This window comes from Oncorhynchus keta, unplaced genomic scaffold (genome assembly GCF_023373465.1).
Source record: "Oncorhynchus keta strain PuntledgeMale-10-30-2019 unplaced genomic scaffold, Oket_V2 Un_scaffold_6615_pilon_pilon, whole genome shotgun sequence".
In the NCBI taxonomy this organism is placed as follows: domain Eukaryota; kingdom Metazoa; phylum Chordata; class Actinopteri; order Salmoniformes; family Salmonidae; genus Oncorhynchus; species Oncorhynchus keta.
This window is the reverse complement of record NW_026290988.1, coordinates 173,051-275,000: the sequence shown is the minus strand read 5'-3', so window position 1 is coordinate 275,000 and position 101,950 is coordinate 173,051. Positions and strand designations below refer to the sequence as shown.

The 101,950-nt window shown below is 49.3% G+C and overlaps 5 protein-coding genes and 5 long non-coding RNA genes across 84 annotated transcripts; 4 read left to right on the top strand and 6 right to left on the bottom strand.

Moving 5' to 3' along the window:
- The first annotated feature begins 592 nt into the window (after nt 1–592).
- Nucleotides 593–9,778, top strand: LOC127929343 (beta-1,3-galactosyltransferase 1-like). Of its 2 annotated transcripts, none has more exons than XM_052517313.1 (3): nt 593–1,528; nt 6,566–6,720; nt 7,025–9,778. In XM_052517313.1, the coding sequence occupies exons 2-3, from the start codon at nt 6,638–6,640 to the stop codon at nt 8,040–8,042; spliced, it is 1,101 nt and encodes a 366-aa protein (XP_052373273.1). In that variant the 5' UTR covers nt 593–1,528; nt 6,566–6,637; the 3' UTR covers nt 8,043–9,778. The 2 variants fall into 2 exon arrangements, with proteins under 2 accessions (XP_052373273.1, XP_052373272.1); XM_052517312.1 differs by having other exon boundaries at nt 7,022–9,778.
- An 11,611-nt stretch (nt 9,779–21,389) lies between these two features.
- On the bottom strand, nt 21,390–22,770 carry LOC127929334 (uncharacterized). 12 transcript variants are annotated; one of them, XR_008134505.1, is made up of 7 exons: nt 22,690–22,770; nt 22,538–22,575; nt 22,351–22,424; nt 22,012–22,237; nt 21,828–21,975; nt 21,533–21,791; nt 21,426–21,459 (listed from the first exon to the last, which is right to left on the bottom strand). It is a non-coding gene; the product is annotated as an uncharacterized LOC127929334 (long non-coding RNA). The 12 variants fall into 12 exon arrangements; XR_008134503.1 differs by lacking the exons at nt 21,426–21,459; nt 22,690–22,770 and adding an exon at nt 21,390–21,423 and having other exon boundaries at nt 22,538–22,640; XR_008134508.1 differs by lacking the exons at nt 21,426–21,459; nt 22,690–22,770 and adding an exon at nt 21,390–21,423 and having other exon boundaries at nt 21,755–21,791; nt 22,538–22,640.
- On the top strand, nt 21,536–22,782 carry LOC127929333 (uncharacterized). 6 transcript variants are annotated; one of them, XR_008134498.1, is made up of 6 exons: nt 21,536–21,619; nt 21,694–21,767; nt 21,804–21,914; nt 21,988–22,212; nt 22,513–22,626; nt 22,665–22,710. It is a non-coding gene; the product is annotated as an uncharacterized LOC127929333 (long non-coding RNA). The 6 variants fall into 6 exon arrangements; XR_008134497.1 differs by lacking the exon at nt 21,536–21,619 and having other exon boundaries at nt 21,706–21,767; nt 21,988–22,135; nt 22,174–22,212; nt 22,438–22,626; XR_008134496.1 differs by lacking the exon at nt 21,536–21,619 and having other exon boundaries at nt 21,706–21,767; nt 21,988–22,173; nt 22,438–22,588; nt 22,704–22,782.
- Nucleotides 22,783–43,387: 20,605 nt separating this feature from the next.
- Nucleotides 43,388–53,598, bottom strand: LOC127929329 (uncharacterized). 4 transcript variants are annotated; one of them, XR_008134484.1, is made up of 3 exons: nt 51,340–53,598; nt 50,435–51,045; nt 43,388–43,812 (listed from the first exon to the last, which is right to left on the bottom strand). It is a non-coding gene; the product is annotated as an uncharacterized LOC127929329 (long non-coding RNA). The 4 variants fall into 4 exon arrangements; XR_008134485.1 differs by having other exon boundaries at nt 50,582–51,045; XR_008134486.1 differs by having other exon boundaries at nt 51,487–53,598.
- Nucleotides 53,599–56,155: 2,557 nt separating this feature from the next.
- LOC127929332 (interleukin-17C-like) lies at nt 56,156–58,405 on the top strand. Its single transcript, XM_052517308.1, has 3 exons — nt 56,156–57,233; nt 57,517–57,773; nt 58,160–58,405. The coding sequence occupies exons 1-3, from the start codon at nt 57,225–57,227 to the stop codon at nt 58,395–58,397; spliced, it is 504 nt and encodes a 167-aa protein (XP_052373268.1). The 5' UTR covers nt 56,156–57,224; the 3' UTR covers nt 58,398–58,405.
- Nucleotides 58,406–59,823: 1,418 nt separating this feature from the next.
- On the bottom strand, nt 59,824–61,637 carry LOC127929331 (uncharacterized). 10 transcript variants are annotated; one of them, XM_052517302.1, is made up of 3 exons: nt 60,622–61,637; nt 60,158–60,421; nt 59,824–60,025 (listed from the first exon to the last, which is right to left on the bottom strand). In XM_052517302.1, exons 1-3 carry the CDS (start codon nt 61,179–61,181, stop codon nt 59,824–59,826), a joined length of 1,026 nt encoding a protein of 341 aa, XP_052373262.1. In that variant the 5' UTR covers nt 61,182–61,637. The 10 variants fall into 10 exon arrangements, 5 of the variants coding, with proteins under 5 accessions (XP_052373262.1, XP_052373263.1, XP_052373265.1 ...); XM_052517303.1 differs by having other exon boundaries at nt 60,191–60,421; XM_052517305.1 differs by having other exon boundaries at nt 60,224–60,421.
- Nucleotides 61,638–71,097: 9,460 nt separating this feature from the next.
- On the bottom strand, nt 71,098–75,645 carry LOC127929349 (beta-1,3-galactosyltransferase 1-like). The gene is made up of 2 exons (XM_052517316.1): nt 75,226–75,645; nt 71,098–72,454 (listed from the first exon to the last, which is right to left on the bottom strand). The coding sequence occupies exons 1-2, from the start codon at nt 75,258–75,260 to the stop codon at nt 71,224–71,226; spliced, it is 1,266 nt and encodes a 421-aa protein (XP_052373276.1). The 5' UTR covers nt 75,261–75,645; the 3' UTR covers nt 71,098–71,223.
- Nucleotides 75,646–79,618: 3,973 nt separating this feature from the next.
- LOC127929348 (uncharacterized) lies at nt 79,619–86,883 on the bottom strand. 19 transcript variants are annotated; one of them, XR_008134568.1, is made up of 5 exons: nt 82,955–82,988; nt 81,970–82,006; nt 81,634–81,671; nt 81,109–81,335; nt 79,619–80,181 (listed from the first exon to the last, which is right to left on the bottom strand). It is a non-coding gene; the product is annotated as an uncharacterized LOC127929348 (long non-coding RNA). The 19 variants fall into 19 exon arrangements; XR_008134570.1 differs by lacking the exon at nt 82,955–82,988 and adding an exon at nt 82,323–82,367; XR_008134565.1 differs by lacking the exons at nt 81,970–82,006; nt 82,955–82,988 and adding an exon at nt 86,768–86,875.
- On the top strand, nt 80,177–86,919 carry LOC127929346 (uncharacterized). Of its 28 annotated transcripts, XR_008134527.1 has the most exons (13): nt 80,177–80,498; nt 80,562–80,599; nt 80,696–80,808; nt 80,847–80,922; nt 81,122–81,310; nt 81,385–81,609; nt 81,684–81,721; nt 82,893–83,004; nt 83,778–83,889; nt 83,968–84,043; nt 85,542–85,616; nt 86,444–86,817; nt 86,893–86,919. It is a non-coding gene; the product is annotated as an uncharacterized LOC127929346 (long non-coding RNA). The 28 variants fall into 28 exon arrangements; XR_008134542.1 differs by lacking the exons at nt 81,385–81,609; nt 81,684–81,721; nt 86,893–86,919 and adding exons at nt 81,795–81,832; nt 82,019–82,055 and having other exon boundaries at nt 82,930–83,004; nt 86,444–86,582; XR_008134531.1 differs by lacking the exons at nt 81,684–81,721; nt 86,893–86,919 and adding an exon at nt 82,019–82,055 and having other exon boundaries at nt 81,385–81,571; nt 82,930–83,004; nt 86,444–86,582.
- Nucleotides 86,920–87,620: 701 nt separating this feature from the next.
- On the bottom strand, nt 87,621–93,945 carry LOC127929344 (beta-1,3-galactosyltransferase 2-like). Its single transcript, XM_052517315.1, has 2 exons — nt 93,405–93,945; nt 87,621–89,254 (listed from the first exon to the last, which is right to left on the bottom strand). Exons 1-2 carry the CDS (start codon nt 93,437–93,439, stop codon nt 87,988–87,990), a joined length of 1,302 nt encoding a protein of 433 aa, XP_052373275.1. The 5' UTR covers nt 93,440–93,945; the 3' UTR covers nt 87,621–87,987.
- Nucleotides 93,946–101,950: the final 8,005 nt, after the last annotated feature.

The window sequence follows — 101,950 nt, the reverse complement described above, 5'->3', positions numbered from 1 at the left end:
ATATAGATATACATATACACATATATACATACACATACCTATATAGACATACATACACATACCTATATATATATACATATACACATATATACATACATATACACATATATACATACACATACCTATATATATATACATATATACATACACATACCTATATAGACATACATATACACATATATACATACACATACCTATATATACATACATATACACATATATACATACACATACCTATATAGACATACATATACACATATATACATACCTATATAGATATACATACACATACCTACAGTGGGGCAAAAAAGTATTTAGTCAGCCACCAATTGTGCAAGTTCTCCCACTTAAAAAGATGAGAGAGACCTGTAATTTTCATCATAGGTACACTTCAACTATGACAGACAAAATGGGGAAAGAAAATCCAGAAAATCACATTGTAGGATTTTTTATGAATTTATTTGCAAATTATGATGGAAAAGGCTCAGATTATTGAGGGGGCAGTGCTGCTCTTGGTCTCTGACCATCATTTTGGCTGCATACAGACCGCTTACAGCAGGCACATAAAACAGTTAGGGACTCCTTAGTATCTGGGTCATTCAGGTGGGTGTCTACGGTATAGGGTCATGGACCGTACCATTAAAATACGATCATAAATACATTATTAGATATAAATTATTTTAAAAATGAAGTTCCCCATGATAGGACAATAACAAATCAAAAGTATCATCTATTTTAAAACTGTTCCACCATGATAGGACAATAAATAAATAAGACGTATAATTCATTGTAAAAGTATATCCGTCATCTGAACAGCATTGAAAGCCCTCTCACACCCCGGACCACAGCAATACATTGGCTCTGGGATATGCAACCATTTCATTACTCACTCACTCAACATAACAAATTAAAATAAACACACAACACAGCATCCACACATACTGTGCCTTCTGTTTACTTCGTTTTTATCTTCACTATGTTGAATTAGTGCTTGTGTGTTCAATTAGTTATATGTGAAGATATATAGAAAATCTATATTTTTTATTGTATTGTTACAATCCATAACTGGGCTAGAATTGTGTTTATTTTCCTCATCTATGAGAACTTTGTAATTTTTTAAATAACCATGGAGTGGTCTTTGTGTCTCTGAACAACTGGTTATCAATATATAGTTTGTCGACGACGAGAGCTACTCGTTTCGCTTTTAATCTATTTTCTTTGAAAATTGGATACAGAACTTTGCGCCGTTCTGCAATTTCCTTCGGAAACTGATCATTCATGTCAATTTTGGTCCCAGCAAGTCTTTTACCAAGGCTTCTAACCATTGTTTTATCTTTAAATTAAGCAAATATGGCAACGTTTGGGCGGTCATAACTTTGTCCTCTCTGTCCGAAGCGGTGTACACGTTCTAATTGGATTTTTGTCGATAACTTCGCGTGTGATCTGAAGCGCTGTAAGGAGGAACTCTGGAAGGAGGAACTCTCTAACTACAGATTCAGGGACTTCTCCTTCTTTCTCCTGGATACCCGTAAGTACCCGATTATCTCTCATTGATCTAGTTTGCATGTCCAGTAAGGCTTCCCTCAGAACGGTGTTCTTCTTTTTAATTTCATTCATTCCGGTTTCAATCTTATTGACTGTCCCTTTTAACTTGTGTGTTTCCTTCTCTAATGTCACAGCTTTTTCATCACTCATCTCGAGGCTTGCCTTCAACTCTTTTATATCCTTACTAACTAATTCAAGTATACCCAGGTTGTCATTTATCGATTTTAACAGATCGACTTTGACCTTTACCATTCCCGGTGGTGAAAATATTAAATCGTCTGTGTCTGTAGAAGTCACGTTTCCGTATTGAAATCGGTTCCCCCTGTCTTACCTTTCGTCATGTTTGGGTGTTGCTTGTTTTTGTAATATTTTGTCGATAAATGTCTCTAGTCTTAAAATGTGTTTTGTGTTATTATCCCGATTGAAGGTTATCACCCACCAGATTATGTAGTGCAAATATTTTAGTCTAACTTGCCAATATTGAATATGACGTTTTATCTTGAGGTGCTCTACACAACTTCGTTCAGTCCGCCATTACCTTTACGTAATTGGCATTCTACCCACATTATTTTTTACCACAAGGACAAGTTAAAAGATACATATTTGCCTTAGTCGAGCAAGTGATAACACCTTTGATTGGGATGTGTTTCCCTTTTTGGGCGCTATATCCATTCATGTTTTTCATGTTCTATTTATATCTGAATATTAACCAATGAGATCAGGCCACACCCGGACATTATTACAGACACCTGAGTGTGTTTTTTAAACACTTTATAAACGAGTCACCCCGCAGTGTTTGTCATTATACCCTGATGAAGACAGCTTGTCTGTCGAAACGATGGACGGTACATTTTTTTTTGCATCTGAGCTCCTAGTCTGCGCTCTTCTTTGTTTGTTTACAGAATGATATGTAAAACAGACTTGTCTGGGCAAGAAGGGGAGGGTAGAGGTGAGGTACATTCACACATGGATCCATGTGTCATTGTTAAGGTAGTAACAGGAAGTGAATTGAGCCTGATCCAGGTAGACCGCGACAGCAGCCACACTCAATAGGGATATCGCAGAACGGGGTCAGTACGGTCCCCACTGTAATTATTTTAATGATTGTTTACATTTTTTAAATATATTTTTTAACGAAGTTAGTCGAGCTTTCAACTTTCTGCTGTAGAGAGTTATAGCAACACAGTGCACAAGGTCCAGTGACACAGTGTAGAATTGCACAAGTAGTTGTCCTCTTGTTATGCCACCGTTAGAGAGGTATTTATAACCTGTCAAATTTCACGTTGATCAAATACAGGTCAAAGTTATCTACGCAGGTAAGTTAGGCTAACCAGCTAGCCAAATCTGGTAGTTATCGTGGCCAGATTACGTCCACAGGGGCCTCAAAGCCCAGGGGGCCACCATTGATTTTTAGACATGTTAAAATGTGTAGAATTGGGGTGTGGTACTATCTTTTATTTATTTTACCTTTTTATTTAAACTAGGCAAGTTAGTTAAAGAGCAAATTCTTATTTTCAATGACGGCCTAAAAACCTTTGGTTAACTGCCTTGTTCAGGAGCAGAACGGCAGATTTTTTACCTTGTCAGCTCAGGGATTCAATCTTGCAAACTTTCGGTTACTACTCCAATACTCTAACCACTAGGCTACCTGCTCTAACCACTAGGCTACCTGCTCTAACCACTAGGCTACCTGCTCTAACCACTAGGCTACCTGCTCTAACCACTAGGCTACCTGCTCTAACCACTAGGCTACCTGCTCTAACCACTAGGCTACCTGCTCTGCTCTAACCACTAGGCTACCTGCTCTAACCTAGGCTACCTGCTCTAACCACTAGGCTACCTGCTCTAACCACTAGGCTACCTGCTCTAACCACTAGGCTAACCACTAGGCTACCTGCTCTAACCACTAGGCTACCTGCTCTAACCACTAGGCTAACCACTAGGCTAGCTGCCACCCCACTATGTGGTGTGGTATTATGTGGTGTGGTACCACCACTGCAGAAACACCGGGATAAGGTGATCCTTCTCTACCACACCCACAGAAACAAAGGGATAAGGCCACCAACAATTCTGAGATTTCCATACCCAGCTATAACATTTTCTGTCAAGATAGAACTGCCAAAGGGGGAGGAGTTGCAATCTACTGCAGAGAGAGTCTGCAAAGTTCTTATACTTTCCAGGTCTATACTCAGACAGTTTGAACTTCTATTTAAAAAAATTAACCTCTCCAGAAATAAGTCTCTCACTGTTGCCGCCTGCTATATCGACCCCCCTCTCCGCTCCCAGGTGTGCCCTGGACACCATTTGTGAATTGATCACCCCTCATCTAGCTTCAGAGTTCGTTCTGTAAGGTGACCTAAACTGAGATATGCTTAACACCCCGGCAGTCCTCTAATATAAGCTAGATGCCCTCCAATCTCACACAAATCATCAAGGAACCCACCAGGTACAACCCTAAATCCATAAACATGGGCTCCCTCATAGACATTATCCTGACCAACTTGCCCTCCAAATACACCTCCGCTGTTTTCAATCAGCATCTCAGCGATCCCTGCCTCATTGCCTATATCCGCTATGGGTCCGCGGTCAAACGACCACCCCTCATCACTGTCAAACGCTCCCTAAAACACTTCTGCGAGCAGGCCTTTCTAATCGACCTGGCCCGGGTATCCTGGAAGGATATTGACCTCATCCCGTCAGTCGAGGATGCTTCTTTAAAAGTAATTTCCTCACCATCTTAAATAAGCATGCCCCGTTCAAAAAATGCAGAACTAAGAACAGATATAGCCCTTGGTTCACTCCAGACCTGACTGCCCTTGACCAGCACAAAAACATCCTGTCCAGTCCTATGGCGGACTGCCATAGCATCGAATAGTCCCCATGATATGCAACTGTTCAGGGAAGTCAGGAACCAATACACACCGTCAGTCAGGAAAGCAAAGGCCAGCTTTTTCAAGCAGAAATTTGCATCCTGTAGCTCAAACTCCAAAACGTTTTGGGACACTGTAAAGTCCATGGAGAACAAGAGCACCTCCTCCCAGCTGCCCAGTGCACTGAGGCTAGGTAACACGGTCACCACCGATAAATCCATGATAATCAAAAATGTCAATAAGCATTTCTCAACAGCTGGCCATGCCTTCCTCCTGGCTACTCCAACCCCGGCCAACAGCTCCGCCCCCCGCAGCTACTCGCCCAAGCCTCCCCAGCTTCTCCTTCACCCATATCCAGATAGCAGATGTTCTGAAAGAGCTGCAAAACCTGGACCCATACAAATCAGCTGGGCTGGACAATCTGGACCCTCTTTTTCTAAAACTATCCACCGCCATTGTTGCAACCCCTATTACCAGCCTGTTCAATCTCTTTCGTATCGTCCGAGATCCCTAAAGATTGGAAAGCTGCCGCGGTCATCCCCCTCTGCAGACCTATATTCATCCTGCCCTTTCTATCTAAAGTCTTCGAAAGCCAAGTTAATAAACAGATCACTGACCATTTCGAATCCCACCGTACCTTCTCCGCTGTGCAATCTGGTTTCTGAGCTGGTCACGGGTGCACCTCAGCCACGCTCAAGGTACTAAACAATATCATAAACGCCATCGAGAAAAGACAGTACTGTGCAGCCATCTTCATCGTCCTGGCCAAGGCTTTCGGCTCTGTCAATCACCGTATTCTTATCGGCAGACTCAATAGCCTTGGTTTTTCTAATGACTGCCTCGCCTGGTTCACCAACTACTTTGCAGACAGAGTTCTGTGTGGTAAATCGGAGGGCATGTTGTCCGGACCTCTGGCAGTCTCTATGGGGGTACCACAGGGTTCAATTCTCGGGCCGACTCTTTTCTCTGTATATATCAATGATGTCGCTCTTGTTGCGGGTGATTCCCTGTTCCACCTCTACGCAGACGACACCATTCTGTATACTTCTGGCCCTTCCTTGGACACTGCTAACGAGCCTCCAAACGAGCTTCAATGCCTTACAACACTCCTTCCGTGGCCTCCAACTGCTCTAAAATGCTAGTAAAAACCAAATGCATGCTTTTCAACCGTTCGCTGCCCACACCCGCCCGCCCGACTAGCATCACCATCCTGGATGGTTCCGACCGAGAATACGTGGACATCTATAAACACCTAGGTGTCTGGCTAGACTGTAAACTCTCCTTCCAGACTCATATTAAACATCTCCAATCCAAAATCAAATCTAGAATCGGCTATCTATTTCGCAAGAAAGCCTCCTTCACTCACGCCGCCAAACTTACCCCAGTAAAACTTGACTATCCTACCGATCCTCGACTTCGGCGATGTCATCTACAAAACAGCTTCCAACACTCTACTCAGCAAATTGTATGCAGTCTATCACAGTGCCATCCGTTTTGTCACCAAATCACCTTATACCACCCACCACTGCGACCTGTATGCTGTCGTCGGCTGGCCCTCGCTACATATTCGTCGCCAGACCCACTGGCTCCAGGTCATCTATAAGTCTATGCTAGGTAAAGCTCCGCCTTATCTCAGTTCACTGGTCACGATAACGACACCCACCCGTAGCACACGTTCCAGCAGGTAAATCTCACTGATCATCCCCAAAGCCAACACCTCATTTGGCCGGCTTTCCTTCCAGTTCTCTGCTGCCAGTGACTGGAACGAATTGCATAAATCGCTGAAGTTGGAGACTTTTATTTCCCTCACCAACTTTAAACATCAACTATAGCTGTACATAGTCCATCTGCAAATAGCCCACCCATTTACCCACCTACCTCATCCCCATACTGTTTTTATTTTATTAACTTTTCTGCTCCTTTGCACACTAGTATCTCTACTTGCACATCATCATCTGCTCATTTATCACTCCAGTGTTAATCTGCTAAATTGTAATTATTCGCTCCTATCTCATGCCTTTTGCACACACTGTATATAGACTTTATTTTTTCTACTGTGTCATTGACTTGTTTGTGTTGTTGTCTTGTTTATTGTTTACTCCATGTGTAACTCTGTTGTCTATCACACTGCTTTGCTTTATCTTGGCCAGGTCGCAGTTGCAAATGAGAACTTGTTCTCAACTGGCCTACCTGGTTAAATTAAAACAATCTTACCCAAATGCATGATGGGGGTCTGCCACAACTTCTGGACCCAGCGCCCCCCACCTGACGCCCATGATGCCCAGCCCCTCATCGCTAAACAATGGTGAGCCACCGAGGGAGAGGGGTGGAGAGGGGTGGGGTGGGGTGGGGGGGGACTTCTCTTCTAAACATCGAACATTCAAATAAAATCTAGTACATGATGTTAATTGATTGTATATAGTATGATGAAGTGAACATAGTTAATATGTAAAAAGAAAAAACATCTTAAACATCTTATCTTACTAACTATAAAATGTATTAACTTCCATTGTGAATTTAAACCAACGTAAGGAGTACTGAACCAATTAGAGAAACAGTGGTCAGACACTGACAGTAGATGTATTTTTCTCAACCTTGTGTTTCAGCAGTACTGATGATAGACAGAAGGGGGCAGACAGAACACAGCTCAAAAAGAAACGCTGGTGTCGCAACAGCTGCCTTTGCCTGTTTCTGTTCCTGGTCGTGATGATGATTGTGGTCATCCTGGAAGTTGACCTCAAAGAACGGATCTCACCTTCAACAACCAATCCAGCAGCAAACATGTCCCGAGGACCGTACCATGTACAATACCCACATGAGTACTCCTTCATCCTGGATGAGCCAGAGAAATGCCGGGAGCAGAACCCCTTCCTGGTTCTGATGGTGCCAGTGGCGCCCTATAACAGGGAGGCTCGTGAGGCCGTCCGCAGGACTTGGGGCAGTGAGAGGCAGGTACTGGGCAGAGAGGTTCGTCTGTTCTTCCTGCTGGGACTGCCCAGTGGAGAGGAGACAGAGCAGCTCCAGGAGAAGGTGCTGCAGGAGAGCAAAGAGCACCAGGATCTGCTGCTGAGCGACTTCATAGACAGCTACAAAAACCTGACCATCAAGACCATGGTGATGATGGAGTGGCTGAGCTCTCGCTGCCCCAACGCCTCCTACGCCATGAAGATCGACTCAGACATGTTCCTCAACGTGAACACCTTGGTCAACATGCTGCTTCACGCTCCAACACAGAACTACATGACTGGACGAGTGGCCCAATGGGCCGCCGTTCTAAGAGACCATAACTCCAAATGGTACCTTCCAATGGAGGTGTTTCCTGAACCAGTATATCCACCTTATGCTCTGGGCCTGGGCTATGTCTTCACCTTAGACCTCCCCAGGAAGCTGGTGGAGGCGTCCAGGCATGTTAAAGCCGTCTACATAGAGGATGTGTATCTGGGACTGTGTATGAGACACCTGGGCATCCGGCCTACTGACCCCCCCAGTGGAAACCTCTTCCAGGGGTATGCAGGAGCCCAGGACCGCTGTCACTACATGGCTGTTATCACGACCATCCTCGACACTCCTCAGGAGCTTCTGGACGTATGGAGAAACTTGCACCAACCTGGGCCTGTCTGTCATTGAAAACAACACTCTGGGAAAGACAAATAGCCTTGAGGTTCGAGCGTTGGGCTAATAACCCAAAAGGGTGATGGTTCCAATCCCGGAGATGACAAAATGGCAAATCTGTCACTGTGCCCTTGAGCAAGGCACTTAACCCCAGTGCTCCATGGGTGCTGGACAACGGTGTCCCTGACCGTGCCCCCTCACCCTGTGGGTGTCCGTGACCCCTCACCCTGTGGGTGTCTTGTTCGAGCTGTGACTTTCTCTGGGATGCTTTTCTCTGGGTGTGGTAGAGAGGGATCACCTTATCCCTGTGTTTCTGTGGGTGTGGTAGAGAAGGATTGCCTTATCCCTGTGTTTCTGTGGGTGTGGGAGAGAAGGATTGCCTTATCCCTGTGTTTCTGTGGGTGTGGGAGAGAAGGGTCACATTATCTCTGTGTTTCTGTGGGTGTGGTAGAGAAGGGTCACATTATCTCTGTGTTTCTGCAGTGGTGGAAAAGGTCATCATCATACTGTAGTAAAAGTAGACGGCACTATTTTCTAGTTTTTTTAAATATTTTTTTTTACAGATAGCCAGGGGCACACTCCAACACTGAGACATAATTTACAGTTAGCCAGGGGCACACTCCAACACTGAGACATCATTTACAGATAGCCAGGGGCGCACTCCAACACTGAGACATCATTTACAGATAGCCAGGGGCACACTCCAACACTGAAACATCATTTACAGTTAGCCAGGGGCACACTCCAACACTGAGACATCATTTACAGATAGCCAGGGGAACACTCCAACACTGAGACATCATTTACAGATAGCCAGGGGCACACTCCAACACTGAGACATCATTTACAGATAGCCAGGGGCACACTCCAACACTGAGACATCATTTACAGTTAGCCAGGGGCACACTCCAACACTGAGACATCATTTACAGATAGCCAGGGGCACACTCCAACACTGAGACATCATTTACAGTTAGCCAGGGGCACACTCCAACACTGAGACATCATTTACAGATAGCCAGGGGCACACTCCAACACTGAGACATCATTTACAGATAGCCAGGGGCACACTCCAACACTGAGACATCATTTACAGATAGCCAGGGGCACACTCCAACACTGAGACATCATTTTCAGATAGCCAGGGGCACACTCCATCACTGAGACATCATTTACAGTTAGCCAGGGGCACACTCCAACACTGAGACATCATTTACAGTTAGCCAGGGGCTATACCAACACTGAGACATCATTTACAGATAGCCAGGGGAACACTCCAACACTCAGACATCATTTACAGATAGCCAGGGGCACACTCCAACACCGAGACATCATTTACAGATAGCCAGGGGCACACTCCAACACTGAGACATCATTTACAGTTAGCCAGGGGCACACTCCAACACTGAGACATCATTTACAGTTAGCCAGGGGCACACTCCAACACTGAGACATCATTTACAGATAGCCAGGGGCACACTCCAACACTGAGACATCATTTACAGATAGCCAGGGGCACACTCCAACACTGAGACATCATTTACAGATAGCCAGGGGCACACTCCAACACTGAGACATCATTTACAGATAGCCAGGGGCACACTCCAACACTGAGACATCATTTACAGTTAGCCAGGGGCTACACTCCAACACTGAGACATCATTTACAGATAGCCAGGGGAACACTCCAACACTCAGACATCATTTACAGTTAGCCAGGGGCACACTCCAACACTGAGACATCATTTACAGTTAGCCAGGGGCACACTCCAACACTGAGACATCATTTACAGATAGCCAGGGGCACACTCCAACACTGAGACATCATTTACAGATAGCCAGGGGCACACTCCAACACTGAGACATCATTTACAGTTAGCCAGGGGCACACTCCAACACTGAGACATCATTTACAGATAGCCAGGGGAACACTCCAACACTCAGACATCATTACAGATAGCCAGGGGCACACTCCAACACTGAGACATCATTTACAAACAAAGCATTTGTGTTAAGTGAGTCCTCCAGATCAGAGGCTAGTAGGAATGACCAGGGATGTTCTCTGTTTAGTGAGTCCTCCAGACCAGAGGCAGTAGGGATGACCAGGGATGTTCTCTGTTTAGTGAGTCCTCCAGATCAGAGGCAGTAGGAATGACCAGGGATGTTCTCTGTTTAGTGGGTCCTCCAGACCAGAGGCAATAGGAATGACCAGGGATGTTCTCTGTTTAGTGAGTCCTCCAGATCAGAGGCTAGTAGGAATGACCAGGGATGTTCTCTGTTTAGTGAGTCCTCCAGATCAGAGGCTAGTAGGAATGACCAGGGATGTTCTCTTGATAGTTGTGTGAATTGGACCATTTTCCTGTCCTGCTAAGCGTTAAAAATGTATTGACTATTTTTGGGTGTCGGGGAAATTGTATGGAGTAAAAATAACATTATTTTCTTTAGGAATGTAGTGAAGTAAAAGTAAAAGTTGTCAAAAATGACCATATTAGAGACACATATTTCCCTCAGATTACACAGACCCACAAAGAATTTGAAAACAAATCCAATTTTTGGTAATGTGGAGGTAAACCCAGGCCCCGCGAGTCCCCAGGCACCATCATTTGTTGACGTCTATGATCGAAAAAACCTTGGTTTCGTGTCAACATCAGAAGCCTCCTCCCTAAGTTTGTTTTACTCACTACTTTAGCACACTCCGCCAATCCTGATGTCCTAGCCGTGTCTGAATCCTGGCTTAGGAAGGCCACCAACAATTCTGAGATTTCCATACCCAGCTACAACATTTTCTGTCAAGATAGAACTGCCAAAGGGGGAGTAGTTTCAATCTACTGCAGAGAGAGTCTGCAAAGTTCTCATACTTTCCAGGTCTATACCCAAACAGTTTGAACTTCTAATTTTAAAAATGAACCTCTCCAGAAATAAGTCTCTCACTGTTGCCGTCTGCTATCGACCCCCCTCCGCTCCCAGGTGAGCCCTGGACACCATTTGTGAATTGATCGCGCCCCATCTAGCTTCAGAGTTCGTTCTGTTAGGTGACCTAAACTGGGATATGCTTAACACCCCGGCAGTCCTCCAATCTAAGCTAGATGCCCTCCAATCTCACACAAATCATCAAGGAACCCACCAGGTACAACCCTAAATCCATAAACATGGGCTCCCTCATAGACATTATCCTGACCAACTTGCCCTCCAAATACACCTCTGCTGTTTTCAATCAGGATCTCAGCAATCCCTGCCTCATTGCCTGTATCCGCTATGGGTCCGCGGTCAAACGACCACCCCTCATCACTGTCAAACGCTCCCTAAAACACTTCTGCGAGCAGGCCTTTCTAATCGACCTGGCCCGGGTATCCTGGAAGGATATTGACCTCATCCTGTCAGTCGAGGAAGCCTGGTCATTCTTTAAAAGTAATTTCCTCACCATCTTAGATAAGCATGCCCTGTTCAAAAAATGCAGAACTAAGAACCGATATAGCCCTTGGTTCACTCCAGACCTGACTGCCCTTGACCAGCACAAAAACATCCTGTGGCGGACTGCAATAGCATCGAATAGTCCCCACGATATGCAACTGTTCAGGGAAGTCAGGAACCAATACACGCAGTCAGTCAGGAAAGCAAAGGCCAGCTTTTTCAATCAGAAATTCGCATCCTGTAGCTCTAACTCCAAAACATTTTGGGACACTGTAAAGTCCATGGAGAACAAGAGCACCTCCTCCCAGCTGCCCACTGCACTGAGGCTAGGTAACACGGTCACCACCGATAAATCCATGATAATCAAAAATGTCAATAAGCATTTCTCAACAGCTGGCCATGCCTTCCTCCTAGCTACTCCTGGCTACTCCAACCCCGGCCAACAGCTCTGCCCCCCGCAGCTACTCGCCCAAGCCTCACCAGCTTCTCCTTCACTCATATCCAGACAGCAGATGTTCTGAAAGCGCTGCAAAACCTGGACCCGTACAAATCAGCTGGGCTAGACAATCTGGACCCTCTCTTTCTAAAACTATCCACCGCCATTGTTGCAACCCCTATTACCAGCCTGTTCAACCTCTCTTTCGTATCGTCCGAGATCCCTAACGATTGGAAAGCTGCCGGACCTCTGGCAGTCTCTATGGGGGTACCACAGGGTTCAATTCTCGGGCCGACTCTTTTCTCTGTATATATCAATGATGTCGCTCTTGCTGTGGGTGATTCCCTGTTCCACCTCTACGCAGACGACATCATTCTGTATACCTCTGGCCCTTTCTTGGACACTGTGCTAACTAACCTCCAAACGAGCTTCAATGCCATACAACACTCCTTCCGTGGCCTCCAACTGCTCTAAAATGCTAGTAAAACCAAATGCATGCTTTTCAACCATTCGCTGCCCACACCCGCCCGACTAGCATCACCATCCTGGATGGTTCGGACCTAGAATACGTGGACATCTATAAATATCTAGGTGTCTGGCTAGACTGTAAACTCTCCTTCCAGACTCATATTAAACATCTCCAATCCAAAATCAAATCTAGAATCGGCTATCTATTTCGCAAGAAAGCCTCCTTCACTCACGCCGCCAAACTTACCCCAGTAAAACTGACTATTCTACCGATCCTCGACTTCGGCGATGTCATCTACAGAACAGCTTCCAACACTCTACTCAGCAAATTGGATGCAGTCTATCACAGTGCCATCCGTTTTGTCACCAAATCACCTTATACCACCCACCACTGCGACCTGTATGCTGTAGTTGGCTGGCCCTCGCTACTTATTCGTCGCCAGACCCACTGGCTCCAGGTCATCTATAAGTCTATGCTAGGTAAAGCTCCGCCTTATCTCAGTTCACTGGTCATGATAGCAACACCCACCTGTTGCACACGGTCCAGCAGGTATATCTCACTGATCATCCCCAAAGCCAACACCTCATTTGGCCGGCTTTCCTTCCAGTTCTCTGCTGCCAGAGACTGGAACGAATTGCAAAAATCGCTGAAGTTGGAGAATTTTATTTCCCTCACCAACTTTAAACATCAACTATCTGAGCAGCTAACCGATCGCTGCAACTGTACATAGTCCATCTGTAAATAGCCCACTCAATCTACCTACCTCATCCCCATACTGTTTTTATTTTATTTACTTTTCTGCTCTTTTGCACACCAGTATCTCTACTTGCACAATATCATCTGAAAGAGCTGAAAAATCTGGACCCCTACAAATCAGCCGGGCTAGACAATCTGGACCCTTTCTTTCTAAAATTATCTGCCGAAATTGTTGCCACCCCCATTACAAGCCTGTTCAACCTCTCTTTCTTGTCGTCTGAGATTCCCAAAGATTGGAAAGCAGCTGCGGTCATCCCCCTCTTCAAAGGGGGGGGACACTCTTGACCCAAACTGCTACAGACCTATATCTATCCTACCATGCCTTTCTAAGGTCTTCGAAAGCCAAGTCAACAAACAGATTACCGACCATTTCGAATCTCACCATACCTTCTCTGCTATGCAATCTGGTTTCAGAGCTGGTCATGGGTGCACCTCAGCCACGCTCAAGGTCCTAAACGATATCTTAACCGCCATCGATAAGAAACATTACTGTGCAGCCGTATTCATTGATCTGGCCAAGGCTTTCGACTCTGTCAATCACCACATCCTCATCGGCAGACTCGACAGCCTTGGTTTCTCAAATGATTGCCTCGCCTGGTTCACCAACTACTTTGCAGACAGAGTTCAGTGTGTCAAATCGGAGGGTCTGCTGTCCGGACCTCTGGCAGTCTCTATGGGGGTGCCACAGGGTTCAATTCTTGGACCGACTCTCTCCTCTGTATACATCAATGAGGTGGCTCTTGCTGCTGGTGAGTCTCTGATCCACCTCTACGCAGACGACACCATTCTGTATACTTCCGGCCCTTCTTTGGACACTGTGTTAACAACCCTCCAGGCAAGCTTCAATGCCATACAACTCTCCTTCCGTGGCCTCCAATTGCTCTTAAATACAAGTAAAACTAAATGCATGCTCTTCAACCGATCGCTACCTGCACCTACCCGCCTGTCCAACATCACTACTCTGGACGGCTCTGACTTAGAATACGTGGACAACTACAAATACTTAGGTGTCTGGTTAGACTGTAAACTCTCCTTCCAGACTCATATCAAACATCTCCAATCCAAAGTTAAATCTAGAATTGGCTTCCTATTTCGCAACAAAGCATCCTTCACTCATGCTGCCAAACATACCCTTGTAAAACTGACCATCCTTCCAATCCTCGACTTTGGCGATGTCATTTACAAAATAGCTTCCAATACCCTACTGAACAAATTGGATGCAGTCTATCACAGTGCAATCCGTTTTGTCACCAAAGCCCCATATACTACCCACCATTGCGACCTGTACGCTCTCGTTGGCTGGCCCTCGCTTCATACTCGTCGCCAAACCCACTGGCTCCATGTCATCTACAAGACCCTGCTAGGTAAAGTCCCCCCTTATCTCAGCTCGCTGGTCACCATAGCATCTCCCACCTGTAGCACACGCTCCAGCAGGTATATCTCTCTAGTCACCCCCAAAACCAATTATTTCTTTGGCCGCCTCTCCTTCCAGTTCTCTGCTGCCAATGACTGGAACGAACTACAAAAATCTCTGAAACTGGAAACACTTATCTCCCTCACTAGCTTTAAGCACCAACTTTCAGAGCATCTTACAGATTACTGCACCTGTACATAGCCCACCTATAATTTAGCCCAAACAACTACCTCTTTCCCAACTGTATTTAATTAATTAATTTATTTTGCTCCTTTGCACCCCATTATTTTTATTTCTACTTTGCACATTCTTCCATTGCAAAACTACCATTCCAGTGTTTTACTTGCTATATTGTATTTACTTTGCCACCATGGCCTTTTTTGCCTTTACCTCCCTTCTCACCTAATTTGCTCACATTGTATATAGACTCGTTTATACTGTATTATTGACTGTATGTTTGTTTTACTCCATGTGTAACTCTGTGTCGTTGTATCTGTCGAACTGCTTTGCTTTATCTTGGCCAGGTCGCAATTGCAAATGAGAACTTGTTCTCAACTGGTTAATCCTACCTGGTTAAATAAAGGTGATCTGGTCTACCTGGTTAAATAAAGGTGATCCGGTCTACCTGGTTAAATAAAGGTGATCTGGTCTACCTGGTTAAATAAAGGTGATCCGGTCTACCTGGTTAAATAAAGGTGATCCGGTCTACCTGGTTAAATAAAGGTGATCTGGTCTACCTGGTTAAATAAAGGTGATCTGGTCTGGTTAAATAAAGGTGATCTGGTCTACCTGGTTAAATAAAGGTGATCTGGTCTACCTGGTTAAATAAAGGTGATCTGGTCTACCTGGTTAAATAAAGGTGATCTGGTCTACCTGGTTAAATAAAGGTGATCTGGTCTACCTGGTTAAATAAAGGTGATCTGGTCTACCTGGTTAAATAAAGGTGATCTGGTCTACCTGGTTAAATAAAGGTGATCTGGTCTACCTGGTTAAATAAAGGTGATCTGGTCTACCTGGTTAAATAAAGGTGATCTGGTCTACCTGGTTAAATAAAGGTGATCTGGTCTACCTGGTTAAATAAAGGTGATCTGGTCTACCTGGTTAAATAAAGGTGAAATAAAACAATTAAGACAAATATATATATATATATATATATAGTCTCTGGTCAAAAATAGTGTCCTATATAGTTTATATAATTTTTACTAGCATTAAATGTCAGGAATTGTGAAAAACTGAGTTTAAAATGTTTTTGTCTAAGGTTGATCCAATGTACTGGTCTTCCTACAGTACGTTCGTTTGGTGTTCTGGTGTCTGCAGTCACATTTGAACAGGTTGTAAAAAAATAAAAATAAAAAATACACCTTAATTCAACCTGTAAACTGTACATTTGAGCAGCGTACAACAAAAAAAGAAATAAAAAATATAAAAAACTGGTTCAACGTTGGTTTAGTGGAAAAATATTGAAACGGACTACAGGTACAAAGTATTGGAAGACTTCTAACAGATTTTGTTCTTAAAATACCAGAAAAGTATGATTGCTAATATTTCTGAAATCATAATATGTACGTCTTCATGACAGAAGTCAGAAGTATATTATATCCCAGAACCCTTCTGTGATCTCTTTTCTCTCTCTCAGACACACACAGGTGATAGGTGGTTGTAAATGTTGACATTGACAGTGATAAGTACCATTGTTGATATTTGGTTCAAGGTCTTAAAAGTCCAACTTATTTTCTGTTTGTAACACATCACTGACAGAAGGAAAACGGTTACCGTGCCAACAACACAGGAAACCACAGAGAAAGCAGCTGTGCTACTGACATGCTGAGACCCATAAAGTCAGACAGCAGCCCTCCCACCGAGGCTCCACCCACTGCCAATCCACCGTCAGAGACTGAAGAGAAAGTGATAAATCTCACTGGCTCTTTTTTTCCTGGCTCATTTGAAGTCAACGAAATAAGCAGAACAGACCCAGCTACTATCGCAATTGGTGTTTATGGGAGAACTACCCCGTAAGCAGAGCCAGGAACGGTGACCAACGTAAATGGACAACGGTAAACAGCGTCTTAATTTACCTGAAATGTAATAAAGCCCTTTTTTTTTAAAAAAAAAACATAGTCGTTGACATTCTGAGCCTCAGGTTGTTAGAGTAACTTATCTCTGTCAGACTTCATACACCCTCTTTGATACAATCTTACCCAAATGCATGATGGGGGTCTGCCACAACTTCTGGACCCAGCGCCCCCCACCTGACGACCATGATGCCCAGCCCCTCATCGCTAAACAATGGTGAGCCACAGAGGGAGAGGGGGGGAGAGGGGTGGGGGGGACTTCTCTTCTAAACATCGAACATTCAAATAAAATCTAGTGCATGATGTTGATTGATTGTATATAGTATGATGAAGTGAACATAGTTCATATGTAAAAAGAAAAACCATCTTATATCTTACTAACTATAAAATATATTAACTTCCATTGTGAATTTAAACCAACGTAAGGAGTAATGAATCAAATAGAGAAACAGTGGTCAGACACTGATGTATTTTTCTCAACCTTGTGTTTCAGCAGTACTGATGATAGCCAGAAGGGGGCAGACAGAACACAGCTCAAAAAGAGACGCTGGTGTCGCAACAGCTGCCTTTGCCTGTTTCTGTTCCTGGTCGTGATGATGACTGTGGTCATCCTGGAAGTTGACCTCAAAGAACAGATCTCACCTTCAACAACCAATCCAGCAGCAAACATGTCAGTTGCGATTCTGGCCGCCCCTCCCCCGTACGTGTCCCGAGGACCGTACCATGTACAATACCCACATGAGTACTCCTTCATCCTGGATGAGCCAGAGAAATGCCAGGAGCAGAACCCCTTCCTGGTTCTGATGGTGCCAGTGGCGCCCTATAACAGGGAGGCCCGTGAGGCCGTCCGCAGGACTTGGGGCAGTGAGAGGCAGGTACTGGGCAAAGAGGTCCGTCTGTTCTTCCTGCTGGGACTGTCCAGTGGAGAGGAGACAGAGCAGCTCCAGGAGAAGGTGCTGCAGGAGAGCAAAGAGCACCAGGATCTGCTGCAGAGCAACTTCATAGACAGCTATAAAAACCTGACCATCAAGACCATGGTGATGATGGAGTGGCTGAGCTCTCGTTGCCCCAACGCCTCCTACGCCATGAAGATCGACTCAGACATGTTCCTCAACGTGAACACCTTGGTCAACATGCTGCTTCACGCTCCAACACAGAACTACCAGACTGGACTAGTGGCCCAATGGGCCGCCGTTCTAAGGGACCGTAACTCCAAATGGTACCTTCCAATGGAGGTGTTTCCTGAACCAGTATATCCACCTTATGCTCTGGGCCTGGGCTATGTCTTCACCTTAGACCTCCCCAGGAAGCTGGTGGAGGCGTCCAGGCATGTTAAAGCCGTCTACATAGAGGATGTGTATCTGGGACTGTGTATGAGACACCTGGGCATCCAGCCTACTGACCCCCCCAGTGGAAACCTCTTCCAGGTTTCCCCTGTGGCTTATGACCGCTGCACCTACTCACGGCTGATAGCCACCACCACACACAGTATCACTCACCAGGTCAACGCATGGACAGACCTACACAAACCTGGTCCTCCCTGCTGATCTCATACAGTAACAGACTGACTGATGTACCAATCACTTCCTCGTTGTTTGTTCATACACTAACTAACTAACAAAAAACAAAGATGGCGACACCTCCAGGGGAAAAGGATATTCTGTGCATTTGGAAAGTATTCAGACCCCTTGACTTTTTACACATTTTGTTATGTTACAGACTTATTCTAAAATGGATTAAATAAATTTAAAAAACCTCAGTAGCCACACACAATAACACCCATAATGACAAAGCAAAAACATCATTTTTGAAGTGTTGGCAAATTTACAAAATTGCTATGAGACTCAAAATTGAGCTCAGGTGCATCCTGTTTCCATTGGTCATCTTTGAGATGTTTTTACAACTTGATTGGAGTCCACCTGTGGTAAATTCAATTGATTAGACATGATTCGGAAAGGCACACACCTGTCTATATAAAGGTCCCACAGTTGACAGTGCATGTCAGAGCAAAAACCAAGCCATGAGGTCGAAGGAATTGTCCGTAAAGCTCCGAGACGGGATGGTGTCGAGGAACAGATCAGGGGAAGGGTACCAAAACACTTCTGCAGAATTGAAGGTCCCCAAGAACACAGAGGCCTCCTTCATTCTTAAATAGAAGAAGTTTGGAACCACCAAGACTCTTCCTAGAGCTGGCCGCCGAGCCAAACTGAGCAATCGGTGGAGAAGGTCCTTGGTCAGGGAGGTGCCCAAGAACGCTATGGTCATTCTGACAGAGCTCCAGTGTTACTCTGTGGAAGGACAATGATCTCTGCAGCACTCCACCAATCAGGCCTTTATGGTATGCTGTGGGGATGTTTTTCAATGCCAGTGACTGGGAGACTAGTCAATTGATGAACGGAGCAAAGTACAGAGAGATCATTGATGAAAACCTGCTCCAGAGCACTCAGGCCCTCAGACTGGGGTTACAGTTCACCTTCCAACAGGACAACGACCCTAAGCACCCAGCCAAGACAACGCAGGAAGGGCTTTGGGACAAGTCTCTGAATGTCCTTGACTGGCCCAGCCAGAGCCCGGACTTGAACCCGATCAAACATTTCTTGATAGATCAAACAATAGATGTGCAGCAAAGCTCCCCATCCAACCTGACAGAGCTTGAGAGGCTCTGTAGAGAAGAATAAGAGAAACTCCCCAAATACAGGTGTGCCAAGCTTGTAGCGTCATACCCAAGAAGACTCAAGGCTGTAATCACTACCAACGGGGCATCAACAAAGTACAGAGTTAAGGGTCTGAATACTTTCCAAAGGCACTGTATACCTTGGTGAAGAACATTAACACCCTGAAGACCAGTTTCTTCACGTTACGTCCTTTGGGAGAATGTTGTTTTTCTCTGAACCGAGGCAGACACCTTGCTACACCGGTTTTTGATTCCTAAGGCTTTTTTAAACAAAGACTGAGAGCAGCAGTTATCTGTCTAACGTGGACATGGTGATGGACAGGACTAAGAAATGGATGCAATGGGTTGGGTCTGTCTGTGGTGAATGTGTGCACTACACTGAAGCAGCAGAAACCCAGAACAAGTTAAACAGGTTTATCGTAATAGAGGCTAGTTGGCTGTGTTCAGACAGGCTGCCCAATTCTGATCTTTTTCCCACTAATTGTTCGTTTGACCAATCACATCTCTTTCAGAGCTGATGTGATGGTGAAAAGTCTAAACACAGCTGCTACACTGCACTTAATAATCAGCTTTGCCCCTTTTCCCAGAGCGAACTGTAACAGGTTCATTTGACCCAGCTTCTCACAACAGGAAAAAGAATACTGGAGCAACAGGAAATGTAGATTATAATGAACAACTTGTTTGGTTGTTGTAGGGGTTGATATCATTTTCGTGAGGCAAAATCAAGTTTGAAATGTTAAACCGGAAATTACAAACTTCAGTAGCCTGTTTAAACCACTAAAATTGGCATTTCCTGCTCCGCGGAAAATGATCTGTGACAACAGAGTGACCAAATATATATCAGATCTGTATCAGTTAGTGATGGAAATAAGTGAACGGGATCTGTGAAGGCTTTGGCTGTAGTCAACCAGGATGAAGGGTGTCATTTGCACTGTCACCAAAGTCACAAGTCAAAGGTTTTTGTTTTTAAATTTAACTAGGCAAGTCAGTAAAGAAACCTATTGTTATTTACAACGACGGCCTACACCGAACAGACCCAGATGACACTGGGCCAATTGTGCGCCGCCCCAATCGGACTCCCAATCACGGCCGGATGTGATACTGCCTGGAATCAAACCAGGGTTTCTGTAGTGACGCCTCAAACACTGAGATGCAGTGCCTTAAACCGCTGCGCCACTCAGGGGACAGTCAAGTAGCTTTGTATGAGTTGTAGTTTTTTTTATATGTGCTGGAAGGAGGAAGTTTCAGTCGAGCGATCAGGAAGAGATGATGCTTGCATTCATTTAGCATTTCTCAGGGTCGGAGGGAATGTGGTTTTTCCTGAGAGTTTGTGCCAACTGCATTGAAGACAGCTGAGACGGGACACTAAGGCATTCCTATCACTTCCTCCTTCGTTCCTGCCAGAGATGTAATCTGCTGAATTTATAATACATTTCCACTTGGATTAAAAGGTTTTGATCATTTTCATGATATGTTACTGAATTTTTATTAGAAGAGAGGTAAAACACACAAACCAATATTTATCTGACCAAAGGGCCTGTTGCTCAGATGATGTTTAGGCAACAGTGTGATTATACCAGGGCTGATGTTAGACTGGGGCTGAACCCTGCTGGTCACTAGATTATATAGTGTCAAAGGACACACACAGGTGTCTGTAATCATACAGTGTGATTATACCAGGGCTGATGTTAGACTGGGGCTGAACCCTGCTGGTCACTAGATTATATAGTGTCAAAGGACACACACAGGTGTCTGTAATCATACAGTGTGATTATACCAGGGCTGATGTTAGACTGGGGCTGAACCCTGCTGGTCACTAGATTATATAGTGTCAAAGGACACACACAGGTGTCTGTAATCATAGTCAGCACCTTATACCAGGTTAATTCTCAAATATAGCCATCCCCTAACCAGGTGTTAACTGAGATCATAGATACACCTTAACCAGGTGTTCAAAACATTTGACAATAAAACGCAAATCCCACAAGAATAACCAGGTGTTCTCACTCTGAGATCATTAGGTCCCCCTAACCAGGTGTTTTAATATAAAGAGCCAGCACCTCCCCTAACAGGTGTTCTAATTGAGATCACCTCCCTCTAACCAGGTGTTTTACTCCTCAGCCAGCACCTCCCTAACCAGGTGTTCTACTCTGCTAGCCAGCACCTCCCTAACCAGGTGTTCTACTCTGCTAGCCAGCACCTCCCTAACCAGGTGTTCTACTCCACTAGCCAGCACCTCCCCTAACCAGGTGTTCTTTACTCTTAGCCAGCACCTCCCCTAACCAGGTGTTCTACTCTGCTAGCCAGCACCTCCCCTAACCAGGTGTTCTACTCTGCTAGCCAGCACCTCCCCTAACCAGGTGTTCTACTCTGCTAGCCAGTACCTCCCCTAACCAGGTGTTCTACTCTGCTAGCCAGCACCTCCCCTAACCAGGTGTTCTACTCTGCTAGCCAGCACCTCCCCTAACCAGGTGTTCTACTCCGCTAGCCAGCACCTCCCCTAACCAGGTGTTCTACTCTGCTAGCCAGTACCTCCCTAACCAGGTGTTCTACTCTGCTAGCCAGCACCTCCCCTAACCAGGTGTTCTACTCTGCTAGCCAGTACCTCCCCTAACCAGGTGTTCTACTCTGCTAGCCAGTACCTCCCCTAACCAGGTGTTCTACTCTGCTAGCCAGCACCTCCCCTAACCAGGTGTTCTACTCTGCTAGCCAGTACCTCCCTAACCAGGTGTTCTACTCTGCTAGCCAGTACCTCCCCTAACCAGGTGTTCTACTCTGCTAGCCAGTACCTCCCCTAACCAGGTGTTCTACTCTGCTAGCCAGCACCTCCCCTAACCAGGTGTTCTACTCTGCTAGCCAGTACCTCCCCTAACCAGGTGTTCTACTCCGCTAGCCCAGTACCTCCCCTAACCAGGTGTTCTACTCTGCTAGCCCAGCACCTCCCCCTAACCAGGTGTTCTACTCCCCTCAGCCAGCACCTCCCCTAACCAGGAGTTCTACTCTGCTAGCCCAGTACCTCCCCTAAACAGGTGTTCAACTCCACTAGCCAGTACCTCCCCTAACCATGTGTTCTACTCCGCTAGCCCAGTACCTCCCCTAACCAGGTGTTCTACTCTGCTAGCCAGTACCTCCTCTAACCAGGTGTTCTACTCTGCTAGCCAGTACCTCGCCTAACCAGGTGTTCTACTCTGCTAGCCAGTACCTCCCCTAACCAGGTGTTCTACTCCCCTCAGCCAGCTCCTCCCCTAACCAGGTGTTCTACTCCGCTAGCCCAGTACCTCCCCTAACCAGGTGTTCTACTCCGCTAGCCCAGTACCTCCCCTAACCAGGTGTTCTACTCTGCTAGCCCAGTACCTCCCCTAACCAGGTGTTCTACTCCGCTAGCCCAGTACGTCCCCTAACCAGGTGTTCTACTCTGCTATCCCAGCACCTCTCCCTAACCAGGTGTTCTACTCCGCTAGCCCAGTACCTCCCCTAACCAGGTGTTCTACTCCGCTAGCCCAGTACCTCCCCTAACCAGGTGTGCGTTTCTTTCGCCTGCAGATGTACCAGAATGCCTGAAGATGAGAGAGTGTTTCTACTGTATGGTCTTGGGGAAATAGAAAATGAAATCCATGTAGTGATTTATTGCCCTCTGTGTGACGATATGAGACATGTTGGTGATAACCTGGAAGGATTCTGGGTTACGGGACGAGCAGAGGCTTGACTTCTCTTTCAGTCAGGTATGTTTGAGATGGCTCAGCTTGTTCCCAATACCTGGAGGAAAAGGATACATGTATTGGTTAGTATAGTGGGGCTAGATGGTAGATGGTTGTGTAGTGGGGTTAGATGGTAGATGGTTGTGTAGTGGGGCTAGATGGTAGATGGTTGTGTAGTGGGGCTAGATGGTAGATGGTTGTGTAGTGGGGCTAGATGGTAGATGGTTGTGTAGTGGGGTTAGATGGTAGATGGTTGTGTAGTGGGGCTAGATGGTTGTGTAGTGGGGTTAGATGGTTGTGTAGTGGGGTTAGATGGTTGTGTAGTGGGGCTAGATGGTAGATGGTTAGATGGTTGTGTAGTGGGGATAGATGGTAGATGGTTGTGTAGTGGGGCTAGATGGTAGATGGTTGTGTAGTGGGGTTAGATGGTTGTGGTAGTGTGGGGTTAGATGGTTGTGTAGTGGGGCTAGATGGTAGATGGTTGTGTAGTGGGGTTAGATGGTTGTGTAGTGGGGTTAGGTGGTAGATGGTTGTGTAGTGGGGCTAGATGTTAGATGGTTGTGTAGTGGGGCTAGATGGTAGATGGTTGTGTAGTGGGGCTAGATGGTAGATGGTTGTGTAGTGGGGCTAGATGGTAGATGGTTGTGTAGTGGGGCTAGATGATGGTAGATGGTTGTGTAGTGTGGGCTAGATGGTAGATGGTTGTGTAGTGGGGCTAGATGGTAGATGGTTGTGTAGTGGGGCTAGATGGTAGATGGTTGTGTAGTGGGGCTAGATGGTAGATGGTTGTGTAGTGGGGCTAGATGGTAGATGGTTGTGTAGTGGGGTTAGATGGTAGATGGTTGTGTAGTGGGGCTAGATAGTTGTGTAGTGGGGTTAGATGGTTGTGTAGTGGGGTTAGATGGTTGTGTAGTGGGGTTAGATGGTAGATGGTTGTGTAGTGGGGCTAGATGGTAGATGGTTGTGTAGTGGGGTTAGATGGTAGATGGTTGTGTAGTGGGGCTAGATATTAGATGGTAGCTGGTTGTGTAGTGGGGTTAGATGGTAGATGGTTGTGTAGTGGGGTTAGATGGTAGATTTTAGCTGGTTGTGTAGTGGGGCTAGATGGTAGATGGTTGTGTAGTGGGGTTAGATGGTAGATGGTTGTGTAGTGGGGTTAGATGGTAGATGGTTGTGTAGTGGGGCTAGATGGTAGATGGTTGTGTAGTGGGGTTAGATGGTAGATGGTTGTGTAGTGGGGCTAGATGGTAGATGGTAGATGGTTGTGTAGTGGGGCTAGATGGTAGATGGTTGTGTAGTGGGGGTTGTGTAGTGGGGCTAGATGGTAGATGGTTGTGTAGTGGGGCTAGATGGTAGATGGTTGTGTAGTGGGGCTAGATGGTAGATGGTTGTGTAGTGGGGCTAGATGGTAGATGGTTGTGTAGTGGGGCTAGATGGTAGATAGTTGTGTAGTGGGGCTAGATGGTAGATGGTTGTCTAGTGGGGCTAGATGGTCGATGGTAGATGGTTGTATAGTGGGGCTAGATGGTAGATGGTTGTGTAGAGGGGCTAGATGGTAGATGGTTGTGTAGTGGGGGTAGATGGTAGATGGTTGTGTAGTGGGGTTAGATGGTAGATGGTTGTGTAGTGGGGCTAGATGGTAGATGGTTATGTAGTGGGGCTAGATGGTAGATGGTTGTGTAGTGGGGCTAGATGGTAGATGGTTGTGTAGTGGGGGTAGATGGTAGATGGTTGTATAGTGGGGCTAGATGGTAGATGGTTGTGTAGTGGGGCTAGATGGTAGATGGTTGTGTAGTGGGGCTAGATGGTAGATGGTTGTGTAGTGGGGGTAGATGGTAGATGGTTGTGTAGTGGGGTTAGATGGTAGATGGTTGTGTAGTGGGGCTAGATGGTAGATGGTTGTGTAGTGGGGCTAGATGGTAGATGGTTGTGTAGTGGGGCTAGATGGTAGATGGTTGTGTAGTGGGGGTAGATGGTAGATGGTTGTATAGTGGGGCTAGATGGTAGATGGTTGTGTAGTGGGGGTAGATGGTTGTGTAGTGGGCTAGATGGTAGATGGTTGTGTAGTGGGGCTAGATGGTAGATGGTTGTGTAGTGGGGTTAGATGGTTGTGTAGTGGGGTTAGATGGTTGTGTAGTGGGGTTAGGTGGTTGTGTAGTGGGGTTAGATGGTAGATGGTTGTGTAGTGTGGCTAGATGGTAGATGGTTGTGTAGTGGGGTTAGATGGTAGATGGTTGTGTAGTGGGGGTAGATGGTTGTGTAGTGGGGGTAGATGGTTGTGTAGTGTGGCTAGATGGTAGATGGTTGTGTAGTGGGGTTAGATGGTTGTGTAGTGGGGTTAGATGGTTGTGTAGTGGGGTTAGGTGGTTGTGTAGTGGGGTTAGATGGTAGATGGTTGTGTAGTGTGGCTAGATGGTAGATGGTTGTGTAGTGGGGTTAGATGGTAGATGGTTGTGTGGTGGGGCTAGATGGTTGTGTAGTGGGGTTAGATGGTTGTGTAGTGGGGCTAGAAGGTAGATGGTTGTGTAGTGTGGCTAGATGTTAGATGGTTGTATAGTGGGGCTAGATGGTAGATGGTTGTGTAGTGGGGCTAGATGGTAGATGGTTGTGTAGTGGGGCTAGATGGTAGATGGTTGTGTAGTGGGGCTAGATGGTAGATGGTAGATGGTTGTATAGTGGGGCTAGATGGTAGATGGTTGTGTAGTGGGGCTAGGTGGGGGCTAGATGGTAGATGGTTGTGTAGTGGGGCTAGATGGTATATGGTTGTATAGTGGGGCTAGATGGTAGATGGTTGTGTAGTGGGGCTAGATGGTAGATGGTTGTGTAGTGGGGCTAGATGGGGGCTAGATGGTAGATGGTTGTGTAGTGGGGCTAGATGGTAGATGGTTGTATAGTGGTCCTAGATGGTAGATGTTTGTGTAGTGGGGCTAGATGGTAGATGGTTGTGTAGTGGGGCTAGATGGTAGCTGGTATGGTAGTGGGGCTAGATGGTAGATGGTTGTGTAGTGGGGCTAGATGAGTAGATGGTGTTGTAGTGTGGCTAGATGGTAGATGGTTGTGTAGTGGAGCTAGATGGTAGATGGTTGTGTAGTGGGGCTAGATGGTAGATGGTTGTGTAGTGGGGCTAGATGGTAGATAGTTGTGTAGTGGGGCTAGATGGTAGATGGTTGTCTAGTGGGGCTAGATGGTCGATGGTAGATGGTTGTATAGTGGGGCTAGATGGTAGATGGTTGTGTAGTGGGGCTAGATGGTAGATGGTTGTGTAGTGGGGCTAGATGGTAGATGGTTGTATAGTGGGGCTAGATGGTAGATGATTGTGTAACTAGTAGATGTACATCCAAGAGGATGAATACTAATAATACCCACTGTATATACAGTAGGTGTAGATCCAAGAGGATGAATACTAACGATACCCACTGTATATACAGTAGATGTACATCCAAGAGGATGAATACTAATAATACCCACTGTATATACAGTAGATGTACATCCAAGAGGATGAATACTAATAATACCCACTGTATATACAGTAGATGTACATCCAAGAGGCTGAATACTAACGATACCCACTGTATATACAGTAGGTGTAGATCCAAGAGGATGAATACTAACGGCTCCCACTGTATATACAGTAGATGTACATCCAAGAGGCGAATACTAACGATACCCACTGTATATACAGTAGATGTACATCCAAGAGGCTGAATACTAACGATACCCACTGTATATACAGTAGGTGTACATCCAAGAGGCTGAATACTAACGATACCCACTGTATATACAGTAGATGTACATCCAAGAGGACGAATACTAACGATACCCACTGTATATACAGTAGATGTACATCCAAGAGGACGAATAATAATAATAATAATAATGTATATCCATTTAGAGGACGCTTTTATCCCACTGTATATACAGTAGATGTACATTAGAGGATGAATACTAATGTGCATACATTCTACGTATGGGTGGTCCCGGGAATCGAACCCACTACCCTGGCGTTACAAGCGCCATGCTCTACCAACTGAGCTCCAGGAATACTAACGATACCCACTGTATATACAGTAGATGTACATCCAAGAGGATGAATACTAATAATACCCAATGTATATACAGTAGATGTACATCCAAGTTTGTTTTTAAACAAGAGACAGAAACAGCTGGAACACATACAGGCCTAGGCTGATCTCTCCTCTATGATTCCACATACGGAGACTTTGATTTAACTCATTCACCGATGCTGCGACAACAAAAAACACTAAAATGGAGTCTGGTATCCTTCAGTGATGGGGTGTTGGGTAGATGATGTCACCACTTTAATAATAGGCTACAAGGGAATGTAATATATCCTCTCAGAGAGAATATTCCCAGCGTGGCGTTAGCAAACGTCAGCTAGCACAGCAACACAGGTAGCTATATACACTGAGCGGACAAAACATTAAGAACACCTGCTCTTTCCATGACATACCAGCTGATTCCAGGTGAAAGATATGATCCCTTATTTATGTCAACCTGTTATTAACTCTACTTCAATTAGTGTCGATGAAGGGGAGGAGACAGGTTAAAGAAGGACTTTTAAAGTCTTGACACAATTGAGACATGGACTGTGTATGTGGGCCATTCAGAGGGTGAAATGGCAAGACAAAAGATCTGAAGTGCCGTTGAAAAAAGGTATGGTTGCAGGAGCCAGGAGCCAGGAGCCAGGAGCCTGGAGCCAGAAGCCAGGAGCCAGGAGCCAGGAGCCAGGAGCCAGGAGCCAGGAGCCAGGAGCCAGGAGCCAGGAGCCAGGAGCCAGGAGCCAGCCAGGAGCCTGGAGCCTGAGCCAGGAGCCAGGAGGAGCCAGGAGCCAGGAGCCAGGAGCCAGGAGCCAGGAGCCAGGAGCCAGGAGCCAGGAGCCAGGAGCCTGGAGCCAGGAGCCAGGAGCCAGGAGCCTGGAGCCAGGAGCCAGGAGCCAGGAGCCAGGAGCCAGGAGCCAGCCAGGAGCCAGGAGCCAGCCTGGAGCCAGGAGCCAGGAGCCTGGAGCCAGGAGCCAGGAGCCAGGAGCCAGGAGCCAGGAGCCAGGAGCCTGGAGCCAGGAGCCAGGAGCCAGGAGCCAGGAGCCTGGAGCCAGGAGCCAGGAGCCAGGAGCCTGGAGCCAGGAGCCAGGAGCCAGGAGCCAGGAGCCAGGAGCCAGGAGCCAGGAGCCAGGAGCCAGGAGCCAGCCTGGAGCCAGGAGCCAGGAGCCAGGAGCCAGGAGCCAGGAGCCAGGAGCCAGGAGCCAGGAGCCAGGCCTGGAGCCAGGAGCCAGGAGCCAGAAGCCAGGAGCCAGGAGCCAGGAGCCAGGAGCCAGGAGCCAGGAGCCAGGAGCCAGGAGCCAGGAGCCAGCCAGGAGCCAGGAGCCAGGAGCCAGGAGCCAGGAGCCAGGAGCCAGGAGCCAGGAGCCAGGAGCCAGGAGCCAGGAGCCAGGAGCCTGGAGCCAGGAGCCAGGAGCCTGGAGCCAGGAGCCAGGAGCCAGGAGCCAGGAGCCAGGAGCCAGGAGCCTGGAGCCAGGAGCCTGGAGCCAGGAGCCAGAAGCCAGGAGCCAGGAGCCAGGAGCCAGGAGCCTGGAGCCAGGAGCCAGGAGCCAGGAAGGAGCCAGGAGCCTGGCCAGGAGCCAGGAGCCAGGAGCCAGGAGCCTGGGGGGAGCCAGGAGGGAGCCAGGCCAGGAGCCTGGAGCCAGGAGCCAGGGCCAGGAGGAGCCAGGCCAGAAGCCAGGAGCCTGGGCCAGGAGCCAGGAGGAACCAGGTCCTGGGGGCCAGGAGAGGAACCAGGTCCTGGAGCCAGGAGCCAGGGAGCCAGGAGCCAGGAGCCAGGAGGAACCAGGTCCTGGGGGAGCCATGGAGGAGCCAGGTCCTGGGGGTATGGAGGAACCAGGTCCTGGGGGTATGGAGGAGCCAGGTCCTGGGGGTATGGAGGAGCCAGGTCCTGGGGGTATGGAGGAACCAGGTCCTGGGGGTATGGAGGAACCAGGTCCTGGGGGTATGGAGGAGCCAGGTCCTGGGGGTATGGAGGGGCCAGGTCCTGGGGGTATGGAGGAACCAGGTCCTGGGGGTATGGAGGAGGCCAGGTCCTGGGGGTATGGAGGAGCCAGGTCCTGGGGGTATGGAGGAGCCAGGTCCTGGGGATATGGAGGTATCCTGGGGGTATGGAGGAGCCAGGTCCTGGGGGTATGGAGGAGCCAGGTCCTGGGGGTATGGAGGAGCCAGGTCCTGGTGATACAGAGGTATCCTGGGGGTATGGAGGAATTTGTCTTGTTTCGAATAGGATGCAATTTAGGAAGTACAGATTGCACACACACAGTAACACTGCAAATGACATACTGCAAAATACCTATGTTTGTTCTCAGTGCCAATCAGTAATCAGATTCTTTGATTTCATCTTGATGTGTTTAAGTTCTGTGTATATTGCATTATATCAACCAGGAATGAAGGGAACAATAGCCATATTCTGAGTGCCCCTACCAGGGGTTACATACCATTTAAAACCATTCCAAATACTGTAGCTGTGCTTGGTTGGCTGTTGACATGGAACCAATAGAATAGTCCTAAAAGTGCAAACCCCGGGCCACCTGCCACTCCACAGACAGGCTGAAAAGCATACGCTCAAAGTGGTTGAAAGATTTCAAACAAGAGGCTGTTTGAAGGTCTGGTGCCTTGTCATGTGTTAGTAGAAGTGAAGGTTAATGTCTAAGAGCCTCTGGGGAGTGAATAAGAACTTAACCCCTTACAACCCACCAGGGGTGCTGCACAGCATCTAGGGAGTGAAGAAGAGACCACTTAACCCCTACAACCCTCTAGGGGTGCTGCACAGCATCTAGGGAGTGAAGAAGAGACCACTTAACCCCTACAAACCTCTAGGGGTGCTGCACAGCATCTAGGGAGTGAAGAAGAGACCACCCCTACACCCTCTACAACCTAGGGAGTGAAGAAGAGACCACTCCCCTACAACCCTCTAGGGGTGCTGCACAGCATCTAGGGAGTGAAGAAGAGACCACTTAACCCCTACAACCCTCTAGGGGTGCTGCACAGCATCTAGGGAGTGAAGAAGAGACAGCATCTAGGGAGTGAAGAAGAGACCACTTACAACCCTCTAGGGGTGCTGCACAGCATCTAGGGAGTGAAGAAGAGACCACTTAACCCCTACAACCCTCTAGGGGTGCTGCACAGCATCTAGGGAGTGAAGAAGAGACCACTTAACCCCTACAACCCTCTAGGGGTGCTGCACAGCATCTAGGGAGTGAAGAAGAGACCACTTAACCCCTACAACCCTCTAGGGGTGCTGCACAGCATCTAGGGAGTGAAGAAGAGACCACTTAACCCTACAACCCTCTAGGGGTGCTGCACAGCATCTAGGGAGTGAAGAAGAGACCACTTAACCCCTACAACCCTCTAGGGGTGCTGCACAGCATCTAGGGAGTGAAGAAGAGACCACTTAACCCCTACAACCCTCTAGGGGTGCTGCACAGCATCTAGGGAGTGAAGAAGAGACCACTGTGGGGTGCTGCACAGCATGTGTGTGTGTGTGTGTGTGTGTGTGTGTGTGTGTGTGTGTGTGTGTGTGTGTGTGTGTGTGTGTGTGTGTGTGTGTGTGTGTGTGTTGTGTGTGTGTGTGTGTGTGTGTGTGTGTGTGTGTGTGTGCGTATGTGTGTGCGTATGTGTGTGTGTGTGTGTTGTGTGTGCGTGTTTGTGTGTGTGTGCGTGTGCGTGTGTATGTGCGTGTTTGTGGGCATTTGCGTGTGTGTGTGTGCGTGTGCGTCTTTGTGTGCATGTGCGTGTGTGTATCACAGGGGGTTGGGTTGTGAGCATAAAGACATGGACAATAAAGTTAATCGTTTGTTGAGTAATCCAATTGTTCAGTAAATCCCTATTGTTGGACAGGAATCTCAAAGGGGAAGATGATGTAACCAGGTTGTGTTATGTACACAGCTGATGTGCTTTCCTTCTCAGCGACTAAAAATACCAGTAGCCAAACCTTTATACCCAAACAGACCTGAGGGGGGAGGAGCCTGTTCCCAGTGTTGCATCACACCGTTGACTTGCTTTGCATCATGCCATTAAACATTACAGAGTCTAAAAGGAATGTCTGCAGTGTTACTAAGTGATAGGCAGGTTCAGAGTTCAACGTAGTGCTGCTATCTGAGGTCATTCACTGGCAACAGGACTATACAATGTGATGACATGGGGAGAGGTTGTGAAAACACATTCGTACATGTACCAGTCAAACGTTTAGACAACACCGACTCATTCTAGGGTTTTTCTTTATTTTTTGAAACTATTTTAGACATTGTAAAATAACAGTGAAGGCGTCAGAACTATGAAATAACACATGTGGAATCATGTAGTAACCAAAAAAAAGTGTTAAACAAATCAAAATATATTTTATATTTGAGATGCTTCAAAGTAGCCACCCTTTGCCTTGATGACATCTTTGCACACTCTTGGCATTCTCTCAACCAGCTTAATGAGGTAGTCACCTGGAATGAATTTCAATTCACAGGTGTGCCTGGTTAAAAGTTCATTTGTGGGATTTCTTTCCTTCTTAATGCATTTGAGTCAATCAGTTGTGTTGTGACGAGGTAGGGGTGGTATACAGAAGATAGCCCTATTTTGTAAAAGACCACGTCCATATTATGGCAAGAACATCTCAAATAAGCAAAGAGACGTGAGTCCATCATTATATGAAGGTCAGTCAATCTGGAAAATGTCTCATGAGTACCGTCACAGGAAAGGAAGACCCAGAGTTACCTCTGCTGCAGAGTTCATTAGAGTTTAACTGCACCTCAGATTGCAGCCCAAATAAATGCTTCACAGAGTTCAAGTAACAGACACATCTCAACATCAACTGTTCAGAGCAGACTGCATGAATCAGGCCTCCATAGTTTAATTTCTACAAAGAAACCACTACCAAAGGACAGCAATAAGAAGAAGAGACTTGCTTGGGCCAAAAGATGAGCAATGGACATTAGACTGGTGGAAATCTGTCCAATGGTCTGATGAGTCCAAATTTGAGATTTTTGGTTCTAACCACTGTCTTTGTGAGACGCAGAGTAGGTGAAAGTGGTCAGAGGAAGCAGATGCTGAGCTACGGGACTGTTTTGCCAGCACAGACTGGATTCTTCCGATGGCATTGAGGAGTACACCACATCAGTCACTTGCTTCATCAACAAGTGCGTCGAAGACTTCGTCGCCACAGTACATACCCCAACTACAAGCCATGGATTACAGGCAACATCCACACTGAGCTAAAGGGTGGAGCTGCCGCTTTCAAGGAGCTTATAAGAAATCCCGCTATGCCCTCCGACGAACGATCAAACAGGCAAAGCGTAAATACAGGACTAAGATTGAATCGTACTACACCGGTTTTGACGTGCGCCGGATGTAGCAGGGTTAGGGTTAGGGTTAACCCAAACTATTACAGACCACAAAGGGAAACCCAGCCGCAAGCTGCCCAGTGACACGAACCTACCAGACGAGCTAAATCACGTCTATGCTCGCTTCGAGGCAAGTAACACTGAAATATGCATGAGAGCACCAGCTGTTCCGGACGACTGTGTGATCACGCTCTCCGTAGCCGATGTGAGTAAGACCAGGTCAACATTCACAAGGCCGTATTACCAGGACGTGTGCTCCGAGCATGCACTGACCAACTGGCAAGTATCTTCACTGACATTTTCAACCTCTCCCTGTCCGAGTCTGTAATACCAACATGTTTCAAGTAGATCACCATAGTCCCTGTGCCCAAGAACACCAAGGTAACCTGCCTAAATGACTACCGACCCGTAGTACTCATGTCTGTAGCCATGAAGTGCTTTGAAAGGCTGGTCATGGCTCACATCAACACCCTTATCCCAGAAACCCTAGACACACTCCAATTTGCATACCGCCCAAACACATCCACAGATGACGCAATCTCTATTGCGCTCCACACTGCCCTTTCCCACCTGGACAAAAGAACAGCTATGTTCAACACCATATTGCCCTCAAAGCTCATCACTAAGCTAAGGACCCAGGGACTAAACACCTCCCTCTGCAACTGGATCCTGGACTTCCTGATGGACCGCCCCCAGGTGGTGAGGGTAGGTAACAACACATCTGCCACGCTGATCCTAAACACGGGGGCCCCTCGGGGGTACATGCTCAGCCCCCTCCTGTACTCCCTGTTCACTCATGACTGCCTGGCCAGGCACGACTCCAACACCATCATCAATTTAGCCGATGGTAGGCCTGATCACCGACAACAATGAGACAGCCTATAGGGAGGAGTTCAGAGACCTGGCTGTGTGGTGCCAGGACAACAACGTCTACCTCGAGGTGATCAAAACAAAGGAGATGATTGTGGACTACAGGAAAAGGAGGACCGAGCCACGCCCCCATTCTCATCGACGGGGCTGCATTGGAACAGGTTGAGAGCTTCAAGTTCCTTGGTGACCACATCACCAACAAACTATCATGGTCCAAACACACTGAGACAGTCGTGAAGAGGACACAACAAACCCTATTCCCATTCCCATTCCCCATTCCCATTCCCCATTCCCATTCCCCATTCCCCATTCCCATTCCCCATTCCCCATTCCCATTCCCATTCCCCATTCCCCATTCCCATTCCCATTCCCCATTTCCCATTCCCATTCCCATTCCCCATTCCCCATTCCCATCCCCATTCCCCATTCCCCATTCCCCATTCCCCATTCCCCATTCCCATTCCCATTCCCCATTCCCCATTCCCCATTCCCCATTCCCATTCCCCATTCCCCATTCCCATCCCCATTCCCCATTCCCATTCCCCATTCCCATTCCCCATTCCCATTCCCATTCCCATTCATAATGCGGTGTTAGTTCATTGGCTGGGCAGCTGAAACTGTGTAGCATAATAAAGTATAATGAAAGTTTTAAAAAACGAATAGCCTTCATTTAAAATGTATCTGTTCACTTCAGTTTGATCCTCTGTTCTGTTCATACACTTTGGTCGGAGAGGAAAGTAGCGTCAATGTTCCCTTCCCTTTTGGCCTCGTACACTATAATAAACAAACACATCAATCTACCAATCTAATCAATCAATAATCAAACCTCTGTATCTCATTTGGTAGAGCACGGCGCTTGCAACTCCATGATAGTGGATTCTCGGGACCCACCCGTGAAGGAAAATGTCAAACGTGCACGACTGAAAGCTGCTTTGGATTAACAACCTCTGCTGAATGGCGTTTATTCTATATTGCGTAACATGTTCAGAACCTTCACTGTGGTGAGGGCTGAGAATCTTATTGGCTGTCAACAGATCCTGGAATGAGGAATACGTGTGACAGTGACGGTAAGGAGTCGGGTTTACAGACTTCCAGACTAGTATCGACGTTGGTGTGATGTGATCTATACTCCACCCACAATGGGGATTCCCGTCTCTGAGAGAGGGCCTGGTCTAAAGGAGTGCGCTATATAAGGAATAGGGTGCCATTTGGGATTCAATCTCTTTCAGATAGCAGTCACAAAACTAGTAGTGGACTATGTGGACCTGTAGAATACTTACAACTCATATCAATGCTTTTTAAAGAGGCTATTTGGGTTTCAAACAATAGCAATGCAGCCACCCCACCACTCTCAAATGAATAGACAGAGCTATGAATTCAAGGACTGACCATCTGATATCAAAGTTACACTTTTAACCATGTTTTGAGGATATACAGAATTTTTTTACAATTCCTTTTTTTTTATAAACAAATATTTTGGGTTCTGGTGGCGTTAGACAGACAGGTCAGGAGGTATTTAGAAGATACACTTATCGGCAAATCAATGGTTATATGTAGTTAATTGAAAAGTCCAAAACCGACGGTAGCCATCGTTAAATTGCCCCTTTAATGTCTCCTTCCCTAAGAACAACCTACAACACATGTTCTCTTTATTCAACTCTTTGTTTGTTCTTCAATAACAACAAGCTTAACAGATACAGAGATGTTTCACACCGAAACGGCTCGATTCAATCCCATCTGCTTTATCCATAGTGGTTGTTTCCAAGGTGTCGGAGGTGGAGCTGCCTTAGAGCTGTCAAATCCACAAGCGGCTCCCAGCATTATAAACAGACGTTGCCATTGGTTGCACGGAGTCGCATTAACAGAAATCCCATGTATCCTTTTTTACAAGTTCAAACACTGGAATGTGAGAGGTAATCTACACCTCCTTTAGGATGATAGATGTAATCTACACCTCCTTTAGGATGATAGATGTAATCTACACCTTCTTTAGGATGATAGATGTAATCTACACCTCCTTTAGGATGATAGATGTAATCTACACCTCCATTAGGATGATAGAGGTAATCTACACCTCCATTAGGATGATAGATGTAATCTACACCTCCTTTAGGATGATAATGTAATCTACACCTCCTTTAGGATGATAATGTAATCTACACCTCCTTTAGGATGATAATGTAATCTACACCTCCTTTAGGATGATAATGTAATCTACACCTCCTTTAGGATGATAATGTAATCTACACCTCCTTTAGGATGATAGATGTAATCTACACCTCCTTTAGGATGATAGATGTCATCTACACCTCCTTTAGGATGATAATGTAATCTACACCTCCTTTAGGATGATAATGTAATCTACACCTCCTTTAGGATGATAGATGTAATCTACACCTCCTTTAGGATGATAGATGTCATCTACACCTCCTTTAGGATGATAATGTAATCTACACCTCCTTTAGGATGATAGATGTAATCTACACCTCCTTTAGGATGATAGATGTCATCTACACCTCCTTAGGATGATAGATGTAATCTACACCTCCATTAGGATGATAGATGTAATCTACAACTCCATTAGGATGATAGATGTAATCTACACCTCCTTTAGGATGATAATGTAATCTACACCTCCTTTAGGATGATAGATGTAATCTACACCTCCTTTAGGATGATAGATGTAATCTACAACTCCATTAGGATGATAGATGTAATCTACACCTCCTTTAGGATGATAATGTAATCTACACCTCCTTTAGGATGATAGATGTCATCTACACTTCCTTTAGGATGATAATGTAATCTACACCTCCTTTAGGATGATAGATGTAATCTACACCTCCATTAGGATGATAGATGTAATCTACAACTCCATTAGGATGATAGATGTAATCTACACCTCCTTTAGGATGATAATGTAATCTACACCTCCTTTAGGATGATAGATGTCATCTACACTTCCTTTAGGATGATAATGTAATCTACACCTCCTTTAGGATGATAGATGTCATCTACACCTCCTTTAGGATGATAGATGTAATCTACACCTCCTTTGGGATGATAGATGTAATCTACACCTCCTTTAGGATGATAGATGTAATCTACACCTCCTTTAGGAAGTTAGAAATCCTCATTCATACTTTAATTTCACCTTCATTATTTCTATATCGCCTACACCAGTGATCACTTTCAGAGTGATCTTTTCTAGTACATTATCACAGCATATTGGCTATGCTTGACCTAATACATTATCACAGGATATTGGCTATGCTTGGCCTAGTACATTATCACAGCATATTGGCTATGCTTGGCCCTAATACATTATCACAGCATATTGGCTATGCTTGGCCTAATACATTATCACAGCATATTGGCTATGCTTGGCCTAGTACATTATCACAGCATATTGGCTATGCTTGGCCTAGTACATTATCACAGCATATTGGCTATGCTTGGGCCTAGTATATTATCACAGCATATTGGCTATGCTTGGCCTAATACATTATCACAGCATATTGGCTATGCTTGGCCCTAATACATTATCACAGCATATTGGCTATGCTTGGCCTAGTACATTATCACAGCATATTGGCTATGCTTGGCCTAGTACATTATCACAGCATATTGGCTATGCTTGGGCCTAGTATATTATCACAGCATATTGGCTATGCTTGGCCTAATACATTATCACAGCATATTGGCTATGCTTGGCCCTAATACATTATCACAGCATATTGGCTATGCTTGGCCTAGTACATTATCACAGCATATTGGCTATGCTTGGGCCTAGTATATTATCACAGCATATTGGCTATGCTTGGCCTAATACATTATCACAGCATATTGGCTATGCTTGGCCTAGTACATTATCACAGCATATTGGCTATGCTTGGCCTAGTACATTATCACAGCATATTGGCTATGCTTGGGCCTAGTATATTATCACAGCATATTGGCTATGCTTGGCCTAGTATATTATCACAGCATATTGGCTATGCTTGGCCTAATACATTATCACAGCATATTGGCTATGCTTGGCCTAGTACATTATCACAGCATATTGGCTATGCTTGGCCTAGTATATTATCACAGCATATTGGCTATGCTTGGCCTAATACATTATCACAGCATATTGGCTATGCTTGGCCTAATACATTATCACAGCATATTGGCTATGCTTGGCCTAGTACATTATCACAGCATATTGGCTATGCTTGGCCTAATACATTATCACAGCATATTGGCTATGCTTGGCCTAACATTATCACAGCATATTGGCTATGCTTGGCCTAAACATTATCACAGCATATTGGCTATGCTTGGGCCTAGTATATTATCACAGCATATTGGCTATGCTTGGCCTAATACATTATCACAGCATATTGGCTATGCTGGGCATACACTTAAATACTGTTTTATTTTACTGTACTGATAGTACCTGCACAGCATGATTGGCTATCTGTTGGCTCTGAGGGATTATCACAGCATATTGGCTATGCTGATGGTCTGTCTCAGCAGTCTGTCTCTGAGGGAACACTGCCTTATCACAGCATGATTGGTCTGTCTCAGCAGTCTGTCTCTGAGGGAACACCGCCTTCCACCTGATATCTGTCTCAGCGGTCTGTCTCTAATACATTATCACAGCATAGGGAACACCGCCTATCCACCTGATGGTCTGTCTCAGGCTGTCTCTGAGGGAACACCGCCTTCCACCTGATGGTCTGTCTCAGCGGTCTGTCTCTGAGGGAACACCGCCTATACCTGATGGTCTGTCTCAGCTATGTCTCTGAGGGAACACCGCCTACCACCTGATATCTGTCTCAGCGGTCTGTCTCTGAGGAACACCGCCTATCACAGCATATCTGTCTATGGTTGGCCTAGGGAACACCGCCTACCACAGATATCTGTCTCAGCAGTCTCTGAGGGAACACCGCCTTCCACCTGATGGTCTGTCTCAGCAGTCTGTCTCTGAGGGAACACCGCCTATCCACCTGATGGTCTGTCTCAGCGGTCTGTCTCTGAGGGAACACCGCCTTCCATCTGGTCTGTCTCATGGTCTGTCTCTGAGGGAACACCGCCTACCACCTGATGGTCTGTCTCAGCAGTCTGTCTCTGAGGGAACACCGCCTATTGGCTGATGGTCTGTCTGTCTCTGAGGGAACACCGCCTACCATCTGATGGTCTGTCTAGGGAACACCGCCTTCCACCTGATGGTCTGTCTCAGCGGGCTGTCTCTGAGGGAACACCGCCTACCACCTGATGGTCTGTCTCAGCGGGCTGTCTCTGAGGGAACACCGCCTTCCACCTGATGGTCTGTCTCAGCGGTCTGTCTCTGAGGGAACACCGCCTAGATCTGATGGTCTGTCTCAGCGGTCTGTCTCTGAGGGAACACCGCCTTCCACTGATGGTCTGTCTCAGCGGGCTGTCTCTGAGGGAACACCGCCTTCCACCTGATGGTCTGTCTCAGCGGTCTGTCTCTGAGGGAACACCGCCTAAATCTGATGGTCTGTCTCTGAGGGAACACCGCCTTCCACCTGATGGTCTGTCTCAGCAGTCTGTCTCTGAGGGAACACCGCCTTCCACCTGATGGTCTGTCTCTGAGGGAACACCGCCTACCACCTGATGGTCTGTCTCAGCGGTCTGTCTCTGAGGGAACACCGCCTACCACCTGATGGTCTGTCTCAGCGGTCTGTCTCTGAGGGAACACCGCCTACCATCTGATGGTCTGTCTCAGCGGTCTGTCTCTGAGGGAACACCGCCTACCACCTGATGGTCTGTCTCAGCAGTCTGTCTCTGAGGGAACACCGCCTACCATCTGATGGTCTGTCTCAGCAGTCTGTCTCTGAGGGAACACCGCCTACCACCTGATGGTCTGTCTCAGCGGTCTGTCTCTGAGGGAACACCGCCTTCCATCTGATGGTCTGTCTCTGAGGGAACACCGCCTACCACCTGATGGTCTGTCTCAGCGGTCTGTCTCTGAGGGAACACCGCCTACCACCTGATGGTCTGTCTCAGCGGTCTGTCTCTGAGGGAACACCGCCTTCCACCTGATGGTCTGTCTCAGCGGTCTGTCTCTGAGGGAACACCGCCTTCCACCTGATGGTCTGTCTCAGCGGTCTGTCTCTGAGGGAACACCGCCTACCACCTGATGGTCTGTCTCAGCAGTCTGTCTCTGAGGGAACACCGCCTTCCACCTGATGGTCTGTCTCAGCAGTCTGTCTCTGAGGGAACACCGCCTTCCACCTGATGGTCTGTCTCTGAGGGAACACCGCCTACCACCTGATGGTCTGTCTCAGCGGTCTGTCTCTGAGGGAACACCGCCTTCCACCTGATGGTCTGTCTCTGAGGGAACACCGCCTACCACCTGATGGTCTGTCTCTGAGGGAACACCGCCTTCCATCTGATGGTCTGTCTCTGAGGGAACACCGCTACCATCTGATGGTCTGTCTCTGAGGGAACACCGCCTACCACCTGATGGTCTGTCTCTGAGGGAACACCGCCTTCCATCTGATGGTCTGTCTCTGAGGGAACACCGCCTACCACCTGATGATCTGTCTCAGCAGTCTGTCTCTGAGAGAACACCGCCTACCACCTGATGGTCTGTCTCTGAGGGAACACCGCCTACCATCTAATGGTCTGTCTCAGCGGTCTGTCTCTGAGGAACACCGCCTACCACCTGATGGTCTGTCTCAGCGGTCTGTCTCTTAGGGAACACCGCCTACCACCTGATGGTCTGTCTCAGCGGTCTGTCTCTGAGGGAACACCGCCTTCCACCTGATGGTCTGTCTCAGCGGACTGTCTCTGAGGGAACACCGCCTACCACCTGATGGTCTGTCTCAGCGGTCTGTCTCTGAGGGAACACCGCCTACCACCTGATGGTCTGTCTCAGCGGACTGTCTCTGAGGGAACACCGCCTACCACCTGATGGTCTGTCTCAGCGGTCTGTCTCTGAGGGAACACCGCCTACCACCTGATGGTCTGTCTCAGCGGTCTGTCTCTGAGGGAACACCGCCTTCCACCTGATGGTCTGTCTCAGCGGGCTGTCTCTGAGGGAACACCGCCTACCACCTGATGGTCTGTCTCAGCGGTCTGTCTCTGAGGGAACACCGCCTTCCACCTGATGGTCTGTCTCAGCGGGCTGTCTCTGAGGGAACACCGCCTACCACCTGATGGTCTGTCTCAGCGGTCTGTCTCTGAGGGAACACCGCCTACCACCTGATGGTCTGTCTCAGCGGTCTGTCTCTGAGGGAACACCGCCTACCACCTGATGGTCTGTCTCAGCGGACTGTCTCTGAGGGAACACCGCCTTCCACCTGATGGTCTGTCTCAGCGGGCTGTCTCTGAGGGAACACCGCCTTCCACCTGATGGTCTGTCTCAGCGGACTGTCTCTGAGGGAACACTGCCTTCCACCTGATGGTCTGTCTCAGCGGTCTGTCTCTGAGGGAACACTGCCTACCACCTGATGGTCTGTCTCTGAGGGAACACCGCTTACCACCTGATGGTCTGTCTCAGCGGGCTGTCTCTGAGGGAATACTGCCTTCCACCTGATGGTCTGTCTCAGCGGACTGTCTCTGAGGGAACACTGCCTACCACCTGATGGTCTGTCTCAGCGGACTGTCTCTGAGGGAACACCGCCTTCCACCTGATGGTCTGTCTCAGCGGACTGTCTCTGAGGGAACACCGCCTACCACCTGATGGTCTGTCTCAGCGGACTGTCTCTGAGGGAACACCGCTTACCACCTGATGGTCTGTCTCAGCGGTCTGTCTCTGAGGGAACACCGCCTTCCACCTGATGGTCTGTCTCAGCAGTCTGTCTCTGAGGGAACACTGCCTACCACCTGATGGTCTGTCTCAGCGGACTGTCTCTGAGGGAACACCGCTTACCACCTGATGGTCTGTCTCAGCGGTCTGTCTCTGAGGGAACACCGCTTACCACCTGATGGTCTGTCTCAGCGGTCTGTCTCTGAGGGAACACTGCCTTCCACCTGATGGTCTGTCTCAGCGGTCTGTCTCTGAGGGAACACCGCCTACCACCTGATGGTCTGTCTCAGCGGTCTGTCTCTGAGGGAACACCGCCTACCACCTGATGGTCTGTCTCAGCGGACTGTCTCTGAGGGAACACCGCCTTCCACCTGATGGTCTGTCTCAGCGGACTGTCTCTGAGGGAACACCGCTTACCACCTGATGGTCTGTCTCAGCGGGCTGTCTCTGAGGGAACACACTGCCTACCACCTGATGGTCTGTCTCAGCGGTCTGTCTCTGAGGGAACACCGCCTACCATCTGATGGTCTGTCTCAGCGGTCTGTCTCTGAGGGAACACCGCCTACCACCTGATGGTCTGTCTCAGCAGTCTGTCTCTGAGGGAACACCGCCTTCCACCTGATGGTCTGTCTCAGCGGTCTGTCTCTGAGGGAACACCGCCTACCACCTGATGGTCTGTCTCAGCGGTCTGTCTCTGAGGGAACACCGCCTTCCACCTGATGGTCTGTTTCTGAGGGAACACCGCCTTCCATCTGATGGTCTGTCTCTGAGGGAACACCGTCTACCATCTGATGGTCTGTCTCTGAGGGAACACCGCCTTCCACCTGATGGTCTGTCTCAGCGGACTGTCTCTGAGGGAACACCGCCTACCACCTGATGGTCTGTCTCAGCGGACTGTCTCTGAGGGAACACCGCCTACCACCTGATGGTCTGTCTCTGAGGGAACACCGCCTACCACCTGATGGTCTGTCTCTGAGGGAACACCGCCTTCCATCTGATGGTCTGTCTCTGAGGGAACACCGCCTACCACCTGATGATCTGTCTCAGCAGTCTGTCTCTGAGAGAACACCGCCTACCACCTGATGGTCTGTCTCTGAGGGAACACCGCCTACCATCTAATGGTCTGTCTCAGCGGTCTGTCTCTGAGGGAACACCGCCTACCACCTGATGGTCTGTCTCAGCGGTCTGTCTCTTAGGGAACACCGCCTACCACCTGATGGTCTGTCTCAGCGGTCTGTCTCTGAGGGAACACCGCCTTCCACCTGATGGTCTGTCTCAGCGGACTGTCTCTGAGGGAACACCGCCTACCACCTGATGGTCTGTCTCAGCGGTCTGTCTCTGAGGGAACACCGCCTACCACCTGATGGTCTGTCTCAGCGGACTGTCTCTGAGGGAACACCGCCTACCACCTGATGGTCTGTCTCAGCGGTCTGTCTCTGAGGAACACCGCCTACCACCTGATGGTCTGTCTCAGCGGTCTGTCTCTGAGGGAACACCGCCTTCCACCTGATGGTCTGTCTCAGCGGGCTGTCTCTGAGGGAACACCGCCTACCACCTGATGGTCTGTCTCAGCGGTCTGTCTCTGAGGGAACACCGCCTTCCACCTGATGGTCTGTCTCAGCGGGCTGTCTCTGAGGGAACACCGCCTACCACCTGATGGTCTGTCTCAGCGGTCTGTCTCTGAGGGAACACCGCCTACCACCTGATGGTCTGTCTCAGCGGTCTGTCTCTGAGGGAACACCGCCTACCACCTGATGGTCTGTCTCAGCGGACTGTCTCTGAGGGAACACCGCCTTCCACCTGATGGTCTGTCTCAGCGGGCTGTCTCTGAGGGAACACCGCCTTCCACCTGATGGTCTGTCTCAGCGGACTGTCTCTGAGGGAACACCGCTTACCACCTGATGGTCTGTCTCAGCGGACTGTCTCTGAGGGAACACTGCCTTCCACCTGATGGTCTGTCTCAGTGGACTGTCTCTGAGGGAACACCGCTTACCACCTGATGGTCTGTCTCAGCGGACTGTCTCTGAGGGAACACTGCCTTCCACCTGATGGTCTGTCTCAGCGGACTGTCTCTGAGGGAACACCGCCTTCCACCTGATGGTCTGTCTCAGCGGACTGTCTCTGAGGGAACACCGCCTTCCACCTGATGGTGCGTCTCAGCGGACTGTCTCTGAGGGAACACCGCCTTCCACCTGATGGTCTGTCTCAGCGGACTGTCTCTGAGGGAACACCGCTTACCACCTGATGGTCTGTCTCAGCGGTCTGTCTCTGAGGGAACACCGCCTTCCACCTGATGGTCTGTCTCAGCAGTCTGTCTCTGAGGGAACACTGCCTACCACCTGATGGTCTGTCTCAGCGGACTGTCTCTGAGGGAACACCGCTTACCACCTGATGGTCTGTCTCAGCGGTCTGTCTCTGAGGGAACACCGCTTACCACCTGATGGTCTGTCTCAGCGGTCTGTCTCTGAGGGAACACTGCCTTCCACCTGATGGTCTGTCTCAGCGGTCTGTCTCTGAGGGAACACCGCCTACCACCTGATGGTCTGTCTCAGCGGTCTGTCTCTGAGGGAACACTGCCTACCACCTGATGGTCTGTCTCAGCGGACTGTCTCTGAGGGAACACCGCCTTCCACCTGATGGTCTGTCTCAGCGGACTGTCTCTGAGGGAACACCGCTTACCACCTGATGGTCTGTCTCAGCGGGCTGTCTCTGAGGGAACACTGCCTACCACCTGATGGTCTGTCTCAGCGGACTGTCTCTGAGGGAACACCGCCTACCACCTGATGGTCTGTCTCAGTGGTCTGTCTCTGAGGGAACACTGCCTACCACCTGATGGTCTGTCTCAGCGGTCTGTCTCTGAGGGAACACCGCCTACCACCTGATGGTCTGTCTCAGCGGTCTGTCTCTGAGAGAACACCGCCTACCACCTGATGGTCTGTCTCAGCGGTCTGTCTCTGAGGGAACACCGCCTTCCACCTGATGGTCTGTTTCTGAGGGAACACCGCCTTCCATCTGATGGTCTGTCTCTGAGGGAACACCGTCTGCCATCTGATGGTCTGTCTCTGAGGGAACACCGCCTTCCATCTGATGGTCTGTCTCTGAGGGAACACCGCCTTCCACCTGATGGTCTGTCTCAGCGGACTGTCTCTGAGGGAACACCGCGTACCACCTGATGGTCTGTCTCTGAGGGAACACCGCCTACCACCTGATGGTCTGTCTCTGAGGGAACACCGCCTTCCATCTGATGGTCTGTCTCTGAGGGAACACCGCCTACCACCTGATGATCTGTCTCAGCAGTCTGTCTCTGAGAGAACACCGCCTACCACCTGATGGTCTGTCTCTGAGGGAACACCGCCTACCATCTAATGGTCTGTCTCAGCGGTCTGTCTCTGAGGGAACACCGCCTACCACCTGATGGTCTGTCTCAGCGGTCTGTCTCTTAGGGAACACCGCCTACCACCTGATGGTCTGTCTCAGCGGTCTGTCTCTGAGGGAACACCGCCTTCCACCTGATGGTCTGTCTCAGCGGACTGTCTCTGAGGGAACACCGCCTACCACCTGATGGTCTGTCTCAGCGGTCTGTCTCTGAGGGAACACCGCCTACCACCTGATGGTCTGTCTCAGCGGACTGTCTCTGAGGGAACACCGCCTACCACCTGATGGTCTGTCTCAGCGGTCTGTCTCTGAGGGAACACCGCCTACCACCTGATGGTCTGTCTCAGCGGTCTGTCTCTGAGGGAACACCGCCTTCCACCTGATGGTCTGTCTCAGCGGGCTGTCTCTGAGGGAACACCGCCTACCACCTGATGGTCTGTCTCAGCGGTCTGTCTCTGAGGGAACACCGCCTACCACCTGATGGTCTGTCTCAGCGGTCTGTCTCTGAGGGAACACCGCCTACCACCTGATGGTCTGTCTCAGCGGACTGTCTCTGAGGGAACACCGCCTTCCACCTGATGGTCTGTCTCAGCGGGCTGTCTCTGAGGGAACACCGCCTTCCACCTGATGGTCTGTCTCAGCGGACTGTCTCTGAGGAACACCGCTTACCACCTGATGGTCTGTCTCAGCGGACTGTCTCTGAGGGAACACTGCCTTCCACCTGATGGTCTGTCTCAGTGGACTGTCTCTGAGGGAACACCGCTTACCACCTGATGGTCTGTCTCAGCGGACTGTCTCTGAGGGAACACTGCCTTCCACCTGATGGTCTGTCTCAGCGGACTGTCTCTGAGGGAACACCGCCTTCCACCTGATGGTCTGTCTCAGCGGACTGTCTCTGAGGAACACCGCCTTCCACCTGATGGTCTGTCTCAGCGGACTGTCTCTGAGGGAACACCGCCTTCCACCTGATGGTCTGTCTCAGCGGACTGTCTCTGAGGGAACACCGCTTACCACCTGATGGTCTGTCTCAGCGGTCTGTCTCTGAGGGAACACCGCCTTCCACCTGATGGTCTGTCTCAGCGGTCTGTCTCTGAGGGAACACTGCCTACCACCTGATGGTCTGTCTCAGCGGACTGTCTCTGAGGGAACACCGCTTACCACCTGATGGTCTGTCTCAGCGGTCTGTCTCTGAGGGAACACCGCTTACCACCTGATGGTCTGTCTCAGCGGTCTGTCTCTGAGGGAACACTGCCTTCCACCTGATGGTCTGTCTCAGCGGTCTGTCTCTGAGGGAACACCGCCTACCACCTGATGGTCTGTCTCAGCGGACTGTCTCTGAGGGAACACCGCCTTCCACCTGATGGTCTGTCTCAGCGGACTGTCTCTGAGGGAACACCGCTTACCACCTGATGGTCTGTCTCAGCGGGCTGTCTCTGAGGGAACACTGCTTACCACCTGATGGTCTGTCTCAGCGGACTGTCTCTGAGGGAACACCGCCTTCCACCTGATGGTCTGTCTCAGCGGTCTGTCTCTGAGGGAACACTGCCTACCACCTGATGGTCTGTCTCAGCGGGCTGTCTCTGAGGGAACACCGCCTACCACCTGATGGTCTGTCTCAGCGGTCTGTCTCTGAGGGAACACTGCCTACCACCTGATGGTCTGTCTCAGCGGTCTGTCTCTGAGGGAACACTGCCTACCACCTGATGGTCTGTCTCAGCGGTCTGTCTCTGAGGGAACACCGCCTTCCACCTGATGGTCTGTCTCAGCGTCTGTCTCTGAGGGAACACTGCCTGATGGTCCACCTGATGGTCTGTCTCTGAGGAACACTGCCTACCATCTGATGGTCTGTCTCTGAGGGAACACCGCCTACCACCTGATGGTCTGTCTCTGAGGGACTGTCTCTGAGGGAACACCGCCTACCACCTGATGGTCTGTCTCAGCGGTCTGTCTCTGAGGGAACACCGCCTACCACCTGATGGTCTGTCTCAGCGGTCTGTCTCTGAGGGAACACTGCCTACCACCTGATGGTCTGTCTCAGCGGACTGTCTCTGAGGGAACACCGCCTACCACCTGATGGTCTGTCTCTGTCTCTGAGGGAACACTGCCTACCACCTGATGGTCTGTCTCAGCGGTGTCTGTCTCCACCTGAGGGAGGACACTGCCTACCACCTGATGGTCTGTCTCAGCGGTCTGTCTCTGAGGGAACACTGCCTACCACCTGATGGTCTGTCTCAGCGGACTGTCTCTGAGGGAACACCGCCTACCACCTGATGGTCTGTCTCAGCGGTCTGTCTCTGAGGGAACACCGCCTACCACCTGATGGTCTGTCTCAGCGGTCTGTCTCTGAGGGAACACCGCCTACCACCTGATGGTCTGTCTCAGCTGTCTCTGAGGGAACACCGCCTACCACCTGATGGTCTGTCTCAGCGGTCTGTCTCTGAGGGAACACCGCCTACCACCTGATGGTCTGTCTCAGCGGTCTGTCTCTGAGGGAACACCGCCTACCACCTGATGGTCTGTCTCAGCGGACTGTCTCTGAGGGAACACCGCCTACCACCTGATGGTCTGTCTCAGCGGTCTGTCTCTGAGGGAACACTGCCTACCACCTGATGGTCTGTCTCAGCGGTCTGTCTCTGAGGAACACCGCCTACCACCTGATGGTCTGTCTCAGCGGGCTGTCTCTGAGGGAACACCGCCTACCACCTGATGGTCTGTCTCAGCGGTCTGTCTCTGAGGGAACACCGCCTACCACCTGATGGTCTGTCTCTGAGGGAACACCGCCTACCATCTGATGGTCTGTCTCTGAGGGAACACCGGATGGTCTGTCTCTGAGGGAACACCGCCTACCACCTGATGGTCTGTCTCAGCGGTCTGTCTCTGAGGGAACACCGCCTACCACCTGATGGTCTGTCTCAGCGGGCTGTCTCTGAGGGAACACCGCCTACCACCTGATGGTCTGTCTCAGCGGAGTCTCTGAGGGAACACCGCCTTCCACCTGATGGTCTGTCTCAGCGGTCTGTCTCTGAGGGAACACTGCCTACCACCTGATGGTCTGTCTCAGCGGACTGTCTCTGAGGGAACACCGCCTACCACCTGATGGTCTGTCTCAGCGGACTGTCTCTGAGGGAACACCGCCTTCCACCTGATGGTCTGTCTCAGCGGACTGTCTCTGAGGGAACACCGCCTTCCACCTGATGGTCTGTCTCAGCGGACTGTCTCTGAGGGAACACCGCCTACCACCTGATGGTCTGTCTCAGCGGACTGTCTCTGAGGGAACACCGCCTTCCACCTGATGGTCTGTCTCAGCGGTCTGTCTCTGAGGGAACACCGCCTACCACCTGATGGTCTGTCTCAGCGGTCTGTCTCTGAGGGAACACCGCCTTCCACCTGATGGTCTGTCTCAGCGGTCTGTCTCTGAGGGAACACCGCCTACCACCTGATGGTCTGTCTCAGCGGACTGTCTCTGAGGGAACACCGCCTACCACCTGATGGTCTGTCTCAGCGGTCTGTCTCTGAGGGAACACCGCCTACCACCTGATGGTCTGTCTCAGCGGTCTGTCTCTGAGGGAACACCGCCTTCCACCTGATGGTCTGTCTCAGCGGTCTGTCTCTGAGGGAACACCGCCTACCACCTGATGGTCTGTCTCAGCGGTCTGTCTCTGAGGGAACACTGCCTACCACCTGATGGTCTGTCTCAGCGGACTGTCTCTGAGGGAACACCGCCTTCCACCTGATGGTCTGTCTCAGCGGTCTGTCTCTGAGGGAACACTGCCTACCACCTGATGGTCTGTCTCAGCGGACTGTCTCTGAGGGAACACCGCCTTCCACCTGATGGTCTGTCTCAGCGGACTGTCTCTGAGGGAACACTGCCTACCACCTGATGGTCTGTCTCAGCGGACTGTCTCTGAGGGAACACTGCCTTCCACCTGATGGTCTGTCTCAGCGGACTGTCTCTGAGGGAACACCGCCTTCCACCTGATGGTCTGTCTCAGCGGACTGTCTCTGAGGGAACACCGCCTTCCACCTGATGGTCTGTCTCAGCGGACTGTCTCTGAGGGAACACTGCCTACCACCTGATGGTCTGTCTCAGCGGACTGTCTCTGAGGGAACACCGCCTTCCACCTGATGGTCTGTCTCAGCGGACTGTCTCTGAGGGAACACCGCTTACCACCTGATGGTCTGTCTCAGCGGTCTGTCTCTGAGGGAACACCGCCTTCCACCTGATGGTCTGTCTCAGCAGTCTGTCTCTGAGGGAACACTGCCTACCACCTGATGGTCTGTCTCAGCGGACTGTCTCTGAGGGAACACCGCCTACCACCTGATGGTCTGTCTCAGCGGTCTGTCTCTGAGGGAACACCGCTTACCACCTGATGGTCTGTCTCAGCGGTCTGTCTCTGAGGGAACACTGCCTTCCACCTGATGGTCTGTCTCAGCGGTCTGTCTCTGAGGGAACACCGCCTACCACCTGATGGTCTGTCTCAGCGGTCTGTCTCTGAGGGAACACTGCCTACCACCTGATGGTCTGTCTCAGCGGACTGTCTCTGAGGGAACACCGCCTTCCACCTGATGGTCTGTCTCAGCGGACTGTCTCTGAGGGAACACCGCTCCACCTGATGGTCTGTCTCAGCGGGCTGTCTCTGAGGGAACACTGCCTACCACCTGATGGTCTGTCTCAGCGGACTGTCTCTGAGGGAACACCGCCTACCACCTGATGGTCTGTCTCAGCGGTCTGTCTCTGAGGGAACACTGCCTACCACCTGATGGTCTGTCTCAGCGGTCTGTCTCTGAGGGAACACCGCCTACCACCTGATGGTCTGTCTCAGCGGTCTGTCTCTGAGGGAACACTGCCTACCACCTGATGGTCTGTCTCAGCGGTCTGTCTCTGAGGGAACACTGCCTACCACCTGATGGTCTGTCTCAGCGGGCTGTCTCTGAGGGAACACCGCCTACCACCTGATGGTCTGTCTCAGCGGACTGTCTCTGAGGGAACACCGCCTTCCACCTGATGGTCTGTCTCAGCGGACTGTCTCTGAGGGAACACCGCCTACCACCTGATGGTCTGTCTCAGCGGGCTGTCTCTGAGGGAACACCGCCTACCACCTGATGGTCTGTCTCAGCGGACTGTCTCTGAGGGAACACCGCCTACCACCTGATGGTCTGTCTCAGCGGTCTGTCTCTGAGGGAACACCGCCTACCACCTGATGGTCTGTCTCAGCGGTCTGTCTCTGAGGGAACACCGCCTACCACCTGATGGTCTGTCTCAGCGGTCTGTCTCTGAGGGAACACTGCCTACCACCTGATGGTCTGTCTCAGCGGTCTGTCTCTGAGGGAACACTGCCTACCACCTGATGGTCTGTCTCAGCGGGCTGTCTCTGAGGGAACACCGCCTTCCACCTGATGGTCTGTCTCAGCAGTCTGTCTCTGAGGGAACACTGCCTACCACCTGATGGTCTGTCTCTCTGTCTCTGAGGGAACACTGCCTACCATCTGATGGTCTGTCTCTGAGGGAACACCGCCTACCACCTGATGGTCTGTCTCAGCGGATGGTCTGTCTCTGAGGGAACACCGCCTACCACCTGATGGTCTGTCTCAGCGGTCTGTCTCTGAGGGAACACCGCCTACCACCTGATGGTCTGTCTCAGCGGTCTGTCTCTGAGGGAACACTGCCTACCACCTGATGGTCTGTCTCAGCGGTCTGTCTCTGAGGAACACCGCCTACCACCTGATGGTCTGTCTCTGAGGGGAACACCGCCTACCACCTGATGGTCTGTCTCAGCGGACTGTCTCTGAGGGAACACCGCCTACCACCTGATGGTCTGTCTCAGCGGACTGTCTCTGAGGGAACACTGCCTACCACCTGATGGTCTGTCTCAGCGGACTGTCTCTGAGGGAACACCGCCTACCACCTGATGGTCTGTCTCAGCGGTCTGTCTCTGAGGGAACACCGCCTACCACCTGATGGTCTGTCTCTGAGGGAACACCGCCTTCCATCTGATGGTCTGTCTCTGAGGGAACACCGCCTACCACCTGATGGTCTGTCTCAGCGGTCTGTCTCTGAGGGAACACCGCCTACCACCTGATGGTCTGTCTCAGCGGGCTGTCTCTGAGGGAACACCGCCTACCACCTGATGGTCTGTCTCAGCGGTCTGTCTCTGAGGGAACACTGCCTACCACCTGATGGTCTGTCTCAGCGGTCTGTCTCTGAGGGAACACTGCCTACCACCTGATGGTCTGTCTCAGCGGGCTGTCTCTGAGGGAACACCGCCTACCACCTGATGGTCTGTCTCAGCGGTCTGTCTCTGAGGGAACACTGCCTACCACCTGATGGTCTGTCTCAGCGGTCTGTCTCTGAGGGAACACTGCCTACCACCTGATGGTCTGTCTCAGCGGGCTGTCTCTGAGGGAACACCGCCTTCCACCTGATGGTCTGTCTCAGCAGTCTGTCTCTGAGGGAACACTGCCTACCATCTGATGGTCTGTCTCTGAGGGAACACTGCCTACCATCTGATGGTCTGTCTCTGAGGGAACACCGCCTACCATCTGATGGTCTGTCTCAGCAGTCTGTCTCTGAGGGAACACCGCCTTCCACCTGATGGTCTGTCTCAGCGGGCTGTCTCTGAGGGAACACTGCCTACCACCTGATGGTCTGTCTCAGCGGACTGTCTCTGAGGGAACACCGCCTTCCACCTGATGGTCTGTCTCAGCGGTCTGTCTCTGAGGGAACACTGCCTACCACCTGATGGTCTGTCTCAGCGGACTGTCTCTGAGGGAACACTGCCTACCACCTGATGGTCTGTCTCAGCGGACTGTCTCTGAGGGAACACCGCCTTCCACCTGATGGTCTGTCTCAGCGGACTGTCTCTGAGGGAACACCGCCTTCCACCTGATGGTCTGTCTCAGCGGACTGTCTCTGAGGGAACACCGCCTACCACCTGATGGTCTGTCTCAGCGGTCTGTCTCTGAGGGAACACCGCCTTCCACCTGATGGTCTGTCTCAGCGGACTGTCTCTGAGGGAACACCGCTTACCACCTGATGGTCTGTCTCAGCGGTCTGTCTCTGAGGGAACACCGCCTTCCACCTGATGGTCTGTCTCAGCAGTCTGTCTCTGAGGGAACACTGCCTACCACCTGATGGTCTGTCTCAGCGGACTGTCTCTGAGGGAACACCGCTTACCACCTGATGGTCTGTCTCAGCGGTCTGTCTCTGAGGGAACACCGCTTACCACCTGATGGTCTGTCTCAGCGGTCTGTCTCTGAGGGAACACTGCCTTCCACCTGATGGTCTGTCTCAGCGGTCTGTCTCTGAGGGAACACCGCCTACCACCTGATGGTCTGTCTCAGCGGTCTGTCTCTGAGGGAACACTGCCTACCACCTGATGGTCTGTCTCAGCGGACTGTCTCTGAGGGAACACCGCCTTCCACCTGATGGTCTGTCTCAGCGGACTGTCTCTGAGGGAACACCGCTTACCACCTGATGGTCTGTCTCAGCGGGCTGTCTCTGAGGGAACACTGCCTACCACCTGATGGTCTGTCTCAGCGGACTGTCTCTGAGGGAACACCGCCTACCACCTGATGGTCTGTCTCAGTGGTCTGTCTCTGAGGGAACACTGCCTACCACCTGATGGTCTGTCTCAGCGGGCTGTCTCTGAGGGAACACCGCCTACCACCTGATGGTCTGTCTCAGCGGTCTGTCTCTGAGGGAACACTGCCTACCACCTGATGGTCTGTCTCAGCGGTCTGTCTCTGAGGGAACACTGCCTACCACCTGATGGTCTGTCTCAGCGGGCTGTCTCTGAGGGAACACCGCCTTCCACCTGATGGTCTGTCTCAGCAGTCTGTCTCTGAGGGAACACTGCCTACCACCTGATGGTCTGTCTCTGAGGGAACACTGCCTACCATCTGATGGTCTGTCTCTGAGGGAACACCGCCTACCATCTGATGGTCTGTCTCTGAGGGAACACCGCCTACCATCTGATGGTCTGTCTCTGAGGGAACACCGCCTTCCACCTGATGGTCTGTCTCAGCGGTCTGTCTCTGAGGGAACACCGCCTACCACCTGATGGTCTGTCTCAGCGGACTGTCTCTGAGGGAACACCGCCTTCCACCTGATGGTCTGTCTCAGCGGTCTGTCTCTGAGGGAACACTGCCTACCACCTGATGGTCTGTCTCAGCGGACTGTCTCTGAGGGAACACTGCCTACCACCTGATGGTCTGTCTCAGCGGACTGTCTCTGAGGGAACACCGCCTTCCACCTGATGGTCTGTCTCAGCGGACTGTCTCTGAGGGAACACCGCCTACCACCTGATGGTCTGTCTCAGCGGACTGTCTCTGAGGGAACACCGCCTTCCACCTGATGGTCTGTCTCAGCGGACTGTCTCTGAGGGAACACTGCCTACCACCTGATGGTCTGTCTCAGCGGACTGTCTCTGAGGGAACACCGCCTTCCACCTGATGGTCTGTCTCAGCGGACTGTCTCTGAGGGAACACTGCCTTCCACCTGATGGTCTGTCTCAGCGGACTGTCTCTGAGGGAACACCGCCTTCCACCTGATGGTCTGTCTCAGCGGGCTGTCTCTGAGGGAACACTGCCTACCACCTGATGGTCTGTCTCAGCGGACTGTCTCTGAGGGAACACCGCCTACCACCTGATGGTCTGTCTCAGCGGTCTGTCTCTGAGGGAACACTGCCTACCACCTGATGGTCTGTCTCAGCGGACTGTCTCTGAGGGAACACTGCCTACCACCTGATGGTCTGTCTCAGCGGACTGTCTCTGAGGGAACACCGCCTTCCATCTGATGGTCTGTCTCAGCGGGCTGTCTCTGAGGGAACACCGCCTTCCACCTGATGGTCTGTCTCAGCGGACTGTCTCTGAGGGAACACTGCCTACCACCTGATGGTCTGTCTCAGCGGTCTGTCTCTGAGGGAACACCGCCTACCACCTGATGGTCTGTCTCAGCGGTCTGTCTCTGAGGGAACACTGCCTACCACCTGATGGTCTGTCTCAGCAGACTGTCTCTGAGGGAACACACTGCCTACCACCTGATGGTCTGTCTCAGCGGACTGTCTCTGAGGGAACACTGCCTACCACCTGATGGTCTGTCTCAGCGGACTGTCTCTGAGGGAATACTGCCTTCCACCTGATGGTCTGTCTCAGCGGACTGTCTCTGAGGGAACACTGCCTTCCACCTGATGGTCTGTCTCAGCGGACTGTCTCTGAGGGAACACTGCCTACCACCTGATGGTAAAACTCGAGTCACACCACATTATTTCTGCCTCAATGCACAAATTCACATGGTTGTTTATTACTCCTACCCCCTACTTTTTCAAAAAATTCTGTTAAAAATCGCGCAACATTTCAGCGCCCTGCTACTCATGCCAGGAATATAGTATATGCATATGATTAGTATGTGTGGATAGAAAACACTCAGACGTTTATAAAACTGGTTAAATCACGGCTGTGACTATAACAGAACGTGCGTTTCATCGAAAAGCGCAGGAAAATCTGATCACTGAAAATGCGAAAATATATCCATGCGCCACTAGAACCCATTGTTGAATGTGAACCACATTAAATGGGGCCGAGGTTGCAATACCTACAGCTTCCACACGATGTCAATAGTCTTGTCATTTGCCTACGATTTGTTTCTTGGTCAAACGGGCACAAGGTAGCGCCTTTCTTCCGGTCTCCGACCGGATATTTTGGTTGAGATTTACCCGGACATTATTTCCAGACGTACAGCTATAGAATATACATCGCCTCGTGATCAATTTGATCGCTTATTAACGTTTACTAATACCTAAAGTTGCATTACAAAAGTATTTCGAAGTGTTTTGTGAAAGTTTATCGTCAACTTTTTTAATTTTAAAAAATGACGTTACGTTATAAAACGCTATTTTTTTTCTTGATCACAGTCTTCATAGATCGATATCTAGGCTATATATGGACCCATTTAATAATAAAAAAAGACCCAATAGTGATGTTTATGGGACATCTAGGAGTGCCAACAAAGAAGATGGTCAAAGGTAATGAATGTTTTATATTTTATTTGTGCGTTTTGTGTAGCGCCGACTATGCTAATCATTTTGTTTACGTCCCCTGCGGGTCTTTTGGGGTGTTACATGCTATCAGATAATAGCTTCTCATGCTTTCGCCGAAAAGCATTTTAAAAATCTGACTTGTTGCCTGGATTCACAACGAGTGTAGCTTTAATTCAGTACCCTGCATGTGTATTTTAATGAACGTTTGAGTTTTAACGAGTGCTATTAGCATTTAGCGTAGCGCATTTGCATTTCCAGATGTCAAGATGGGACGCCTGCGTGTCGGGTAGGAGTAAGTGGTTTTAATGACTGGAGAAAGTGAAATATTTCTTTCGATATTAAAAAGTAGACACGATGAGCTGCTAATTCAAACAACGCAATCCAATCGATACACGTGGCTACTCATTCTGCTGCAGTGCCGGTGGCAGCCAGTGGAAGTCATGAAGAAGAGTGTATTGTCTTGTAAAAGTGTTGAATCAAAACCGTGTTGACAGTTCTGTGTAGAAGAAGAAGAAACAGCAGGTCTCTGCTGTACTCTTGGACAGTCTCTCTCTGCTGTATTCTTGGACAGTCTCTCTCTGCTGTATTCTTGGACAGTCTCTCTCTGCTGTATTCTTGGACAGTCTCTCTCTGCTGTATTCTTGGACAGTCTCTCTCTGCTGTATTCTTGGACAGTCTCTCTCTGCTGTACTCTTGGACAGTCTCTCTCTGCTGTATTCTTGGACAGTCTCTCTCTGCTGTATTCTTGGACAGTCTCTCTCTGCTGTATTCTTGGACAGTCTCTCTCTGCTGTATTCTTGGACAGTCTCTCTGCTGTATTCTTGGACAGTCTCTCTCTGCTGTATTCTTGGACAGTCTCTCTCTGCTGTATTCTTGGACAGTCTCTCTCTGCTGTATTCTTGGACAGTCTCTCTCTGCTGTATTCTTGGACAGTCTCTCTCTGCTGTATTCTTGGACAGTCTCTCTCTGCTGTATTCTTGGACAGTCTCTCTCTGCTGTATTCTTGGACAGTCTCTCTCTGCTGTATTCTTGGACAGTCTCTCTCTGCTGTATTCTTGGACAGTCTCTCTCTGCTGTATTCTTGGACAGTCTCTCTCTGCTGTATTCTTGGACAGTCTCTCTCTGCTGTATTCTTGGACAGTCTCTCTCTGCTGTATTCTTGGACAGTCTCTCTCTGCTGTATTCTTGGACAGTCTCTCTCTGCTGTATTCTTGGACAGTCTCTCTCTGCTGTATTCTTGGACAGTCTCTCTCTGCTGTATTCTTGGACAGTCTCTCTCTGCTGTATTCTTGGACAGTCTCTCTCTGCTGTATTCTTGGACAGTCTCTCTCTGCTGTATTCTTGGACAGTCTCTCTCTGCTGTATTCTTGGACAGTCTCTCTCTGCTGTATTCTTGGACAGTCTCTCTCTGCTGTATTCTTGGACAGTCTCTCTCTGCTGTATTCTTGGACAGTCTCTCTCTGCTGTATTCTTGGACAGTCTCTCTCTGCTGTATTCTTGGACAGTCTCTCTCTGCTGTATTCTTGGACAGTCTCTCTCTGCTGTATTCTTGGACAGTCTCTCTCTGCTGTATTCTTGGACAGTCTCTCTCTGCTGTATTCTTGGACAGTCTCTCTCTGCTGTATTCTTGGACAGTCTCTCTCTGCTGTATTCTTGGACAGTCTCTCTCTGCTGTATTCTTGGACAGTCTCTCTCTGCTGTATTCTTGGACAGTCTCTCTCTGCTGTATTCTTGGACAGTCTCTCTGCTGTATTCTTGGACAGTCTCTCTCTGCTGTAATTCTTGGACAGTCTCTCTCTGCTGTAATTCTTGGACAGTCTCTCTCTGGTCATGTGGTTTTAAAAGTTACGACACCTCATGGCTAATACTAAACCTTGTTTTGGGGTCTTGGAAGCTGTAGGCGTGCAGTGATTTGAGCTATTCGATTGGCCAGTACAGCTGGCTCTCTTAATATATTTCTCCTGGTCCGACAGACAGGCAGAATCTACAGGGCACTCGTCCACCATCCTCATCCACAACACCTTGGCAAAACCCAAACTTACTTAAAGGTAACGGCGCTCACTGTTGCCCCCTAGAGGCCAGTTTCCACGTCGTCTCCCGACATCCTCAGACATGGATGGATGTTGAATACTGACTTGTAATCACTGGTGACCTGGCAGTGAATATAGGCCTATATAGTAGGGCCGTTCTCCCACTCCTCCCTCCACTATCTCCAAATAACTCTCCTCTGGGAAATGAGGTTTTGTTAGCTTGTTAACTTGTTAGCTTGTGCTGGAAATGTACAATGGACCAATAACAACCAAATGTAACACGGTTCATATGAGAATTACCTCAAGTAAATGCACCATAAAAGAAAATATGTGTTTAGAAAGAAAGAAAGAGATTTATTCATAGCATGAACAGCATAATCATGTTGGAGGGAATTATATTTGGAGTAAAAGTAGAATAACTAACGCATTTTAAAACGGTTCCTAAAGTGCAAAGTGAACGTTTCAAGTGCAATAATACAACCATGGTAATTTGAATAGAAAATCTAATTCAGATCTAGCGTACTGAGTTTTGGTGATGAATAACCTAGAATCAATCTCGCATTCCTTTACCGCTTTGAATGACGCCACACATTCGCAGTGATTAGCAATAAAGCGGTTGAGGAAAAGGACTGCGGCGGCATAGAGTTTAATCGTTTCATTTCCGTCTCGGGTTTCCCCAGGAGAAAGTGGCCTACAACTGTCACTATATAAACAGTGACCGGGGAAGGACAACCATGGCACATTGAGGACAGACTCCTGCAGCCACCTGGTCTTTTCGTTTCAAAAACACAGTTGGAGGATGACACGGGTCAGTCTGCAGAATTAAAGCATTATGCTATTTTGAAATATATAATTACATTAGTATTTTAAATTATATTGAATTACATTGTATATGAACGGAATATGCTTAGGGACAGGTTATTATAGGCTAATGGTTTCGATGTGCGTGTCAAACGATCAATTAGTTGTTTATTTTTGTTGGTGTTGATCATCTGAGTTTTAAACTTCTGCTGTGTACATTGATTATTATTATTATTTACGATCTACTTGTTGTCGCATGAAAAACGCTTGCTTTCTTCGCCGTTTTCCAGATGTTAGTTCTTTGCATCTGCGGTTGCCTGAGTTTTGTATGGCTGTCGTCAGCAAAGAGATGTTTCAATCAGAGGGGTGTGGATCGGCGGGCTTCAAGGTTCATCATGAGCATCCGCTGTTTTAGGACGGCTGTGTCTGACAGCATCCACCTGCAACGGCCCTGGGACAGACAGAGCTGCCCCAGCTTCACACTCCACACTGGGTCTCGGTCATCGGTGCAATACAACAACCGCTCTATCTCCCCCTGGCGGTACAGGTAAGGTATCGCCCTTCAGCTTTCTGTAAAACAGCACAATATGTAATAGCGTCATTTCAGCAGCCCGGTCCTGACACTTTCTTTGGTAAGCTGAAGGATGGGACTGGGGAAATAGAACTCTCAAATGAATAGTCAGCTTTGGATGGCAGGACTGACAGCACATGATTGACATGATGTAAGACAAACACAAAGCATGGAGTAAAAGCCTATGAAATAGTTACTAATAATTTAATTATGGTATTAATGTGCATGTATTTTCATTTTGTTGATGCCATTCATCAAATTCAATGCATATATCTAATCAGTGGACGTTTCCGATAGTATCAGGCTACACTGTGACATCACGTTGGACCTTGATATCATTTCACGACGTTGCTCTCTTCCAGAATCGATGAGAGAGAGGACAGGATTCCTGCTAAAATCCTGGTGGCTGAGTGTCTGTACGAGGGCTGCATCGTCAACGAGCACGAGGACAAGACGTATAACTCTGTCCCCGTGTGGGCCACTATCACCGTGCTCCAGAAGACTGTGTGCCCTGGCAACCCTCGACACTACCTGGTGACAGTAGACTCTGTTACCATCCCTGTGGCGTGCACATGTGTTGTACCCAGACAGATGATTTAATCTCTTGGATTAGGTTAAGTGTTACAGACGTGTCCAAAATGGCACCCTATTCCCTATGTAGTGCACTACGATACATATGTGTCCAAAATGGCACCCTATTCCCTATGTAGTGCACTACGTTTGACCAGAGCCCTATGGGCCTTGGTATCGCTGCACTAATTTTCTTTTACATGTTAAGACAGTCAGCCTATAACAAAGAGTCCAAACTGTGTTTATACACAGAGACACAACCTTGGATTAGATTCATTCTTATAGAGATGATTATAGAATAAATAGCCATTTAAAGTAGTGAGATTTCTCACCCCCCCAAAAAAAGAAAAGAAAGCTGTGTTTGTTTTAAAACTCACCTTAGGTCTTCCTGTTGAGATAAGAACTCTGACACTATGGCCATTCTCTAAGACGTCTGTGTTTGTTTTAAAACTCACCTTAGGTCTTCCTGTTGAGATAAGAACTCTGACACTATGGCCATTCTCTAAGACGTCTGTGTTTGTTTTAAAACTCACCTTAGGTCTTCCTGTTGAGATAAGAACTCTGACACTATGGCCATTCTCTAAGACGTCTGTACAATGGCTGTCGACATGGAGACACATCGGTCATATTTTCGTCTTTTAAAAAAAAAATGTTTTTTTACCTTTATTTAACTAGGCACGTCAGTTAAGAACAAATTCTTATTTTCAATGACGGCCTAGGAACAGTGGGTTTAACATTTACATTTACATTTAAGTCATTTAGCAGACGCTCTTATCCAGAGCGACTTACTGCCTGTTCAGGGGCAGAGCGACAGATTTGTACCTTGTCAGCTCTGGGTTTTGACTTGCAACCTTCCGGTTACTAGTCCAACGCTCTAACCACTAGGCTACCCTGCTGGTTACTAGTCCAACGCTCTAACCACTAGGCTACCCTGCTGGTTACTAGTCCAACGCTCTAACCACTAGGCTACCCTGCTGGTTACTAGTCCAACACTCTAACCACTAGACTACCCTGCTGGTTACTAGTCCAACACTCTAACCACTAGACTACCCTGCCACCACTCCACTCTAACCACTAGACTACCCTGCCACCACTCCACTCTAACCACTAGACTACCCTGCCACCACTCCACTCTAACCACTAGACTACCCCGCCACCACTCCACTCTAACCACTAGTCTACCTGCCACCCCTCCACTCTAACCACTAGGCTACCCTGCCACCCCTCCACTCTAACCGCTAGGCTACCCTGCCACCCATCCACTCTAACCACTAGGCTACCCTGCCGCCCCTCCACTCTAACCACTAGGCTACCCTGCCGCCTCTCCACTCTAACCGCTAGGCTACCCTGCCGCCCCTCCACTCTAACCACTAGGCTACCCTGCCGCCCCTCCACTCTAACCACTAGGCTACCCTGCCGCCCCTCCACTCTAACCACTAGACTACCCTGCTGGTTACTAGTCCAACACTCTAACCACTAGGCTACCCTGCCACCCCTCCACTCTAACCACTAGGCTACCCTGCCACCCCTCCACTCTAACCACTAGGCTACCCTGCCACCCCTCCACTCTAACCACTAGGCTACCCTGCCACCCCTCCACTCTAACCACTAGGCTACCCTGCCACCCCTCCACTCTAACCACTAGGCTACCCTGCCACCTCTACACTCTAACCACTAGGCTACCCTGCCACCCCTCCACTCTAACCACTAGGCTACCCTGCCACCCCTCCACTCTAACCACTAGGCTACCCTACCACCCCTCCACTCTAACCACTAGGCTACCCTGCCACCCCTCCACTCTAACCACTAGGCTACCCTGCCACCCCTCCACTCTAACCACTAGGCTACCCTGCCACCCCTCCACTCTAACCACTAGGCTACCCTGCCACCCCTCCACTCTAACCACTAGGCTACCCTGCCACCCCTCCACTCTAACCACTAGGCTACGCTGCCACCCCTCCACTCTAACCACTAGGCTACCCTGCCACCCCTCCACTCTAACCACTAGGCTACCCTGCCACCCCTCCACTCTAACCACTAGGCTACCCTGCCACCTCTACACTCTAACCACTAGGCTACCCTGCCACCCCTCCACTCTAACCACTAGGCTACCCTGCCACCCCTCCACTCTAACCACTAGGCTACCCTGCCACCCCTCCACTCTAACCACTAGGCTACCCTGCCACCCCCCTCCACTCTAACCACTAGGCTACCCTGCCACCCCTCCACTCTAACCACTAGGCTACCCTGCCACCCCTCCACTCTAACCACTAGGCTACCCTGCCACCCCTCCACTCTAACCACTAGGCTACCCTGCCACCCCTCCACTCTAACCACTAGGCTACGCTGCCACCCCTCCACTCTAACCACTAGGCTACCCTGCCACCCCTCCACTCTAACCACTAGGCTACCCTGCCACCCCTCCACTCTAACCACTAGGCTACCCTGCCAGCCCTCCACTCTAACCACTAGGCTACCCTGCCACCCCTCCACTCTAACCACTAGGCTACGCTGCCACCCCTCCACTCTAACCACTAGGCTACCCTGCCACCCCTCCACTCTAACCACTAGGCTACCCTGCCACCCCTCCACTCTAACCACTAGGCTACGCTGCCACCCCTCCACTCTAACCACTAGGCTACCCTGCCACCCCTCCACTCTAACCACTAGGCTACGCTGCCACCCCTCCACTCTAACCACTAGGCTACCCTGCCACCCCTCCACTCTAACCACTAGGCTACCCTGCCACCCCTCCACTCTAACCACTAGTCTACCCTGCCGACTATGAATGTGAATGTGAATTGGACAGATCATTCAAGCAATATTGTCATATTTACTTGTTAGGTTGGATTATGGCTGTAAAATGTCTTATGCCGGGGGGGTTTCTAGAACCTGGACTTTGGTAAATTGATAAAGCAGAAAGTGTCTGTTCCTGCTGTATGACTACAGGTAGTAGAACTACTGGGGTATCCCACTGGTGTGTATAACTAATACGTTGTCTTTGTGTATTAGTCAATTACCTATTTATCAATGGTCTTAGGGACGTAGGAAATTCAACTCCTCGGTTATGCTGTTGTGTCCACTAGGTGTCTCAGTAAGACGATAACGTGACATGATGTTCGCTTTCTCTGGTTGATATAATTCCCTTCTGGGAACTTCAGTGGTTCAATCTGCAGTCCTCTCCCAGTGTTGTCGGCCTTATAAAATCAATCTGCAGTCCTCTCCCAGTGTTGTCGGTCTTATAAAATCAATCTGCAGTCCTCTCCCAGTGTTGTCTGTCTTATAAAATCAATCTGCAGTCCTCTACCAGTGTTGTCGGTCTTATAAAATCAATCTGCAGTCCTCTACCAGTGTTGTCGGTCTTATAAAATCAATCTGCAGTCCTCTCCCAGTGTTGTCTGTCTTATAAAATCAATCTGCAGTCCTCTCCCAGTGTTGTCAGTCTTATAAAATCAATCTGCAGTCCTCTCCCAGTGTTGTCGGTCTTATAAAATCAATCTGCAGTCCTCTCCCAGTGTTGTCTGTCTTATAAAATCAATCTGCAGTCCTCTCCCAGTGTTGTCGGTCTTATAAAATCAATCTGCAGTCCTCTCCCAGTGTTGTCGGTCTTATAAAATCAATCTGCAGTCCTCTCCCAGTGTTGTCGGTCTTATAAAATCAATCTGCAGTCCTCTCCCAGTGTTGTCGGTCTTATAAAATCAATCTGCAGTCCTCTCCCAGTGTTGTCGGTCTTATAAAATCAGTCTGCAGTCCTCTCCCAGTGTTGTCTGTCTTATAAAATCCTATCATGGTAAACAGTACACTGTGAGCCCTCAGACGATTCTGTTAACCATTGTTTGTACTCAAGTTTGTATGTATAAAAAATAAAATAAAAATCTATCGACAGCTTTTATGCAATGGGTGTGTCTAATCCTGAATGCTGATTGGTTAAAACCGCATTCCAGCCGGTGTCTACTCCACAAGTTACCACCGGCTAAATCTATGACGTTAAAAATGCCTATTTACTCTGTTCCATCTGACTCCGCAATACAACGTTTGGTCAGCCCAGCCAGGCAATTTATGAACTTGATCTCCACTATGAAAAGCATCTAGACATTGTCTCACATTTAGTTTTCAACAGAGGAGATTTGTATAAACCTTAGGGTCTGCCTCTCTGACATTTGCAACATTGTTTCAATATTCAAATTTTCACCAGCTGTCCCATAGTAAGGAACAGTCGGGACAAGACAGACAGACAGGCAGCGTTTCTCAACCAGTCTAAATCATGAATCAGCTGGCGTCATTTTTAAGGATGTAAGAAATGTCAATTGAAAAAAAGTGAAACGAAACAAAGTGCAGCTAATTTTCCTTTTTTTCAGCTTCAGTTTGAAGTGATTGTGTTGTTGGCTTGCTCCTCTGAACAGTGTCCTGACGAGTGAGCGAATTTTCTATGCGAGGCAAAAATTACGCTTATTAGCTCATTGTTATGGACGTATCACTAGAAAACAGCTTCAACAAATGCAGCTGCTGTTGTTATTCGGTCTGCTCTGTTTGACGTGACTCTAAGTCAGACGTAGTTGGCTGGCTAGAAAGCAAGGGACAAGAACATGGCCAGACAGTATGGCAATGGAACATTTAGAACAAACGACCGAGGCGCGTCCATAGATGCAGAACAACTGGGTCGCGTCTCTGGCAACCGAACCGAAAGAACGAAGGACCAGCCGGCTTTGGTAGCAACCCGAGATTTGTGTCGTGACTGTATCTTGTGGAAGGATGAAATAGAATGAATAAATTCATCAGAATAATGTCTTTAATGAAAAGATGTCAATCATTATTTTAATATGTTAGTCATCCCATTGCATAAAAGTGATAATGTCCTTGAAGCCGGTGTTTGGAGGACATATTGGCAAATTTGCCCACCCTTGACGTTGTCTTTGGCCTAACCACACCCATGTCAATATATCCTTGGGCATTATCATTTAAATCATCTCTGAACCCAGAACTAAACCAGCGCTGGTCCCCCAGCTAGCTTCTCAAGAAACTAGTTCATATGCCTTACACACATAACCCGTATCATCATGTAAACCTTCCACTGAACACACATAAACTATGAGCATGGATAGATCGCTGTAACAATAATGATGAGAGAACTACTCAAGTTGTAAATGACTCAGTACAGTTAGACCATGAAATAAAACATTATATTCAAATAAAGTAGAATAATAACACACACATAATTGTACCTCTGTACATTTGTGGGTTTTTTTTTTTTTTTTTTGGGGGCAGTAACGGCAGTAAGCACCACAAAGGATATAAGAGGGGGGGGCAGTAACTCCCAGCACCACAAAGGATATAAGAGGGGGGCAGTAACTCCCAGCACCACAAAGGATATAAGAGGGGGGGGCAGTAACTCCCAGCACCACAAAGGATATAAGAGGGGGGGGCAGTAACTCCCAGCACCACAAAGGATATAAGAGGGGGGCAGTAACTCCCAGCACCACAAAGGATATAAGAGGGGGGCAGTAACTCCCAGCACCACAAAGGATATAAGAGGGGGGGGCAGTAACTCCCAGCACCACAAAGGATATAACTCCCAGCACCACAAAGGATATAAGGGGGGGGGTAACTCCCAGCACCACAAAGGATATAAGAGGGGGGGGGCAGTAACTCCCAGCACCACAAAGGATATAAGAGGGGGGCAGTAACTCCCAGCACCACAAAGGATATAAGAGGGGGGCAGTAACTCCCAGCACCACAAAGGATATAAGAGGGGGGGGCAGTAACTCCCAGCACCACAAAGGATATAAGAGGGGGGGGGCAGTAACTCCCAGCACCACAAAGGATATAAGAGGGGGGCAGTAACTCCCAGCACCACAAAGGATATAAGAGGGGGGGGGGGGGGGCAGTAACTCCCAGCACCACAAAGGATATAAGAGGGGGGCAGTAACTCCCAGCACCACAAAGGATATAAGAGGGGGGCAGTAACTCCCAGCACCACAAAGGATATAAGAGGGGGGGCAGTAACTCCCAGCACCACAAAGGATATAAGAGGGGGGCAGTAACTCCCAGCACCACAAAGGATATAAGAGGGGGGCAGTAACTCCCAGCACCACAAAGGATATAAGAGGGGGGCAGTAACTCCCAGCACCACAAAGGATATAAGAGGGGGGCAGTAACTCCCAGCACCACAAAGGATATAAGAGGGGGGTAACTCCCAGCACCACAAAGGATATAAGAGGGGGGGCAGTAACTCCCAGCACCACAAAGGATATAAGAGGGGGGCAGTAACTCCCAGCACCACAAAGGATATAAGAGGGGGGCAGTAACTCCCAGCACCACAAAGGATATAAGAGGGGGGGCAGTAACTCCCAGCACCACAAAGGATATAAGAGGGGGGCAGTAACTCCCAGCACCACAAAGGATATAAGAGGGGGGCAGTAACTCCCAGCACCACAAAGGATATAAGAGGGGGGCAGTAACTCCCAGCACCACAAAGGATATAAGAGGGGGGCAGTAACTCCCAGCACCACAAAGGATATAAGAGGGGGGCAGTAACTCCCAGCACCACAAAGGATATAAGAGGGGGGTAACTCCCAGCACCACAAAGGATATAAGAGGGGGGCAGTAACTCCCAGCACCACAAAGGATATAAGAGGGGGGCAGTAACTCCCAGCACCACAAAGGATATAAGAGGGGGGCAGTAACTCCCAGCACCACAAAGGATATAAGAGGGGGGCAGTAACTCCCAGCACCACAAAGGATATAAGAGGGGGGCAGTAAGCACCACAAAGGATATAAGAGGGGGGCAGTAACTCCCAGCACCACAAAGGATATAAGAGGGGGGCAGTAACTCCCAGCACCACAAAGGATATAAGAGGGGGGCAGTAACTCCCAGCACCACAAAGGATATAAGAGGGGGGGCAGTAACTCCCAGCACCACAAAGGATATAAGAGGGGGGCAGTAACTCCCAGCACCACAAAGGATATAAGAGGGGGGCAGTAACTCCCAGCACCACAAAGGATATAAGAGGGGGGCAGTAACTCCCAGCACCACAAAGGATATAAGAGGGGGGGGGCAGTAACTCCCAGCACCACAAAGGATATAAGAGGGGGGCAGTAACTCCCAGCACCACAAAGGATATAAGAGGGGGGCAGTAACTCCCAGCACCACAAAGGATATAAGAGGGGGGGCAGTAACTCCCAGCACCACAAAGGATATAAGAGGGGGGGGCAGTAACTCCCAGCACCACAAAGGATATAAGAGGGGGGCAGTAACTCCCAGCACCACAAAGGATATAAGAGGGGGGCAGTAACTCCCAGCACCACAAAGGATATAAGAGGGGGGGGTCAGTACAGCACCACAAAGGATATAAGAGGGGGGGGCAGTAACTCCCAGCACCACAAAGGATATAAGAGGGGGGCAGTAACTCCCAGCACCACAAAGGATATAAGAGGGGGGGCAGTAACTCCCAGCACCACAAAGGATATAAGAGGGGGGCAGTAACTCCCAGCACCACAAAGGATATAAGAGGGGGGGGTTCAGTAACTCCCAGCACCACAAAGGATATAAGAGAGGGGGTAACTCCCAGCACCACAAAGGATATAAGAGGGGGGCTAACCCCAGCACCACAAAGGATATAAGAGGGGGGGGGCAGTAACTCCCAGCACCACAAAGGATATAAGAGGGGGGCAGTAACTCCCAGCACCACAAAGGATATAAGAGGGGGGGGCAGTAACTCCCAGCACCACAAAGGATATAAGAGGGGGGCAGTAACTCCCAGCACCACAAAGGATATAAGAGGGGGGCAGTAACTCCCAGCACCACAAAGGATATAAGAGGGGGGCAGTAACTCCCAGCACCACAAAGGATATAAGAGGGGGGGCAGTAACTCCCAGCACCACAAAGGATATAAGAGGGGGGCATATAAGAGGGGGGCAGTAACTCCCAGCACCACAAAGGATATAAGAGGGGGCAGGCAGTAACTCCCAGCACCACAAAGGATATAAGAGGGGGGCAGTAACTCCCAGCACCACAAAGGATATAAGAGGGGGGCAGTAACTCCCAGCACCACAAAGGATATAAGAGGGGGGGGGGCAGTAACTCCCAGCACCACAAAGGATATAAGAGGGGGGGCAGTAACTCCCAGCACCACAAAGGATATAAGAGGGGGGCAGTAACTCCCAGCACCACAAAGGATATAAGAGGGGGGCAGTAACTCCCAGCACCACAAAGGATATAAGAGGGGGGCAGTAACTCCCAGCACCACAAAGGATATAAGAGGGGGGGCAGTAACTCCCAGCACCACAAAGGATATAAGAGGGGGGCAGTAACAGTAACTCCCAGCACCACAAAGGATATAAGAGGGGGGGCACCACAAAGGATAGTAACTCCCAGCACCACAAAGGATATAAGAGGGGGGGGCAGTAACTCCCAGCACCACAAAGGATATAAGAGGGGGGCAGTAACTCCCAGCACCACAAAGGATATAAGAGGGGGGGGCAGTAACTCCCAGCACCACAAAGGATATAAGAGGGGGGGCAGTAACTCCCAGCACCACAAAGGATATAAGAGGGGGGCAGTAACTCCCAGCACCAGCACCAGCACCAAAAGGATATAAGAGGGGGGCAGTAACTCCCAGCACCACAAAGGATATAAGAGGGGGGCAGTAACTCCCAGCACCACAAAGGATATAAGAGGGGGGGCAGTAACTCCCAGCACCACAAAGGATATAAGAGGGGGGCAGTAACTCCCAGCACCACAAAGGATATAAGAGGGGGGGGGCAGTAACTCCCAGCACCACAAAGGATATAAGAGGGGGGCAGTAACTCCCAGCACCACAAAGGATATAAGAGGGGGGGGCAGTAACTCCCAGCACCACAAAGGATATAAGAGGGGGGCAGTAACTCCCAGCACCACAAAGGATATAAGAGGGGGGCAGTAACTCCCAGCACCACAAAGGATATAAGAGGGGGGGGGCAGTAACTCCCAGCACCACAAAGGATATAAGAGGGGGCAGTAACTCCCAGCACCACAAAGGATATAAGAGGGGGGCAGTAACTCCCAGCACCACAAAGGATATAAGAGGGGGGCAGTAACTCCCAGCACCACAAAGGATATAAGAGGGGGGCAGTAACTCCCAGCACCACAAAGGATATAAGAGGGGGGGCAGTAACTCCCAGCACCACAAAGGATATAAGAGGGGGGCAGTAACTCCCAGCACCACAAAGGATATAAGAGGGGGGCAGTAACTCCCAGCACCACAAAGGATATAAGAGGGGGGCAGTAACTCCCAGCACCACAAAGGATATAAGAGGGGGGCAGTAACTCCCAGCACCACAAAGGATATAAGAGGGGGGCAGTAACTCCCAGCACCACAAAGGATATAAGAGGGGGGCAGTAACTCCCAGCACCACAAAGGATATAAGAGGGGGGCAGTAACTCCCAGCACCACAAAGGATATAAGAGGGGGGGGCAGTAACTCCCAGCACCACAAAGGATATAAGAGGGGGCAGTATAAGAGGGGGGCAGTAACTCCCAGCACCACAAAGGATATAAGAGGGGGGCAGTAACTCCCAGCACCACAAAGGATATAAGAGGGGGGCAGTAACTCCCAGCACCACAAAGGATATAAGAGGGGGGCAGTAACTCCCAGCACCACAAAGGATATAAGAGGGGGGCAGTAACTCCCAGCACCACAAAGGATATAAGAGGGGGGCAGTAACTCCCAGCACCACAAAGGATATAAGAGGGGGGCAGTAACTCCCAGCACCACAAAGGATATAAGAGGGGGGGCAGTAACTCCCAGCACCACAAAGGATATAAGAGGGGGGGAGTAACTCCCAGCACCACAAAGGATATAAGAGGGGGGCAGTAACTCCCAGCACCACAAAGGATATAAGAGGGGGGCAGTAACTCCCAGCACCACAAAGGATATAAGAGGGGGGGTAGCACCACAAAGGATATAAGAGGGGGGGCCTCCCAGCACCACAAAGGATATAAGAGGGGGGCAGTAACTCCCAGCACCACAAAGGATATAAGAGGGGGGCAGTAACTCCCAGCACCACAAAGGATATAAGAGGGGGGCAGTAACTCCCAGCACCACAAAGGATATAAGAGGGGGGCAGTAACTCCCAGCACCACAAAGGATATAAGAGGGGGGCACCACAAAGGATATAAGTAACTCCCAGCACCACAAAGGATATAAGAGGGGGGGGCAGTAACTCCCAGCACCACAAAGGATATAAGAGGGGGGCAGTAACTCCCAGCACCACAAAGGATATAAGAGGGGGCACCACAAAGGATATAAGAGGGGGGGGCAGTAACTCCCAGCACCACAAAGGATATAAGAGGGGGGCAGTAACTCCCAGCACCACAAAGGATATAAGAGGGGGGGGCAGTAACTCCCAGCACCACAAAGGATATAAGAGGGGGGCAGTAACTCCCAGCACCACAAAGGATATAAGAGGGGGGCAGTAACTCCCAGCACCACAAAGGATATAAGAGGGGGGCAGTAACTCCCAGCACCACAAAGGATATAAAAGATATAAGAGGGGGCAGTAACTCCCAGCACCACAAATATAAGGATAACTCCCAGCACCACAAAGGATATAAGGGGGGGCAGTAACTCCCAGCACCACAAAGGATATAAGAGGGGGGGCAGTAACTCCCAGCACCACAAAGGATATAAGAGGGGGGGGCAGTAACTCCCAGCACCACAAAGGATATAAGAGGGGGGCAGTAACTCCCAGCACCACAAAGGATATAAGAGGGGGGGGCAGTAACTCCCAGCACCACAAAGGATATAAGAGGGGGGCAGTAACTCCCAGCACCACAAAGGATATAAGAGGGGGGGGGCAGTAACTCCCAGCACCACAAAGGATATAAGAGGGGGGGCATATAGCACCACAAAGGATATAAGAGGGGGGCAGTAACTCCCAGCACCACAAAGGATATAAGAGGGGGGCAGTAACTCCCAGCACCACAAAGGATATAAGAGGGGGGCAGTAACTCCCAGCACCACAAAGGATATAAGAGGGGGGGATATAAGAGGGGTAACTATAAGAGGGGGGCCCAGCACCACAAAGGATATAAGAGGGGGGCAGTAACTCCCAGCACCACAAAGGATATAAGAGGGGGGCAGTAACTCCCAGCACCACAAAGGATATAAGAGGGGGGCAGTAACTCCCAGCACCACAAAGGATATAAGAGGGGGGGGCAGTAACTCCCAGCACCACAAAGGATATAAGAGGGGGGCAGTAACTCCCAGCACCACAAAGGATATAAGAGGGGGGGGGCAGTAACTCCCAGCACCACAAAGGATATAAGACCACAAAGGGGGGGGGCAGTAACTCCCAGCACCACAAAGGATATAAGAGGGGGGCAGTAACTCCCAGCACCACAAAGGATATAAGAGGGGGGGCAGTAACTCCCAGCACCACAAAGGATATAAGAGGGGGGGGCAGTAACTCCCAGCACCACAAAGGATATAAGAGGGGGGCAGTAACTCCCAGCACCACAAAGGATATAAGAGGGGGGGGCAGTAACTCCCAGCACCACAAAGGATATAAGAGGGGGGCAGTAACTCCCAGCACCACAAAGGATATAAGAGGGGGGGGCAGTAACTCCCAGCACCACAAAGGATATAAGAGGGGGGCAGTAACTCCCAGCACCACAAAGGATATAAGAGGGGGGCAGTAACTCCCAGCACCACAAAGGATATAAGAGGGGGGCAGTAACTCCCAGCACCACAAAGGATATAAGAGGGGGGCACCCCAGCACCACAAAGGATATAAGAGGGGGGGGGCAGTAACTCCCAGCACCACAAAAAGGATATAAGAGGGGGGCAGTAACTCCCAGCACCACAAAGGATATAAGAGGGGGGGGCAGTAACTCCCAGCACCACAAAGGATATAAGAGGGGGGGGCAGTAACCCCAGCACCAAAAGGATATAAGGGGGGGGCAGTAACTCCCAGCACCACAAAGGATATAAGAGGGGGGGGCAGTAACTCCCAGCACCACAAAGGATATAAGAGGGGGGCAGTAACTCCCAGCACCACAAAGGATATAAGAGGGGGGGCAGTAACTCCCAGCACCACAAAGGATATAAGAGGGGGGCAGTAACTCCCAGCACCACAAAGGATATAAGAGGGGGGCAGTAACTCCCAGCACCACAAAAAGGATATAAGCAGGGGGGGGGGCAGTAACTCCCAGCACCACAAAGGATATAAGAGGGGGGCAGTAACTCCCAGCACCACAAAGGATATAAGAGGGGGGGCAGTAACTCCCAGCACCACAAAGGATATAAGAGGGGGGCAGTAACTCCCAGCACCACAAAGGATATAAGAGGGGGGGGCAGTAACTCCCAGCACCACAAAGGATATAAGAGGGGGGCAGTAACTCCCAGCACCACAAAGGATATAAGAGGGGGGCAGTAACTCCCAGCACCACAAAGGATATAAGAGGGGGGCAGTAACTCCCAGCACCACAAAGGATATAAGAGGGGGGCAGTAACTCCCAGCACCACAAAGGATATAAGAGGGGGGGGCAGTAACTCCCAGCACCACAAAGGATATAAGAGGGGGGGGCAGTAACTCCCAGCACCACAAAGGATATAAGAGGGGGGCAGTAACTCCCAGCACCACAAAGGATATAAGAGGGGGGCAGTAACTCCCAGCACCACAAAGGATATAAGAGGGGGGCAGTAACTCCCAGCACCACAAAGGATATAAGAGGGGGGGCAGTAACATCATCATGATTGTTAAACGATTTAATCAAAGTGGAAATGCAAAATACAAATTCACCAGATTTACATTGTTCGCAAGAACAAAAAAACGAAGGAAGTGATTGGTACATCAGTCAGTCTGTTACTGTATGAGATCAGCAGGGAGGACCAGGTTTGTGTAGGTCTGTCCATGCGTTGACCTGGTGAGTGATACTGTGTGTGGTGGTGGCTATCAGCCGTGAGTAGGTGCAGCGGTCATAAGCCACAGGGGAAACATGGAAGAGGTTTCCACTGGGGGGGGCAGTAGGCCGGATGCCCAGGTGTCTCATACACAGTCCCAGATACACATCCTCTATGTAGACGGCTTTAACATGCCTGGACGCCTCCACCAGCTTCCTGGGGAGGTCTAAGGTGAAGACATAGCCCAGGCCCAGAGCATAAGGTGGATATACTGGTTCAGGAAACACCTCCATTGGAAGGTACCATTTGGAGTTATGGTCTCTTAGAACGGCTCCCCGTCGGGCCACTAGTCCAGTCTGGTAGTTCTGTGTTGGAGCGTGAAGCAGCATGTTGACCAAGGTCTTCACGTTGAGGAACATGTCTGAGTCGATCTTCATGGCGTAGGAGGCGTTGGGGCAGCGAGAGCTCAGCCACTCCATCATCACCATGGTCTTGATGGTCAGGTTTTTGTAGCTGTCTATGAAGTCGCTCTGCAGCAGATCCTGGTGCTCTTTGCTCTCCTGCAGCACCTTCTCCTGGAGCTGCTCTGTCTCCTCTCCACTGGACAGTCCCAGCAGGAAGAACAGACGAACCTCTCTGCCCAGTACCTGCCTCTCACTGCCCCAAGTCCTGCGGACGGCCTCACGAGCCTCCCTGTTATAGGGCGCCACTGGCACCATCAGAACCAGGAAGGGGTTCTGCTCCCGGCATTTCTCTGGCTCATCCAGGATGAAGATGTACTCTGATGGGTATTCTACATGGTACGGTCCTGGGGACACATACGGAGGAGGAGTGGCCAGAACGGCCTTGACCTCTGTGATCAGATTAGTGATGATGGTCAGTGCAGAGGTGATGGAACTAGTTTCATGATGTGTTGTGTTGAGTTCGATGGCCTGTTGAGTAGAGTGGATACGTGAAGTCTGACGATCTGTTGAATTGGCAGACGCAGTTTCATGAACGTCTATGGTAAAACCAGTGGAGTTGAGAGAAACTGCTTCGCTACTGGAGTTGACGGAACGACCGTGGTATTCTGCCCACCATCTTGGGACACACTCTGCTGACTTGTGGTTGGTGAAGAACAAGATGGCCGCCACGGTGACGAGCAGGATGAGGAAACGGCAACGAAAACCAGACCAGCAGCGTCTCCCACCTTCCTCCATCTCCTGACTGGGAGGAGGGAAAAACAAATGGTTAAGTCATCTTGTACATCCTTGAGTTGTACCAAAAAAACTTGCCATCATTATGTTTCTGTGGCATTGCAGACTTCAAAAAATGATGTATATTAACATTAACATAGATTAGGATGTTCTGATTTGATTTCTAGCCATAGACAACAACAATGGTGCCATTTTAACTTCTGGAATGATACTTAGTTTGATGTTAAAACTAAACGTCAGAACAGACTTCTGATGTGCATGTGATCACACACATTGGTCTTCTCTCATTGATCTAGATAGGAGAGTGGCACTCAAAGCCATGCTTGAGTTGAGTCAAGCAGATGAGGTGCAGCTCTTTGGGAGTTTTCACCCACCCGTCTCGACCAATGAGAGAAGACACAGATACTCTAAGATTTTTTTAGATAACTTTTTAATTTCACATTTTATTTAACCAGGTAGTCTAGTTGAGAACAAGTTCTCATTTACAACTGCGACTTGGCCCAGATAAAGCGGCACAAACAACAGAGTTACACATGGAGTAAACAAACATACAGTCAATAATACAATAGAGAAAGTCTATATACAGTTTGTGCAAATGAGGTAAGATACGGGAGGTGAGGCAATAAATAGGCCATAGTGGAGAAGTAATTACCATTGAGCAATTAAACACTGGAGTGATAGATGTGCAGAAGATGAATGTTCAAGTAGAGATACTGGGGTGCAAAGGAGCAAGATAAATGAATAAATACAGTATGGGGATGAGATAGTTGGATGGGCTATTTACAGATGGGCTATGTACAGGTGCAATGATCTGTGAGCTGCTCTGACAGCTGGTGCTTAACGTTAGTGAGGGAGATATGGGTCCCCAGCTTCAGTGATTTTTGCAATTCGTTCCAGTCATTGGCAGCAGAGAACTGGAAGGAAAGGCAGCCAAAGGAGGAATTGGCTTTGGGGATAACCAGTGAAATATACCTGCTGGAGCACGTGCTACAGGTGGGTGTTGCTAGGGTGACCAGTGAGCTGAGATAAGGCAGGGCTTTACCTAGCAAAGACTTGTAGATGACGTGGAGCCAGTGGGTTTGGCGACAAATATGAAGCGAGGGCCAGCCAACGAGAGCATACAGGTCACAGTGGTAGGTAGTATATGGGGCTTTAGTGACAAAACGGATGGCACTGTGAAAGACTGCATCACATTTCCTGAGTAGAGTGTTGGAGGTTATTTTGTAAATGACATCGCCGAAGTCAAGGATCAGTAGGATGGTCAGTTTTACGAGTGTGTTTGGCAGCATGAGTGACGGATGCTTTGTTGCGAAATAGGAAGCCAATTCTAGAATGGAGATGCTTAATGTGAGTCTGGAAGGAGAGTTTACGGTCTAACCAGACACCCAGGTATTTATAGTGGTTCACATATTCTAAGGTGCCAGAGTATACATTGCACTGAACAGGAGCGCCCTCCTCCTCCTCAGGCGCTGAACAGGAGCGCCGCCTCCTCCTCAGGCGCTGAACAGGAGCGCCGCCTCCTCCTCAGGCGCTGAACAGGAGCGCCGCCTCCTCCTCAGGCGCTGAACAGGAGCGCCTCCCTCCTCCTCAGGCGCTGAACAGGAGCGCCGCCTCCTCCTCAGGCGCTGAACAGGAGCGCCGCCTCCTCCTCAGGCGCTGAACAGGAGCGCCGCCGCCTCCTCAGGCGCTGAACAGGAGCGCCGCCGCCTCCTCAGGCGCTGAACAGGAGCGCCGCCGCCTCCTCAGGCGCTGAACAGGAGCGCCGCCGCCTCCTCAGGCGCTGAACAGGAGCGCCGCCTCCTCCTCAGGCGCTGAACAGGAGCGCCGCCTCCTCCTCAGGCGCTGAACAGGAGCGCCGCCTCCTCCTCAGGCGCTGAACAGGAGCGCCGCCTCCTCCTCAGGCGCTGAACAGGAGCGCCTCCTCCTCCTCAGGCGCTGAACAGGAGCGCCTCCTCCTCCTCAGGCGCTGAACAGGAGCGCCTCCTCCTCCTCAGGCGCTGAACAGGAGCGCCTCCTCCTCCTCAGGCGCTGAACAGGAGCGCCTCCTCCTCCTCAGGCGCTGAACAGGAGCGCCTCCTCCTCAGGCGCTGAACAGGAGCGCCGCCTCCTCCTCAGGCGCTGAACAGGAGCGCCGCCTCCTCCTCAGGCGCTGAACAGGAGCGCCGCCTCCTCCTCAGGCGCTGAACAGGAGCGCCGCCTCCTCAGGCGCTGAACAGGAGCGCCTCCTCCTCAGGCGCTGAACAGGAGCGCCTCCTCCTCAGGCGCTGAACAGGAGCGCCTCCTCCTCAGGCACTGAACAGGAGCGCCTCCTCCTCAGGCACTGAACAGGAGCGCCTCCTCCTCAGGCACTGAACAGGAGCGCCTCCTCCTCAGGCACTGAACAGGAGCGCCTCCTCCTCAGGCACTGAACAGGAGCGCCTCCTCCTCAGGCACTGAACAGGAGCGCCTCCTCCTCAGGCACTGAACAGGAGCGCCTCCTCCTCAGGCACTGAACAGGAGCGCCTCCTCCTCAGGCACTGAACAGGAGCGCCTCCTCCTCAGGCACTGAACAGGAGCGCCTCCTCCTCAGGCACTGAACAGGAGCGCCTCCTCCTCAGGCACTGAACAGGAGAAGGAGCACCACCTCAGACAAGCTTTAGTTCTGCCAGAGGTTCTTCTTCACAAGGCTAGTCATCAACATAGATTGAACACCTCACTCAGAACCCCATAATTGTATTACTTTGAATACGTCAAACTATAGTAAAAACAAACAGATGGGATGAAACATGAAAATACACGTACCTCCTTCCTCCTTTCTTAGTGCCATCTTCCACCATGTTGGAGATCTATCTAGCTGGGGATGGCTGTCAGGTTTAGGTCATTCCACCTCGGTCAACTCTTCTGTCATACAATAAATACATGTGTCCTATGTAGCAAAGGGGGGAGTTAATATGATTTGTATACCATGTGTCAATTTCATGCTGTTAACCTGCCCCTTTATGTGTGTGTGAACCATAGAGATAGATAGAGCACTCTCGTGACCCAAAACCTCAGTTTTAGCATGGGCACCGCCATTGAGGACTTTCACCATTTTGAAGTTGTCAACTAGGTGTAATTTCCAATGGGTTAATTAAGGAAGAATCATATAATTCCATCACAGGTCAGCAGGAGGGACCAGCAAACATTCCATCACTGCAGCTGGCAGTAAATCACCAAGCTTGGCTTTATACCTGTTCAAACAACAACCTCCAGGGGGCAGTAGTGCACCCTTTCAGTTTGTTAACCAACTCATAGAAGTAACAGAAGAGGATCATTGAATATTTCAGTATGGAGATGGCTTCAATGACGCAGCCCATGTTCTCACAGACGCCAGAATGGGACAGATACAAGGTCGCATCCTCTAACTGTCTCTATGGTGTGAGCCCAACTCACGTTCAGTTGTTTCTGAGTGGACACACCTGTGTTATATCCCTTTGTAACGAGGGATGTACCTGTCACAGGTGTGACCAATTTGCATGTTTAACAAATCAAGTCTTTCTATTGGATAATTGTTGGATCATGTGATTCAAACTGTGTTATATTTAAACCCCTGTGGTTTTGTTTTTCAGGTAGCGGCCCACTGGAGGTCATGCAGTCCAGAGGCCTGATGGGTCGACGGCCGTGGGGGTTGCTGGGCTAGGGTTGCTGGGCTAGGGTTGCTGGGCTAGGGTTGCTGGGCTGGCTGGGTGAGTGCGTGGCTCATGGCTGGTTGAGCTGCATGAGAAGCGTTAGTATGGACACCTTCCTGCTGGATCGACGTGTACGACATCATGGTCCAGTTCCATACCCATATCCAGCAACTTCACACAGCCATTAAAGAGGAGTGGGACAACATTCCACAGGACACAATCAACAGCATGATCAACTTTATGCAAATGAGGTGTGTCTCGCTGCATGAGGCAAATGGTCTCACCAGATACTGACTGGTGTTCTGATCCACGCCCCTCTGTTGTTTAGGTATCTGAGACCAACAGATGACCTGTATTCTCAGTCATGTGACGGCCATAGTTAAAGGCCTAGTGAGTTTATTTCAATTGGCTGATTTCTTGCCAATGTCGCTCGGTCATCGCTCATCCATATATTTATATATTCTTATTCCATCCCTTTACTTACATTTGTGTGTACTAGGTAGTTGTTGTGGAATTGCTAGTTTACTTGCTAGATATTACTGCACTGTCAGAACTAGAAGCACAAGCATTTCACTACTCGCATTTAAATCTGCTAACCATGTGTATGTGACCAATACCATCTGTTAACCATGTGACCAATACCATCTGCTAACCATGTATGTGACCAATACCATCTGCTAACCATGTGTATGTGACCAATACCATCTGCTAACCATGTGTATGTGACCAATACCATCTGCTAACCATGTGACCAATACCATCTGCTAACCATGTGACCAATACCATCTGCTAACCATGTGACCAATAACATCTGCTAACCATGTGACCAATAACATCTACTAACCATGTGACCAATACATCTGTTAACCATGTGACCAATAACATCTGCTAACCATGTGACCAATAACATCTGCTAACCATGTGACCAATACCAATAACATCTGCTAACCATGTGACCAATACCATCTACCATCTGCTAACCATGTGACCAATACCATCTGTGACCAATACCAACCATGTGTAACCATGTGACCAATACCATCTGCTAACCATGTGTATCTGAACCATGTGTATGACCAATAACATCTGCTAACCATGTGACCAATAACATCTGCTAACCATGTGACCAATAACATCTGCTAACCATGTGACCAATAACATCTGTTAACCATGACCAATAACATCTACTAACCATGTGTATGTGACCAATACCATCTGTTAACCATGTGACCAATAACATCTGCTAACCATGTGTATGTGACCAATAACATGTGACCAATAACATCTGTTAACCATGTGACCAATAACATCTGTTAACCATGTGACCAATAACATCTGTTAACCATGTGACCAATAACATCTGCTAACCATGTGACCAATACCATCTGTTAACCATGTGACCAATACATCTACTCCATGTGACCAATACCATCTGTTAACCATGTGACCAATAACATCTGCTAACCATGTGACCAATAACATCTGTTAACCATGTGACCAATACCATCTGTTAACCATGTGACCAATAATACATCTGTTAACCATGTGACCAATAACATCTGCTAACCATGTGACCAACCATGTGAACATCTGTTAACCATGTGACCAATAACATCTGCTAACCATGTGACCAATAACATCTGCTAACCATGTGACCAATAACATCTGCTAACCATGTGACCAATAACATCTGCTAACCATGTGACCAATAACATCTACTAACCATGTGTGACCAATAACATCTGTTAACCATGTGACCAATAACATCTGTTAACCATGTGACCAATAACATCTGTTAACCATGTGACCAATACCATGTGACCAATAACATCTGTTAACCATGTGACCAATAACATCTGCTAACCATGTGACCAATACCATCTACTAACCATGTGTATGTGACCAATACCATCTACTAACCATGTGTATGTGACCAATACCATCTACTAACCATGTGTATGTGACCAATAACATTTTATTTAATTCATTTCAATTGACTGATTCCCTTAACTTATGTAACTCATTATAGCCTTTGAAGTTGTTGCACTAATTTGTTCAGTGTTCAGATCCAGAACCAGTCGGAAGGTTCAGAACACCGACTCATCCCAGGGTTTTTATTTGTATCATTTTCTACATTGTAGAATAATAGTGAAGACATCAAAACTATGAAATAACACATATGGAATCATGTAGTAACCAAAAAAAAGTATATTTTAGATTCTTCAAAGTAGCCACCCTTTGATTTGATGACTGCTTTGCAGACGCTTGGCATTCTCTCAACCAGCTTCATGAGGTAGTCACCTGGAATGTATTTCAATTAACAGGTGTCTTCAGTAGTTGAACATTGTATAGTCCTTCTGTAGCTCAGTTGGTAGAGCATGGCGCTTGTAACGCCAGGGTAGTGGGTTCGATTCCCGGGACCACCCATACGTAGAATGTATGCACACATGACTGTAAGTCGCTTTGGATAAAAGCGTCTGCTAAATGGCATTTATTATTATTATTATTATTACTCCAACCTTGTGAAAGTGACAATCTGACACGTTTTCGTCGAGAACAACTTTATATCGAAGGAGTAGCTCTGGTGTGACGGTCTGCACAATCACAGTTCGGCGCGACACGACCTTTTGACCCTAAGACGTGTTTCTATGCATGAGCTGAGCTAGCCGAAGTCGCCATGACAAGTGGGACTGAGGATTTCTATTGGAGAAGCAGTGTCTGCCTGTCTTCATACTGTTCTGTCTGTGTTTTATAGAGGAAGAGGAGCCAGTACCCAATTCCCCCAAAATGTGCCGTTACAGCGCTCCCAAGTCAAGCTGTGTGTCTGTGTTTTATAGAGGAAGAGGAGCCAGTACCCAATTCCCCCAAAATGTGCCGTTACAGCGCTCCCAAGTCAGGCTGTGTGTCTGTGTGTGTCTGTTACAGCGCTGTATGCTGTGTGTCTGTGTTTTATGAACTCCTCCAGTCATGCTGTTATGTGCCGTTAAGAGCTCCCAAGTCAAGCTGTGTGTCTATGTTTTATAGAGGAACTGTGTGTAAGTGACCCATGAACTCCCCAGTCATGCTGTTATGTCTGCTGTGTCTGTGTGTAAGTGAATGAACTCCTCAGTCATGCTGTCTGTCTGTGTCTGTGTGTAAGTGAATGAACTCCTCAGTCATGCTGTTATGTCTGTGTGTCTGTGTGAACTCCTCAGTCATGCTGAATGAACTCCTCAGTCATGCTGTTATGTCTGTGTGTCTGTGTGTAAGTGAATGAACTCCTCAGTCATGCTGTTATGTCTGTGTGTCTGTGTGTAAGTGAATGAACTCCTCAGTCATGCTGTTATGTCTGTGTGTCTGTGTGTAAGTGAATGAACTCCTCAGTCATGCTGTTATGTCTGTGTGTCTGTGTGTAAGTGAATGAACTCCTCAGTCATGCTGTTATGTCTGTGTGTCTGTGTGTAAGTGAATGAACTCCTCAGTCATGCTGTTATGTCTCCACTAGGTGTCTCAGTAAGTATAACATGACATTGATGTTCACACTGCGCTGTCATTGTAATACCGCATTTATTAAGATATCTAAAGCTATTGCAAATCATGACATGATTACGCTATAGATAAGATATAAATATATTTCATTGACCTTTAACAATGCGGTTGCCAATGGTTATAATACACTCATGAATTGTTTATAGTGTGATGAATGCGTTATGGATAAGTCATAGTAAATGGTTTCTTCTGTCAATTTCAGTGGTTCAATCTGCTGTCCTGCTGTGCTCCCAGTGTTGTCCATCTTAAATCCTATGGAGGTAAGTGATGTACTGTGAGCCCTCCAATGATTCCATTAACAATTGTATCTGGAGGCCAAAGAGAAACACACACCTGTTTTAAGGGAGGTACTGGGCTAGCGGAGTAGAACACCTGGTTAGGGGAGGTACTGGGCTAGCGGAGTAGAACACCTGGTTAGAGGAGGTACTGGGCTAGCGGAGTAGAACACCTGGTTAGGGGAGGTACTGGGCTAGCGGAGTAGAACACCTGGTTAGGGGAGGTACTGGGCTAACGGAGTAGAACACCTGGTTAGGGGAGGTACTGGGCTAACGGAGTAGAACACCTGGTTAGAGGAGGTACTGGGCTAACGGAGTAGAACACCAGGTTAGAGGAGGTACTGGGCTAGCGGAGTAGAACACCTGGTTAGGGGAGGTACTGGGCTAGCGGAGTAGAACACCTGGTTAGGGGAGGTACTGGGCTAGCGGAGTAGAACACCTGGTTAGGGGAGGTACTGGGCTAGCGGAGTAGAACACCTGGTTAGGGGAGGTACTGGGCTAGCGGAGTAGAACACCTGGTTAGGGGAGGTACTGGGCTAGCGGAGTAGAACACCTGGTTAGGGGAGGTACTGGGCTAGCGGAGTAGAACACCTGGTTAGGGGAGGTACTGGGCTAGCTGGTTAGGGGAGGTACTGGGCTAGCGGAGTAGAACACCTGGTTAGGGGAGGTACTGGGCTAGCGGAGTAGAACACCTGGTTAGGGGAGGTACTGGGCTAGCTAGGAGTAGAACACCTGGTTAGGGGAGGTACTGGGCTACACCTGGTTAGTAGAACACCTGGTTAGGGGAGGTACTGGGAGGAGGTACTGGGCTAGCGGAGTAGAACACCTGGTTAGGGGAGGTACTGGCTAGCAGAGTAGAACACCTGGTTAGGGGAGGTACTGGGCTAGCAGAGTAGAACACCTGGTTAGGGGAGGTACTGGCTAGCAGGAGTAGAACACCTGGTTAGGGGAGGTACTGGGCTAGCAGAGTAGAACACCTGGTTAGGGGAGGTACTGGGCTAGCAGAGTAGAACACCTGGTTAGGGGAGGTACTGGCTAGCAGAGTAGAACACCTGGTTAGGGGGTACTGGGCTAGGAACACCTGGTACTGGGCTAGCGGAGTAGAACACCTGGTTAGGGGAGGTACTGGGCTAGCAGAGTAGAACACCTGGTTAGGGGAGGTACTGGGCTAGCGGAGTAGAACACCTGGTTAGGGGGTACTGGGCTAGCGGTACCTGGTTAGGGGAGGTACTGGGCTAGCGGAGTAGAACACCTGGTTAGGGGAGGTACTGGGCTAGCGGAGTAGAACACCTGGTTAGGGGAGGTACTGGGCTAGCGGAGTAGAACACCTGGTTAGGGAGGTACTGGGCTAGCAGAGTAGAACACCTGGTTAGGGGAGGTACTGGGCTAGCAGAGTAGAACACCTGGTTAGGGGAGGTACTGGGCTAGCAGAGTAGAACACCTGGTTAGGGGGTACTGGGCTAGCGGAGTAGAACACCTGGTTAGGGGAGGTACTGGGCTAGCGGAGTAGAACACCTGGTTAGGGGAGGTGCTGGCTAGCAGAGTAGAACACCTGGTTAGGGGAGGTACTGGCTAGCAGAGTAGAACACCTGGTTAGGGGAGGTACTGGCTAGCAGAGTAGAACACCTGGTTAGGGGAGGTACTGGGCTAGCAGAGTAGAACACCTGGTTAGGGGAGGTGCTGGGCTAGCAGAGTAGAACACCTGGTTAGGGGAGGTACTGGCTAGCAGAATAGAACACCTGGTTAGGGGAGGTACTGGGCTAGCAGAGTAGAACACCTGGTTAGGGAGGTACTGGGCTAGCAGAGTAGAACACCTGGTTAGGGGAGGTACTGGCTGGAGTAGAACACCTGGTTAGGGGGTAGGTACTGGGCTGCAGAGTAGAACACCTGGTTAGGGGAGGTGCTGGGCTAGCAGAGTAGAACACCTGGTTAGGGGAGGTACTGGCTAGCAGAGTAGAACACCTGGTTAGGGGAGGTACTGGCTAGCAGAGTAGAACACCTGGTTAGGGAGGTACTGGCTAGCAGAGTAGAACACCTGGTTAGGGGAGGTACTGCTGGCTAGCAGAGTAGAACACCTGGTTAGGGGAGGTGCTGGCTAGCGGAGTAGAACACCTGGTTAGGGAGGTACTGGCTAGCGGAGTAGAACACCTGGTTAGGGGAGGTGCTGGCTGGGAGTAGAACACCTGGTTAGGGGAGAACACCTGGTTAGGGGAGGTGGTGGGCTGGTTAGGGAGGTAGGGCTAGCAGAGTAGAACACCTGGTTAGGGGAGGTACTGGCTAGCAGAGTAGAACACCTGGTTAGGGGAGGTACTGGCTAGAACACCTGGTTAGGGAGGCTAGCAGAGTAGAACACCTGGTTAGGGGGTACTGGCTAGCAGAGTAGAACACCTGGTTGGTAGGGGAGGTACTGGCTAGCAGAGTAGAACACCTGGTTAGGGGAGGTACTGGGCTAGCGGAGTAGAACACCTGGTTAGGGGAGGTACTGGCTAGCTAGAGTAGAACACCTGGTTAGGGGAGGTACTGGCTAGCAGAGTAGAACACCTGGTTAGGGGAGGAGGTACTGGCTGGCTGCAGAGTAGAACACCTGGTTAGGGGAGGTACTGGCTAGCAGAGTAGAACACCTGGTTAGGGGAGGTACTGGCTAGCAGAGTAGAACACCTGGTTTGGGGAGGTAGGCTAGCAGAGTAGAACACCTGGTTAGGGGAGGTACTGGCTAGCAGAGTAGAACACCTGGTTAGGGGAGGTACTGGCTAGCAGAGTAGAACACCTGGTTAGGCTAGGAGGTACTGGCTAGCAGAGTAGAACACCTGGTTAGGGAGGTACTGGCTAGCAGGAGTAGAACACCTGGTTAGGGGAGGTACTGGCTAGCAGAGTAGAACACCTGGTTAGGGGAGGTACTGGCTAGCAGAGTAGAACACCTGGTTAGAAGGTACTGGCTGGTTTAGGGGAGGTACTGGCTGCGGAGTAGGGGAGGTACTGGGCTAGGTGGTTAGGGGAGGTACTGGCTAGCAGAGTAGAACACCTGGTTAGGGGAGGTACTGGGCTAGCAGAGTAGAACACCTGGTTAGGGGAGGTACTGGCTAGCGGAGTAGAACACCTGGTTAGGGGAGGTACTGGTACTGCTAGCAGAGTAGAACACCTGGTTAGGGAGGTACTGGCTAGGGGAGTAGAACACCTGGTTAGGGAGGGTACTGGCTAGCAGAGTAGAACACCTGGTTAGGGGAGGTACTGGCTAGCAGAGTAGAACACCTGGTTAGGGGAGGTGCTGGCTAGCAGAGTAGAACACCTGGTTAGGGGAGGTACTGGCTAGCAGAGTAGAACACCTGGTTAGGGAGGGTACTGGCTAGCTGGCTAGAGTAGAACACCTGGTTAGGGGAGGTACTGGGCTAGCAGAGTAGAACACCTGGTTAGGGGAGGTACTGGCTAGCAGAGTAGAACACCTGGTTAGTTACTGGCTAGCGGAGTAGAACACCTGGTTAGGGAGGTACTGGGCTAGCAGAGTAGAACACCTGGTTAGGGAGGTACTGGCTAGCAGAGTAGAACACCTGGTTAGGGGAGGTACTGGCTAGCAGAGTAGAACACCTGGTTAGGGGAGGTACTGAGCAGAGTAGAACACCTGGTTAGGGGAGGTACTGGCTAGCAGAACACCTGGTTAGGGAGGTACACCTGGTTAGGGGAGGTACTGGCTAGCAGAGTAGAACACCTGGTTAGGGGAGGTACTGGCTAGCAGAGTAGAACACCTGGTTAGGGGAGGTACTGGCTAGCAGAGTAGAACACCTGGTTAGGGGTACTGGCTACTGGCTGGTTAGGGGAGGTACTGGCTAGTAGAACACCTGGTTAGGGGAGGTACTGGCTAGCAGAGTAGAACACCTGGTTAGGGGAGGTACTGGCTAGCAGAGTAGAACACCTGGTTAGGGGAGGTACTGGCTAGCAGAGTAGAACACCTGGTTAGGGGAGGTACTGGGCTAGCAGAGTAGAACACCTGGTTAGGGGAGGTGCTGGCTGAGGGAGTAGAACACCTGGTTAGGGGTAGGTGCTGGCTGGCTAGCAGAGTAGAACACCTGGTTAGGGAGGTACTGGGCTAGCAGAGTAGAACACCTGGTTAGGGGAGGTACTGGGCTAGCAGAGTAGAACACCTGGTTAGGGGAGGTACTGGCTAGCGGAACACCTGGTTAGTAGAACACCTGGTTAGGGGAGGTACTGGGCTAGCAGAGTAGAACACCTGGTTAGGGGAGGTACTGGCTAGCAGAGTAGAACACCTGGTTAGGGGAGGTACTGGCTAGCAGAGAACACCTGGTTAGGGGAGGTACTGGGCTAGCAGAGTAGAACACCTGGTTAGGGGAGGTACTGGCTAGCAGAGTAGAACACCTGGTTAGGGGAGGTACTGGCTAGCAGAGTAGAACACCTGGTTAGGGGAGGTACTGGCTAGCACCTGGTTAGGGGAGAACTAGCCCTGGTTAGGGGAGGTACTGGCTAGCAGAGTAGAACACCTGGTTAGGGGAGGTACTGGCTAGCAGAGTAGAACACCTGGTTAGGGGAGGTACTGGCTAGCAGAGTAGAACACCTGGTTAGGGGAGGTACTGGCTAGCAGAGTAGAACACCTGGTTAGGGAGGTACTGGGCTAGCAGAGTAGAACACCTGGTTAGGGGGAGGTACTGGCTAGCAGAGTAGAACACCTGGTTAGGGGAGGTACTGGCTAGCAGAGTAGAACACCTGGTTAGGGGAGGTACTGGCTAGCAGAGTAGAACACCTGGTTAGGGGAGGTACTGGCTAGCAGAGTAGAACACCTGGTTAGGGGAGGTACTGGCTAGCAGAGTAGAACACCTGGTTAGGGGAGGTACTGGCTAGCAGAGTAGAACACCTGGTTAGGGGAGGTACTGGCTAGCAGAGTAGAACACCTGGTTAGGGGAGGTACTGGCTAGCAGAGTAGAACACCTGGTTAGGGGAGGTACTGGCTAGCAGAGTAGAACACCTGGTTAGGGGAGGTACTGGCTAGCACCTGGTTAGAGTAGAACACCTGGTTAGGGGAGGTACTGGCTAGCAGAGAACACCTGGTTAGGGGAGAAACACCTGGTTAGGGGAGGTACTGGCTAGCAGAGTAGAACACCTGGTTAGGGGAGGTACTGGCTAGCAGAGTAGAACACCTGGTTAGGGGAGGTACTGGCTAGCAGAGTAGAACACCTGGTTAGGGGAGGTACTGGCTAGCAGAGTAGAACACCTGGTTAGGGAGGTACTGGCTAGGAGTAGAACACCTGGTTAGGGGAGGTACTGGCTAGCAGAGTAGAACACCTGGTTAGGGGAGGTACTGGCTGGCAGAGTAGAACACCTGGTTAGGGGAGGTACTGGCTAGCAGAGAACAGAACACCTGGTTAGGGGAGGTACTGGCTAGCAGAGTAGAACACCTGGTTAGGGGAGGTACTGGCTAGCTGAGTAGAACACCTGGTTAGGGGAGGTACTGGCTAGCAGAGTAGAACACCTGGTTAGGGGAGGTACTGGCACCTGGTTAGGGGAGGTACTGGCTAGAACACCTGGTTAGGGGAGGTACTGGCTAGCAGAGTAGAACACCTGGTTAGGGGAGGTACTGGCTAGCAGAGTAGAACACCTGGTTAGGGGAGGTACTGGCTAGGAGAACACCTGGTTAGGGGAGGTACTGGCTAGCAGAGTAGAACACCTGGTTAGGGGAGGTACTGGGCTAGCAGAGTAGAACACCTGGTTAGGGGAGGTACTGGCTAGCAGAGTAGAACACCTGGTTAGGGGAGGTACTGGCTAGCAGAGTAGAACACCTGGTTAGGGGAGGTACTGGCTAGCAGAGTAGAACACCTGGTTAGGGGAGGTACTGGTAGCAGAGTAGGCTAACACCTGGTTAGGGGAGGTACTGGCTAGCAGAGAACACCTGGTTAGGGGAGGTGCTGGCTGAGGGGAGTAGAACACCTGGTTAGGGGAGGTACTGGCTAGCAGAGTAGAACACCTGGTTAGGGGAGGTACTGGCTAGCAGAGTAGAACACCTGGTTAGGGGAGGTACTGGCTAGCAGAGTAGAACACCTGGTTAGGGGAGGTACTGGCTAGCAGAGTAGAACACCTGGTTAGGGGAGGTACTGGCTAGCAGAGTAGAACACCTGGTTAGGGGAGGTACTGGCTAGCAGAGTAGAACACCTGGTTAGGGGAGGTACTGGCTAAGAACACCTGGTTAGGGGAGGTACTGGCTAGCAGAGTAGAACACCTGGTTAGGGAGGTACTGGCTAGCAGAGTAGAACACCTGGTTAGGGGAGGTACTGGCTAGCAGAGTAGAACACCTGGTTAGGGGAGGTACTGGCTAGCAGAGTAGAACACCTGGTTAGGGGAGGGCTACTGGCTGGTTAGGGGAGGTACTGGCTAGCAGAGTAGAACACCTGGTTAGGGGAGGTACTGGCTAGCAGAGTAGAACACCTGGTTAGGGGAGGTACTGGCTAGCAGAGTAGAACCCTGGTTAGGGGAGGTACTGGCTAGCAGAGTAGAACACCTGGTTAGGGGAGGTACTGGCTAGCAGAGTAGAACACCTGGTTAGAGGAGGTACTGGGCTAGCAGAGTAGAACACCTGGTTAGGGGAGGTACTGGCTAGCAGAGTAGAACACCTGGTTAGGGGAGGTACTGGGCTAGCAGAGTAGAACACCTGGTTAGGGGAGGTACTGGCTAGCAGAGTAGAACACCTGGTTAGGGGAGGTACTGGCTAGCAGAGTAGAACACCTGGTTAGGGGAGGTACTGGCTAGCGGAGTAGAAGACCAGGTTAGAGGAGGTACTGGGCTAGCAGAGTAGAACACCTGGTTAGGGGAGGTACTGGCTAGCAGAGTAGAAGACCAGGTTAGAGGAGGTACTGGGCTAGCAGAGTAGAACACCTGGTTAGGGGAGGTACTAGCTAGCAGAGTAGAACACCTGGTTAGGGGAGGTACTGGGCTAGCAGAGTAGAACACCTGGTTAGGGGAGGTACTAGCTAGCAGAGTAGAAGACCAGGTTAGGGAAGGTACTAGCTAGCAGAGTAGAACACCTGGTTATAAACCCCTACAACAACAGAAAAGTTGTTAATTATAATCTACATGTCCTGTTGCTCCAGTATTCTTTTTCCTGTTGTGAGAAGCTGGGTCAAATGAACCTGTTACAGTTTGCTCTGGGAAAAGGGGCAAAGCTAATTATTAAGTGCAGTGTAGTGGCTGCGTTTAGACTTTTCACCATCACATCAGCTCTGAAAGAGATGTGATTGGTCAAACGAACAATTAGTGGGAAAAAGATCAGAATTGGGCAGCCTGTCTGAACACAGCCAACTAGCCTCTATTACGATAAACCTGTTTAACTTGTTCTGGGTTTCTGCTGCTTCAGTGTAGTGCACACATTCACCACAGACAGACCCAACCCATTGCATCCATTTCTTAGTCCTGTCCATCACCATGTCCACGTTACACAGATAACTGCTGCTCTCAGTGTTTGTTTAAAAAAGCCTTAGGAATCAAAAACCGGTGTAGCAAGGTGTCTGCCTCGGTTCAGAGAAAAACAACATTCTCCCAAAGGACGTAACATGAAGAAACTGGTCTTCAGGGTGTTAATGTTCTTCACCAAGGTATACAGTGCCTTTGGAAAGTATTCAGACACCTTGACTTTTCCCACATTTTGGTCGGTTAAAGCCTTATTCTAAAATTCATTAGTTCTTTCCCCTCATCAATCTACACAAAATACCCCATAATGACAAGGCAAAAACAGGATTAATTTTTTTAATGAAAAATAAAAACTGAAATATTACATAACTATTCAGACCCTTTACTCAGTACTTTGTTGAAGCGCCTTTGGCAGCGATTACAGCCTTGAATCTTGGGTATGACGCTACAAGCTTGGCACACCTGTATTTGAGGAGTTTCTCCCATTCTTCTCTGCAGAGCCTCTCAAGCTCTGTCAGGTTGGACGGGGAGAGTTGCTGCACAGATATTTTCAGATCTCTCCAGAAATGTTGTATATCCTTTCCCCATTCCCTCGTCACGTTCTTTGTTTTTGGTTTGTTAGTTAGTTAGTGTATGAACAAACAACGAGGAAGTGATTGGTACATCAGTCAGTCTGTTACTGTATGAGATCAGCAGGGAGGACCAGGTTTGTGTAGGTCTGTCCATGCGTTGACCTGGTGAGTGATACTGTGTGTGGTGGTGGCTATCAGCTGTGAGTAGGTGCAGCGGTCATAAGCCACAGGGGAAACCTGGAAGAGGTTTCCATTGGGGGGGTCAGTAGGCCGGATGCCCAGGTGTCTCATACACAGTCCCAGATACACATCCTCTATGTAGACGGCTTTAACATGCCTGGACGCCTCCACCAGCTTCCTGGGGAGGTCTAAGGTGAAGACATAGCCCAGGCCCAGAGCATAAGGTGGATATACTGGTTCAGGAAACACCTCCATTGGAAGGTACCATTTGGAGTTATGGTCTCTTAGAACGGCTCCCCATTGGGCCACTAGTCCAGTCTGGTAGTTCTGCGTTGGAGCGTGAAGCAGCATGTTGACCAAGGTGTTCACGTTGAGGAACATGTCTGAGTCGATCTTCATGGCGTAGGAGGCGCTGGGGCAGCGAGAGCTCAGCCACTCCATCATCACCATGGTCTTGATGGTCAGGTTTTTGTAGCTGTCTATGAAGTTGCTCTGCAGCAGATCCTGGTGCTCTTTGCTCTCCTGCAGCACCTTCTCCTGGAGCTGCTCTGTCTCCTCTCCACTGGACAGTCCCAGCAGGAAGAACAGACGAACCTCTCTGCCCAGTACCTGCCTCTCACTGCCCCAAGTCCTGCGGACGGCCTCACGAGCCTCCCTGTTATAGGGCGCCACTGGCACCATCAGAACCAGGAAGGGGTTCTTCTCCCGGCATTTCTCTGGCTCATCCAGGATGAAGATGTACTCTGATGGGTATTCTACATGGTACGGTCCTGGGGACACATACGGAGGAGGAGTGGCCAGAACGGCCTTGACCTCTGTGATCAGATTAGTGATGATGGTCAGTGCAGAGGTGATGGAACTAGTTTCATGATGTGTTGTGTTGAGTTCGATGGCCTGTTGAGTAGAGTGGATACGTGAAGTCTGACGATCTGTTGAATTGGCAGACGCAGTTTCGTGAGCGTCTATGGTAAAACCAGTGGAGTTGAGAGAAACTGCTTCGCTACTGGAGTTGGTAGAACCAGATCTGCTGACTGAACCGCCACGCAATTCCGCCCACCATTCTGACGCACTGTCTAGTGAAGGGACCCACTCTACTGACCGATCGCTGAAGTAGAAGAAGAACGTTGCTATGAGGAGCAGGACGAAGAAACACCAATGGAAACGGGACCAGCGGCAGTATCTCCTGCCTTCAGCCATCTCTTTACTGGGAGGAGAGGAGAGGAGGAGAGGAGAGGAGAGGAGGGAGGAGGGAGAGGAGGAGAGGGGAGGAGAGGAGAGGGAGGAGGAGAGGAGAGGAGAGGAGAGGAGGGAGAGGAGAGGAGAGGAGAGGAGAGGAGAGGAGAGGAGAGGAGAGGAGAGGAGAGGGAGGGGAGAGGAGGGGAGAGGAGGGAGGAGGAGAGGAGAGGAGAGGAGAGGAGAGGAGAGGAGAGGAGAGGAGAGGAGAGGAGAGGAGGAGGGGAGGGAGGAGAGGGGAGAGATCACATTTTATTTGTCACGTTCAGTTTCCAACAGGTTTAAAGGTTCAGTGAAATGTCTGTGTGCTTTGCTGCCTCAACATAGCAGGGCAATAATACAGTATATGCATTGGAGCGGCAGGGTAGCCTAGTGGTTAGAGCATTGGACTAGTAACTGAAAAGTTGCAAGTTCAAATCCCTGAGCTGACAAGGTACAAAATCTGTCGTTCTGCCCCTGAACAGGCAGTTAACCCACTGTTCCTAGGCCTCCCACTCTGTCTGCCGTATTCTCTCTTTGCTCTTGTTTTCCTTATTAGGATGCCGGTGGGCGGAGTTGGGAGGGTCGTCAGCTACATGGGAAACACCTGGGCCAGGTGTGTCCCAGGATAAATACACCACTTCCCCATTCATGGAGGACACTCTCTCCATGCAGACACACCTGGGTCCGGTGTCTCCCAGGATAAATACACCACTTCCCCATTCATGGAGGAGACTCTCTCCATGCAGACACACCTGGGCCCGGTGTCTCCCAGGATAAATACACCACTTCCCCATTCATGGAGCAGACTCTCTCCATGCAGACACACCTGGGCCCGGTGTCTCCCAGGATAAATGGGTCCGGTGTCTCCCAGGATAAATACACCACTTCCCCATTCATGGAGGAGACTCTCTCCATTCACACCTGGGCCCGGTGTCTCCCAGGATAAATACACCACTCATGGAGGAGATGCAGACACACCTGGGTCCGGTGTCTCCCAGGATAAATACACCACTTCCCCATTCCCATTCATGGAGGAGACTCTCTCCATGCAGACACACCTGGGACACCCTGGTGTCTCCCAGGATAAATGGACAGACACTTCCCCATTCATGGAGGGAGACTCTCTCCATGCAGACACACCTGGGCCCGGTGTCTCCCAGGATAAATACACCACTTCCCCATTCATGGAGGAGACTCTCTCCATGCAGACACACCTGGGCCCGGTGTCTCCCAGGATAAATACACCACTTCCCCATTCATGGAGGAGACTCTCTCCATGCAGACACACCTGGGCCCGGTGTCTCCCAGGATAAATACACCACTTCCCCATTCATGGAGGAGACTCTCTCCATGCAGACACACCTGGGCCCGGTGTCTCCCAGGATAAATACACCACTTCCCCATTCATGGAGGAGACTCTCTCCATGCAGACACACCTGGGCCCGGTGTCTCCCAGGATAAATACACCACTTCCCCATTCATGGAGGAGACTCTCTCCATGCAGACACACCTGGGCCCTCCCAGGATAAATACACCACTTCCCCATTCATGTCTCAGACACACCTGGGCCCGGTGTCCCAGGATAAATACACCACTTCCCCATTCATGATAAATACACCACTTCCCCATTCATGGAGGAGACTCTCTCCATGCAGACACACCTGGGCCCGGTGTCTCCCAGGATAAATACACCACTTCCCCATTCATGGAGACTCTCTCCATGCAGAAACACCTGGGCCCGGTGTCTCCCAGGATAAATACACCACTTCCCCATTCATGGAGGAGACTCTCTCCATGCAGAAACACCTTTATAGATTTAGTTGTGTATCTTGGTGTTTTTTTGGTTGTTTACTTTGGCATCTTTCAACACCCTGCATTATCACATTCATGCAAAACACTCACTTACACTACTGATTACACACCCTATTGTATATTGTACTTAGTTTACTTTATTTAATAAATATATATTTTGTTATCTCCACGTTGTCTCCCCTTTGTTACGGGCTTTGAGCCGGTTCGTGACAATGCATTATATTAATGACATACTGTGTATACATTATATTAATGACATATCTACATATTCATACTGTGTATGCATTATATTAGTGGCGTATCTACATATTCATACTGTGTATACATTATATTAGTGGCGTATCTACATATTCATACTGTGTATACATTATATTAATGACATATCTACATATTCATAGTGTATACATTATATTAGTGGCATATCTACATACATACATATCTCCAATCCAAAGTTAAATCTAGAATTGGCTTCCTATTTCGCAACAAAGCATCCTTCACTCATGCTGCCAAACATACCCTTGTAAAACTGACCATCCTACCAATCCTCGACTTTGGCGATGTCATTTACAAAATAGCCTCCAATACCCTACTCAACAAATTGGATGCAGTCTATCACAGTGCAATCTGTTTTGTCACCAAAGCCCCATATACTACCCACCATTGCGACCTGTACGCTCTCGTTGGCTGGCCCTCGCTTCATACTCGTCGCCAATCCCACTGGCTCCATGTCATCTACAAGACCCTGCTAGGTAAAGTCCCCCCTTATCTCAGCTCGCTGGTCACCATAGCATCTCCCACCTGTAGCACACGCTCCAGCAGGTATATCTCTCTAGTCACCCCCAAAACCAATTCTTTCTTTGGCCGCCTCTCCTTCCAGTTCTCTGCTGCCAATGACTGGAACGAACTACAAAAATCTCTGAAACTGGAAACACTTATCTCCCTCACTAGCTTTAAGCACCAGCTGTCAGAGCATCTTACAGATTACTGCACCTGTACATAGCCCACCTATAATTTAGCCCAAACAACTACCTCTTTCCCAACTGTATTTAATTTATTTATTTATTTTGCTCCTTTGCACCCCATTATTTTTATTTCTACTTTGCACATTCTTCCATTGCAAAACTACCATTCCAGTGTTTTACATGCTATATTGTATTTACTTTGCCACCATGGCCTTTTTTGCCTTTACCTCCCTTCTCACCTACTTTGCTCACATTGTATATAGACTTGTTTATACTGTATTATTGACTGTATGTTTGTTTATTCCATGTGTAACTCTGTTGTTCTTTGTGTCGCACTGCTTTGCTTTATCTTGGCCAGGTCGCAGTTGTAAATGAGAACTTGTTCTCAACTTGCCTACCTGGTTAAATAAATCTTTATTGTTTTTTGTTTTTATTCCAAGTCTCACGTCTTTAATAAATTATGTGGTCCGACCATTTTTACCAAGATCGTGACACGTAGGACTCAAGTAGTGCACTATATAGGGAATAGGGTGCCGTAGGACTCTGGTCAAAAGTAGTGCACTATATAGGGAATAGGGTGCCGTAGGACTCTGGTCAAAAGTAGTGCACTATATAGGGAATAGGGTGCCGTAGGACTCTGGTCAAAAGTAGTGCACTATATAGGGAATAGGGTGCTATAGTGCAGTCTAGGCTGGTTTATAAATGTTGGTATGAAAATGTCCATGCAGCTATATAGTGATTTCACATTGTAACATTTATCTTGTATTTATTTCTAGAACAGGGATGTATTTTAAATTATAATGTTCACAATTCTAACATCCTTCTTCTCCTTTGATTCTTATCAAAAAACATAATAATATGTGATTTGTAGAAGTTCCTTGTAAAAGAGGATATTGGTCTCAGTGGGACTCAATTGTACAGCAACGTTGCATTTTGACTCCTGGACTGATGGTTCGTTGGACGTTAAAATACCTGAGCTGAGCATTGAGAACCAAGCATCCTCCTACATGTGAACTTAAGTTACTGTGAAAACACCTGCGTTCCGTGCGTACAGTGACGTTCTATAGAATTCCTTCACTATGACAGTGACGTTCTATAGAATTCCTTCAGTATGACAGTGACGTTCTATAGAATTCCTTCACTATGACAGTGACGTTCTATAGAATTCCTTCACTATAGAATTCCTTCAGTATGACAGTGACGTTCTATAGAATTCCTTCACTATGACAGTGACGTTCTATAGAATTCCTTCAGTATGACAGTGACGTTCTATAGAATTCCTTCACTATGACTGTTTTGTTACTTTGAATACGTCAAACTATAGTAAAAACAAACAGATGGGATGAAACATGAAAATACACGTACCTCCTTCCTCCTTTCTTAGTGCCATCTTCCACCATGTTGGAGATCTATCTAGCTGGGGATGGCTGCCAGGCAGGTAGGAAGGTTTCAGTAATCCCTCTTCGGTCAACTCTTGTTGTTTCATACTCATGCAGACAGGTACGAAGGTGTAAGGTCGTCCAAACCTCAGTCAATTAATGTTGTATCATACAACAACTACATGTAATGGCAGAAGGCAGCCGTGGCCAAAGGTTGCTTCTGCTCCGCCAGTATTTCCAGTTTGTTAACTCTCCTGCAACTAAATGATAAGTAAAACCGTTCCCTGGGGTAAAGTGAATGTGCAACTAGTTAGGGTGTGGTTTAACTAGCTCCCTACTCCCTATAGAGGACAAGGCTCTCTACTCCCTAATAGAGGACAAGGCACCCTACTCCCTATATAGAGGACAAGGCACCCGACACCCTTGGTCTTTTACCAAGTAGGGCTATCTTCTATAGACCACACCTACCTTGTCACAACACAACTGATTGGCTTAAACGCATTAAGAAGGAAAGAAATTCCACAAATTAACTTGTAACAAGGCACACCTGTTAATTGAAATGCATTCCAGGTGACTACCTCCTGAAGCTGGTTGAGAGAATGCCAAGAGTGTGCAGAGCTGTCATCAAGGCAAAGGGTGGCTACTTTGAAGAATCTAAAATACATTTTGATTTGTTTCACACTTTTTTGGTTACTACAGAATTCAATATGTGTTATTTCATAGTTTTGATGTCTTCACTATTATTCTACAATGTAGAAAATAGTAAAAATAAAGAAAAAAACATTGAATGAGTATGTGTGTCCAAACTGTTGCCTGGTAACTGTTGCCTGGTAACTGTTGCCTGGTACTGTTGCCTGGTACTGTTGCCTGGTACTGTTGACTGGTACTGTTGCCTGGTACTGTTGACTGGTACTGTTGACTGGTACTGTTGCCTGGTGCTGTTGCCTGGTACTGTTGCCTGGTACTGTTGCCTGGTACTGTTGACTGGTACTGTTGCCTGGTACTGTTGACTGGTACTGTTGACTGGTACTGTTGCCTGGTACTGTTGCCTGGTACTGTTGCCTGGTACTGTTGCCTGGTAACTGTTGCCTGGTAACTGTTGCCTGGTACTGTTGCCTGGTACTGTTGCCTGGTACTGTTGCCTGGTGCTGTTGCCTGGTAACTGTTGCCTGGTACTGTTGCCTGGTGCTGTTGCCTGGTAACTGTTGCCTGGTAACTGTTGCCTGGTACTGTTGCCTGGTAACTGTTGCCTGGTAACTGTTGCCTGGTAACTGTTGCCTGGTAACTGTTGCCTGGTAACTGTTGCCTGGTACTGTTGCCTGGTACTGTTGCCTGGTAACTGTTGCCTGGTACTGTTGCCTGGTACTGTTGCCTGGTGCTGTTGACTGGTGCTGTTGACTGGTGCTGTTGCCTGGTGCTGTTGCCTGGTGCTGTTGCCTGGTACTGTTGCCTGGTACTGTTGCCTGGTGCTGTTGCCTGGTGCTGTTGCCTGGTACTGTTGCCTGGTACTGTTGCCTGGTACTGTTGCCTGGTACTGTTGCCTGGTACTGTTGCCTGGTACTGTTGCCTGGTACTGTTGCCTGGTACTGTTGCCTGGTACTGTTGACTGGTACTGTTTCCTGGTACTGTTTCCTGGTACTGTTTCCTGGTACTGTTGCCTGGTACTGTTTCCTGGTAATGTTGCCTGGTACTGTTGCCTGGTACTGTTGCCTGGTACTGTTTCCTGGTACTGTTGCCTGGTACTGTTGCCTGGTACTGTTTCCTGGTACTGTTGCCTGGTACTGTTTCCTGGTACTGTTTCCTGGTACTGTTGCCTGGTACTGTTGCCTGGTACTGTTTCCTGGTACTGTTGCCTGGTACTGTTTCCTGGTACTGTTGCCTGGTACTGTTGCCTGGTACTGTTGCCTGGTACTGTTGCCTGGTACTGTTTCCTGGTAATGTTGCCTGGTACTGTTGCCTGGTACTGTTTCCTGGTACTGTTGCCTGGTACTGTTTCCTGGTAATGTTGCCTGGTACTGTTGCCTGGTACTGTTTCCTGGTAATGTTGCCTGGTACTGTTGCCTGGTACTGTTTCCTGGTACTGTTGCCTGGTACTGTTTCCTGGTAATGTTGCCTGGTACTGTTGCCTGGTAATGTTGCCTGGTACTGTTGCCTGGTACTGTTTCCTGGTACTGTTGCCTGGTACTGTATATAAAGATCTGTTTTAATGATACTGGCACACTCTTTTCAGATTGATCATGTATTCTCTCAGCACTTCTCAGAATAGTCTATGTCTGAGGTGTGTTTGCTTTACATGTTAACCAGTGGGACGTCAAGACACAAGAAAACATGTTTCCCAGGAAGTAGTTTGAGGGGTTTAGTTTATTCCATTCCACTAGTACCCAAGCTGTCCGTCTCTATAGCTTCCTACTGTGTTGTAACAATGGTATTGTCTCTACAGCTCTCCACTATTGTCGTGGGGAACATGTAAATCCTTCTAGGTAACCATGGTGCCTGGTCTCTACCTGCTGGAAGGCCACACCTTCATCTCATTTTTCACTGCAACGGGAGACCTTGTCTCATACTTCCTCTTATAGAGGTGTGTGTGTGTGTGTGTGTGTGTGTGTGTGTGTGTGTGTGTGTGTGTGTGTGCGTGCGTGCGTGCGTGCGTGCGTGCGTGCGTGCGTGCGTGCGTGAAGCCATTAGGCAAAAGATAAGCAAAGTGCTGCTAAGTTGCTAGCAAACAACTCAAGTGCAGTCCTGTTTCTAAAAGGATTCAAAGTATTCTATACCCTCATAAGCAGCACTTTATAATATATACATTGTATTACTAGGTCATTTCTGGTAACTATTTTAAGTACCGGAGAAATTATTAATCAGGCAGGAGCAGAGCAGATGATCCTTTACCCTTCCAGAACATGAGCACTCTGCTGGCAGGCTGCCCTCTAAGGTGATGGTGGAGGGCAGACAGTACATGAGCACTCTGCTGGCAGGCTGCCCTCTAAGGTGATGGTGGAGGGCAGACAGAACATGAGCACTCTGCTGGCAGGCTGACCTCTAAGGTGATGGTGGAGGGCAGACAGAACATGAGCACTCTGCTGGCAGGCTGCCCTCTAAGGTGATGGTGGAGGGCAGACAGATCATGAGCACTCTGCTGGCAGGCTGACCTCTAAGGTGATGGTGGAGGGCAGACAGAACATGAGCACTCTGCTGGCAGGCTGACCTCTAAGGTGATGGTGGAGGGCAGACAGAACATGAGCACTCTGCTGGCAGGCTGACCTCTAAGGTGATGGTGGAGGGCAGACAGAACATGAGCACTCTGCTGGCAGGCTGCCCTCTAAGGTGATGGTGGAGGGCAGACAGAACATGAGCACTCTGCTGGCAGGCTGCCCTCTAAGGTGATGGTGGAGGGCAGACAGAACATGAGCACTCTGCTGGCAGGCTGACCTCTAAGGTGATGGTGGAGGGCAGACAGAACATGAGCACTCTGCTGGCAGGCTGACCTCTAAGGTGATGGTGGAGGGCAGACAGAACATGAGCACTCTGCTGGCAGGCTGCCCTCTAAGGTGATGGTGGAGGGCAGACAGAACATGAGCACTCTGCTGGCAGGCTGCCCTCTAAGGTGATGGTGGAGGGCAGACAGAACATGAGCACTCTGCTGGCAGGCTGCCCTCTAAGGTGATGGTGGAGGGCAGACAGAACATGAGCACTCTGCTGGCAGGCTGCCCTCTAAGGTGATGGTGGAGGGCAGACAGAACATGAGCACTCTGCTGGCAGGCTGCCCTCTAAGGTGATGGTGGAGGGCAGACAGAACATGAGCACTCTGCTGGCAGGCTGCCCTCTAAGGTGATGGTGGAGGGCAGACAGAACATGAGCACTCTGCTGGCAGGCTGCCCTCTAAGGTGATGGTGGAGGGCAGACAGAACATGAGCACTCTGCTGGCAGGCTGACCTCTAAGGTGATGGTGGAGGGCAGACAGAACATGAGCACTCTGCTGGCAGGCTGACCTCTAAGGTGATGGTGGAGGGCAGACAGAACATGAGCACTCTGCTGGCAGGCTGCCCTCTAAGGTGATGGTGGAGGGCAGACAGAACATGAGCACTCTGCTGGCAGGCTGACCTCTAAGGTGATGGTGGAGGGCAGACAGAACATGAGCACTCTGCTGGCAGGCTGACCTCTAAGGTGATGGTGGAGGGCAGACAGAACATGAGCACTCTGCTGGCAGGCTGACCTCTAAGGTGATGGTGGAGGGCAGACAGAACATGAGCACTCTGCTGGCAGGCTGCCCTCTAAGGTGATGGTGGAGGGCAGACAGAACATGAGCACTCTGCTGGCAGGCTGCCCTCTAAGGTGATGGTGGAGGGCAGACAGAACATGAGCACTCTGCTGGCAGGCTGCCCTCTAAGGTGATGGTGGAGGGCAGACAGAACATGAGCACTCTGCTGGCAGGCTGCCCTCTAAGGTGATGGTGGAGGGCAGACAGAACATGAGCACTCTGCTGGCAGGCTGCCCTCTAAGGTGATGGTGGAGGGCAGACAGAACATGAGCACTCTGCTGGCAGGCTGCCCTCTAAGGTGATGGTGGAGGGCAGACAGAACATGAGCACTCTGCTGGCAGGCTGACCTCTAAGGTGATGGTGGAGGGCAGACAGAACATGAGCACTCTGCTGGCAGGCTGCCCTCTAAGGTGATGGTGGAGGGCAGACAGAACATGAGCACTCTGCTGGCAGGCTGCCCTCTAAGGTGATGGTGGAGGGCAGACAGAACATGTGCACTCTGTTGGCAGACTTGTATTTTGGTGATTATTATATTTCACAGTAAACATATTTTAGATAAAATAGTTGTGTGGTGCAAGATGTCTACGAACAAAATGACACAATGAAAGGTTTTGAATGTAAGACTGTGTCACGCCCTGATCTGTTTCACCTGTCCTTCACCTGTGATTGTCTCCACCCCCCTCCAGGTGGCATCCATCATCCCCATTATCCCCTGGGTATTTATACCTGTGTTCTCTGTATGTTGCCAGTTTGTTTTGTTCGTAGAACCTGCCAGTGTTTTGTTTCCCTGCTCCCGCCAGTTCCTTGCTCCAGTTTTCTAGTTTCACAGTTCTGACCGTTCTGCCTACCCTGACCCTGACCCTGACCCTGCCTACCCTGACCGTTCTGCCTACCATGACCCTGACCCTGACCGTTCTGCCTACCCTGACCCTGACCCTGACCGTTCTGCCTACCCTGACCCTGACCCTGACCGTTCTGCCTACCCTGACCCTGACCCTGACCGTTCTGCCTATCCTGACCCTGACCCTGACCCTGACCGTTCTGCCTACCCTGACCCTGACCCTGACCGTTCTGCCTATCCTGACCCTGACCCTGACCCTGACCCTGACCCTGACCCTGACCGTTCTGCCTCTGCCTACCCTGACCCTGACCCTGACCTATCTGACCCTGACCCTGCCTATCCTGACCCTGACCGTTCTGCCTATCCTGACCCTGACCCTGACCGTTCTGCCTACCCTGACCCTGACCCTGACCGTTCTGCCTATCCTGACCCTGACCATTCTGCCTATCCTGACCCTGACCGTTTTGCCTATCCTGACCCTGACCCTGACTATCCTGACCCTGACCGTTCTGCCTATCCTGACCCTGACCGTTCTGCCTATCCTGACCCTGACCGTTCTGCCTATCCTGACCCTGACCCTGACTATCCTGACCCTGACCCTGACCGTTCTGCCTATCCTGACCCTGACCTTGACCCAGACCCTGAGCCCACCTGCTGTCCTGTACCTTACCTGTCATTTGCACTTGTTTGAGGAATAAACTTTTGTTTCTTCAACATTGTCTGCACCGGGGTCATACCATAATACATGCTAGACCGGCTGCGATCAGATGTAGGATCTTAATTTGAGCCACTTTTCTACAGCAGCAAAATAATCCTGCAGCAACAGGAAATGTGATTTATGTGGATTATAATCCATGTGTATTTTTGTAGGGGTTGATAAAAAAGATGTGTGAGGGCAAATCAAGTTTGACCTTTAAAAGTGAAAATTACAAACTTTAGAAGCCTTTTTAAAACTCAAATACACTTTAAGTTCTTAGCAATTTGATTTGATCAAATTAAGATCCTCGTGTTACTAGTTTGGAGGTTTGTACTAAAAGGTTTTTAAATTCCCCACAGACTTGTGAAATAGAACCAAGGGAGAAAAAAACAACAAAACAACTGTAGCTTATTTATTTATGTTATTTATTCAGGTTAACCAAAGGGGAAGAGGAAGTTGAGTGTTAAAAGGAATATGTTGCAACTTGAAACACAGGTGTGTTCACTGCTTGACTTGGGATGAAAGAAGTGCATCAGCTGCTTTTTTCCACTTGACTAAATTCACAGACATTTACAAATGGCGTTACGCTAAAGAGACCTCTGATTATTCACTGTAAAGGGTTCATTCACTTTTTCCCCATGACTTCTCCATGACTTCTCCATGACTTCTCCATGACTTCCCCATGACTTCTCCATGACTTCTCCATGACTTCTCCATGACTTCTCCATGACTTCCCCATGACTTCTCCATGACTTCTCCATGACTTCTCCATTCTCCATGACTTCTCCATGACTTCTCCATGACTTCTCCATGACTTCTCCATGACTTCTCCATGACTTCCCCATGACTTCTCCATGACTTCCCCATGACTTCTCCATGACTTCTCCATGACTTCTCCATGACTTAACCACATGTAAAGGCTATTATTTAGACGACGTGAAAATGTGAAATGTCAACCCGAGCCACAAGCTTTTTAATTTTCAAAGCCTTTTAGAATTTAATTTAGTTTGTGTCCATTTGGCTTCTTGTGATCCGCGGAAACAACTTTGCCGCAACATGTAAAATCCTCAAACGTCACTGCGAGAATCCGGCACTTCTCTGTCAACAGGTCCATTAGACTCTGTTCACCCAAATACACAAATGATGCATTATGCTGTAGAGACCTCTGATTAATCATTGTTACGGCTTCATACACATTTTCCAAGACTTCTCCATGACTTTTAACCACATTTCATGACACAATCATACATCATCCATCTCTATTGTAATGGTGTTTTGTATTTTATTGTATTGTACTTATGTGTTGTACTGGTCCTGTACGTGGCTCAGTTGGTAAGAACACGGCACTAGAAACACCAGAGTTCAAATCAAATGTTATTTGTCACATGCTTTATAAATGACAGGGGTAGACTAACAGTGAAATACTTAAGGTTGAGTGTTTAAAGAAACAGTGAAGAGGCGACTCCGTGATGCTGGCCTTCTAGTCAGAATTCCTCTGTCCTGTCTCAGCGTCAACAGTGAAGAGGCGACTCCGGGATGCTGGCCTTCTAGGCAGAGTTCCTCTGTCCAGTCTCAACGTCAACACTGAAGAGGTGACTCCGGGATGCTGTTCTTCTAGGCAGAGTTCCTCTGTCCAGTCTCAACGTCAACAGTGAAGAGGCGACTCCGGGATGCTGTTCTTCTAGGCAGAGTTCCTCTGTCCTGTCTCAACATCAACAGTGAAGAGGCGACTCCGGGATGCTGGCCTTCTAGGCAGAGTTCCTCTGTCCTGTCTCAACATCAACAGTGAAGAGGCGACTCCGGGATGCTGTTCTTCTAGGTAGAGTTCCTCTGTCCAGTCTCAACGTCAACAGTGAAGAGGCGACTCCGGGATGCTGGCCTTCTAGGCAGAGTTCCTCTGTCCAGTCTCAACATCAACAGTGAAGAGGCGACTCCGGGATGCTGGCCTTCTAGGCAGAGTTCCTCTGTACAGTGTCTGTTTTCTTTTGCCCATCTTAATAATTTATTTTTATAGGCCAGTCTGAGATATGGCTTTTCTTTGCAACTCTGCCTAGAAGCGAGCATTGTGATTTGGTCCTCCCACACCAGACGAGATCAGGACGTTCAGGTTGCACGCGAGCAGAGTGATTTGGTCCCCCCACACCAGACGAGATCAGGACTTTCAGGTTGCACGCGAACAGAGTGATTTGGTCCCCCCACACCAGACGAGATCAGGACTTTCAGGTTGCACGCGAGCAGAGTGATTTGGTCCCCCCACACCAGACGCGATCAGGACTTTCAGGTTGAAATGTCAAAAACAAACTCTGAACCAATTATATTAATTTGGGGACAGGTCAAAAAGCGTTAAACATTTATGGCAATTTAGCTAGCTAGCTGTCGCTAGCTAATTTACTCTGGGATATAAACGTTGGGTCCTCTACTCTGACAATTAATCCACAGATAAAAGGGTAAACCAAGTTTCTAGTGATCTCTCCTCCTTCAGGCTTCTTCTTTTTTTGGACATTATATGAGCGTCACAAATAGAGCCAAGTTACATTTTAGCGCCCGGCTAATGCGGACGCTCATTGGCGTGCGCGAGCAGTGTGGGTACAATGATTGAGGACATGTATGTGTACATGTATTCTGCAAGGCGAGCGGTGTGGTCAACATGTAAGAGTTGTGAAAATTGCACCAAGGAGAAAAAAAACAGTGATATATATATATAGATATACAGTGGGGCAAAAAAGTATTTAGTCAGCC

Excerpts from the sequence above, each read along its gene's own strand:
- LOC127929343 (XM_052517312.1), top strand. The coding sequence starts at position 6,638 with ATGATGGGGGTCTGCCACAACTTCTGGACCCAGCGCCCCCCACCTGAC. Across the intron at positions 6,721-7,021 it reads CCCCTCATCGCTAAACAATG|CAGTACTGATGATAGACAGA; the intron begins GTGAGCCACCGA and ends CTTGTGTTTCAG.
- LOC127929332 (XM_052517308.1), top strand. Across the intron at positions 57,774-58,159 it reads ATCTCCCCCTGGCGGTACAG|AATCGATGAGAGAGAGGACA; the intron begins GTAAGGTATCGC and ends GCTCTCTTCCAG.
- LOC127929331 (XM_052517302.1), bottom strand. The coding sequence starts at position 61,181 with ATGATCTGTCCAATTCACATTCACATTCATAGTCGGCAGGGTAGACTA. Across the intron at positions 60,422-60,621 it reads CTAGTGGTTAGAGTGGAGGG|GTGGCAGGGTAGCCTAGTGG; the intron begins GTGGCAGGGTAG and ends TAGAGTGTAGAG. Across the intron at positions 60,026-60,157 it reads CTAGTGGTTAGAGTGGAGGG|GTGGCAGGGTAGCCTAGTGG; the intron begins GTGGCAGGGTAG and ends TAGAGTGTAGAG.
- LOC127929349 (XM_052517316.1), bottom strand. The coding sequence starts at position 75,260 with ATGGTGGAAGATGGCACTAAGAAAGGAGGAAGGAG. Across the intron at positions 72,455-75,225 it reads ACTAAGAAAGGAGGAAGGAG|TCAGGAGATGGAGGAAGGTG; the intron begins GTACGTGTATTT and ends CCCTCCTCCCAG.
- LOC127929344 (XM_052517315.1), bottom strand. The coding sequence starts at position 93,439 with ATGGTGGAAGATGGCACTAAGAAAGGAGGAAGGAG. Across the intron at positions 89,255-93,404 it reads ACTAAGAAAGGAGGAAGGAG|TAAAGAGATGGCTGAAGGCA; the intron begins GTACGTGTATTT and ends CTCTCCTCCCAG.